This window comes from Grammomys surdaster, unplaced genomic scaffold, assembly GCF_004785775.1.
Source record: "Grammomys surdaster isolate TR1022 unplaced genomic scaffold, NIH_TR_1.0 239, whole genome shotgun sequence".
In the NCBI taxonomy this organism is placed as follows: Eukaryota; Metazoa; Chordata; class Mammalia; order Rodentia; family Muridae; genus Grammomys; species Grammomys surdaster.
Window position 1 is genome coordinate 5,807,830 of NW_021604684.1, and position 105,112 is coordinate 5,912,941.

The 105,112-nt window shown below is 40.2% G+C and overlaps 2 protein-coding genes across 3 annotated transcripts in view; one reads left to right on the forward strand and one right to left on the reverse strand.

Moving 5' to 3' along the window:
* Positions 1 to 8,995: 8,995 nt before the first annotated feature.
* Positions 8,996 to 61,795, reverse strand: Malt1 (MALT1 paracaspase). Of its 2 annotated transcripts, XM_028774245.1 has the most exons (17): positions 61,569 to 61,795; positions 54,565 to 54,731; positions 48,304 to 48,425; positions 42,909 to 43,068; positions 42,236 to 42,414; positions 41,733 to 41,829; positions 41,159 to 41,191; positions 39,566 to 39,592; positions 37,369 to 37,398; positions 31,546 to 31,749; positions 24,296 to 24,473; positions 23,177 to 23,251; positions 22,463 to 22,590; positions 16,866 to 17,015; positions 14,296 to 14,453; positions 11,180 to 11,305; positions 8,996 to 10,435 (listed from the first exon to the last, which is right to left on the reverse strand). In XM_028774245.1, the coding sequence occupies exons 1-17, from the start codon at positions 61,793 to 61,795 to the stop codon at positions 9,998 to 10,000; spliced, it is 2,499 nt and encodes an 832-aa protein (XP_028630078.1). In that variant the 3' UTR covers positions 8,996 to 9,997. The 2 variants fall into 2 exon arrangements, with proteins under 2 accessions (XP_028630078.1, XP_028630077.1); XM_028774244.1 differs by lacking the exon at positions 41,159 to 41,191.
* Positions 61,796 to 89,491: 27,696 nt separating this feature from the next.
* Positions 89,492 to 105,112, forward strand: part of Alpk2 (alpha kinase 2) — a 126,000-nt gene continuing 110,379 nt past the window's right edge. Inside the window, exons 1-2 of the mRNA XM_028774303.1 lie at positions 89,492 to 89,745; positions 104,170 to 104,296. Of these exons, the coding sequence (XP_028630136.1) occupies positions 104,188 to 104,296 (109 nt within the window). The 5' untranslated portion in view covers positions 89,492 to 89,745; positions 104,170 to 104,187. The remainder of the gene's footprint in view (positions 89,746 to 104,169; positions 104,297 to 105,112) is intronic.

Below are 105,112 nucleotides of genomic sequence, written 5' to 3' on the forward strand. Positions count from 1 at the left end.
GCCCGGCTGATTTGGTCTTTTCATAGTGCCCCAGATTTCCTGGATGTTTTATGCCTGGATTTTTTTTTTTTAAGACTTCACATTTTCTTTGACTGAGACAGCTGAGGTATCCATTTCTTCTATTTTGCACATGGGTGGTGGTGGCATATATCTTTAACCCCAGTACTGGAGAGGAAGACATAGGCAGATGGCTGTGAGTTCAAGGTCATCCTGGTTTACAGAGTAAGTTCCGGGACAGCCTGGGCTACACAGAGAAACCTTGTCTCAAAAAGCAAACAAATAAAATTCCATTTACAATAGCAAAACATGAAAACAACTAGTAATAAATATAACCAAGGAAGTAAAAGCCTTTATAATAAACATTTATTTAAAACACAGAAACACAAACTTAAAGACTGTAGAAGACCTAGCATGACCTCCCATGCTAATGAACTGGAGTAATTAATATAGTGAAAATGACTATTCAAAAACAATCTACAGATTCAATATAATCTCAATCAAAATACCAATGACATCCCTCACAAAATTAGAGACAGGGAAGAATTGCAGGACTGTGACAAGATAAATTTTTTTTTTTTTTTTTGGTTTTTCGAGACAATGTTTCTCTGTATAGCCCTGGCTGTCCTGGAACTCACTCTGTAGACCAGGCTGGACTCGAACTCAGAAATCTGCCTGCCTCTGCCTCCCAAGTGCTGGGATTAAAGGCGTGCGCCACCACTGCCCAGCTCCAGCAAAACTTTCAATCGCAATAGATAAAGAAATTCAAAGCAGGATCTACTACAAATCTAGCTCTATAGAAGGAGCTAGAAGGAAAATTTCAACCTAAAGAGGTTACCCACCCCAAGAAAACGCAAGGAATAAGTAATCTTAGACTAACAAATCAAAAGACAGGGGAAACTCCACTCTACCATCATCACAACAACAAAAAAAATAAGAATCAACAAACATTGCTCATTGGTAACTCTCAACATCAATGGTCTTAATTTCCCAATAAAAAGATACAGATGGACAGATTGTATTAAAAAATAGGACCCAACCTTCTGCTGCATCTAAGAAACACACCTTAACATTGTTGGGATCTAAGAGTCGCCCACAAACCACATAAACACAGATCTCAGTCAGATAGGGATGGTTTATTGAATACAAACCCTAAGACTGATCGATCAGGGCCACAGCTCAGAATTTAGGGGCTGAGCCACAACCATGAACATTTCTCAGGGCCAGTTTATAAAAGAAAATGCCACAATGAGCTCATGTGCAGGTGCAGTGCTGCCCAGTGATTTGACTCAGATTATTTTGGTCAGCTAGACAGAACAGTTTTAACTAACCTTTATTCTGACTGGTCCTAAGTGAAGCTTATGTTTGTGGAATTTCTTAAGATTAACAAACCTCAGAATATACAGAACATAACAGGGTATTTGGTCAGCATGACCCTGCTCTGAGTCAAGTTATTTTTCTGGGTCAATGACTGGAAAGCATATTACAACAACAGTGTGAAACATTGGGCAGGCATGTAACAAAATGGCTACAGCCATGCTGGGGACAGGGGTCAGACTTCAACAACATCAAGGATAGATGTTATCTCAGGGTAAAAGGGTGAAAGAAAATTCCAATTACATAGACCTAAAGAAGTAAGACTGCATAGCCATTTTAGTATCTGACAGACTAGACTTCAAGCCAGAACTAATCAGAAGAGATAAGGACAGTCACTATGTTGGGATGCAACAAAAGAGACTTATCCTAAGTGCTGCCATTTTGTTTTCAGACTCCATTTTGATCATAAGGTGAAATTAAGTTCAAGTTCCTAGGCTCTAGGGGAGCTTTCCAGATGGCTCGTTTCCTCCTTACTCCTCTTTTGTTCCCTAAAACATGATTGTTCTTAAACATAGAAGGACAAATGTTTCTGATTGATGGGAAACTGTTACTGTAACTCGGCACAGACATGTGTGGTTTTCAAGCTTAAAAGCTCTGTAACATTCTGGCTGGTGTGTGTGTGTGTGTGTGTGTGTGTGTGTGTGTGTGTGTGTGATAGCTCACCTATTACCTGAGTCTGTAGCCCTGATTGATCAGTAGCACCTTGATTATACTAAATTATTGTCATTATCTGTTAAATACTTACTAAGATAAACATTCAAGGACACAGTCAGCTCCTGAGTCTGTACTGTTGTTGCTGACCAGTCAGTTCTACCACCTAATTCAAATAAAAATCTTGCTTCACACGGACTCTTGTGCCTGACTGGTTGTTCTGAATATTTGGACCCTAACAACTAACAACTATACATTCATCAAAGGAAAAGTCCATCAGGAGAATATTGAAATTCTAAAGATTTGTGAATTAAATGCAAGGACACTCAAGTTCATAAAACAAACAACAACTACAGCTAAAATTCACATACTGCTCTCACACAGTGATAGGGGAGACTTCAAAAACCCACTCTTGTTAACAAACAAGTCATCCAGACAAAACTAAGCAGAGACATGCCAGAGCAAACTGATGTCATAAGCCAAATGGACCTATCAGATAGTTATAGAATATTTTACCTAAACACTAAAGAATATACCTCCTCCTCAGCACCTCAAGGAACTTTCTCAAAAGCTGGCCACATACTTGGACACAAAGCAAGTCTTAGTAGATACAAGGAATTTAAAATAACCCCCTGCATCCTGTCTGACCACCATGGATTAAAGCTGGGTATCAATAACAACAGAAACAATAGAAAGGCTGGGTGGTGGTGGCGGACACCTTTAACCCCAGCACTCAGGAGGCAGAGGCAGGCAGATCTCTGAGTTTTAGGCCAGCCTGGTCTACAGAGTGAGTTCCAGGACAGCCAGGACTACACAGAGAAACTCTGTCTCAAAAACAAGCAAGCAAGCAAGCAAACAAACAACAACAAAAAATCCAACCAACCAACAAAACAAAACAACAAACAAACAAAAATCAGAAAGAAAAAAAAGCTTACAGACTCATGGAAACTAAACAACTCATTTGAATAAAAAAAATCTGTCAAGACAGAAATTAAGAAAAAATTAAAAACTTTCTAGAATGGAATGAAAATAAAAACAGAACTTAACCAAATTTATGAGACACATGAAGGTGGTTCTAAATTCACAGCACTGACTACATAAAAAAAAAACAAACAAACCCAGAAAGATCTTGTATTAGCAACTTAAGAGCACATCTGAAAGCTCTAGAGAAAATAAATGAATAAATAAATAAATAAATAAATAAATAAATCACACATAAAAGGAGTAGATGCCAAAAAAAATCAAACTAAGGGCTGAAATAAATAATATAGAAAGAAACAATATAATACAATACAAAGAATCAATGAAACAAAGAGTTGATTGTTTGAAAAAATCAATAATATGACAAACCCTTATGCAAATTATTTAAATAGCAGATCAACTAAATTAGACGAAAAAAAGGGGGACATAACAGACACAGAGGAATTCTAGATAATCATAAAGATATACTTTAAAAAACTATACTCTACTAAATTGGAAAATATAAACAAAATGAATAATTTTCTTAATATATACCACTTGCTAAAGTTAAATCAAAATCAGATAAGAAATTTAAACAGACCTACAGCATCTAGTACAATGGAAACAGTTATTAAAATCTATTAAAAAATAAAAGCCCAGGACCATATGGTTTTAGCACAGAATTCCACTTTCAAAGATACTATGGATACTGCTGAGTTTTGCATGGCCATGGAAGGGATAGTGACATGGTTCCTGCCCCTGGAACAGAGCCAGCAACGCATGAGCCTCCAAGGGTGTTGATGGTTGCTGGGTATGAGGTTTGTTTGTACAAAAAAATATATATTTTACTTCATGTACTTCCAGCTAAGTTTATTGTTTGTGCTTACAAAGGCAGGCAGATTCCTGACTTCAAGGTCAGCCTGGGACATAAGAAGTTTAGGTCCAGACCCAGGCATGATAGGAAGGGTAATTCATTACCCAGCTAAATTCATTGTCTGTGCTTACAAGGGAAGGCAGATCTCTAAATTAATTTGCAATGTTAAAGAAAAAAAAAAGAAAAAAAAGAAAAAACTGTATTTTCTGTCTTTTTCTATGAATCAGGGGACTGGGGTCAGGGGATGCTGACTCAGGAAACAATCAAAAGGCAACCTGGGGTAATGATTGAATTGATATGTAAATAAAAGACTGGGATTTTGATCTGCAAGAGATGAACTTTCCAGAGAGTTTTTAGAATTTTTTTTTTTTTTCCTAGCAAGAGAGAGAGCTGTCTCAGCAAAGAGTTATCTGGAAAGCTGTCTCAGGCAGAACACGGGCTGTCAACTTGTATCCATGATTTGTTCCAGTTGTTCTCCCCTCTCCCTGCACCCAGATACCCCTTCCTCAGAAACTTCCCCAAGCCAAGGCTGGTCCTTGGCATGATACTCCTCAAATTATTCCATAAAATAGAAAGAGAAAGAACACTGCCCAATTCTTTTTATCGGGCCACAGTTATCATGATACCTAAACAACATAAAGACACAACAAAGAAAAAGAATTATAGACCAATCTCCCTCATGAACATTGATGTAAAAAATAAACCTTAATTGCAAACCGAATTTAAGAACACATCAAAAAGATCATCCACTATGATCAAGTAGTCTTCATCCCAGAGATGCAGGGATGGTTCAACATACGCAAACCAATAAATGTGATCCACCATATAAACAAACTGAAAGACAAAAACTACATGATCATCTCATTAGATGCAGGAAAGAACTTTGACAAAACCCAAAACCCCTTCAGGGTAAAAGTCTTGTGATACCACAGAAGAAAAGCATGCTGTAGTTAACTTACCTCTTAGTTGGGAATAACTGATTCAAATAGGTGAGTAGCAAATGGTACCTTATCTTGCTGTCATACCTTACAGTTGATCTGAGGGCCAAATTTGGTGCTACCTGCTCCAGAGACCAAAACTGCTTGTCACCAGCAGTTCAAGACTGACTCACTGATGCCCTCCTTCTGTAGGAGAAGTGGGGACTCCACTCCTAGCTGCTGACTGGGATCTTTTCCCCTTTCCTATTCTGAATACAGTATAGTGCTATTGTGGCTGTATGTGAGAAGAGATTTGCCAAGCTAAAGCTGGACTACTGAGACTAGAGACTCCTTGTCTGAGAAACTTCATGCCAACCACAGCTTACCTGGAAAGTAAAAGAGATAACAGCAGACTTGTTCTGTGAAGCAGAAGGGGGAGCCCCTATTCCTTCAAAGGAGAGCTACTAGAACAGTCTGAAAAACCACCCGACTCCACTGGGAGATCAAGTGTGCGTGCGAATGAGAAAGTGAGAAGAGGATGGAGCACAGAAGAGAAGGTCAGATAACAATGCCAAGATAGTGTGTTGCAGATTGTTACAGATTATCAAAGTTAGAGACACACTTTGTAATTCAGAAAGGACCATTCTACATAAAGTTGGAATAAAACTAAAGCTTGTAAACCTACTTTAAAGATGAGATGGTTTGAATGAGAATGCCCCAAATAGGCTCACATATTTGAATGCTTGGTCAGCAGTTGAGAAGAATTAGAGGGTCTGGTCTTTTTGGTGGTGTCACTGGGTTAGAGATTTAAGGTTTCAAAAGCCCATACCATTCCAGTTAGCTCTCGATTTGCCTCAAACTTGCAGATAAGGATGTAAGTTCTCAGTTACTGCTCCAGTGCTGTGCTGACTTACTGCCATTCTTCCTGACATGATGACCATGGACTCATCCTCTGAAACTGTGAGCCCCCAATAAACTCTTGTATAAGTGGCTTTGGTCATGGTGTTTCTTCATAGCAACAGAAAAAAAAAAAACTAAGACGTTTTAAAAATATATTTATCAGAACAGACCATACCAACATCATTAGTTTAGGTCAGGTTCTTTAGAGATTCTATCTATCTATCTATCTATCTATCTATCTATCTATCTATCTATCCATCCATCCACCCATCTCCTATTAAACAGTTTCTAAAACTCATTTTGTAGATCAGACTGGTCTTGAACTCAGAGATCTGATTGCCTCTGCCTCCTGAGTACTGAGATTAAAGGTATGTGCCATTACACCCAGCTTTAAGAATTATTTTTAATGTGACCTGTGGTTTTCACCTGAGAGATGGCAAATTATTTTCTTCTATGAACATTCCAACATTAATAAAACTTTTTTTTTGGTTAGAGTAATGGCTTAACTTTGTACAGTGCTTGCTGTATAAGCAGAAAGATGGAGTTTGAATGCCCCAGACCTATGGAAGAATCCAAGTATGGTTGAATCCCAGCACTGGGTAGGCAGATAGGAGGATCCTTAGGGCTCACTGGCCAATTGATCTTGCTGAATCAGTGAGCCCTAGTTTCTGTGAGAGATACTGTCTAAAAGTAGGGGCTGCAGAGATGGCTCAATAGTTAACAGCAATACTGTTCTTGCACTGGACTAGTGCTGTTGGATGCTTCAAAAGTGGATGCGACTTTAGTTCCAGGAGATCTAACGTAACACTCTATTCTGGTCTCTGAAGGCACATATATTCATACACACACACACACACACACACACACACACACACACACACACACACACGGGGGATATTCTTGTTAAGACTGGGTTATTTTCAGAAAGCTTGGTATGATGATGCATGCATTTAATTCCAGCACTTGGGAAACAAAGTCAAGTGGATCTCTGAGTTAGAGACCACCCTGGTTTACAGACAGAGCTCCAGGACAACTAGGACTACAGACACCCCCTTTCTAAAAAAAAAAAAAAAACCCAAACCAAACAAAAAAAAAAGTCATCTGAAGCCTTTTCCTGTTGTGGTTAAGAGAAAACCAAGGTCTACCATGTGAGCTCTCCTAATTCAAGACATCATTTCTTCTGTTGTCAAAAGATAACGATTTCTTGCAGACTTCAAAGTTTTTTCTTTTGTCTCTTAGACATAAAAATCTTTATTTTCTCCTCCATCAAGTGTGAGCACCTGATGTAACACAGCTTTGGCACTGATTTATAGTCATTGCAATACTTCCTCCATCATTCTGTACTAGCAGCAACAGCACTGTGGTCTAGATCTGAGTCATCCGAGGCACACGAACATTTTGAGTTAGTTCAACAGTTTCTTCATCTGTAGTACCAAGCCTGTTGAAGGTTAAATGAGACTGGATTGAAGATGTTCATCTCAGCATACAGAAGGCGGTGTTGTCCACTGCTCTCAAGACTAGCCACCTAATAGAAAATACTCCAGTACCAGTTTTATTACTTATGATGCTGTTGATCCAACATGCTTATACTTCATGAAAAAAGGTGTGTAGGCAAGAGTAGATTTACTTTGTTTTGGTGATGCTGTGGATCAAACCCAAGACTTTGAGTTTGCTAGCAAGCACTCACACACACCCTGACTGAGCTACATCCCAGGCTCAGGTTTACTTATGTAGTAACATGAACTAGAAACAAACATCTTTAGAATTCACGACATAAAAATATGCATGCTCTACCAGTGCTCAAATATAAGAGTGTGTTTATAGAAAGATAAACATGTGTCCTCAAGAGAAAGTTATAAAAAAGAGCATCTTTATAAAAATTGCATTAATCTGTATTTTAAGTTACACAACAGTTGTTTAGTATATACAATTAGGAAAACACAGCTAAGCAAACGAAAATATAATCCCAATGCTGTTATGCTGTTCTGGGTTGCTACACACACAGAATATTTTATACATTAACAGCTGGTCATGTTAAATATGCAGTTTTGTTTTTTACAAAGTAATTTTGGAGTGAATACAATTCAACTGTAACTTATCTTTTTTTTTTAAAGATGTATTCATTATGTACACATCGTCCTGCCTGCATGTATGCCTGCAGGCCAGAAAAGGGCACCAGATCTCATTATAGATGGTTGTGAGCCACCATGTGGGTGCTGGGAATTGAACACAGGACCTCTGGAAGAGCAGCCAGTGCTCTTAACCTCTGAGCCATCTCTCCAGCCCCCATAATTTATCTTTTTAAATTAATTTTATTTAGTTCCCCCCATACAGATGTCTCAAATCACAGTAAACCATTTACAATACACTAGGTTGTTTATTAAGAGAAGCCCACAAAAGTAAAACAATGGGCATGTTAAACTTGTGCCCACGTACACAGCAACTACCTAAGCCCTGGCAATGGGACTTGACAAGAATATGTGACTCATTGACAAGGTTACCTATATGCTCAAGCCAGGGACTTGAAAGGTCACACACTTTAAAGATGTTGAGGGAAATGTCCATACGCTGGTGATTTTCTGTTAGTTTGACACAAACTAGTCACTTTGGAAGAGGAACCTCAACTGAGAAAATGCTTTCATCAGATTGGCCTGCAGGGTTTGTGGTGCATTTTCTTGATTGATGAGTAATATGGGAGGGCCTAGCACACTGTAGGTTGCTGGTCCTACGTGCTATAAGAAAGTAGGCTATGCAAGCCCTGGAGAGCAAGTCAGTAAGCAGCATTTGTCCATGGCCTCTGCATCAGTGACTTCCCTCAGCGATGAGTATAAACTGAGTTGTAAGCTGAAATAAACCTTTCCCTCCCCAAGTTGCTTTTGGGTGTGGTGTTTTATCAAAGCAGTAGAAACCCCAAGGCAGTCCAAATGCCTATAGCATTCTTCCAAGACCTTCGTATGTATGTTTTTATGCATACACACACAACTAGATACCAAAGGCCAACATTGTCTTCCTCAGTTGCTTTCTACCTTATTTTAGACAGAGTCATTCACTGACCCTAGAGATCACTGACTTGGCTAGCTGAACAGCTCAACGATTTGCCTGTCTATGCCCTCAACCTTTTATGTAGGTGCTGGGGATCCAATCTCTGGTCTGCACACTTTGCAGCAAGCAGGCACTTTATTAACTGAGCCATTGGCTTAGCTCTAAGCCTTTTTTTTTTTTTTTTTTTCGAGACAGGTTTCTCAGTGTAGCCCTGGCTGTCCCAGACTTTCTTTGTAGACCAGGATGATCTTGAACTTACAGAGCTCTACTTGCCTCTGCCTCCCGAGTGCTGAGATTAAAGGCATGCACCACCACACTCTAAGATTTTTTTTTTTTTAATGGCTAAACCACTTATAGAATAGAAAGCACTGAAAGAGAAATTTGAGACCAGAACGGAGACTTCAGTTGTGCTCCAGTGTAAGACAGCCTGCCTCTATTTTCCCATTGATAAAATGAAGTTATTAAGCTCAAGGATTGAAAGGTTCTTTCTAGGGCTGAGAGATGTTAAGAGCACTTGGAGGGGAAGTAGGTTCAGCACCTAACATTCACACGAGTGGCTCACACCTGCCTGTAATTCCAGTTTCAGGATCTGATGCCCTCTTCTGGTTTCCATTAGCACACATACACACTCAGGCCCCCACATATACACATAAATAAAACTGAAAAGGAGAAAGGATTCTTTTTCAGAGCTAGCAACATAATTCAATCTATAATAATGCCATTTTCACGGCTCTTTTGAGTGGTTAAAATGAGAATATCTGATACACATACATATCTACTCTAATAACTCATTTTCCCCTCCAGTAATGATGAGCAAGCCCAGAGTCTTCCACATGTTAGCTGAGCACTGTACCACTGAGCAGTAATTACAGGCTCCATACTTCATTCTTACAGAATAAATTAACTCACAAAGTCTTAAAACAGGACAAAAACAAGAGATGGTCTGGTTAAATAATGTAATTTTTTTTTTTTGTTAGACAGGGTTTCTCTATGTATTTCTGGCTGTCCTGGAACTCATTATGTAAACCAGGCTGGTCTTAAACCCAGAGATCTGCCCCTTCCTCTGCCTTCTGAGTACTGAGATTAAAGGTGTGTGCCATCACTGCCCAGCTTACATAATGTAATTCTAATATCTCATATTCCTGAGCCTGCTATAAAAACAGTTGTTGCTAGCTTTCTCTCCATACATATGTGTTTGCCTTTCACCACACCTCACTATATATGAGTGTTAATTTATGTGAGATTATTCTAGCTATTCTAATTTTCAAAAACATGAAGGTCAGTTTTCAGAAATCATAAGCCTGTCAGAAAAACTGAATGGCATTTCATCAGTTGTCTCTACAGGCACATTACTTCTACCAAACTGGCAGTAGTGGGAGGGGGGGTAATTTGAAATAAACGCATGTGGAGTCCGGCTGCAATGACACCTGTCTGGTGGCATGCCGCTGTCTGAATTACCAAGATGTGAATGGTATACATCATGGAATGAGTCCTGAGGGGAATGGAAATGCCCGGCTCCCGCTGAGGTAGATGTGGAGCTGTGGTAAGGCTCGTCAGGCATACGACAAGCTTGGAAGCAAGTCTTCCTGCCCAATCCTCGGTGCATGTCTAACTTGGCAATAAGAGGCTTCCCCACATTCACCTCTTGCTTCTCCTCCACAGTGTCTTCTAGTCCTGAATACTGATATGACAAACAGACTGTGAAGATCAGATGTTCCTAAAAACGAGAAGAAGTGTACAGTGTGGAAACCGTAGTGTATCAGCCCCTGCCCTACCCGGGGCCCCACTTGGCTCCCTCTCTGAGGTTCCAAGTCCTGGAGGCATCCTTTCCAACTCCCCTAAAGCAAACAGGCAGGCTGGATCATTTGATTCTTATCTGCTTAGTAGAAGTCCAGTTCTTATTAAGTTGCGAATTCAGAGATTTCTTCCATTTCTGATGCACTGTGAAAGGCATTTTCCAGCATTTGAGGCACTGGGATCTCAGCCTTCCCATAACTAGAAACAAGCTCCCTTAGTGTGACAATGCCCTACTTCACCAAGCCCAGGCTGCGTGAGAGTACTACTACACAGTAGCTCAGTTAGACAACAGGAGCAGAGGTGACATAGACAGAGCCACTCTCACTTGTTAGCCGACAAGAGTTTGAATAAAAAGCAATTCTTATCTTAATCTGCCATGTTTTATAGAACCTAAAACAAAGAAAACATCACTTACAAGTGTATCTCATTCAAAAGTGGACTATCCACCATGTGCCTAACTTCTCAACAGCATAGAAGACAGACGGCCCTAGGCCAGTATCAGAGGCAGAGTTTAATGGCAAGGTATCACTGAGAAGACCACTGTAGGTTAGTTATTGCTGCTTCAATTTAATTCCCAAATGAAGCAGTTAATCCCTGGATGATGCTACAATCCATCTTAGTTTCACCCGTTTTTCTCGTTGCTGTAAACAGGAAAAGCAGTTACCTTTAATTTTTGTAGGGAGCTGAGTCTAGTGTAGAGGCAGTGCTTGGGAAGCTCTTTTGATACTAAGTAGCTGCCAGTTTCTTCAGGAGTCCCCTTATTTGCATGTTTTGGATCAATATCTAGGTCCTATAAAAAAAACAAAAAACAAATCAGTGAATGTTGATGCAATCAACAGAAGTCATAACATAGACTATAACATAAAATATCTTATAGGTACTGTTCTCTCATGAGCACCGGCTTGAATAGGTAATCCCTTTTTTAGGTCTAAAGAAACATGAAAATCATTTTCTAAGGTGATAAATTGCCATAGGAATTCTAGACTCTATACATTTTTAAAGTAGTTACATTAAAAACATTTAAAGTTATTTCTAAAAGGATAGTTGCCTTTTAAAATATTCTTTGAAACACTTTGTAACCTGTTCTGGTTTCCTTTTCAGACTTGGATTCTATTTTTTTTTTGGGGGGGGGGGGCGGAGACAGGGTTTCTCTGTGTAGCCCTAGCTGTCCTGGAACTCACTCTGTAGACCAGGCTGGCCTCGAACTCAGAAATCCCCCTGCCTCTGCCTCCCAAGTGCTGGGATTAAAGGTGTGCGCCTCCACTGCCTGGCCTCTTTTTTCTTTTTTTAAATGGCTTTTCCCCCCTAAGATATATTTATTTTATTTCTATGAGTGCACTGCAGCTGTCTTCAGACACACACTGGAAGGGGGCACCAAATCCCATTACAGATGGTTGTGAGCCAACATGTGGTTCCTGGGAATTGAACTCAGGCCCTTTGGAAGAATAGTCGGTGCTCTTAACTGCTGAGCCATCTCTCCAGCCATCTTGGATTCTATCTTTATTATCATTTTAGGAAGTTACAGGGAGATTCATATGCATAGAATACTCAGAAAGAATAAATGAGCAAGATAAAAATTATCACCTCTTGGGCTGGAGAGATGTCTCAGCAGTTAAGAGCATGGACTGCTCTTCCAGAGGTCCTGAGTTCAATTCCCAGGAACCACATGGTGGCTTACAACCATCTTTAATGGGATCTGACACCCTCTTCTGGTGTGTCTGAGGACAGCTACAGTGTACTCATACATAAAATAAATAAATAAATCTTTTAAAAAAATTAGCACCTCTCTTCTTCTCCTCTTCTTTCTTCTCTTCTTCCTCCTAATCCTCTTTTTCTTCTTCTTATGGCCAAAGCACTAGTGAAAAACAAGGGGTGTTCTGCTCCTTCTGAGGGAAGCCTGTGGTCTTTTCTGGCCCATCACACAAGGGAGGTCTATCTTACACACTGTAGCCAAGACAGCAGGTAGGGTGGATCTGTCTACTTTGGGGGTTCCATGTTACATAAATTTGTACTCACATGAAGCTATGCCCTTCATGAAGCTTTTGTGATTTTTCTCTTAGTCCTTGCTTACTTCTTTTTTCTTGTTTTTTTTCGAGACAGGGTTTCTCTGTATAGCCCTGGCTGTCCTGGAAGTCACTCTGTAGACCAGGCTGGCCTCGAACTCAGAAATCTGCCTGCCTCTGCCTCCCAAGTGCTAGGATTAAAAGCGTGTGCCACCACTGCCAGGCTCCTTGCTTACTATCTTAATCTGTCACTCATACACAGGGGGAAAAATAACTATTTGTTGGTTTTTTTAAACTAGTCCAAAGTGATATCAGAACTAAATGTTTGAAAAGAACAGGTTTCTGTTCTTCCTATGGCTACCATAGCTTGACAAGTCAGGGTTTTTGTTTTTGTATATTTTAATTTTTTTTAAATTTATGCATTTGTATGTGTGCACAGGAAAGTACATGTTATTACATGGATATGGGTAGCTCTGGCAGCCAAAGGGTGCTGAATGTCCTGGAACTTACAGGTGTGACCTGACTGATGTGGGTGCTGAACTCTAGTCCTCTGCAAGAGCAGTGAGTGTCCTTAACCTGAGTCCTCTCTCCAGCTCTAGCAGTAATGTCATCCATGACATTTGTTTATACACACATCCACACCCACACACCCCTTGTATATATAATATTACATTCTTCTCACATTTGAAATTCTTTTTTTTCTTTCATCACCAAAGATATTTTATTCAAGTTACCAACACAAATGAGTTATTTTGGTTTTGAATTACAGAATTAAGTCCAAACTGAAAACAAATAGCTTCTGTTTTTTTTTTTTTTTGTCTGTTTTCTTGAGACAGGGTTTCTCTGTGTAAAAGAGCCCTGGGTGTTTTGGAATTGCTCTGTAGACCAGGCTGGCCTCGAACTCACAGAGACCCACCTGTTTCTGTTTCCTGAGTGCTGGGATTAAAGTGGTGCACCACCATGCCTGGCTCACTTCCCAGTCTTTAAGGGTCTACCAGGCCAGGCCCTTGGTGGCCTTTGCTTTTCTTTTCCCCCATTTCTTTTCTCTCTTGGCCTTCAGTCTTTTTCTTTGCCTTTGGTTCATCCACACTGGGTACTGGCCATGCTGGTCTAGAAGAGTCTTTCTGTTTCTCTTAATTTCAGTCTCCATTTTCATGTCATCTGTGTGGTTCTCCATCCTCCTACATCTCTACATTTGAAATTCTATTTAGAGAATATACTAAAGACATACTTTCTGAGTGAGTTTTATGGTTTTTGTTTTTTGGTTCATTTGATTTTTTTGTTTTCTGGAACAGAGTTTCTCTTTGTAGTCCTCGCTATCCTGGAATTCACTTTGTAGACCAGACTGGCCTCAAACTCATAGAAATACACATGCCTCTACCTCCCAAGCATTGGAATGAAAGGAGTGCACCACCACTGCCAAGCTGGACTTTTATGTTTTTAAAAGTTTATTATTCAAGTGATTTTTTTTTCTTTTTCCTTTTTTTTCGAGACAGGGCTTCTCTGTGTAGCCCAGGTTGTTCTGGAACTCACTCTGTAGACCAGGATGACCTTGAACTCAGAAATCCACCTACCTCTGCCTCCCAAGTGCTGGGACTAAGGGTGTGTGCCACTACTGCCCAGCAATTTTTTTCTTTTGATGCTGGGGATAGAACATAGGGCCTTACACCTGCTAGGCAAGCCCTCTATCCCCAAGCTATAGCCTCATTTCAAACTTCAGTCTTTAATAAGTGAGAAGTTATCACTGTATTTTAGACAAGAAAAACAAGAGACTTACAAGAGGGAAATCAGTAACATAGGCGTCACACATTATTATCTCAGGTGGTTTGTGGACTATACTTGTGTAGATTATCATGACATTGGAGAACTCGGCGGCAAATCCTAATTGAATATGAACGCCACACTGAAATTTAAGGCACATACTTTCTGGAAGTTCTGGAAAAGAACAGTAGAAACAACTTATAAAAATATCAGTTAAACAGTAGTTGGTAAATTTTCTGGTGGATCATAAATATTTGCATAGCGTAGACTAGGTTAGATTCTTTGCTTAAGAATACGATGTAATGTTACTACTGAAACATACATACAGACAGACCAAAAGCTGAACTTTTCATTTACTATAGTTCCTTGCTATTTGCATATATGGCTTTTCTAGTGGTAATAAAATATACGTAGATTTTTATTAATGACTCAATCTTTATGACGTGTGTGTGTGTGTGTGTGTGTGTGTGTGTGTGTGTGTGTGGTGTGATTTTGGGGATAAAACCCAAGGTCTCCAAGGTCTTACACATTCTAGGTAAGCGATCTATGATTAAGCTAAAGCCTCACACAGTAACAAGAATTTTTACAAAGGGTAATGTTACCAGTGGTATGATAATTTGTTAACTAGTCATTTTGCTACTTCTGAATAGCTTCAGTATTTTGGAGTTTTGATATTTTTATTAGCCTGTATTTCATACATTTAATGCTTCAGAATTGTTGAAGATTGCTATTTGATGGTTCTTACATATGCCATACTGTTTTTAATTGACATGAAATATAACTAAACTTTCACTAATTTTTTTTTTCTTTTTTTCTTGAGACAAGGTTTCTCTTTGTAGGCCTAGTTGTCGTAGAACTTGCTCTGTTGACCAAGTTGGCTTTGAATTACAGATATCCCCTTGCCTTTGCCTCCTGAGTGCACTAAAACATTTCTAAAACAGGGTTATTTTTTTAAGTCTGTGTGGGATTAAAATATGAAATAAATGATATAAATGATTTAAGTATATCTCTCCCTGGTTTTTGACATAGGGCGATAGGGTCTGTGTAGGCCAGACTGACCTGGAACTCCCTAACAAGACCAGGATAGCTTTAACTTTCAATCCTCCTGCCTCAGGGTCTCAAAGGCTAGGGTTGCAGGTGTGTACCATCATCCTCATTTGCTTTTGTCTTATGAAAGTTTTGTTTATTGTTGAGTTTATTTAATTTTAATTTTGTGGGATGGTGCTGAGACCTCGACCTCAGACTGCATATGTGTCAGGTTAACACTTCAGCTACTGAGCTATACCCTATCATCTAATGTTCATATTCACCACTATGATTTTGTTTGTGTTGTTTAGATAAATGTATGTACACACATACACACACACACATATATATATATTTGTAGAAAAGACAATTTTAACTATTTGTGCAATTATCTAATGGTGATATATTTATAGTATTTTACCCTATAATGTGCTCTAACACTGTAAATTTGCCAAAAATTGTGACTTATTATGACAAAGCATTATAAAAATTTTTAAAAACAGAAATTCAAGGAATACATTATTTTTTCAACCTTCTCTACAATAAGAGATTCAGAGTAGATACTTGGGGAATTTTACAGAAATTCCAAAGACCATCCTTCAGGCAGTAATCCAAGCTTTTTTTTTTTTTTTTTACTGTATCATATAAAAAACTACCAGAAGGTCATTTTCTCTTCTTCTTTTTTTGTCTTTGCCACTCTGTCCACCAATTAAATGTCATAGATAGTATGACAATAATAGTTATGAGTGTGTTGCCTCCATAGGTGAATTTGTAGTCACTATCAACAACTCTATGTGACAGGGACTGCTCCTTAACCTTAGACAAGCTGAGCACATGGTAGACTCCAGACCTGCCTGACTTCTGACAGCTGCACATTCAACAGTCACAGTGTAGAGAAGGTAAAGGCTTCCCTGCATCCCACAAAAATAAAAATTTAAGCTCACTTTCAGAAAAGAAGGATTAAATAGGATTACTTGAGTTGTGGAGTTCTAGGCCAGCCTAGGTTATCTTTTTCAAAAGACAAAAACAAAAACAAAAAAAATAAAATCAGTTTTCATTAATAGTAAAATAATACATGAAATAACCTGGTATTTCTAGTATAAATCATGTATAACTAAACATTAGTTTTGGACTTGCCTACTAGATAGATGAACACTTGTTCTTTTGAGGTAGCATCTTTTCATGTGTCCAGACTGGCTGTGAACTCATGATCTTCCTGTCTTAGCCTTCCAAGTGCTGGGATTATAGGCACACACCACTATACATGGCTTCCACCCCCATTCCAATCTCACTGTAAAATTGAGAACTGTCTTCTTAAAATATAAGACTTAGGATTTAAAAATAAGTTTACAGCTAGCTGAGCATTGTATCACCTTTAATCTCAGCATCTAGGAAGCAGAGGTAAATGCATATGTGAATTGGAGGCCAGCCTGGTCTATAGCTGGAGTTCAGGCCAGGGAGGGCTACATAGAAAGACACTGCCTCAAAAACCACAGCAAAACAAACAAACAAGAAACAAAGTAAAAAGAACACTCTCAGAAGAAACAGACTTTGGTTTACCATGAGCCTTGGCCCACTGCAGGTTCCGCACCAGAGCCTCTGCAGAGCAGGCTGCTGCCTGGATTGGATCGGTAAGCGCTCTCTTTTCAGACAAGCTGCTTCGAATCTCTAGAGCTTGTCTGCCTTTGGTAAGGTGACATTTACCCATATCTGGAAGACAAGAAGGTGAACATTTTTTAGACTGATTCTTTTGTTATGTCTAAAATATTTAAGCAGGCAGAATGGTGAACACTTTTAATCCCAGTACTAAGGAAGAAGAGGCAGGAGAATCTCTGTGATTCAAGGCTAGCCTGATCTACAGAGCAAGCTCCAGGACAGCCAGATTACATATAGAAACCATGTCTCAAAAAACAGAACAAGGCCGGGCGGTGGTGGCGCACGCCTTTAATCCCAGCACTTGGGAGGCAGAGGCAGGGGGATTTCTGAGTTCGAGGCCAGCCTGGTCTACAGAGTGAGTTCCAGGACAGCCAGGGCTATACAGAAAAACCCTGTCTTGAAAAACCAATAAATAAATAAATAAATAAATAATATTTCAAGTGGTCTTGATATTTTCCCTGCTTATAGTGATGTGGAATGAATATCTGTCCATATTTTCATTACCATGTAAATACACTTAAGTGAAAATATATTCTTGTTTTCCCCATAGTTTAACTTTTTTTATATATGACTGTTTTGCTCACATGTATGTCTGCACCACATGTGTGTCTAATGTGCATGAAGATCAGTAGAAGAGTTGGAGCCCCTGGAATTAGAGTCCCCAAGTTGTGAGCTGCCATGTGGGTGCTGGGAATTGAACCTGGTTCAAAGAACAAGTGCTTTTACAACAAGTGGTCTGTCCAGCCCTTTGTCATGTTTTGATTGTGTCGCTTTTGTTTTGCTCATTGATTGAGAAGAACATTGTATGGTTCTGTGGTACTAAGTTACACCCCTGAGACATCACTGAATACAAATAGTAGTCTTACATTTGGCTTGCTGATTTCCTCTAATTCTTGCTTAGCTGGTGTGCCATTCATTTCTACTTCTTTTATTGTGTTTTACCTTGCTTTGAATGTACTCTGCTCTTCTGTTTCTAACATCAGAAGATTAATACACACTTATTTAAGCACACTGTCTACCTTTTTGTACCATATGAGTAGAGCCACATCAGCTTCCTTTTGACTAACCATATGCTATTTCTTAAGCATTTACTTCCAAACATTTCATCTTATTCAGCTTTGGCTGTAACTTTTAGGGGTAGCAAGTAATAGACTTTTAAATGCAAAAATGGTGATCTTTTCTTGAAACTAAAAATTTTCGCTCATTTACCTTGGTGGTGGTGGTGGCGGTGGTGGCGGTAGTAGTGGTAGTTAATTGATTGGTTTTGTTTAATTTTCAGGTATTCTCCCTTATATAGTCCAGGCTGGCCTGGAGCTCACAGTCCTCCTGTCTCTCCCGTCCCAGTGCTCTGATTACAGGAATGGACCACCATACCTAAATTTTTAACTTTTTTAGCCATTCATTTTTTTTCACTTGGTTAATTAAGTTTTTCTGTTTCTTTTTTAAGTCTTGCTTAGCTTTTCCTTTTTAATCAAAAAAGTCTTTAATATAATCTTTATTCTCCCTACTTAATCTCCAACATATACTGATTTGAGATTACAAGAGTACACCATCTCACCTATTTTTACTACTTATTAACAATTCATAGCATAATATACAGAAATAGGCTGGGAAGTCATAGCACATGCCTTTAATCCAAGCACTTGTGAGGCAGAGGTAGGTGGATCTCTTGAGTTTGAAGCCAGCCTGGTCTACAGAGCAAGCTCCAGGACAGCCAGGAATCCTGCCTCAAAAAAAAAAAAAAAAAAAAAAAGAGCTCTTGAATCCCATGCTAATCCCCACCCCCAACCCCAAATAAACAGAAGTAGAATCAGTAAATTACCATTTACTCATACCAAGTATATAATAAATTTTAAGTTTAAATTGGTGCATACAGGTATACAAAAGTCTTCCCAGGTTGGATAAAAGTAAAACATTACAATAACCTATTTATATCATTTTTGTTAAGTTGAAAACTAAAATGTCAACACATTATTTACTAGTATTATGCATTGGGTAATGGTGACTTCAAGCTGGGAGCAAAGGGGCAATGGCATTTAGGCTAGGTTTAGGTTTTATTATATTACTTCCTGTTTAAAAATAGATAGATGAAAATGTGACATGCAATTTTAATTTTTCTCATGTATGTGTTGTCATTTGACTTTCTACTGAATGTATTTCTCAGCAGAGTACAGACATAAATTATCATGGCATCTCTCTTAAAAAGGAAGCATGTCTAGCCAGTTGTGGTTCACCCACATGTGGTTCATGTCTAATCTGAGCTACATAGTGAATTTGAAGTTATCACAGGCTACATGAGACCCTATCTCAACAAAACTAATAACAATTAATAATTAGGAAAATTTTGTGTGTTTTCTCAGTGTTTTGACCCCAGCACTTTGAACTATGCTTGGTGCATAGTAAACTCTGAGTAAGTATTTGTTAGTAGATGATACTGAGAATATAACTTAAATTTTGTTTTGGTTTTGTTCTGTTTTTTTTTTTTTTCAAGACAAGGTTTCTCTGTGTAGCCCTGGCTGTCCTGGAACTCACTCTGTAGACCAGGCTGGCCTCGAACTCAGAAATCCCCCTGCCTCTGCCTCCCAAGTGCTGGGATTAAAGGCGTGCGCCACCACTGCCTGGCTAAGACCACTTGAAATATTATTTATAACATTATTTGATAGGTAAAGCCAAAAAAGTCTATCAAGTAATGGAGAAAGTACAGACTCACTGTTTCTGCGTACTGCTGGAGGGGAGTGCGTATAGAGTTATAACTGTCATTTGACTATTCTAGAATGACCTAGAGTCTCAGTGAAGTGTTAGGGATTAGGCGGGCCTTTTGGGGGCCATAATGTCTGTGTTAATTGAGGCTAAAGACCCACCTATTGTGGGTGACACTCTCTGGGCAGGGGAGCCTTGACTGTCCGAGAGTGGAGGTAGGGAGCAACAGATGCACACATTAATTAACACACTGCTTTCTTTTTGATTGTGGGTGAAATTTGAGTAGCTGCTTCAGGTTCTCACCACCCTGACCTCCTTGTAATGATGAACTATAACCTGGAACTGTGAATCAAATAAGCCCTTTCTTAAGTTGCCTTTGTTAGGATATTTTGTGTTACACTTAAGTATTATGATTGTTAAAGTCTAGTAATTGTGTACAGTTGGTTGGCTATTATCCATGACATGAACAGTGTGTCTAGCACTGAACACTACATTTTACACTAGTGTACTCTAATCTATTCTTGTCTGGACAATTTTGATTATAAAGGCATGCAAGGTCTGAAAAAAAAAACAGTAAAACTTTTTTTTTTTTTTTTAAGATGTTTATTATATACAGTGCTCGGTCTGCATATATGCCTGCATGCCAGAAGAGGGCGCTAGATCCCATTACAGATGGTTGTGAGCCACGATGTGGTTGCTGGGAATTGACTCAGGACCTCTGGAAGAGCAGTCAGTGCTCTTTAACCTCTGAGCCATCTCTCCTGCACAACAGTAACACTTCTTAAGAAGCTGGTGAGAAGTTCAAATACACTCACCGCCTATGGCAACTTGGTAAACATCACAGGTAAGTAAGTGTGTGATTTCTATTAAGTTTTACACAGTTAAAGTATACTTTGGGCTCCACCTCTAGCTTGAAAATATACTTCAAAACTGCAACTGGCCAGAGCATGGTGGCTCCTGGCCCACAAACACCTGGAAGGTTGTGGAACATCAATACAACTGCTGTTCCAGGATGGCTTAGGCTATCTGCCTCCCATAAAGAAAGTTGAAACACACAAACAGAGTCTGGAACACCTTCATAACACTCAGTCTGAAGATAACTGAAATAATCCAAGGGCTTTAAGTTTAAAGAAGCAGAATGTTTTCAGATAAAAGCTTAAAAAAGAGGAAACTCAGTATGTAAAAGAGACAAAAGCAGAACTTCTCTGGCTGAAGTAGGCAGGAGGACGTCTAAAAACCTCACAGGCTGTGTTCAGTGTTAACTTTTACTTCTGTGTGTGTGTGTGTGTGTGTGTGTGTGTGTGTGTGTGTGTGTGATGAACAGTTGGTAGTAAAACATTTTATTCTTGATGGGCAGTGGTGGTGGCATATGACTTTAACCCTAGCACTTGGGAGGCAGAGGCAGGAGGATTTCTGAGTTCAAGGCCAGCCTGGTCTAGAGTGCATCCCAGGACAGCCAGCTATATAGGGAAATCCTGTCTTGAAAAACCAACCAAATAAATAAATAAATAAATAAATAAATAAATAAATAAATTTTATAGATTAAAAAGATTTATATATAAAAATACATAAAAATCTCAATGTATATCTCAAAAAATATATATTATCTCTCTCTCTACATATAAAATTCTTAATGCATTATATCTGAGCTGTGTGTGATGGCTCATGCCTCCAATACCCGTACTCAGGAGTCTAAGGCAAGGAGACTGCTGAGAATCTGAGGTCAGCCTGGGTTACAGAGTGAAACATTATCTCAAAATCAAAGACTCAAAAAACCCCAAACATTGCCTGTCAATTGTGTTAGATCTGTAAAACTTCAGTTTTTAGGGTTTACAAAGCATGTATCATCTTTTTGATGTGGTTTACAAAAGGTCATTTCAAAACATACACTGCAAAGAATACTTAAAAAGCTGAGACTGGGGCTGGAGGGTTGGCTCAGCAGCCTCTTGCAGAGGACCCAGATTCAACTCCCAGAACTCACAACCATCTGTCACTCCAGAGGGATCCAATGTCCTGTTGTAGCCTTCTCAGGCTCAAGGCATGCATGTGCTGCATAGGCATACATGCAGACTGAACAACTATACATAAAAACACAATTAATTAAGAATAAGTAAATTAAAAAGACTAGGACAGAAGGACTGTAAAGCAGAGGCCAGCCAGGGCTACACAGTGAGACCCTGTCTCAAAAAACAAAAGCAAAACCAACATATCCAAAAGCCAACAAAACAAAACAAATTCAACCACACTGCAACCTCCATATTTAACAGGGTTAGATTTGGCCCTGTCATGAGCAACAGAAGTAGTGAACAGACAGGGAAGAGGGCAAGAAGAGACAGAAGATATATACAAGGTCATACATTAAAAGCAGGACCTAAAAACACCTAAGGTTGGCAAAGAAAGAATGGGTTGTTTTTTTTTTCCTCCCCCAGTGGGGTATCAATATCTTTGAAAGATAAAGTGTAGACAAAGGTACCTTGGTAGAGATGCTGCTCACTGGACTTTCCCCCCTAACTACTAGACTGGGCAGCAGCAAGGCACCAGGTTGACACAGGTAGAGAGCTCTGAGGACTGACTTCCATCTCACCACTGCTCATGATATTCAGCTAGGACAGCAAGGATACAGAAGAACCGAGTAGCAGCAGTGCTGGTGAACATTAAGCCAAAACTGTTTGCTGAAGCACACGGATTCCAAACCCACACAGTATTGATAAGAATAAAATAACAACCAACCAAGGAACCCTGAGTGGGTTTCTTTCCACTGCTGGGCTTTTCTGAGTGGATTACCCTTTTAAAAATTTTACCTTCTGCAACTTCATCCAGTAACACAGTAATTTTCTTGTCTTCTAATAATCTATCTTTTAAAAACTTCATAAAAATCCCATTTGCCAATCCAGAATGCTGGATTTCAAAGGCTTCTGCTCCTTGGCACCTTAAAAACACCAGGAGAAAAAGGTGAAATAAGGCAGGCACAGAACAACACAACCATGTGTTCACTGACAAAACTGAACACACAACAGAAGCCAAAGGCAGAATGATGGTATCCAAGGCTGGGGAGTGAGGGGTAGGGGAAGGGCATTCTAGGCAAAGGGCAGAATGCTTCTTTCTCTTAGCTAGGCTAAGTAAATTATGGGTGTGTAAGGTAAACGGAACACTGATGGGCTTCATACAATTAGTCTATGCTGTACACATTGGAGCGCCCTATACCGCACAAATACATATGCTTATAATTTGTCATTCCAATAGGAAGAAACCAACAAAAAGAAAAGCCAGTGCTTGCTAGTGGAGTGTCCACCCCCACAAGTAAGCTTCTCTTTCATCTGCCCTTCAATGGTTCTCAACTAGAACTCAGCTAGAGGCAGAAGTGGAAGGTTCTGCTGCTCTGTGAGAAGGCATCAAGGAAGTGCATGGCTAAAGCTCTCTATCAAGGACACCCAGACGGATGCCCATGGACGCTTCTGTCTCTAATCTACAATGAAAACAAAGACACAATGAACACTGAATAAAACGATGCTTACGTGGCATATCCAAATACAATATTGGCAGTGACTTTCAGTGCATCCAAGATTGGAATTGTATCATCGTAGTCATTTCTATTTAAATGTGTGGGAAGGAAAAAAGGGCAGATACAAGTATGAGAAATTAAGAATGTTCTTCAATGAAAAATATGCTACTACTTTCAGTATATATAAAACAACAGATTCAAATCCGTCCCCACTCGCACCCCTACAGGGTTTCTTTGTGTAGCTCTGGCTGTCCTGGAACTTGCTTTGTAGACCAAGAAGACTTGCTCTGGACTAAAGGTGCCACCACCCCATGATTCAAACTCTTTTACTTAGACAGCTACATACTTACCAAAACCAATACAGGCTCCTACATTTTTAAGACAGTAAGTAGTCATCACATCTTTTATTAACTTTTTTTAAAGGTAGGATCTTGCTGTGTAGTATAGGCTAGCCTCAAACTCTAGATCCTCCCACTCTAAGCCTCCTGAGTGCTAGGACACTGCTATACCGAGCTTTTAGTTTTTTTCCAGACAGGGTCTCACTGTGCATCCCTGCTGGCCTGGAACTCACTATGTAGACCAGACTGGCTTTGAACTCACAGAAATCTGCCTGCTTCTGCTTTTTGTGTGCTAGGATTAAAGGCGGTTAGCCTTTAAAAGTTGAAGTTGTAGCTCAACTCTCCTCATTGAATTCTGACTGGTAAAGCAAGCAAAAAATAGTCAATTTGGGAGGACTAATCATTGGTTCTGATCTTTGGGGACACAAAGGCAGACAAACAGATCCAAGACTTCCAAACTCTGTGTCAACAATACTTTCCACTTGTAAGACAAGACGGACTGGTGACTACATGCTCTAGATCCACAGCTGTGGCTTGTTAATGCCTGGAGAGTATCTGCAGTGACTGCTAGCAACATGTATATGCATTCTAGAGAGAGTATATAACTTGTACCTTTTAGCTCTTTTTATAGCAAACAGAAAAACATTAAAATAATTAGATATACATACTAAAAATATATCTTCATCAAGTCTGCTTTCAGAAACTCACAATTCCTAGTGGCTCTTAGCACCTTACAGAATTGCCTTACATTGAATTTGTCAAGGTTGACACTTGATAGAGATTAGACATTTTACCTTTTCCGACACATATCCAACAGGAACACATTCAGTCCAGTCTCCTTTTCTTGCATCAATTTCAGTATGTTTTGAACGCATAGGCAATTTTCAGACCTATATGGATTTGGAGCATCAACAGGGACCATAAAACTGTTCCCAAAGTTTTCGTAACCGTGCCCTGCATAATATAACAACCCTGGGGGTGGGGAGAGGAAAGATGTCACCTCTAAATGCACTTTCAACATGCACAGATACACACTGTAAACATGACCTCTTTTCTTCTGGCTGATGGAGGCTCATCTAAGAAACACACATTATAGACATGGTCAATAATCAAGTTAATCTGAACTGTAAGTTATTTTGGAAATGGTCAGCATTTAAATTTAAGATAGCTCCAAGATACTGTCTGAAATATACTCTAATTTCGAGAAGTAAGACTGAGTTAACATTATACTATGGAGCAGAAAAAGGTAATGAGGACTTCTCTCCGAAGTTGCCCTCCATGAGGCCAGAGTGCAGGAAGGAACCTTCATAAACACTTAGCAGACTAACAAGCAAACATGATTCAAGATGTTTAACATCATTTATCACTAACGAATTACAACTGGGGTAAGATGCCATTTCACTCTTACTAGGGTAGCTGTAACCAAAAGACAGGCAGTAACAAAGATGAGGTGGAATTGGGATTCTCATTTGTTTCTAGCAGTAACTTAATATGGTATAAAAACTTTGCAAAGAGTCTACAAGGTCCTCAGGAAATTAAATACAGCATTACTGTATGTTCAGTCATCCTACTGGTAGGTGTACATGTAAGAGAACTAAAACTGTGTCCATACAAGACTGTTCACAAATGCTTATAGAAACAGTATTCATATCACTCTCAAAGTGGAAATAACTTATATAACTATGGGATAAGATAAGCAAACTGTGGTATATTCACATAATACATAATATCCAGTTTTAAAATAAAAGCTTCAGATAACATGTTATATAACATGTTATATAACATGTATAAAACCAGGCACATATTCAAGAGAAAGTATCACCTTTTAGACATAAAAGGTTACAGGTAGAATGGTTCCATAGAATAGTTCCATTAAAAAAATATTTTAAAATAAGTTTCTATGTATCTAAATGTATAGGTTTTTTTTTTTTTTTTTTGGTCAATTTGACACAGACACAGAAACTAGGGTCATCTAGAAAGAGGGAATCTCAATTTAGAAAATATTTTTACCATAAGATTGGCCTTCAGACAATCTGCGGGAGCATTTTTTAAAAAGTAATGATTGATGTGGGTATGCCCAGTTCACTGTGAGTGGTGCCCTAGTCCTGAGTTATATAAAAATGCAAAATGAGCAAGCCATGGGAACAAGCCATAAAGCAGTTCCTCCATGGCCTCTGCTTTAGTTCTCACCTCCAGGTTCCTAACAGGAGTTTGTTGCTTGACTTCCTTTCATGATGTACCGTGATTGATCAGAACATGTAAACCGAACAAACCCTTCCTTTCTCAAGTTGCTTTTGGTTATGGTGTGCTACCACATCAATAGCAAGTAAACTGTAAACTAAGACAGTGTGTGTGTGTGTGTGTGTGTGTGTGTGTAGTCCAGAAGAAGGCATAAGATCCCATAGAACTGAGATCATAGTCATCTGTGAGCTGTCTTGATATAAATGCTGGAAACTGAACTTTTTCTTTTCCAAGGACCACAAGATCTCTTAACTGTTGAGCTATCGCTCCAGCCCCAGGGGCTCTTTATATGAAACATCCAGAAGTGGCAAGTTTCTAAGAGAGAAGGTACATCTGTGGTAGTCAAAGGCTAGGTAGGTTACAGAGACATACATGGGCATATGTGGGCAAAGCTCTTCTTTTCCTAGTAATAAAAAATGAGAGTTAGGCAGTTGTGACCTATGCACAAATTTGGGAATATTCTGATCCACTAATATATATATATATTTATATTTTTAAAGAGCACAAGTTGTATTTTTAGCAAGTGTTTAAAATATAACTGTTTTCTAAAAGCATCTTCACTATTTCTAGAGCAAGAAAAATGTCTTTTTTTTTTTTTTGAGGGGGCTGTTCTGGTTAGCTTTGAACTCACTTTGCAGATTAGGTTGGCTTTGAACTCACAGAAATCTATGTACCTCTGCCTCCTGAGTGCTAGTATTAAAGGCATGGTCACCATGTCCAGATAAGGCAAACTTATTTTTAAGCTTAATGACTTCACTGAAGTAACCCCTTTATCTCATTTAATCTTAACCCACTTTAAGAGGCATCATGAATTCAGATTCCTGAGCAAGTTTTATCATCTGGTGTACAGCTTCCTAACATTGTAACATATGCCTTGAAATGTTGCAGCATCATTTAAAAAATTACTAATATTTCAAAAATTTTAAAGATTTTTTGTTTGTTTGTTTTGTTTTGAGACAGGGTTTTCTCTGTGTAGCCCTGGCTGTTGTGGAACTCACTCTGTAGACCAGGCTGGCCTCAAACTCAGAAATCCCCCTGCTTCAAACTCAGAAATCCCCCTGCTTCTGCCTCCCAAGTGCTGAGATTAAAGGTGTGTGCCACTACTGTCCAGCTAATTTTAAAGAATTATTTTTAGTTTTGGATATGTGCAGGTACCCATGGAGGCTACAAGAAGGTATTGGATACTTTGAAGCTAGAGTTAGAAGGACTTATAAACCACCCAACATGGGTGCTGGGAACCAAGCTCAGGTCCTCTTTTGTTTGTTTGTTTGTTTTTCGAGACAGGGTTTCTCTGTATAGCTTGGGCTGTCCTGGAACTCACTCTGTAGACCAGGCTGGCCTCGAACTCAGAGATCCGCCTGCCTCTGCCTCCCAAGTGCTGGGACTAATGGCGTGTGCCACCACCGCCCGGCTCAGGTCCTCTAAAAGACAAGGACTTGCTCACTCATAACTGCTGAGCCATCTCTCCAGTCACAGTCCCACTTTTTGCCACTTAATCACAGACTGGCTTGGAAGACACTGTAACCAGTCTTATGAATACTTAGGTTTTCTGACAGAAAATGCTCATGTTATAACATTTATCTTTGCATAACATTTTCATGGTTTTCAAAGCATTTGCATATATACAACCTACTTTTAATTCAGATAATACAATTTATAAAAGATATCTATTTCTATATCATTTTGCTCTAGTGAGACAGGGTCTCATTTTGTAGTTGGGCTACCTGGAACTCTTTGAACCCAGGCTGGCATCAAAAATTGTGACAATTCTGCCTCAGTACCCTGAGTGCTGGGATGACAAGGTGTGAATTTCCATGCCTGGATCTTATTCCTGAGTCACAGAAGAGAAAATAAACAGCTCTGCTTCACATCACATGGGTAGACTCTACAGGTGGTATTTCTACCTTTGTATTAAGTTTGTAATTTCCTTGACTGATCATGTCTTTGTTTTTTTTCTGTTCTTTACCTGCATCTTTCTTCTGTTTTCACACTGACACCTCTGTATCTGTAGAGATGTAACAGGAACTGGACACTAACAATGCATCAAGGCAGTCCAGCAGGAGCACTCTGGGAAGGACATTTGAGGACTGATGCCACTCTCAAAACTGGTATAGTTTAGATACCTAATCAGAAAGCCTGGGTGCTGCCCCATGTGGCTTTATTGAGATTCAGCTGTGGAGAAGCAGCAACTCTGAGGGAGGTTCAGCTTTCATTACCACAGATAAAAGAGAGGTGTGGTCTCACCACATGGTTGCCATAACCTCAGCAACTGCTCACATTAAGGCACTTTAAAACATGTCTTCTCCTTTCCGAAATGACTTGGACAAAGTGCAAGTCTTTGTATCGGAGTCTATAATGACATTATATCAAGGTAGGATTATTTTTATATTAAAAAAAAAAACAGTGAAAAATCACTGTATTTTAAGAACTCCATCTCTGACACTGCTAATTCTCTTAATTATTCAAGGAAAGGGGAGAAAGAAGATACTTTTAGAAACATCAAGAAATTTAATGTGGTTAGAAATACAATTATGCAAATTAGATTATTAGAGAATTTTTTTCATCTTGGCTACATGATTTTCAAGAATGTAGTTTGGGACTGGTGAGTTGGCTCAGTGGGTAGGGTGTTTGCCACCAATACTGACACTCAAGTTTGGTTCCTCAGATCCACCTGGTGAAAGGAGAAAACCGACTCCTGTAAGTTGTCCCCTGACCTCAGGCACTGTGGCACACACTACATACATACAAATGGATGCACACTAAGTAAGTACAGGGAATTAAATTGGGTTTTGAGGCTGGTTTTAAACTCAGAAGTCTGATTATCTCTGCGTCCTAGGTATTAGGACTAAAAGTGTGTGTCACCAGGCATGTATCTTATTAATTAATTAATTTTAACATAGCTATTGGTTTTGGCCTACAGATAAAATGTTTGGTGGCACATGCTTCATGCTTGTAATCCCAGTACTACAGAGGCCTAGCCAGGAGGATCCTGAGTTTAAAAACAGTTTTGGCTTCATAAGGAAACTGTTTCAAACAGAACAAAGGTGGCAAACCTTTCCTAACCAGGTAGATTTGCATTCTACTTTGCATAGTGATCTGAATATAAAATCACCAGCTCTGGTAGACTCACACAATCTTCCTAACAAGGTAGGTAATGGAATCATTTCTCTTTTACATACTTAGGAACTTGAGACACCAAGAGGTTTAAAGGCTTACCCAAATTCAAAGACTAGTAAATCAGAAAACTAGACATTGGATGCAGGTAATCTAGAGCATCATGCTGGTATATTAAGAGCACGCCTAAGATTTCTTAGAGGAGAAAAAGTTGGGGGGGAGGAGGGCAGGAGCATAAACTACAGTGCAGTCTACACAATGAAGTATCAGTACACTCTCATTAGCAGTATACACCAGCACAATGATCAAGATAAGTTCAATTTCTCTAGTCAGGCCCAAATCGCATTGAGTCCAAATCTCCAATCTAAAGATAAAGGGAAGTTTGAGTGCTGTTAATAGATGTTTTGAGTATGTGTGCATGCATGTGTGATGAGTAGACGCATGTCTTCCTGTCTGTGCACACCTGTGTAGAGGTGTGCAGGCATGAACATGCACGTAAATACGGAGGCCAGAAGTTGATGCTGGATGTTTTCCTTGATCACTCTCTACCTTATAGATTGAGGCAGGGTCTCTCACTCAAACTCAGAGATTATTAATTTGGTTACCGGCCAGCTGGCTTGTTCTGGGGATCCTGACTCTGTCTCTCAAGAGCTAGAGATTACATTTATATGGGTGCTGAGGACCCAAACTTTGGTCCTTATGCCTATGCAGCAAACAAACACTTTATCCACTGAGCCAACTCTAGCCCATTTAATGAACATTCAAGAACAGTAACAAAAATGGTAACAATGGATACAATAATTTAGGCAGCTTGAGTGTGTCAGGCATGCATGAGGGTAATTATTTTTTTTTCCTGTAACGACAAAATTACCTAACCACAAAATCCAAGGCTTGGACATGGATCAATTTATTTTAAGGTTCAATGCTATCCATGGAGTTACATTGAACTAAATGACTGACTCCAGGGCTGTCATATTCTGACCAAGTTTATTTAATATTCTCTTCCACAGAAGGCATAGGTAAGCCATAGGCATTGATGAATTTACAAAAACATTTGGTGAGGTGAACAGACATCCACACAGTTACTGTTCTTCTATTGATCTGTATAACTATTTATACATTTATAAGTAAATCATTTCTAATTTTTGGTTTGTGCTTGTTTACATGTTATAAACTGAATTACTCATTTTCTGTTTTACTATAAATCTTCCTTCTTTTTCAATGAGTGGGCGATAAGAGAATATCAACTTGTGTCCACACTTTTCTGTATTTAAAGTTCTTCATGCTGAAACTCCTTTTCCTTTTCCCCATCCCTAAAGGACTTGGGGACAGTAGGAGAGGTAAAGACACTCCAAAAGAGACAGAAAAAGTCTCCTCATGGCAAGCCTACACCATGAAGCCTTTCCACACTTACATTTAATGTAGATGTGTCTGATGTTTTGGATAGTCACAATACTTCAAAATATAATGCAGCCACCCTGTTAAAGACATGAATCAGGATTTTAAGTTTTCTAGCTTTCTTAAGCTATCCTTGGTTCAATGATTTATTAATCTTTATTCTAGACACCAAACTGAAGCTGCTATAGTGGGGGATTATGTGTAAAGTGTGCACAGTGTCAGCCGAGCTCGAGTCTTGTCCTTTAGCCTGTCCTTTCATAGTTCTGGCTCTGCTTAATAAATAACAGGGGCAACTAAAAGTTCTCACTTAAAACAGTTAAAGGGGGGAAAGTTACAATAACAACTGCAGCAAAAATTAAGAGTAATGGAATATATAACTATATATTTAATCCTCATTCTTTATTTTAGAGACATAAATTTAAACTAAATCAATACTTATCATTACTTTTTTTCTTATACCTCACTGTTTGTAGTAAAGTTTTAGGAACAAGTCACACAGGAGTCTTAAAAACAGATAATCATATAACACACTCATGTACTCTTTTTTTAAAAAAGAACTTTCATTTATTGAAGACTCATATAAAGTAAGTTCTCAGAAAACACATTTTCACAAACACAATATATATTCTATCACAACCTTTTATATTTAAAAGAATTTATATAGTATCAAGCATATATGAATGTTTTGCTACTTGATTATCTATAATGTCAAATTCCTAAACTTACTAAATGACTAGATACTGTATGGAAAAAAAGGAAAGACAGGTAAGACTTCTCTTAAGAACAATGTTGTTTTAACATGAATAAAATAACCATAGAAATAAAGATATTAAGCTAATTAGTTATTTGCATGGAATAAAGATAAAATTTAAAACACGTCAATTCAAAAGTATGTTTACCTACTTTTATCTAATTTCCAAGTTTTTTCTTTTTAATATATATATATATATATATATATATATATATATGCATATATACCTAAAATATATTGTATTATGTATATATGCACATACACATAATATCTACATCTATACACAAATGTATACACATATATACACACACATATACACATACATATATATTCATATTTTGCCTGTGCACCACTGTATGCCAGGAAATCTGGAACTGGAGTCACAGATGATTGTGAGCCACCATGTAGATGCTAGAAATAGAACTCAGGTTCTCTAAAAGAACAGCAAGTACTCTTAACTGCAGCCCATCACTTCCAACTCTTAATGTGTATAATAAGAATGGCATATAATTATAAAAGTGAGTATTAGAATTATCTTACCATATACTCCTTTGTCTAAAAGGAGTAAAAACTCATCCACAGCGTTGCACATCTCATACTCGGTAAGATCCAACAGTGAAACAACTTTGAAGTCTAGTTGCCTTAATAAGTTGGTCAATTCATACACATCCACCAGAGGAGCTTTAAGCTTGGGATGCTCCCAGTAATTCATATTTCCTATCAAAAGAGCGACTTTGTCCTTTGCTGTAAGAAAAAAAAAAGGGGGGGGGAATTAGAGGAGGATGTAGGAGACTAACCAAGCAAACACCTAGAGAGGGGAAGGAAGGATTCAGAGCTGGGAGGGAAGAGACCAAAGAGAAAAGAAGGTACTTCAAAGGACTTTTGTTCCTACAGTAGTTGTGTGGACGCACCATTTCCTCCTAGCTCTAAATTAAAAAATATTTCTAACATCATCATCATCATCATAGTAGATGTGAATGTGGACACACACGGATGATGGTGTATGTGTGGAGGTAAGAGGACAACTTTCATCTTTTTTTTTTTTTTTAAATTGGGTGTTTTATTTACATTTCATATGTTGTCCCTTTACCCCATCCCCCACCCACCCAGGAACCCCCTATCCCCTCACCCTTCCTCCTTCTTCTCTGTGGATGTAACCTCTATCTACACCCCCACTCCCACTTTCCCATCCTCAAAATTCCCACCCCCTGGGGCGTCCAGCCTTCATGCGGTCAAGATTCTCTTCTTCCACCTATGCCCAGCAGGGCCCTCCACTCTTACATATTCAGCTGAAGCCCTGGATCCCTCCCAAAGTGCTCCCAGGCTGGTGGTTTAGACCCTGGGAGCTGTGGTTGGTTGGTATTTTTGCTCTCCTCATGGTGCCGCAAACCCTTTCAGCTCCTTCAGTCCTCACTCTAACTCCTTCATTGAGAACCCCATTATCAGTTCAATGGCTAGTTGTGAGCATCTGCCTCTGAATATGTCAGACTCTTGCAGACCTCTGAGGAGACATCTATATCAGGCTCTTATCAGCATGCACTTCCTGACTTCCACATCAGCATCTACCTTTGGTGACTGCACATGGGGTGGATACCCAGGTGGAATGGTCTTCAGACGGCCCCTCCTTCAGTTTCTGTCCCTCACTTTGTCTCCATATTTGCTCCCTTGAGTATTTTGTTGCTCCTTCTAAGAAGGACCGAATCACCCCCATTTGGTCTTCCTTCTTTATGAGCTTCATGTGGCCTGTGGGTTGCATCTTGGGCATTTCAAGGTTCTGGGCTAATATCCAATAATCAGTAAGTGACAACTTTCATCTTGCCAGCGCTCTTTCTTAACTTTCCTGTTTGCCTGGGATCAGGCCACTTGAGGAATTTTTTTGATCTTAAATCTTTTGACTTTGCTCAGACAGAAAGAGGTGTTTCAGGGTGGGGGCAGGTAAAAAATATGTACCCATGCCTTAAGAAGTGTCAGCTAGCCTTTATGGGTATGGCCTGGTCTGAACAGTTGAAGAAGGCTGGACAAAGCTTAGAGCTTAAGAGATTTCAACACTGCATCTTTTTTTGTCGGTCTTGGGGTGGGAATTGTGGAGACAAGCTGTCAAGAGACCTATGCATTGACAGTTGCATACAATTAAAGCACAGAAAATTACAATAGCACACAATACTTGATAGTAATCATTAAAAGCTACACAACTGGCTTACATATTTACTATATAATACTTCTCATTGTTAAATTTTATTTTAAAAATGATAAATTTCATCATTATTGTAGAGTATATGACTTCTATTCATGAAAAAAAAAGTTATTTCTTAACAGCATATTGTAGTATGTCAGCAGCAGCCTTATACGACCCAGTTTTTAGTGCATTTCTTGAATGCATTGGGACAATATTGAAAAATTGACCTATATGGTCTAATGATGCATTTCTTAAGAAGATACACCTTTATCATTCAGTAGTATGTAATTAATTGTATTTGGAAAAGAATGATTTTTAAAATACAAGAGTCCAAGAATGTGAGAATGTGAAAATATCAATAATTGCCAAAAATTCTTGTAAAACTTTGTTCTCAATGATAATTTTTAAAACTAGATTATATAACTTTTAAGAGATCAATGGTACAGAAGATGACAGGTCTTACCTGGAGAGCTCTACTTGGGAAGCAGTTGGTGTTTAGCAGAAGAGGTGGAATGGACTTAAGAGTAACAGAGAAGCAGAGGTAGGGCTGAAATAAGATGACAAGGACCCACTCCAGAAAACGGTTGTGGCAGAAACCAGACAGAGAAAGGAATAGTAAAATTGAATTTGAGGAAGTAAGAGGAATAAAGAAAATGGCAAGTATGTAAGCAAATCATGATGGGTTTTAGATGATAAGTTCAAGAAATTTACTATAAAACTTTATACTGTAGGCACAACCCACAAGTTCTTGAACACAAATCATCTATTGGAAAAGGGACCTTGGGCCTGGGAGTATAGCTCAGTGGTTAAGTGCATGCTTAGCATGTATGATGCTCTGGGTTTAATCCCTGGCACTAAGAAAAAGAAAACAAAAAAATAAAAATGCTAAAAAAACTTTACAAATATACTTAGCAGAGGATCCTAGACATTTTTCAGAACTTAAAGTAGTGCATTCTTTAAAAACTAGCACAGTGCTATATTATTAATTACATGTTTAATAGATCTAAGTGACTTATCCAAAAAGAGTTCATACTCCTAAGCACCTAGAAAAGGGTCTAGTAATCCTAAGTGCTATTAAGTATTTGTTAAGTCTTTGAATTTTTACAAAGAATGCAGATTTAGCATAAAATCTGACTAGTGCAATTCAATCTGACTTCCTGTTACTCTGGTGCATTCAATCTTGTAATGACTCTATTTCCTTCAAAATAACGTCGTAATTCCTGAGTTTGGCACACAGAGCCACTTACATTCTTGCCACTGTATAGACGGGGCACAAGAAATCATGGTATCTTTGTCCTGGTGTGGTGCAGTCAGTCTCACCTCTAAGTATGTGCTGCCCTCCCTCTGACTTTCTCCAAGCAGCATGTAGTATGTGGTGACACTGGCAGTTCTGAGCTGTGTATTAAAGAGGTCCTGACAGCCTTCAGTTTTGAGATATAAGCAGCAGCAGCAGCACAGACAGGGGAAACAGCAGAACAGAGGAAGAGTCTCTCATTAGTCCTCACTAAGGTACTATGGTGTGGAAGTGACGCCTTCTTGTATTTGTAGCCTTGGTCACCAACAGATTATAACTACACGAGAGACTCCAAGAAGGACCTTCTGTAAACCCCACAGAACAAGATAAAATGAAACTGATATATTTTTTGAGACAGGGTCTATGTAGTCTTGGCCATCTTGGAACTCATTATGTAGGTCAGGTTGGCCTCAAATGCACAGCTATCCTCCTGCCTCTGCCTTTCAAGTGCTGGAGTTAAAGGTGTGCTCCAGCATGCCTAGCTGATGCTGTTTTTTTCATCTAGAGAATTCTGGACTAATATTACTACTTAATAGATAACTATATCATCAGCCTAATGGCTAGCGGTCCTACCCTAAGATTCCACCCTCCAACAGTACTGACATATTTGTTCTCTCACACTCCACAATTCCACATTCACCAAGTCTGCCTTATCTGCCTTATCTTCTAATTTGTCCTTGAAAATTCTCACTGAATCTTCCCTCATAAAGCCTTCCCTGACTCCCCTAGTCAAATCTGATCACCATATTTTAGCAATAATTTAAGGTTATTTATCCATTTCTACTATGACACATATTACATTCATTCTCCTACTTACTAAAAGGTAGCAAAGAAATGAGATATTTGATGCTTGGTGAACCTCATGAAAAAAGTTAACCTAATACTTAGTTTATCTTGTTCTTGTAATATCAATTTCTGTGAAATGGCACGTGACAGAATGAACCAACAAGGAGGTATAGAATCACTGACCCCAGATATCAACCTCCAACCAGCTATCAATTACATTAACTCTGAGCAAGTTTTAGAGTTAAGTTGGGTTTTTTCTTTTTTCTTGTCCCCTGAGACAGGGTCTCATCTTCACTGTTGCCCAATCCTGTGATGAACCCTGGGCCTTGCTGAACTGCTGTGGTCTCAAGTCTTAAAGCAATGCACTCTATTTTTGTACTACCCCTATTCTTTAACATGCTTGTTCCTGTTCACTTTCCCCTCCAACTCAGTAAACACAATGTCCTGACTATTAATGTTTTTATTTATTAACCTTTTAAAAGGCTTTTTTCCCCTATGCAGTTTTTATCCCTTGGTTAAATTCTCCAAATCCCAACTCTTGCTTCCTCTGGATGTGCACTGTAGAACCTCTGTTTGGTACACAGAAATGGACCGATGGACCAGATCGCCTGTCTATCTTTACTTTTTTAAAAAATAGTTAAAAGTTAAAAAAAAAAAAAGTTAAAGCCGGGTGGTGGTGGCGCATGCCTTTAATCCCAGCACTTGGGAGGCAGAGGCAGGTGGATCTCTAAGTTCGAGAGTTCGAGGCCAGCCTGGTCTACAGAGTAAGTTCCAGGACAGCCAGAGCTACACAGAGAAACCCCATCTCGAAAAACCAAAAAAAAAAAAAAAGTTAAAAAGGGTTTATTTATTTTATGGATATGAGTATACTGTAGTTGACACACCAGAAGAAGGCATCAGATCCCATTACAGATGGTTGTGAGCCACCATGTGGTTGCTGGGAATTGAACTCAGGACCTCTGGAAGAGCAGTTGGTGCTCTTAACCGCTGAGCCATCTCTCTCCAGTTCCATCTGTCTTCATTTTAATGCTAAATTCTGCTACATAAGAGCCACATAACTGATCTATAATCTTAATTTTTGTCCTTTTAGTTGAGAGCCTTTGCCTTTAGTGGCTAAGCCATCTTTCCAGCCCAGATTTTTAAGTTCTACATCTTAGTGTGACTCCCCAAGGGGTTTCCACTTCCAGGCAGTCACTCCTGCTCTGTTAGTTACAGATCTTGGCTTCTACTCAGCTCTGCAGTCATCACTCCATTCTTTCCTCAATCTGCTAGACAAGAAAAGGGTCAACTGAAAAAATTTAATGTCCTAAAAAAACTTTCTTTATTTTCATTCTTCTTTCTAATCTGAAACAAAAAAGGTTTCAGGCTGGGCACCAAATTTTTTAACCCAGCACTTGGGGAGCAGAGGCAGGAAGATCCCGAAATTCAAAGTCATCCTTGGATTAGTGAGTTTGAGGTTGGCTTGGGCAATGTTAAGATACTATTTCAAAAAAATAAAAAAAAAGATAAAAAAGTGTTCAAAATTCTGATCAAGGCCTATTAGACATCATTCTAACCTGACTTCTGTATACCAATATGTTCACTACTTCTACTCTTTAAGCACTAGGCTACTGAGCCTTTACCTACGGCTCTGCCGGATATGCTCCCTTGTGTCTTATTCTCAAAGCATACTTAAATGCCATTGTCCATTTAATCTTATCTTACTCCCTTCTCTTCCAATTGTAGGTGGGAAAGCATACTTCAAAACTCACTGATATCTACATGCTAGCTTCCTAATTTCTACCTCATCAGAAGAGAGTGATAACCACTTTTTCCTCTATATAACATGCATGTTTCTTTTGTTTCTATGTTGCCAGAAACAGAAATCACTCCTTAAAAACTGACTTGAAGCCAACTCCTCCCCACCCCCCAAAAAACCCCCCAAACCAAAAATATTTTTAAAGGCTTTCTTCCATAATTTCTTTTATCCAAAATAAAAATCTGGTCCAATATCCCTCAAATACTCATAAATCAATCAAGTTAAATATTGCAAATTCCCTCACAAAAATAAAAAATTAGAGTTAAATACTGTAATTACATTTGAACATGTACTTTAAACTTAACTCACCCAAAGGCTGGCCAGTTTGTTCTTTATTATCTGGACAAGGATAAAAGAACAAACAGATGCTGTTATTCATGGTATATCTTCGGAGCTAATGAGATAAGAAAAGCAATGAATGCGGACAGCAGCGATATCATTAAAACGCTATAAATAGTAGAGGTCACAGAGGCTAGAAAGAGAGGGGAGAAAATCAGAGGGTGAACAACCCACAAAAACAGAAGGGAAGTGGATTTAATGCTGTATAGCATAGTAGGACAACTATGTCTCTAACTTATGAATTTAAGAATAATTAAAGGAGAAGCTCTTGAAGGCCCCCAACCCATAGATTAATAATATCTAACCAGATAAAAGTGCTAATTACTTGGACTGAATCATTATACACTATATATATATATGTGTGTGTGTATGTGTGTGTGTACATGTGAGTGTATGTATGTATGTATCAGGTCACAAAATGGTGAGTAATAACTTAAAAGCAAAAATGTAGAATATAGTTACTAAAAGCTAATTTATTAAATGTTCATTAAAATTTGTTAAAAGATTTTTGACAAAAATATATGGGTCTATATTATCATACACAGAATGAAATCATATTCACTCTGGAGTACCACTAGGAAGTGACACAGGAAAAGATGAAGTTCAACTCACTGTGTACCCAATTCTTGTAGGGAGGGGTAGTTTATCTGCACATTTAATAATACAGATGCTGTGGGAGCCTTGCTATACATCATTTTCTTTAAACTCAAAGGTTTGGTTCCTTGAATAATAAGGAAAAGCAGGCCTGAAAAATGTTAAAAACTTAGTAGTGGGTATATACTGAAGTTTTTATGAAGCAGTTTCACAACTCTTTAAAAGGACAATCTATAAGGGACAAAGGTAGGGAAAGGGATTCTATCAACACCAAGAGAAACAATTACTAGGATAGTCATTAGTTCCAGAACTTTGATCAATTCTTACTGAGCTTCACATGAATTTCAAGATACTACAAGCAAAAATAACTTTAATGGTGATGTGGCTCTTTGTTTTGCCTAATCTGCTCACATACAGTCAGCAGAGTTCAGACAGAACTTACGGTAACAGATGTCTTGGGAAGAAATACAAAGCTAAGCAAACAGCGCTAGAGGAGTAGCTCAGGGAACAGTGAGTAGCCAGTACACACCAGCCCCGCCCCAGCACAAATCCCCAGCTTCATGAAATGAACAAAATCAAACAAACTAATTATGGTAATAAAATAAGGGGACCATCAGGCTTTCTGCAAATATTAAATATTCCCATGCCTTCTTCATTTATTTCTGTATGATTTGATTAAATCTACTCATAGGATCTGTCAGTGTCTTTCAGAATGCCCGCAGCTTATGTTGACATCCTCTGTCTTTATAAATTCTTTATTACTGAGATGTCCTTTATCCAAGGTGATTGCTTTTTCTTTACCTTAGCTTTTTCAGAAATCCATTCTGATCAAAGCTTGCCTTTAGAAGTCCTAAGTGTTCTTACCTGTTCAGTATTTGTTAGTCTCTTAATAGTTACAGACCAATGCATCTTTCTACCACCAACTCTCTTCATTAACTGCCTTTCAGATCTGGTGACAGGCCCTACCCAACCACTTCAGGGATGCTCTATGTCTGACAGTTTAGAAATGCAACAAGCCACTGCATCAATATGCTCCAGTCTTCCACATTAACAACAATGGACCTCCTTCTATAAAGAGCAACATAAAATGATTAAAAAGCATCAGTGCCGAGCAGTGCAGCCGGCAGTGAAACACCTGGCCCAGCAGGTATAAGACCCTGGGTCTGATCCCCAGGAACACACTAGAACAAAATTCTCAATTTACACTTATCTATTTATTTTGTTTGTGTGTGTGTGGGGGGCATGGTGCACATGCAGAGGTTAGAGGAAAATGTGCAAGAATTACTTTTCTCTTTCCACCACAAGGGCTCTGAGGGTCAAATGCAGGTAATCAGGTATGGCAGCAGGTACTTTTACTCATTTGGATATATTATTGGCTCAAGCACTGATACTTTATTGTTATCCAAAATACTTTATCAACCTTTATGATCTTGTAATCAATAATATTTTTACATTGTACATGCTTTAAACTGAACTTCATGTAAGCAGTAGTCTAAGAATGTAGGCAAGAATGTCTATAGCACGGTTACTATATCAAACTTAGCAATGTAAAAAAAAAAAACTGTTTACTTACAGGGATGCCCCAAATTATTTAATTCATCTAAAATAGAGAAAGAGAAAACAGATTAAAATTTGCATAGTCTCACTACCCTAAATTACAGCTGAGCCTCATGTTTTTAACTGTACCCCTTGTCCTAATAATATTCTAATGAAATAAACAAAATGAAATAGGAAACATTAAAATGAGATACAATAAAGGATACTGTTCACAGTATTTGTCAACCTATCAACTATAAAATGTCTAGTTTTGCAGGCTTCTTGAGAAAAAAAAGAGTTGGATATGATGTTTTCCATTTGAAAATTTTAGAGGAACTCTATAGCTACATTGTCATCTCTATATTCCAAATAGTTATCTGAAAATTATTGTTTGCTGTTTTTTTTTTTTTTGAGACAGGGTTGTAGCCCTAGTTATCCCAGAACTCACAGAGATCTGCTTGCCTTTGCCTTTCAAGTGCTGAGATTAAAGCACGTGCCACCACTGACTAGTTGTTTGATTGTTTTTATCATTGAAAAAACAACTGCATAGTGAATTGTACCATTATAGAAACAGCAGGGCAGGGTAACAATCACATGCTCATTCTGAAGCCAAACAGCAATGCTCTTCTTATTTATTCTTGAGGGTCTCTTATGTTAGAAAGTTTATAGAAACAAACACACATGCAATTAATTAGGCAAAATATATAAGAGAGAAAAGGAGTTTGGTTAGGATTTCTGTACACGGCTTCCCATGTAATAAGATTAACAGATGTGGGATTAGAATTTCTTATAAGGTAATTCTGGTTTGAACTATGATTAGAATAAAAACAGTAATTATTAGTAGTTTACATGCTACATATATAGAGATGAATGATAGAAAATCAGGAAATGTATAATATAACATTACTCATCTTACTTTACCCAAGTAGAACCTGAGAAAGACTATGTAAGCAGCAATTGAAAAAATACTTTGCTATCCACAATCCTAATTTTTCAAATCAATGTCATAGTACACGAAAGGAAGGTAGTCTAAGTTTTAATATTTAATATGACAATTTAAGTACAATGTTTTGACTAATTAAAATAAGAAGTTTATGCTAAAATGGATTTTCAGTTCTCTTCCCATGGTGAAAGTGGCATGTAAATAATCTAAAAAACACTGTAGTTTTGAAAATCCTTATCAATATTATCTTCAGAAATTTAATAATTGATAAAATGTATCAAATAATATATCCATCCTGAAATTTTTATAGAAACTATGTTTGCCATTAAAGGGCATCTTAAGAAATAAAATAATGTAAACAAATACTTATTTAATGTTTTAAATATATTTTATTACAATAAAAATTAACATTAAGAATTACCAATATTCACTATTTCAAATAACTTATAGAGAAGCTCTGGATCTTATGCACAACAGGAAATCAGCTGAAGATTACTTTAGAAGTGTCTGTTTACTAGTGAAAATGTACAAAACTTTAAGACATAAGACACAGTGTTCATCAATAAAAATGACTTATTAGAGCTAGTATTTTTTCTATCACTGCACTTAGTGAGCTAGGACATTCCACCTCTCCCCAGAGTAACCAGTATGCAGGAGACTTGGTCTCAAACCAAAGGATTACACTACCTTCAGTGCACTCCACTGCCTCATCTGTTCTTCCTTATGTTAGAGAAAACAAATTTGAACATATTGTAACTCATAATCTTAGGAAGGGTAGTCATTAAGTAAACACCACAGAATCATGTTGTCTAAGCGACACATGCATCAATATGTGTAACAGAACAAATTTCAAAATCACACAATTCACAATAGAGAATACTGATCAATAATTATTTTTCATTTACATGTCTCTGACTTTTTATGTTTTATTGAAAATCGTTTTCACCAAATCAATCCTTTTCTAGTTCAGAACTACAAGAAATATGTTTTGATACAAATATTTATGAAAGACTGTAATTCTAAAAAAATAACTAGAATAGGATAAATAAAATCATTTTCAGTTATTTTGTTTTGCTCTTTGTATACAACTTAGAAAATTAATTTAGTATGAATTCTCTAAAATTCCTGTATAAAACAACGTAACTCCTTATATATGATGCTATTAAACGGCATGGGGAAAAGAGCAGTAGGGTTTGCTTTGCTCACACACTCCAGGGTATATAGCTTTGATCTTACGCTTCAGAATGCTAACATGGCTTACCTATGATGACTTCTACCTTCTTACTATCTTGACTGTCTCGATCGTTATATACATGACACCAGTAGGTTCCTTCATGTTCTAGATCCACATATGGAACCTGTATCAATATCAGAACATATATTTTCTCTTCAACATTAATTTAAAGATTGTTTAAAGTAAAAGTCATTGTATTTAAAAATTTCAAAAAATTTTTCAAAAAATACAGCATTTCAAAAAAATTATACATCCTTATACTATCATCATTCACTAAGCTAAATATTAGCAGGCAAATGGTAAAAAGTTATTCTAGCAGTATAACGTTTGGTACAATAATATTTGACATTTTATATTGAAGCCTTGATTGAAATCCTGTCCTGTTACAAACAAGAAACTAATTACTGAAACATAAAGAACTTGAACTAAAAGTACTGAAACATTCCAAAGAATATGAATTTAAGCAATTCTTTTACATCTTAATTGTATCATTTATTTTATAAATTAACACCCCCAAATCAATTGCTTACCGTGTAATGCTTTTTTGTCTCATGTGTTAATGGTGACTCATCTTTGAACCACTGGTAGTGTGGCATAGGACTTCCAATAGCAACACACTGTAACAACAATGTGCTGCCTGGCATCAGCCTTTGGGACTTTGGTTCAACACAGATTTGCAACTTGGATTCTGAGATGCCATCCATACTTCCTTAAATTAAAAGAAAAAATAAAATCTCTGGGTTAAACTTAAAACATTCCCTATAATTTAAACAGAGATATGTCTAAGTCTACCCTTTAGTTTTTATAGTCTTTAAAACCATATTTAAAGACATTTTTTCATGAAATTCCCACAAATGTTAAGAGACGTTCTAAAGAGAAAAAGAATATTGTGGTGAACAAAAACAGTTTAGAAATACTGAGATAACAGGTGGGCAGACTGAGGAATATGGAAGTAAGGGGAGAAACTGAGCTTGGATTACAGATGCCACAGTTAAATGGACAGGGCCACAAACACCAGCAGCTTCAAGCTGAGCAGCAGGCACAGGAATGAGAAGGGCCCATGTCATCTTAAGACACATAGAGAATGACAATCAAACCACGTGGAGTCAATTCTGAATGACTCATGCATGGCTTTTATGCTCTGGAGTCATTTTAAAACAAACATTTAAACAAACAAAACATGTAACTTCACTTATCACTCACCCTGGAAGCTGTCTGTTACTTCTGCCACATCACACACATCCAGCTGTGACCATTGGCTAAATTCAAAGGTGGAACTGTTGTTAACCCGGCAGACATAAAAGCCTGCATCTTTTATATGCACGGTGTTAAAAATAAGTTCTGATGAATTTCCATATGGGATCTGCAAAAAGATCAGTAAGAGGGCATGCGTGAAGAATTCATCAAAAATCCAGCTTATAATACATGCTGTGTAAAATCTATGATTTGATTACGGATCTTTGAAAAGTATGTTTCTTTTTTTCTTCAAATTCTAAAATGTTTGCTAGTTACAAAGTAAAAAGTAAGATTTTGAGGACTAAAGTAAATCCACAGTCTTTAACAAATCCATCCATTAGACAGGTTAACTGTTTCCCAGATTTGAGCTCACTAGTAGGAACCCATCATTAAAATAGTACACCTATTTATACAACTGCAACTTTTATAAGTAGCATAAAAAAAACACTATAATAGAACGAAGAAAACAAACAAGCTATTATTTTCCTTTCTGGCCAAATTAACTATGACTACATGGATAAACTATTTTATCTTGGGACTTCACTTTCTCATCTACAAAATACTTAAGAAGAGAGGCTGCTTAACTCAAGCTATATCCAGCTTCTCTTAAGTGTTTGACTTCATGGAAGGCATAGACATGATAGGAAGGAATGGCCATAGTAAGGTTTCTTTCATTTTGGTCTGAACTTGAAGTAACGGTTAGTTTGTGTTCACTTCATGCTAATCTCAGATTAGAGTAAATCTATCATAAATTCTCTCGTTTTTATCTTCATAAAGAAGACAGACTTTCACAACGAACAAACATGGCGAGCCTTCCCCAGTTTACCCTTGCTCCTCTAAAACACCTTTTCTTTTTTGAGTGGCAATGGTTTATTGTTTTGAGACAGGGTCTTACAATATAGCCCTGGCCAGCCTTGAACTCTGCCTCTCTGCCTCCCAAGTACTACCATTAAAGGCGTGTGCAATCTGCCCAGAATCTCATCTTTTATGAAGAGACACACTTGATTTCTCATAAGTTAGAAATATAAGCCTCATGCTGGGTGGTGGTGGCGCACATCTTTAATCCCAGCACTTGGGAGGCAGAGGCAGGTGGATTTCTGAGTTCGAGAGTTCAAGGCTAGCCTGGTCTACAGAGTAAGTTCCAGGACAGCCAGGGCTACACTGAGAAACCCTGTCTCGAAAAACAAACAAACAAAAAACCAATAAATAAATAAATAAATGCCTCTAACTCAATTAATTTAGCGAACTATCATGAATAGTTTAAAATTTTTTTCTGTTCATTTATTTATTGTAGTTATGTATGTCAGGATGCACACATGCACATACACTATGATGTATGTATAATGTTCAGAAAACAACTTTTGGGAATCAGTTCTCTTCTTTGATCATGTGAGTCTTAGGCATGAAACTCAGATCATCAGGCTTGTCAGCAAGAGCCTTTTCCTGATGAGTTGCAGATCCAAGTTTTTCTTCTGGTAATTTTTTTTTTTTTTGAGACAGGGTCTTTCTACATAGCCCTGGCTATCCTGGAATTCATTATTTAGACCAGGGTGTCTTTGAACTCAGAGATCCACCTGCTTCTGTTTCTGGAGAGCTGGGATTAAAAGCATACACCACCATGCTTGGCTCCCATCTTTTTAAATTTTAAGATATAATTTATTTATGTCATTATATATGTGCTTGCCTATATGTATGTATGTATGTATGTATGTATGTATGTATGTATGTGTGTATGATCACCATATGCATGCAGCACCTGCAGAGGCCAAAGGTGGCTGTCAGATCTCTTGTATCTGCCATGTTGTTGATAAGAACCATAGCTAGGCCCTCAGGGAGTGCTCTTAACTGCTGAGTCACTTTTCCAGTCCCTACTAATCCATTTTACAGACTATTTGCAGGGCAGAAGCTCAGAATCTAAGAGGGAAAAGTTTTTTCTTCTCAATAACCCATCTTCTCTGAAATTGTTCCTGCATTTTTTTCTTGGTTTTAGCATGTTTATACCTTTTACGAAATAATTTTCAAAAACATACTCTAAATCCTTTCTATCACAAATTAGCCAACAAACACTTTTTTCTATGCCTCCTTCTTAGTAGAACTGAAGAAGTTGGTCATCCCTTTCTTCTTGAATTACTTTTTTGCCTTTTATTCTTCTCTTTTGACTGTTCCTTCTTTTAATTTCATTCACTATATACACTCTTATTGTTGTCTTTCTAGATATACAAACTGAAAGTGTGACTCACTTGCATGTATAGTAGGCATGGTCTGAAGTTGCACTCTTATTTTTCCTCCTAGTCACAGATCTCTCCAGTTTTCTCAAACAAACAACAAACAAAACAAAACAAACAAAAAAACCTACAGAATAAACATGGTCAAGATACTCAAGTGGAAAAGTACAGAGTCCTCTTCAATTTTTCTTTTTGCTTCCTCATGCTCTTCATATGATTTACCAGTCTGGCTAATTCGAAACACATGTTCAAGTATGCCCTGTGATTCACCTTCATTAATTCACTGAGACCACACTACAGGTATTTTTCAGCAGCCCAGGAAATAACCTGATTGCTTTCCTGTTCTCTACCTTCTTCAATTGACAAGTTTTTATGTAAAAACAAACAAACAAACAAACAAACAAACAACTCCTCCCCTCAAACATAAATCCTTTGTTTAATTTAGGCAGTGGTGGCACTTTTAATCCCAGCACTCAGGAACAGAGATAGGCTGGTCTCTGTGAGTTTGAAGCCAGCCTGGTCTACAGAATGAGTTCTAGGACTCCCCAGGGCTACAGACAAAGAAACCCTGTCTCAGAGAAAGAAAAATTCCTTGTTTACAAACTCTGCTGGTTCTTATCCTGTTACCATGCTGCTTATGTTCTTCCTAGCTCTAAACTCACAAAATGACCAGCTAACCAACCAATCAACCAGCTAACTAAGTAGAATTAAAAGACATTTAAAAATTACCTCTTGGCCTTGGTGCCTGAAAGTTTGGATTCCCTAGTGTTGGGGAATTTGAGAGCAGGGAGGCGGGAATGGCAGGATGGTGGGAGCACACCCTCATAGAAACTCCCAGAATTGTATGGATTAGACATGACAGAGGCAGGCCGCTAGAAGACTAGATTCCAGAATTCAAAGAAAAAATTATCTTGATACTAAAATTTGTCTTGAGAATTGTATATTGCAGAATACTCAGCCTTGTTGTATCTACTCATCAAGCAAGCTGAGCAGAACCTCTTATGTCCCGGAATTTCAGCTAGATGCAGTGAAGACACAGACATCAGAGGCTTATCAATTTACTCTTCCCCCTGCCCCTCTTCTAATATCTCAATGCCCATAACCAGCTTGAAGAAGTTAATGAAGAGTCGGCGCCCCTATTCCCTGGGCTTGGGGACTGAGGTGGTTAATATTGGGCTGTCTTTCTAGGGAAAAGTAGTGGTTTTGTTGGAACAGGGAGGAATAGCTAGGATTTATTGCATAGCCATAACCTATTGGTAGAAATATGTATAATTGTTATTAAGCTGAAGTTATAATTTCTTAAATGGTACAAAATTTACTTTGATTTCAAATTTAAGGTTTTCTTAAATGGTACAAAATTTACTTTGATTTCAAATTCAAGGTTTTCACTGGTATGAGTTTCTTTCTTTCTTTCTTTCTTTCTTTCTTTCTTTTTTTTTTTTTTTTTTTTTTGGTTTTTTTGAGACAGGGTTTCTCTGTGTAGCCCTGGTTGTCCTGGAACTCACTCTGTAGACCAGGCTAGCCTCGAACTCTCAAACTCAGAAATCCGCCTGTCTCTGCCTCCCAAGTGCTGGGATTAAAGGCATGCGCCACCACCCGGCTTGGTATGAGTTTCTTATTGATATAAAAGTGAGATTAATATTGTTACTCTCATAGGCATTGTGCCTATGTAACACATTTAGGAATACAAGGCTTAGATCCAGTCCTTCTTTAACTTTTTTTTTTTTTAACTGATTTGAGATGGTTAGCCTGTGAGTTAAGGGCCTATAGCAAATTCATGGCTCTGAGTTTATTGTTAGGGTGTTTTCTATATTTTATTTAGAAATAGCTGAGAGGAGTTAACAGACAGCAGTCCAGATTGCCTTACATGGATAGTTGGCTTTCAAAACGTCAGAAGTCCAAAGAATTGACGTTAAAAACATTTCTGTATTAATGTTCATTTTGATTGAAGACCTGTCTGCTCCTGACAGCTTCCCTGTCTTGGATTCTAAGAAGAAATGGAACGTCTTTGGAGTTACTCCAGTCGTGGTGAGACAGCCACTAGGCAAGAATTGTCTCTTTTCACCTACAGACAAATTACTGTCCAGAAAAGGACACACTTGCAGAATAGTCAACTGATTATATCTTCCAAGACAGAGGAATCAGCCCTTAATAATTCTACATCACTAGGTCTGTCAGATGATCCTGGGCCAGAAGGCTGAAGAGCGGATGCTCCAACATTTTGTAGTATAGGGACTGTCCAGGTATTCAGTGGTCTCTATAAATGCTAAGTTTTAGAAGCTATGCTTTGTGCTTCCCGTAATTTCAGTTAATTCAGTCATTCTGGATTTCTGACGGGGTTGAAGACTTATAGTCTCATAGCCAGTCCCAGCTATTTATTTTGAGAGAAAAGACTTGAGAGGATGGTTTTCAGCTGATATTCATTCTAAAGCTAAGAAAAAAGCCAGGTTCAGAACTAAGTCTTTTAGTTAGGAGAGATGACAGAGGTTTTGTTTAGTCAACAAAATGTTGGACTGGGTATTAGGTCTATCTTGTACCTTACTGATACAAATTGGTATAGTTATGCTCTAATTGTATTTTGAGAGAAAAGTTGTTTTTTTTTAATTTTAAAAGAAAGGGTGGTATGTAGGAAGAGCTATGGTGGGAGGAGTAAGGAGAGGAAGAGGAGGAGTAAGGAGAGGAGAAGGAGAGGAGGAGCTAGGAGATGAGAGAGAAAGAGAGAGAGAGAGAGAGAGAGAGAGAGACAGACAGACAGACACACACACGGGGTGGGGGGAGGAAGGAACATGGAACATGGAGGCGGATGTTCGTGTGTCTCCACCAGTCAAAGGTAGTTGGTATATCTAGGTTGGGTATTGGGTTACACTTCTGATTGTATGGGCATCTTGTTATTGAGCATTACCAAACTTATAAAGCCTTTGATTAACATTTAAAAAAATATATATTTTGGGATTTGCTAGAGATTGTTGTTACACAACTTTATGAATATACTGAATGTCACTGAGTTGCACAATTTAAAATGATTAATTTTATGTTGTATACATTTTACTTCAATGAAATTAAGTTCTATAGATGTGTAACCAAGATGTATGTAAAACAAAGATAATAAAACTCAACCCTGTTTTTAAAAAAATTACCTCTTTATTCATTTTGAACCATTGATACTGTACAAAAGGATGTCCAGTTGCCCGGCAGCACAGTTTTACAAACTGTCCAGCCAAAACTGCCTTGGATTCTGGGTTTACGGTGATCTTCAATCCTAAAACGACAACAACAAAAACCAAACCAAAGTACACAACAAAGAAATATTTTAGAAACAGTTTTTATATTCGTCTTTATAATAGATAATTTATTTCTTCTCTGTCAATATGTATCTTCAGCTGAAAACTTTGTAAAACAAGAAAAAAACTTAACTGCAAAAGACTTTGATATACTCGACTTCTCCATGGTTGGGAAGGAAAACTACTTGCCACATTTTTCCAATTTTAAGAAATACTTTTCTCCCTATACTCTAACATTTCTGAGATTGGGATGCATCTTTTAAGACACCTGCTAGGCAGACGTCATATTACAGTTCTCAATGTTACTGCATACAAATATCTGGTCATAAATATTCATATGACCAGCATTCAACTGAGTTAAATGCCTAAGTAGTGCACAGGCTAGTTTTTTGTTGTTGTTTTTTTTTGTTCAACTTGACATGAACTAGAAACACCTGAAAAATTGAGCTGGTGTCTAACTAGAAGCTTCACCCCTCCTGATTGGTGTTGATGATACTCTGCATACTACCAATTGAGAAAGGCAATTATCAACATCTCCCAGCTACAAACCATGTAACCTCTAACAGTGACCTGTCTGCAAGATATAATGGTGTAAGAGCAGCACAAATGTCACAGGAGTAACCTTCCACTTTTGATTAAATTTAAAGCCTTCCACTTTTGATTAAATTTAAAGCCTACCCCATGAGATGGAATCCATTGCTGACATTGTTAAAATGATGAAGAACCTGAGACTAGATACGTCATGGGCCAAGGGGGAATACTATTATTCTGCAAAAAGAACATAGTAATAAAATGACCCCTAGTGACATATTGGCATACTCATAGATCAGAATATTACTCAACCCTCATCATAGAAGCTGCTTCTTGCAGTAGATAGAAATAACACAGAGACCCACAAGTGGACAATGTACAGTGAGAGACTTTGGAGCATTGTCTTCTTTTTTTTTTTTTTTAATTCTTCTCTTATATATTACATCCCTACTACAGTTTCTCCTCCCTTCTCTCTCCAAGTCCCTACTTCCTCCTCTTTCCCTCTCCCCCAGACTCATGCTCTCCCAGCCCCCATCTCCTTTCAGAAAAGAGCAGGCCTCCCAGGGACATCACCCAAGCATGGGATAACAAGCTACAATAAGACCAGGCACACACCATCACATCAAGGCTAGATGAGGTAACACAGTAAGAAAAGAAGAGTACCACAAGCAGGCAATCAGGCCAGCCCCTGTTCCCACTATTAGGAGTCCCACAAGAACACCAAGCCATAACATATATGCAGAGACCTAGGTCAGACCCTCACAGGCTCCCTGATCTCTGTGAGCCCTCAGGTCAGTTGATTCTATAGGCAGGTTCTTATGATGACCCTGATCCTCTTAGTTCTTCTTATCCTTCCTCTTGCTCCTCTCACCTTAATGTTTGGCTGTGGGATTATGCAGCAAGCACTCAAAGCCCTTCCCCTCAAGGCCAGGTATCTCTGCAAAGGAGGAGGTGGAAAGAGTCTAAGAGCCAGAGACAGTGGGTAGCTCTAAGGAAGCAGTGTCTTCCAGAAACAGCACATATGAATTCAAAGACACTGAGACACCAAGTGTAAGACCAGCAGAGTTACACCCCTAATCAAGAAGCTATTTGTAATTGATGCCAGCTGGCAAAGAGAAAGCCAGTTTTCTAGAATGGAGTTGAATAGATCAATCACAGTCCAGGGCAGGCCCCCATGTCCAGGAGTAGTTGGCCAGGTTTGGTTTTGTTTGTTTGTGTGTGTGTGTGTGTGTATCTTTTTTTTTTTCTTATTGGTTGAGTTTTGCGTTTTGTTCTGTTTGTTGTTAGAGAGAAAATAAAGTTGGGTAGGTAGGGAGGTAAGGGGATCTGAGGAGTTGAGGGAGGGGGAGGTATCAAAATAGACTGTAAGAAAATGGTAAGGAAAAAGCTGTTTACATTCCGTTGTTGTTGGTGATGATGGTGTGTGTATATGTAAATGTGATGCACAGGTGTGTCTGCAAGTGTATGCACTTGTGATGAGCACCAGGCACATCAAAACTAGAAGCAGTTTAACAAATGATTCAAGGAAGACAGATCTAGAGCAAAGTAGTCAACCTCTGTAGAAAAGTAGGGACAGCTCATTCCTAGGGGCTTCTTTAGAGACTGTATTAGGTCCAAGAACTTAGGAGCACATGTTTCAGAATGAGCCTGCACTTATCTTCAACTGCATGCTAGTGGCAACTAGAAGTGACTCCCAGCTCGGCCTTGGCTACTTTCAGCTTTCAGAACAAATAAAAAGAAATCTAAGTTAGCTTCTCAAAAGTCAGGGACCTCTATGCTACAGCTATCTCTTAAGAGCTATCTCTGGCTACGGCTCCATAACAATTGGAACAAAATATAGCAAAATCAGACTCAAGTTCTTCCTTTAGTCAAAATGAATCTAGTTTCCTCTTCTTGCATTTGGACCTGAAAGGTCTGATAAGATGCTCATAGCATCATCTACAGAATTCATCCTACCTTAACCACACCTCTCTGCAAGGACTACCAGAAAAAAACATTGCTTTCTGTGGAATAAGAACTAATGCTTCCTGTAAAATGGCATAAGTACAAAGAAAGCACTAGCATGCTTTGCATCTTCATTAAAATTTAAGAATGCAATACACTAAGCCAGGTGTGTGTGGTGGTGCATGCCTTTAATCCCAGCACTCAGGAGGCAGAGGCAGGCAGATCTCTGTGACTTTGAGGCCTGCCTGGTCTATAAATCGAGTTTCAGGACAGCCAGGGTGATTATATACAGAGAAGCCCTGTCTCAAAAACCCTGAAAAATGCACAAAAATGAATGCAAAGTACTAAAATGGAAAACTGGAGATCAGATAAACTTATTTACACACACTTTTTTTTTTTTTTCCCAAGACAGGGTCTCAACTATATAGCTCTGGCTGTCCTGAACTTACTATGTAGACTGAGCTGGCTTCAAACTCAGAGATCTGCCTGACTCTGCCTCCTAAATTATATATTTTTTTATAGTTGTTCTAGATTTGATATGTCTGTACTATTAAACAAAGACCTTTTAATAAACAAAAATAATTGCCCTGTTCATCTCTGAATTCAAATACTTGATACTTGAGACCATGAAGAGAATGGAATACAAAAGTGTTCAAAGAATAATTCTGAGCAAAGTCACTAATTAAACTGATTTTTGTTAGAGCTTACATTTTTCTTAAGATAGTCTTATTCTTAGATTTGTTATCAAAACATAAAAAATACTTTCTATAATTATTTTTTGTTTGTTTGAGAAAGTATTACTCTGTAACTAAAGCTTGTCAGGATGCACTCATGTAGCCCTGGCTAACTCATGGCCATGCTCTTACTTCAGCTTTCTTGAGTCCTGGGATTACAGGTATGAGCTATCATTCCATGTGACCATGTAACTCTGTGAAGCAGAGGATTTCCCATTCACTAAGCATGAGAACTTAGTAGGCAGTTTAGTGCATTAGGCTGGTGGAGTTCAGTCCTTATACTTTAGGACATTCATTGTTTAGAAATGGACAACAATTGCATGTGGGGCATCTGCATTAACAGTTCACTGTTCCTAGTCAACAGGCCTAGTTGAGGAAGCCGGACACTCAATCCAGTATACTCCAAATAAGGCATATAAAGGTATATGGTAAAGCAGAGCACGGCTGGGATCCATGTTAACCTCCCTCATAATCTAAGACACTTTGTATTTGTGGTCAAGTCTGGTTACATCTCCAGGATCTGTTGGCTCTTTTTCTTAACCAATCAGTCTATTTTTGTTTGGTGACCCATGTGGTTCCTGGAAAGCTGACTCAGCCTAATTCCATTCTTAGCTTTAAGCCAGGCATATCAGCACATTCCATGTCCTTGGCTACAGTGACAGTATTAGAGACAAGCAAGTGAACAAAACTAATTAACTAGAATAAACCTGCGTTATGCTTAGAATTCTGGGACAATGATAAATGTCATCCTAGGCTAGGTGAGTGTCAGTCTTAGAAGGAAGTCAATATGAAGAAAGATGAGGAAAAACATTAAACTTACAGCTCTTCTCTACCTCTTAGGAAGCCTATCTACTTCTGGGTGTTTCAGGTAGAAGAAATATATTACTTTCAAGACATCAATTTGAGTTTGGGTTTCTCATAGGTGTACCTAACAATTTACTACTATATCTTACGTTTCTAATTGCTCATATTAAAAATGTATCATAGAGCTGGAGAGATGGCTCAGTGGTTAAGATTGTTTAGTGTTTTCACCAAGGATGTACACTGAGTGTCCAGAACTCACCATTAGGTAGTTTATAACTACCTATAACTCCAGTTCCCAGGTTCCTATGCCCTCTAGCCTCTAAGAGCACCTGTATACAAGTGGTAAATATACATTTATGCAGCTGCATATACATAAATATAATAATACACATAAATAATTTAAAAGATCATAATCAGTTTGGTTATATAAAGAAAAATTAGTACAACAAAATTATATAAAATAGATACCATCAAGCCCAAAGTTTTCAGCCCTTCTAGGCTTGACTGAATTCTTTGTTCCTAATGGGACATATTGCCAAATGGAATCCTGGAAAGGAGGCTTACACTGCTGTTGCTACCGGGCAATGTTTGCTTATTTGAAACAGGATCTCACTATGTAGTCTAGGCTGGCCTTGAACTCTTGATCTTCCTGGGAATACAGATATGGACTACCATACCTGGCCTAATCAAACAACTTTAATGACATGTCCTTTTTCTCTTGATGTTACTGTAGCTGATCAATTCCACCTGCAGCTATATGGAGGACGGACTGTTTTCTAATTTTTAAGTATCCATTTCTCCAGTCTGTTTTTTTAAATTTTGCATTTTGTTTTTATTTGTGTGTTTGTGTTTCTGTGTATATGCAGGTGAGTGTAGGTGATGTCAGAAGTCAAAAGAAGACTCTGGACCCCCTGGAGCTGGGGTTACAGGCAATTGTGAGTTGCCTGATGTGGGTACAAAGAACCATGCTCTGGTCCTATGGAAGAACAGCAAGTGCTCTTAACTGATGAGCTGCTATCTCTCCTTTCCCAGAGTCCCTCCCCCCAACAATAAACTTGGTAATTTAGGAGGCGCTAAGGAGAGGAAAGGCAGAGGAAGAGGAGGAGCAAGGAGCAAGAGGAGTCAGGATGTAGGAGCCATGGAGAATCACTTGTGGGTCCATGACAGTCTTGGGCAATGATTTATATTTAAGGTTAGATATTGGGAAACACCTCTAATTGTGTGGGCATCTTGTTAATTGAACATTATCAAACATATAAAGTCATTGGATAATCTTTAAGCATTAGAGTCTCATTTCTACTGGGTACTGCATAGATGGCAGGATGGTCTGGGCTCAGCCAAGCATTGTGGAGACAGCCTGGTAGATTGGCAGAGCCATCTCCCATGCTGGCTTCTCATGGGTGGCAGGGCCGGTGCTTCTGGCCCACTTGAGCCGAACAGCTAGCCGAACAGCTAGTTGAACAGCAAGCCGAACAGCAGTGTGCTCCAGCTGCCGCTCATGGCCTCAGGCCTTGCCTAGTTGGGAAGATGGTGGCCCATAACAACAAGCAAGATTGGGTGCTGCCATTTTAAATATTATCTTTAACAACTTTATATGTGAAAAGCCTCACTCAATACAGGTATAGTAAGAAAAATTCATATAGCTAACATTTCAAAAGTAATACAATGATAAAAAATAGTGAACATCTGACTACCTCATCCTTATATACATATGCATAAAAATATTCACTGTGTTTTAGGCTACACTGTTTCAGTATATGTTACAGAAACATAACATGTAAATACTTTAGCATACAACTTCCTAGAACATAGGCATCTTCTGGACTACAATATTATGGCATAATTCTCTAATATCAAATATGTGGGTTACACTCAAATTTTTAAAATAATTGCTTAAAAATGTTTTGTACGGCTTGCTTCCTGAACTACAATCTAACACTTTTGATGTCTCACCATGGGGGAAAGAGGGAATGAGGCTCTTCTCTGCATTTATATTTTCCAAAAATGCGGAACACAATTTACCTGGTCAAAAAAGGCATTCTTCTCTAAATTTGACTCCATGCCTTTCTGAAGAATAGTCCTGAAAGGGGGAGGGGGAACCTACCTGGGGGGCTGAGAAGCTGAAGAACCTCAGTGTGTTCCAAAGCCTGTAGGAAGTCGCTCAGTTCTGTGACTGTACATCCTCTTTCACCCATTAGTTTCAGTAAACACAAACTTGGGCTTCCCTCTGGCTCCAGTACTTTAAGAGAACACTGTTCCAGGTCCAGGCAACTGAAACAACAGATTTAACTCATGATATGTCTAATTTGTAGCTGGACCATTCATTGTAGGTGCTGTACAGAGAAAACCTTGGGTGGTAAGAAACTAATTATATCATGAAAGCTAGGGCCCTTCCCTCCTCTCCACCCTCCTCCAGCATTCCTTTCTCTCTCTAGTCTCTTCCCCTCTTTAGCTCCTATAATTATTAAGTCTGAAGGATGGAAGAAAAATTTAGTCTTAATACAGATCAAATTTTTATCCTTCAATTGAAAGTGAGGAAAAGGCCAGAAATTTGCTTTACTCCTTCCTTCTTTCCTATTATTTATTTAGAGACAGAATCTTACCATGTAGATCTAGCTGGCCTGGAATTTGAAATATAGACCAGGCTGACCTTGAATTCAGAGAGCTATCTGTCTCTTGTCTCCCAAGTGCTGAGTGCTAAATCATCACACCAGCCCTCTTTTCTACTCCCCTCCCTTTCTCCCTCCTTTCTTCTCCTTCTTCCTCCTCTGTTTTTGTTTTGTTGTTGTTTGTGACAGGATTTTTTGGTATAGCCTTGGCTGTCCTAGAACTCATTCTGTAGACCAAGCTAGCTTGGAGCTCAAAGAGATCCACCTGCCTCTGCCTTCTATGTGCTAGGATTAAAGACGTGCACCACCACTGGCCAACCATTTTTTTTTTTAACAAAGAAAGTATTTTTATTTGTGTATCACAGACTCTACAGTTAACAGTTGCTGTCACAATCAAGGCACAAAAGGTTTGAAAAGCTAAAGATGATCATCACTATTGAATTTATTTATTGAATGATTATTTTAGAGATCATTTCTGGTATATTTCCAGGTGAATCTTAAGCATGATATATGTCCAGGTAATAGAATTGCAATTCTCTTTACTTTTTCTTTAAAGATGAAGTAGAGTATGACCTAAAATAAAGGCACTAACTAGTAGGCTAGATGCTGCTGTTGTCTGAAAAGAATAAGTCCTTCATCTATTGAGGCCAAATAACATGAATGGATAGGAACAGTGTGAGAAGTATTAAGAACACAGAAGCAATTATCTCATAAAGATACGGAATAGGATAATCAATGTTATAAAGTCAGCAACTCCTTCAGTCTTCTCTCTCACTCCAACATTGGGAACCCCATGATCAGTTCAATAGTTAGCTATGAGCATCTGCTTCTGTATATTTCAGGCTCTGGCAGACCTCTAAGGAGACAGCCTGGAGGAGCTGAAAGGGATTGTTGCCCCATGGGGAGAGCAACCAACCAGAGCTCCCAGGGTCTAAACCACCAGCCTGGGAGCACATAGGGAGGGATCCATGGCTCCAGCTGTATATGTAGGGGAGGATGGCATTGTTGGGCATAGGTGGGAGAGGAAGTCCTTGGTCCAGTGAAGGCTGGATGCCCCAGTGTGGGGGAATTCGTAGGTGGGGACACATCCTCATAGAAGCAGGAGGAGGGGGGATGGGATAGGGGGTTCCTGGGTGGTGGGGAAATGGGGAAAGGGGATCACATCTGAAATGTAAATAAAATAGCCAATAAAAAAATAAAATTAAAAAATAATAAAGTCAGCAACTTTTCAGGGCCCTTGCTAAAGATCATATATTAGAAATAAGTTACTAAGTTTTTAAATGACTATGAGATTCATAAATACATGAGTGCAGTATACAAAATACATGTTTTAGGATTCAGAAGTTTACCAGGTACTGACTGATACACGAAATTAATATGCCATCTCATCAGATATAACCAAGGGATATCTCAATTCATATAGACAAAAAGCTTAATAGCCAGAGTTCTTCTTCCTAACAAGGAGTAAAGATCAAATTAAAGTTAAATACTTCTGTTCCAAAACAAGGTATAAAGATAAGAGTAGGATTTTGTACCATATTGTTTTACTGATTTGCTGCATCGGCACTCATTGGCTTTGGGCTAAGGTAATGTGTATACATACCCAAGTTTTACCTTTCCTTTTTTAGTTGTATTCTTGTAAGAGTGTTCTTTGATGTGGTTTCTATAAACTTGAATTTGGAATTTAAAGAATTTCTTTATCACAAAATCAGGTGAACTTTGCTTTTAAAAATTATTTTTAGGTGCTAGAGAAATGGCACAGTGGTTAAAGTGATAAAGAGAACTCGGCACCCCTCTAGACATCTAAGGTCAGTCCCTAGCACCTATATTACATAGCTCACAGCCACCTGTAACTCTAGCTCCAGAGAATTCTTTTTTTCACTTCAGACAGAAAAGCAACTGGAGGGGCTTAAGTAGAGGAACAAGCTTAACTTAAGTTTTTTTTTAATTCTACTGTTTTAGGTTCAGGTGGCTTCAGGCTTAAAATGTTCTGTGCCTCAGTCTCCCCAGTGCTAGAATGACACGTTGTACTTGTCATACGTCACTTACTTTTTCTTTGAGACAGGATTTATGTATCTTAGGCTTGTCTCACAGTCCCTATGGAGAGGACCTTTAACTTCTAATTCTCCTGCCTCTACCTTCCAAATGCTAAACACAGGCATTTGGTACCATATGTGGTCTATGTAGTGCTGGGGATGGAACCCACCCACACTAGGAAAACATTCTATCAACTGAGCTCCAGTCCCAACTTGCTTATTAATATCTGGAAAGAAGCACTGTTATTGTTGTGTTTAGGGCAGTGGGGTAGGAAGTAAAGGAGAGAGAAATCAAGAAACTATTAGAAGAAACTGGGTGAGACATGTAGGCTTAACCTTAACCTTGTATGGCAGAGGATGCCACATTCTAAATATATATTGAACATAGAGCAATCAGGAATTACTGACAAAGATGATGTGTATACAAGTAAAATCAGGGATGACTGGATTTTCTGGTCTGAACAACTTACTTAGATACAGATAACTAAGGGAAAGAGGTTTTTAGGAGAGTAGCTATTAAGTTTAGGACATGTTACATTTAAGATGTCTATTAATCATGCAAGGAGATGGCAATAGCCACTAACATTCATATATCTGTGAAAAGTAGATATTTCTCATTATACTCAGCTTGACTGTATTCAAAACCCTGAGTGAAGGATAGTATTAGAGGATAAGGTAGAAAAGCACTTAGAAATAAAAGCATGAGTTCCCACACACTTCAAAATTCAGACCGATGAGACAGATAATGGGAGACACTTTCATTCATCTTTTCAATACGTTTCTATTTTTATTATCTGCTTGAGGGTAGGACTACTTCAGCTAAAGAACATCTACACTGCAGACAAGCAGCAACAGATGGTTCCCCCTTGGTTCATGTTTCACAGCTCCACTTTCAAGCACTCTGCTTAGAGGATTTAGATACTTTAAAGCTCTCTGAAAGTTCTGTCAATCCTTGTAGTTTAGCCGTTCCATGCACCACCAATTAACATATGCTGGAATACTAAGAGTATGTCTAAACTGGCAGAAGGCAGCACCCAATTTTATCCAAGCATAGTGGATCCCTGCACCTAGAAGCAGAGGAAGATCTCTTTGTGTTCATGGCTAGCTTGGTCTACATAACAAGTTCCAGGTTAGCTAGGGCTATTAAAAGTACCTGATACTAGATCAGTTTGAACAGAATCCAGGATCAGTAGTTATTGGAAACTAGACTACAAGCAAAGATCCAATCTGAATCATCAATAATCACACCAATAGTCACATCAATTATCAAATGTAAAAAAACATTTATGATATTCCTAATCTCTGAGGATAGTGCTGAATGGACTCTTCCTATGATTTATATTATTAAATTCTCATGTAATTTAAAGAAAGATGTAAAGACTGATAGGAAAATGTGACAAGAAGCTGAGCATGGTGGCACTCAAAACACAGAAGGGAGAGGATCATAACAACTTTGAGGCCAGCCTGATCTATGTAGTCAGACCCGGTCTTAAACCAATAAAAAAGAAAGAGAAAAATAAACAAAAGAGGCAAAAGTCTGAGATTAGGATGTGAAGTCAACAACTGAGGAAAGCACTTTACATTCTCCCATGATTTGTCATATACCCTCAACCAGAGGAAAAGGCTTTATGACCTTCTATCATCAGATGCTTTCCTTTCATTAGTATGAAGTCATTTGAACTTTTCAAAAAATATTAAACATAATAATAAGAATCACCAGCTGACCCTGTGTATTCCTTAGGCTCATATACTCCAGCCCCAAGTTTTCAGTGCTAACTTCTGTTATTGTTTTTCAGACAGCGTCTTATTATGTGGCACTGGCTAGCAAAGAAGTCACATTGATCTGCCTACCTCTGCTTCCTGAGTGCTGGGATTAGAGTGCACCACCATGTCTGGCTTTCAGTACAAACTTTTAACGGCAACTGATTCTTCTGCTCTCAATTGGTATGAGTTTAATATTTCCAGATTCTCCAATCCTCCCAACGCCAATTAACCCAGCCAGAGCTACCTAACCACCATCTTGGAAGACTCATCAAACTATAAAACATGGTTTTATATAAACTATATAAAACACTGTATCAGACTCTCTACTTTGAATTCTAAGATTCTAAAGGTGAACAATAAGTAACTGGCCTTCTTTCTATACTACTTCTTCTAAAGTGGCTTCAAACTGTTCCTTAAGTTCCCCCCACCCTAAACAATGTTTAACACTATAGTCTACTTAACAAAATTGTACTGAAGGTTTAGGAAGGAAAACCTAACAACCTGCATGAAGTACCCACTCCTTTATAGTCCAGTAGCCATGCTTCTTTTAGGCAGCGCTTGGTATATTGACTTTTATGTCTTTTATGTCTTCATCACCACGCAGGCTCTCTCCAAGAAGCCTAGGGCCTTCAAGAACTGGATTTACAATTAACACTGTAATACTCTGGAGATCTACCCACAAAGGAAACAATTTCTTGTAGTATGTAAGTCTAGAACTTGAGAAATTTATGAAGCTTGAATGATACTTTAAACCTACTCTGTATAACCCAAAGCCGAAGCTATTTTTCCTAGAGCAGAACTCATGTCCTCTGTCTGCTCAGCTCTGCTAGTTCGTTTATCTGACTTCTCCCAGACAGGGTCTCATGGACCTGATACTGGTCTTAAACTCCTTGGTCCTTCTGCCTCTACTTCCCAAGTGCTAGGTTTATAAGTATGTGTTACCGTGTCCAGCTTAGTTTGTCATTTTCTGATTTTTTAAAAATCAGGCAACATGAGCCTTTTCTACTTGAGCTGTAATTCCATAGCAACATCATTGTTTGTCTCAGTCCTAAACTCTGAAGCTCACAGTTGTTGGGAATGTTAAAGTAGATAATGCTTTTAAACAGCACACTGTATATACTAAGTGTTCAACAAATGATATTAAACTCAACTTAGCATTCCATACGTTACTGTGATTGTTCCCATATAAAGGTTGATTAGAACTTCTAGCTAATAAGAAATAAATACAATTCAACAAATACAATTGTGAACAAAGGACGTCTCTCTCTACTTAAGAAGTATTTGCCTAAGAGAAGTTCTATGTATAGCACAAAATAAGTAATGACTTCTGTTCCTAAGCTTATAAAGATGTATACAAATAATTACAGTAAAATTCAAAGCTTAGTTGTTTGACAAGAAAATGGAAGAGTTAAAAAGGACAATGGTACAAAGTGGTGGTCCAAAGTCCTGTTAGGGGATACCCAGTGCAGTTTCTAAGGCTACTTTCAGGTTGTTTATAGGGTTAAAACATTTTTTTTTCATAACAGTACTAAGACCCTATTTTCTATTTATTCTTAAAGGAAAAGTTTCTAGAGTTCTGATACTTATGATATTGCAATAGAATGAATCAAATATAGGAAAAAATATAGCTCTGCAATTAAATTAAGGCACCATAAAGATGTTCAAGGCATTCAGCAGTCTGAGCCAAGAAGACTGCAGCAAGATTCAGATCAGATTGGTTGATGATAGTGTTTCAGGCCACCTCAGGCTACAGTGAGATCCTGTCTCAAAAACCAAGAAGAAAAAGACTTCAATATATGATGATGCCAGTTTAAAATCCCAGCACTAGAGTAACTGAAACAGGAGGACTGAGAAATCTGAGGACAGGTTAAACTACACAGCAAGATCTTGTTTAAAAAAAAAAAAACAAAAACAAAAAACCAAACCAAAGCAAGCAAGCAACCAACCAAAAACCCCAAAGCAACAGATTTAAAAAATGTTAACCAATGCTCTATTTGGTTTTGGACAAACTTTTTCTGAAGAAAAAACCTGACATCATTTCTGCTACGATGTAAGAATTACTTTTAAGATAAATATTTTAAGAGTTATTAGTTTTACTTTCGAATAGAATATCCGTACACGCCTGCAAAATATATAGAATGCACACAAAAGTCTTCAATAATTCTCAGTGGGGAGAAGTCTTGAGATCCCAAAGTTTAAGAAACGCTGACTATGGCACCATATCACGTCAGGGGTCCCTTTTCTCAGCAGGAAAAGTTTAATTTCTTAAGAGTCTAATGTTCGTAGTGAAGATTGGTAAACTCGTGGAACTGAAGACGATGAGTTTAAATCCAGTCTTTTCTCTTCTTCTGTCTCTCTACTTAACCTCCAGGAACCCCTGCATGCTTCACCCCTCTACCTGCCCGGGTCCCTCCAGACCGCCCTTTGGGTACCAAGAGCTGTGTCCACATTACAGTCTTTTGCTTTAAAACCCACTGGGATTACAATGTTGCAGATAAGCGTTCCTACACTTAACACAATCCGCGTCAACTTGCAGAGATCGCTTTCCAGCTTGAGGGGAGAAGGGTCGGGAAGATGTGAAGGGGCTACTGGGCCATCAGGGCCAGTCAGTCCCTTCCCGACCCTGGAGCCCACGTCGGTCTCGCGCGACTCTTTACCACGGAGCACACCCCTCCGCCCACCTTGAGGGTCCCACTCACCTGAGCCGGAGGCGTCCCCGACTGCCCGCCAGCTCGGCCAGCTGCCGCCAGCCCCGGCCCTCCGGAGCGCGGTCCAAGTTCTCGCTGAGCCTCCGCAGCAGCGGCTCCGGCAGGCGGTTGAGGGTTGCGCCGGCTGGAGGGGAGGTCGAAGGTCCCGAGGACGCGGTCGGGGGCTGCTGCACGGCCAGGGGAAGTGAGGCCTGCAGCGGCTGCCCCCACAGCGACATGGCTACGCCGGTGGCCTCGACTGCCCAGCTCCCGCCGGTCACCTCGGGCCTCTGCGTCCGCGCACCTTCCGCTTGCCTCTCGCCGTCCCGGGAGTCGCAGGAGCGGAAGGAGAAGTTGCTGTACAGCGAGGCCCTCACAGGAAGAAGCACTGCTCCCGGGCTGCGAGACAGGTTCCCTTCAGAAGACGCGCAACGCGCTAGCCGAAGAGAGGGGCGGGGCCTCCCTGCTCGTGTATGGGCGGGGCTTGAGTGGCGCTTCTCCACTGGCAAGGAGCGATGAGTTCGGGGGCGGGGCGTAGGGGAGGCAAACAGTTTCACCTGTAGTGACCGGGGCGGGGTAAGGGGCGGGGCCTGGCTTCGGGCTGTGGGCCGCGGCCTCGTCACTGGGGAACGCTAGCCTTGAGGGCGGGGCATAGTGGGCGGGGCGTGAGGCCGCACCTCCCCTGCCGCTTCTGAGTCGGCGGAGCAGGAAGGGATGGGTGGGTATAGTTGTTGGAGGAAGCGGTGGAGGAACTGCCACAGCTAGGAAGCCTGCGGCGTAGGAGCTTCCCCGGACCGTGGGAGGATGCTTACCTCACACCGGAGAGGGTAGCACGCGCTTCCCGGAGGCGCCCCCACGCGCGTCCGCTCTCAGCAGACCCTGGGGCTTGCGTATGTGCGGAGTCCTTCAGTAGGCCACCAGCTCTCCACATTGGGCAACCTCAAACGCTTCCTAGGCAAGTGGAGCATGTTTGCCAGAGGGAAGTAATGGAGCTGGAGATTCAGATACTCATAAGGGAATTGACCAAAATCTTTTCGAGAGTTTTTAAAGATTGAGTTTCTTATTGGAGGATTAGGCAGTGCAGTTTGATGGTGAGGCTCTGGTCTATCTAGCATGTCTAAAGCTCCAGACCCATACTCAGCTCCACAACAGCGAGCAGCAAAACCCAAATATTTCTGGTGTATTTTAACTAATTAGATCCTGGAAATATTTTATCTTAGCAGTCATGGTGTGGTGTCCTCGGGTCAAACTGTCACACACAGTGTTCATATGCTAAGCAGTTCCCCTGGATTATATAGACTAACAGTTCTCAACCTTTGGGTCATGACCCCTGGGGGGGCGTAAGTCAAATGACACTTTCACAGGCGTCTACTAAGACCATTGGGAACCACAGATTTTATATTCCAGTTCATAACAGTAGCAAGATTACAGTTATGAAGTAGCATCAAAAATTTATGGTTGGGGGTCACCACAGCATGAGGAACTGTATTAAAGCATTAGGTAGGTTGAGAACCAGTGATCTAGACTAAGCTTGACAGGACCCACTCTTAAACTCTTGCCTCACCTCATCCATAGCAAAGGCTGTTTGTTAACCCTTTGGAAACTATAGGCTTGTTTGACATAGGAACAAACAACTGGTGGCCAGTCAGGTAGTCCCAAGATATAAGCCTTTCCAGCCCAGTTTAGCTTGCCGTTAGCTTTTCATCATCCCAGATGGCAGGGTTGGTTTTCTGCAGCAGTATTTTGAATGACCAGGTTCTCACAGTTGTTGGAAGGATGTGGGTTTTCCATACTTGTTCCACCACGTTCTAGTACAGCCAATCACTGAGGTGTTTTGTTTTTTAAAGTCCAGTTTAAGTTCAGAGTCCATGGGCATAATGACTAAGCATGAATGTGGATTCAGAAAGATCTGCTGGGTTTGATTTTATGACTTTAGTAAGTTGATTTCTGTCCCTCACCTGTTAAAATGGAACTGGGTTATATTATATAGAATTATGGCCAGGATGAAAACATTTGATGCTGTAAAACACTCAATTCAATGACTGGCACATACCAGGTACTCACAGGTTTACCCTTCCCAGTATACAGAGGCCTGTTCCACATTTAACCTGAATTGGAAAACTTTCCCTATCTCTTCTAGTGCTTACATTTTTCTCAATCATTGGACAATAATTTTTTATTATCTATGTGTCCATTATGGACGGACATTAAAAGCCTTCTAGATGTGTATGTTTGTGTGTGCATATGTGTGTGTGTTTGGGAGATAGACTCTCATTTAGTCCAGGCTGCCCTTAAACTTCTTCCCACTTCACCTCCCAAGAGCTTGGATTATAGGTATTCACCACCATGCACAGTTCTATGCAGACCTGGGTATGGAGCCCAAGGCCTATCAAATGCTACATAAACACTCTCAGCTCTGTTACATCCCCAGCCCTAGCTTTCCTAATCTATTGACATTCTACATTTTAATTTAAATTCAATAGACTTTTATTCCTCCTTCCAAACCTACTTGTCTACAAGTCCTGCATGCATGCTTATGCTGTTTACCCTGTGGCTATCCTTTCTGGTTTCAGCCCATGTTTACTTAGTACAGCTCAGCTAAGTATCATATTGACTCCTTTCCCATTCCCCTGCTTTCATGTGCCTCTCACATCACCCACCTCCTAATCTACACAGTCATCTTTCCCACTACTTTCCACTCAGTACTTCGACAGACATTGCATTCTTATGGTGGATCTATTTCTCCTCTTAATAAAAATCCTCATATTTCTACCACCTAATTTTCACTTCTGGGGCATATATGTGAGTTTATATTTTGATGCCGATACTTATTACTGATATCCACGTGGGTGAGTTATTGAACCTGTCTGAGCTTTCATTTTTGTGCCCTTAAATAGTGAAAGATACTGGTGCCTATCAAGATGATGATTGGGAGAAGTAGGCACAGCATATACATTACTTAAGGGTGGGAATGCCTTAGGAATGCATCATGAGGTGACTTTTGCTGTGTGAACCAAGTCTCATGGGACTACAGGTGCAGTCTGTTGTTATTCTAGTCTGATTTCTGTTGCTGTGACGAATGCCCCCACCAGAAACAATTTAGGGAGGAAAGGGTTTATTTCATCTTACCATCATCAAGGGAAGTCAGGGCAGGAACTCAAGCAGGGCAGGAACCCATGCAGAGACTTTATAGAGAATGTGGCTTACTGGTTCGCCTCCATGGCTTGCTCGGATTGCATTCTTATACAGCTGCTCAGCAAAGGCACTGCCCACAGTGAGCTTGTCCCTCCTACACCAATCAGGAATGTGTCCCTCAGACTTTCCTACAGGCATTCTGATAGAGGCTTTCTCAATTGAGATTCCTTCATCTTAGATGACCCTAGCTCTGCTCTTCTCTTCTCTTTTCTTTTTTTCTTAAAAGAGACTGGGTCTGACTATGTTGCCCTGGCTGGAGTGCAGTGGCTATTCATAGGCCCGATCCCATTACTGCTCAGCATGGGAATTTTGACCTGCTCTGTTTCCAACCAGGGCCAGTTCACCCATCCTTAGGCAACCTGGTGGTCCCCCACTCCAGGGAGGTCACCATATTGATGCCAAACTTAGTGTGGACACTCAATCGTCATAGCACACTACAGCCCAGAACTCCTGGACTCAAGCAATCCTCTTGTCTCAGCCTCCTGAGTAGCTGGGACTACAGGCATGCACCACTGCACCCAACCATCCTAGCTTTTCTTAAGCTGACAAAACAAAACAAATAAACACACAAACAAAAAAAACAAAAACCAAAACAAAAAACCAACAACCAAACAAAAAAAGAACCTAGTCAGCTCAGTTGTTGACCACCGTGTTATGTGGTGTATATCTACTTTATTACCTTTAACATTTGACACATTAATTTTAGGAACAATTTAATAACTTAGCTTCTTTTTCTTTATCAACAGTTATATTTGTTAGACTTCAGCGTGCAGCTTAGAACAGACAACACCAGACCAAATGGTTCCAAAGGGGAGGGGGTTTATTCAGGAGATAGGGAAGAGGAGAGAGAGAGCAGAGAGGTAGAGGAGTAGAGGCTGGCCATGACCACGTGGAGAGAGGAGGAAGGGAAGGGGGAAGGGCAAGGAGACAGAGAGAAGCTAGAGGCAGGAGAGTAAGAGAATAAGAGAGAGGGGAGGAGGCAAGCAGCCCCTTTTATAGTGGGCACGCCTACCTGGCTGTTGCCAGGTAACTGTGGGGAGGAGCATACCTGGGTGTTGCCAGATAACTGTGGAGGTGGAGTTTAGACAGAATACAAACAATATTCAAGTGAAGACAGGAGAAAATTTGTGAGTGGAGATGTGGCTTTGATTTTTAATTTTCTAAATCTTTAAAAATCCATTTACTCGCCGTGCGTGTGTGTTCACAGAGGAGCAGACATGTAGAGGTCAGAAGACAACTTTCAAGAGTCAGTTTCCTTCTTCACTGTAAGGGTTCCTTGGATTGAACTCAGGTTGTCAGGTTTGGCAGCAAGTGCCTTTACCGACTGAGCCTTCTCACTGGCTTCTAAATGTTCCTGAAAGATCATGCATGTGGACAGATAATAAATATCCTTGGGGGTTTTTCTTATTAGCTGAAAGGGATAAAAGTCTTTGTGAATCAGACAATTTGCCAGGAGCTCATGGTTGCAGTCTATAAAAGTCTGATGATGTACTCTTGTAAGACTCATGGATGTGGACATTGACTCAGGTTTTTTTTAAACATAATTTGACTGTAGATGTCAATCAAAAAGGATAGATGCTCTAGTTCATAAATGAAGTGGTCCTACTTGGTATGGGAGAATACCTACAGGCCTTTGGATCTGTGTATGCTGAAAGTAAGGGAAATCAAAATAATATAAGTTATATGGAATTCATTGTCTCCATCCCTTACTCCATGTCTACATGACATGAGTGACCTCTCTGACTCACCCCCGAGGAGAGGCCATGAAGGCCACACTCAGACACAATACTAGCCCATTCTGGTTTTGATATTTCCTAAAGAGCTGAGGGAAGTATCTTATTTTGATTGTGACTTAGGCATAGTAGCTAAGTGTTCCAACTCCGGTGTCCCACACCCTACTTTTATAACAAAACACCTAGACCTAAATGCTTCTATTTACTATGAAGACTACACTTGTCTAAACACATCCATTCAATTACCATCCAGTATTCACTGGGTGCCTACATTGTGTCAGACCCTGTGCCAAATACTGTTGGAGGATAGTTTTGCTTTACATTGAATTCATGAACCTCATCAAATCCACAATGAACATATGACAAAGATTTCAATTTAACTCAATGTCTAGTGAGGGAAGATATTCCAAAGATGTGATTAATAGTGATAAATACACATGTGTTGCTTCACAGACACAAAACTGCCTTTTTTTTTTCTCCACAGAGAAAGAGGGAATCAGTGTGTCTACCACTTTATAGAATTTACTAATGAGCATGAATTGCTTGCATTGCTGCCAGGTTTCCAGGTTACCTTCTGCTTCTCCATGTTATAAGGTGGCCTAGTCAAAGACAATGCAAAAGACAGAGGCAAGTGCTTGCAGCCCCATGGATGGAGAAAGAAGTGCTCTCTGGAGCTGAGTTAGGAAGATGATCAAGGCAAAAGTACAAGGAAGTCAATTACCACAGGAAAGTTGTTGAGCTGCGCTTGGTTCAGAAGAGCTGGAGGCACACAAGACAAAGGGCAGTGACCAGGATGAAGGAAAGAGTCAAATCACAATATGTCACACCTAAGGACTAAGTCATCATAGGTTTGTGTCTGCTAGAGTATTGGTGAGTTATACAAGATACTTCTTAGTAGCACCTAGATTTTTTTTTAAAACTTCATAGTATTTAAAAGAAAAAGTCTGTCCGAAGCCGGGCGGTGGTGGCGCACGCCTTTAATCCCAGCACTTGGGAGGCAGAGGCAGGCGGATTTCTGAGTTCGAGGCCAGCCTGGTCTACAGAGTGAGTTCCAGGACAGCCAGGGCTATAAAGAGAAACCCTGTCTCGAAAAACCAAAAAAAAAAAAAAAAAAGAAAAAAAAAAGAAAAAGTCTGTCCGAGTTACTGACTTTCCAGTAGTTTAATTAGGGTCATGCCAAATTTATTGAAGTTAAATGTGATTTTCTCTAAAGGGATCTATTAAATTACCAAGACCACAGTGGCTGGCATGTGAGGATGTTGAAACCCTAAAGGTTGGCAGAACTTCAAAGTTTGAGAAATTCTGATCTTGGGGGAGTGATGGGGAATGTTTGAAATACTGTAATCATGATAGTTCCTTCACTTTTGGGTTTTGGAGAACTCAGGCTGCACTAGAGAGAAGACTGAAAGTTCAAGAAGTCTTATAGCTGGCATTGGTGGTGTAGGCCTGAAAAGAGAGTACTCAGGAGAAAGAGATAGGAGAATTGAAAGTTTAAGATCAGTGGGACTCGGTGAAAGCAAACTCTAAAGCAAGGACAACAAACAAAAAGCATTACTATATGGTATAGTTGAAAAATAGTGGCTTTTGCCAAGCACCGTGATTCTAAAAATGGAAAGCAAAACAAAACACTTAGATTGAAGAAAGATACAGAATTGCTGTTAACCAGTCTTGGTAGTTGTGAGATTTGAATATCAACTATCTCCCACAGGCTCATGTGTTTAAACACCTGATCCCAGCTGATGGTATGATCTGGGAAGGTCTGGAAGCATAAGGATTTCAGCCCTAGCTCTAGAACATGGTTTGCTTTGGGCTGGGCCTTGAGGTTATAGCCTAGCCCATCTGCTGGTCCCAGTCTCTCTACTTCCTTCTCAGGCACTGAGATGTGAGTAAGCAGCCTCATGTTCCTGCCGTAGCCCCAGCTACGTCAGGTGCCATACATTTCCTTCTCAAACAGGGAGTCAAAGTAAATCCTTCTTCCTTTAAGTTGCTTTTGGTCAGTATGGAAAAAGTAAGGAATGCAGGAAATTAAAACTGGAAAGTAAGCTATTGCCGTGCTAACCCTGACCATATGGTTTGTATGTGTTTGGAAGTAGAACACAGGAGGAATATGAAAAGAACTTAGAGCCACAACCTAGCAAAGCCTTGGTATGCTGTAAGCTCACAGTTCTAGGGTAAAGGTAATGTCAAGGTGGCAGGAGTTTGAAAGAGCTAGTCATATCCTATCCCTAATCAGGAGCAGAGAGCACTGAATGCATGCACTCTAGTGCTGAGCATGATTCTTATGTGGTTCAGAATCCTCTGCCTAGGGAATGGTGCTGCCTACAGTGGCTGTGTCTTCCCACCTCATTTACTGTAATCAAGATAATCCCCCACAGGCATGCACACAGACCAGCCTAATCTAGACAGTTCTTCACTGAGACTCCCTCCTGAGGTGATTCTAGATTGTTTCAAATTGACAAAACTAACAAGTACAATAAGCAGACAAAGTGTGAGAGATTACAGGGTGTCTTAGTTACTGTTCTATTGCTGTGAAGATACACCACGGTCAAGGCAACTCATTTAAAAGGAAGCATTTAATTGGGGGGCTTGCTTCCGGTTCCAGAGGGTTAGTCCATTATCATCACGGCAGGAAGCAGAGGAGCATGGCACTGGAGCAGCAATGAGAGCTTTACATTCTGATCCACAGACAGCAGACAGAGGGAAATACTAGGCCTGGCCTGGGCCTTTGAAACCTCAAAGTCGACTCTAAGTGACACACCTCCTCCAACAAGGGCACACTTCCTAATCCTTTCCAATCAGCTAATCAACTGGGAACTAAGCATGCGAATACATGAACTATGAGGACCATTTTCACTCAAACCAACACACAGGGTTATAATGTTTTGCACAGAAGTTCTTGAAAGCCTCTGAATCTAGGCAATATGTGGCAGGGACAGATTCCATGGAAGGGGTACTGGAAAGGCAATTATATGTAGCCTTAGTTGTAATGGATACCTCAGAATGTTGTAGATATCAGAAAAAATGAGATGTCTGTGGAGGAAAGCTACCCACAAAGAAGAGCTGCCCCAGAGATAGCCTATGTGTGGCTCAGGTGGACCGGGGTTATCCAAACCTGTTGGTGTTCTGATGTTGTTACCACAAACCTTAGATAGTAGACATGGGCTACAGAGTTTGTGTTTGCTAGACTAGGTTTTGGTCTTGCTCTTGTCTAGTATTTTCTTGTTAGAGTTCCATTCCTCCCTTTTGGAATGGGAATGCTCAGTCTGTGCCATAGTATATTGAAATTAAGTAACTTGATGCTTTGATTTGCTGGGGTTTAGAGCTAAGTGTCTTGAGTCTAGAAGATACTTTTGACTTTTGAACAATATTGAAACTGTAAGCCTTTTATTTAAAAATATATGTTTTTTCATTTCATTTATTTTTCTTGCGTGTGTTGCCGGTGTTGGGGGGATATCATGCAATGATGTGTGTCTTAGGAGGCCCTAAGACAGCTTGTAGGAGCTGTTCTTACCTTCCACCACATGTATCTTGGGGATACATGGTGGCACATACCTTTATCTGGTGAGCTATCTTTTAAGGTTGGACTGAAAGTATACAGCATAATGAGATAGCATGAACCTATGAGAACCCATGTCAAAATTTGAATTAAAATGTCCTCTTCAGTCTCAAGTGTTTGATTGCCTGGCCTTCAACTGGTTGAAGGTAGTGTTCTGGAAGGTGGTAGACCTTTAAGCGGTGGGCCACAGATGGAGAAAGCAGGTCCTCAGTTGCCATGGCTTGTCTGTCATGATGGATTATGTCCTTATAAACCAATGAGCCCAGATTAACTTTTCCTCTCCTGTTGTTTCTTGTCAGATATCTGGCCTCGGTACTGCCAGGCTGGAGGAATCATTATGACTAAAAATTCTAAGATATTAATTTATGGGTTGTTTGGTTCAGGAGGAAGCAAAACAATGCAGTTCTTTTTGTGTATGTGTATGTATCACTAAGAATGGATGGACCCAAGTGTGTGCATGTGTGTACACCAGGGTGTGTATTGTGGTCAGATTCCTTCCTTCACAATGTATGTTCCAGAGGTTGAACCACAACACACCCACATACACATAAACAGAATGTATACAGAAGTAAATGAAAACTTTAAAGCATCTGTGATGTTTGTATGTGCTTGGCCCCAGGAGTAGCACTATTAGGAGGTGTGGTTTTGTTGGAGTAGGTGTGTCACTGTGGACTTAAGACCCTCATACTAGCTGTCTGGAAGTCAGTCTTCCACTAGTAGCCTTCAGATGAAGATGTAGAACTCTCAGCTCAGCCTCCATCATGCCTGCTTGATGATGCCATGCTCCCACCTTGATGATAATGGACTGAACCTCTGAACCTGTAAGCCAGCCCCAATTAAATGTCCTTTATAAGACTTGCCTTGGTCATGGTGTCTGTTCACAACAGTAAAACCCTAACTAAGACAGCATCTACCTCAAGTCTAGACCTTGCTGCCACATCTCTAGCCTGTCCACGAAGCACCGAGTCACTCTGTTCTTTCTGCTACTCTCACTGGTGAGCACAGATGCTCCAAGCACTGGATTTTCTTCCTTACTCAAGTACTCAACTACTTTTTCAAGTTACTTTTGGAGACAGGCTAGTTATATTGCAAGATTGGCTTTGAACTCACAATGTTGTGGCCACCTTCCTACTACTACATGCTAGAATTATAGATGTAAGCCACCACACATAGACTCAGACATTTTTTTTTTTTAACTGTAAAGTATCAAGAGAAAAGTAAGAGGTTAAGTTATTCAGCAAAGGTGTCAATCCTTGTTCCTTAGACCCAGGATCAACTTTTCTTGTTCGCCTTTTCCCCCAGGTTTACGCTTTATCACAGGTGTATATGTGTTGAATGCAGAGCTGAAGAACTTGTGCAAGGACTACACTACGTTTATTTTCATCTCTCACTCTCTTCCTCCAGCTCCATATACAGAATCCCAGTTGATGTCTGTGCGGAAACTGTTGGAAAAAACCCAAAGAAACAGTCTAGATCGTGAATCTTCACTGTCAGTTTGATTGAGTTTAGAATCTCTGTAGAAGCAGATCCTGGGAGTTTCTATGAGACTGCTTCCAGAAAGCTTTAACTGAGGAAAGATAGGGCACTGGCCTGTGGGCTGGAGTCTTGACTGAACAGACAGGAGAAAGGCAGCTAAGTGCCAGTATTCATCAATTCTAACTCCCCAAATATACAGAGACTAACACATGTTTTAGCATGGATGGACTTGGAAAGCTTTATGCAGTGAATAATCCAGTGGATTGTAGATTAAGTAAGTCATAGAAACAGAAAATAGACTGGTGGCTTCCAGGGGCTGGGGAGCCAGGGAAGTAGAAGTTAGTTGTTTAGTGAATAGTGATAATTTGGGGTGAAGAAAAGTTCTGAGAGAGTGTAGTGGTTATACTATGCTTGAGAATGAATGCCGTGTCACTGACTTGGTTACTTAAAGTGGCTGTAGTGAAGCCAGTCTTAGAACTTGGGAGGTAAGGGAAGGAGGCTGAGGTTTCATATACTTTCCCTATGTAATGTGGGCTTCTACATAGTGAGGCATCCTCAGACACACAGGAATTTGAGGCCAGCCTGGGCTACATGAGCCTCTATCTCAAAATAAACAAGCAAAAACAAAACAAAACAAAACAAAACAAAACAACAACAGCACAAAGCTGGGAAGATGGCTCAGGGGACTTTCCCAGAGGACCTGGGTTTGGCTCTCAGACCCCACATGGTGGCTCACACCATCTGCAGTTCTGGTTCCAGGAAATCTGACACCCTCTTCTGATCTCCGGAGGCATCAAGCATGCATGTAGTGCACAGACATATATAAAAACAAAATATCTATACACATAAAATTTATTTTATATTTAAAATAAAAACACTAAAAGCCAAAACCCAAACCAAAGCAACCACTCCCATAAGTAGTTAAAATGGTAAGTTTAATGTTAGGCATAATTTATAGCCTCAAGATTCATTTGAAAAAAACATAAGGAATCAATGATATCTACTTCCCAAATGCCAGACTTTGATTTCAGTTGGCTTGGGTTGGGGTGATTTTTAAAGTTCCTTAACAAATCTTACATGTAACGAGGCCTAAGGAGGAATGACTGCAGGACAGTGGTGCTCATCCTGGAGTCCATATAGGAATCACTTGGGAAGTCTGGGTGCGGTGGATTACACCTTCAATTCCAGCACTCAGGAAGCAGCTTCTCCATCGTATGCTTTGCAGGCTCTGGAACTATAAGCCATACAAACTTCTATCACTTATAGATTATCTATTTGTGGAGCTTTGTCCTCTGGGCATAACATGGCCATTTACCATCACAAAGTCAAGGCATCTGCAGCTGCACTTACCTACAAGAAGCCCTCCCAGATGGGGCCATTGAACATTGCCTCATGGTGGGGGTGGTGAGAGGGTCATTAGACCCTAACGTGAAACTAAACCTACTCACTCCTGTCTCCACCCCTCAGCTAGATACAACTCTGCATCAATTGCATGATGCAGAGGTAGGAGGTTTATGGACGAGAGTGCGCCTATGCAGATTTTAGGAGGTCTTCATCCATGCTAGGCTGGAGTTTTGTATGGCAGCAGGGGTGAGGGTCACTCATAAGTAACCGCCCTCATACTCCTGTAAATAAATCCAATAAACTCATTGGTTCAACAAGCTAGATGTGAATAACTACATTGAATTTGGTCTTTTTTTTTGTATTCTATTCATAGTGAGTAGATGTTTGCACATGTCCTCCTGGGAGAAGTGATGGTTCTTGCTGCTGTGCTTTCTCTACTAGGATGGATCATATCCCCTCAGACGATGAGCTAGAATAAGTCCTTCCATCCTTCCTTAAGTTGCTGTTGACAGGTATTTCGTCAAGGCAATGAAAAAGAAGTGACTAAGAACATGACTGTACAGACATACCTGTTCCACACTAAGCAAGTCACACCCACGTTCTCCTTAGCTGACCGGGTTCACCGTTGTTTCCATTTAAATTTGGACAAGACCTTGGAGCCTGGAGAGGCTTTCTCTCTACTTTAACTGCTGGTACAGTGCTTCTTATAACATCTGTGCTGTGGGCCTCATGGGGAGCTTTTACAAATGGAAAATTTTAGGCTCCAGCACAGATACAGACAGATAGAATCAGAAAATGGAGATGCCCCCTCCCCGCCCACAACACTGTGTAGCTTCACAAACTCCATTCTTGTCTATGCTAACAACTGAGAATGGCTTCCCCACACTTCAGCTTCAGGATATTTTGGGGCAATAATTTCTCTACGATCCCTCTCAGTCACATAGAGATTACTTCCTGTTTCATGTCTAAATTTATCTCCTTAAAGCTTTGAAGGGTGGAGCCCACAGTCTTCAAAAGTGTAAGATACTGCTCTTACATGCCTTTGTGGGTAACAGCCTAGGGTGGGTCTCAGCAGAAGGGGAACCAAGGAGGAGATGAAGACACAGCTGGCATCAAGAAGGACATACCAGGGCTGATCTTGGCTCTCCTTCCCTTGGCTATCATTTAAAAACTGGCTACTCCAAGACTCACTCAAAACAGGAGCAAGCATAGTCTGCCACGGTTGAGTTTTAAAGGTTAGTTAGCAGCATGAGTCTAAGGCATTGGGGACAGTGTATAGATGCCAAGAATCTCACTTGTTGGCCAATATTCATCCAGAAATTCCCCGAATAAAGTAAGGGGTAAGGGAAGCTAAGTGTACAGGCCTCCAGGAACTGAGAACAGATAAGGAATAAAAAGATGATAGTGATTTAGAATTTGATGTTTATCCCAGAGGATTCAACAATGTCTTTTTAGCATCCTGTTACTTTCATCTGCTTTACCTTGGCATTTACCCAAGCTCGTTAATGTTGATAAACAGTACATCCTGAAGCTCACACACCATCACACTTGTGTAGCAATGATTATCACCTTCCTCTCAGGAAAGCATTTGCTTCTGGACTGAACTTTCATTTCCTGTCAACAAGCCAATGCCAGCATCTTTGCACATTCTTATTTGTGTGTGTTGTATGTGTCAATGTGTGTGTGTGTTTGTGTGTGTGTATGTATGTATGTGTGTGTGTGTGCCTGTGTCTGTGGAGGCCAGCCTCTGGAGTTGGAGTTATGGGTGCTTGTGAGCTACCTCATGTGAGTGCTGGGAACTGAACTCAGGTCCTCTGAAAGAGCAACAAGTACTCTAACACATTCAGTCACCCCTCTAGACCTATATTGCACGTTCTTTAATGCTATGATGACTTTATGTTTAGAAAAACATGTTTTCTCTATGCAGAAAATTTCCGAAGAGTTTTTATCTCTAGAAGAGAAATGCCTTAGTATATACAGTATCAATCCCACTCTGCCTTCTCTTTTTCTGGTTATCATTTTACAAATTACGTTATGAATTCTTCGTTTGTGCATTTAGTTTCCCCCTACCTTTTATGGCAGAGTCCGCTAGGTTGTCCTCTGGGACAACACTTTTAATCTGAAAAGAATTTATTTTTGGACTTAGTACCGAGTGTTCAACAGCAGCCTTCCAGCTGGTTATCATGCATCAGCTCAGCGTAACCAATGGTAACTCAGTTTTGTCGTAGCTTCTGCCAAGTTCTTCAACAAAGGCTACCTAGTTCTGGTGATGGAAGTGGGTTTTTAAGGGCTTTAAAGCTGTTTGCTTCAAAACTGCTAGGGAACGAGGTTATCCCTCGAACAGGAAGCACAGACGAAGCGGGGAAAGCATAGCCGAGCCCGTCCCGTTCTTATTTGCGATGTGTCGGTCTGCACACAATGCGATAGTGTAGACTCTGAGCTTTGGCTGTAAACTTTGGGTTTTCACCCTCGCATGTTTCCTCCCATTGTGGTTACTGTTTGGGAGGGGCTTTCCGGGTGCATGCTCTCCAGTTTGTTTCCTAAGATATTTTGCATTAGCCTGTTTTCTACCTGATACCTAGGTCTCAGAGAGTTAATATACAGTATAAACACAGCCATATGATCACAGTTTGTTACAGTGGTAAGGGAGGGCATGTTTATCAAGAAGATATGTGGTAAAATGTAAATAATGTAAAAGTTACCACTCACCACATCCATTTGAAATGAGTAGTTAGTGGCATTAAGTTTACAATACGTGGTAACCATTAGCTCTATCCATCTCTGGAAGGTTTTCATTATACCAGTTAGAAACTGAACCTATCTACCAGTAATTCCTCATTACCCCTCACTAATGACTGTTCTGCTTTCTATTTCTATGTATTTGACACTCCGGGTAGTTCATGTAACTAAGACTTACAATTTGTCCTTTTGTGTCTGGCAAATTCACTAAGCATGATGCCTTAAAGGTCCAGGCATCTCACAGCATGTATCAGGATGTTATTTTTGTCAGGTATGGTGGTGCAAGGCTATAGTCCTAGGAGAGGCAGGTAGATGGAGGACTGTGCATTTCAGGCAGCTTGAGGCTACATATTGAGAACTTGTCTTAAAATGAAAATCTTTTAAGGCTGGTTGTCATGGCACACACATATAATCCCAGTATTCAGAAGGCTAAGGCAGGAGGATCACCGTGAGTTCTTATTGTAAACTCGACATAACCTAGGGTCATCTGGGAATGGAAATCTAGGTTGAATAATTACTCTAATCAGATTGGCCAGTGGGTACATCTGTGCAGAGATTGTCTTAACTAATGATTGACTAATGGGACCACTGTGGGTGGTACCATTCCTAGGCAGGAAGTCCTGGGCTGTATAAGAAAGCTAGCATGAACCAGCAAGCAATCCAGAAAATAGCATTCCTCTGTGTTTCTGCTTCCAGTTTCCTGTGGTGAGTTCCTTGACTTCCATCAGGTACAAGAACAGGTACAATTTACCTTCCCTCTAACTTGGCCCAGGGCATGCTGTCTAAAGGAAGTCCAGTTTGGACACTGCGGTGGCTTGAGTAGGTATGGCTCCCATAGAGTCACATGTTTACATGCTTGGCCATAGAGAGTGGTGCTATGAGAAGGTGTAGCCTTGTTGAAGGAAGCATGTCTCTGTAGAGGTGGACTTTGAGGTGATACATGCTCAAGGTAAGCCTTGTGTGACACACAGTCTCTTGCTGCCTTCATATCAGGATGTAGAACTCTCAGCTCAATCTCCAGCACCATGCCTGCCTGTGCTCTGCCATGTTTCCTGCCATGATGATAATGGACTAAATTTCTGAACCTGTAAGCCTGCCCCAATTAAATGTTGTCCTTATAAGAGTTGCTTTGGTCATGGTGTCTCTTCACAGCAATGGAGATCCTAACAAAGACAACCATAGAGCCACCTCTCCAGCCCCTACTGTAACATGGCTTTGTATGTTTGCTTTTGAGACAGAATTTCTCTGTGTAGTCCTGGCTGTCTTGGTACTTGATCTGTAGACCAGGGTGGTCTTGAACTCAGAGATCCATCTGTCTCTGCCTCCCAAGTACTAGGATCAAAGGCATGTATGATTACTTTCCAGTGTGGTAACAGGGCTTCATGGTCTTCCTATACTTGTTCTTCACAAAATGATTTTTTTTTGAAATTCAGACTCACCAGCAAAATTTGGGAGAGTGGTGGGGTACCAACAAAGATAATTGTAAAATTTATATGGGAAGCAAACATGTAATGATCAGGAAGGTTTTTACTAAAATAAAAAAGAGTACTGCCTCAGTAAGGTAGTGTATGCCTTTAATTTCAGCACTTAGGAGGCAGAGGTAGGTAGATCATGTGAATTCCAGGCCAACCTAGTCTACATAGTGAGAGAGTGTCAAAAACAAAACAAAAATAAAAACAAAAACAAAAAACCAAAACCAAACAAAAAGGCCCCATAAAGTATCAGAACAGACTGTAAAAGCCTTAAATACCAATCAATGGATTTAAATATAGACAGACCCAAACATGCCAATTTTTAGTAAATTCTGAATTATCGGGGAAAGTTTTATTTTAAACAACTGGATATTGAGATGACTAAGAAAAATACTTCCTTAAGTCATGAATCACACTCTCCAAAATTTCAAGTGTATGAAAGATTCATTGTATGTTTTTCAAAATAGAAACCATGGAAACACAAGAAAAGAATTCAGGAAAATGTCATTACACTCAAGAGTTTTTTGAGAATTGAAAACTTCCTGAAGGCTTCAGGTAAATAGCTGTCATGTTATTGACATAAAAGCTACCATTTTTTTTCTTTATGGGAAATGGTATAGGTCAGGCAAAATGACTAGTGATAAATTGCAAATACTTTAAGGCAAAGGGTTCTAGCCTTACTATAGAAGGCATTCTCACAAGTCAATAAAAAAGCTAAACCGGACAATGGGTGAAAAACATGACAGGCAATTCACCAGCAAAGACATTCAAATGGCTTTCAAAAATATGAAAAGACACATCCTCTGTTTTTAATAACAGAAATTCAGTCAAATAATGCAACAATATTAATACCATCTATCAGATTGGCAGATAAAAATACTGACACTGCCTTTGACAAAACTACTTCAAATGTAGCATCTCATATCATTAGAGAGAGTTTAAATCAAACCTGGAGCCTATGCATGCTAGGAAAAATGCTCTATCACTAAGTAATGTTCCAACTCATAAATCTGTTATTATTCTTCAAAGGACAATATAATAGAATCTGTCAAAGTGCAAATACATTTACTGTTTGACATAGCAATTACTTTTCAGATGTTATTTTCTGATTTTATTTTCACCAGTGGTGTAAGGCATGATAATAGATCATGCTTCTGCTTGAAATAATGTTATATAATCAAACCTAAGGAAATGGACTCCTACCCAAACAATGTCCTCCATTGTTTAAATTGTATTTAAGAACACAAGAATATTAAAGAGTGTTTCTGGCTATTCTAAATAAGTCTGCTATGAACATAGTGGAGCATATGTCCTTGTTATATGTTGGAACATCTTCTGGGTATATGCCCAGGAGTGGTATAGCTGGGTTCTCAGGTAATGCTAATGTCCAATTTTCTAACAAACCACCAGACTGATTTCCAGAGTGGTTGCACCATCTTGCAATCCCACCAACAATGGAGGAGTGTTCCTCTTTCTCCACATCCTTGCCAGCATCTCCTCCTCCTTCCCCTTCTCCTCCTTCTCTTCCTCCTCCTCCTCTTCTCCCTCCTCCTTTCTTCCTCCTCCTCTTCCTCTTCCTCCTCCTCCTTTCTTCCTCCTCCTCCTTTTCTTCTTCCTCCTCCTTCTTTTTCTTCTCCTCCTCCTCTTCCTCCTCCTCTTCTTCCTTCATCTCCTCCTTCCCCCCCTCCTCCTCCTTTTGTCTTTCTTTTGGTTTTTCGGGATAGGGCTTCTCTGTATAGTCCTGGCTGTCCTGGAACTTGCTCTGTAGACCAGACTGGTCTTGAACTCAGGGATTCATCTACCTGTTTCTGCTTCCCAAGTGCTAAGATTAAAGGTGTGCACCACCATATGCAGAAGAGGACATCTTCTTAATGCACCTTCACATTGTTCTGATTTCCATTTAAAAAGTGACTTCTCAAAATTAACTCTTTGAGGAAAACATTTGCCCCTTTTAATATTAAAAATCCTTTGTTTTTTTGTTTGTTAAAAATGCAAATATTCACCAAATCAAAGCCATTAATTCCTAACACAATATGACTATGAGTGCTTCTCCTTCACTGCTGAGACAATCTTACTTTACAGCCCAAGCTGTAAAGTACAATATCCTTCTGCCTCAGTGTCCTAAAAGCAGGGGTTATAGGTATGTACCACCATATCCATTTTATCACAGGCTGCTATTCCAACCTAAAGCAGCCTAAAAAAATTATTGAGTGGACAGACAGTAGTAGGTATGTTGGATAGTTTTGTGTCACACAAACTAAAGTCATCTGAGAGGAGAGAACCCCAATAAAGACAATTCTTCCATAAGATGGGGATGTATGAAAGCTTGTAGGGTATTTTCTTAAATAGTGATTGGTGGGGAAGGACCCAGACCATTGTGAGTGGTTCCATCATCCCTGGCCAGAGTTCTATAAGAAAGCAGGCTGAACAACCCTTGGGGAACAAGCCGGTAAACATCACTCCATGCCCTCTGTGTCAGCTCTTGCCTCTGGTTCCCACCCTGCTTGAGTTCCTGTCCTACATCCTTTGATGATGAACTGTGATGTGGAAGCATAAGCTGAATTTTAAACCCTTTCCTTCCCAAGTTGCTTTGGTTACCCTGTGTCATCACAGCAATAGAACCCTTAACTAAAGCACCAGGGGTGGACTATTTCTCTCCAAGTTTCGGGTCAGGGAGGTTCCTCAAACTCCCCAAACAATGCAGTCTATTTTCACTATAATTGATTGCCCACCCGAACTAGATGGTAAGACCCTATTACTGAAGATACCACATGCTCTGTTAGAAGGTCATAGAGAAATCAAGCTGGAACTGAGCCGGAAGCTTCCTTCAACCTAGGAAGCCCTCACAATGCTAGAAGCTGCTATGCAAGCTGCTGGGGGAAGAATTGTTATCAACAGTCTTATTTAGCCATGGATTGTTCATGCTGTACTACTGGCCTGCCATGCAGTATACAATATATGCCCACTAGTTTCATAGTGGCAAGTTTGTTATGAAAATAACCAGCTGATTTCTGATTGCATCTGAGGTCTGCTCCACAGGAAGGAGATCAGGTCTGGTGCTATAAACCTAGTCAGGGGCTAGAGGAAGGCACAGACCCCAGTTGGGAAGCCACTGATACTGTTTTGTGAAGTGGATACAGCATATCCATTAAATCCCCTTTTAAATAATTATAAATTTATATTATAATTAGAAATTAGTGCTGCTGTCAACTTGGGCAGAGAAACTTCTTACGGTGGCCAGCAGTGACAGTGACTAGTCAAAGTGCTGATAGTAAATGGCTACTGAATGCTCAGCTCTAAACTGGACATCTGTATCACCTCCTTTAAGACCCAGGGAACATGGGGCTGGAATCACACCACTGGTGTCCCTGTGTCTCCACCTTGCAGAAGTCAGAAGTGTGGATATTCTCAGCCTCTGTAACAGTGAGTCTCTCCCTCAGAATACACTTATTTCCTATTCATTCCGAGTTTTTATGGGGAATCCTAGTAAGCTCAAGGACTTATATTTTCCCTAGAATTTAGTTCTAGGTGGGCCTCTTCATAGAACAATAGTGGCCCCAGGATGGCATTATCTGAACACTAGAAGATTCATAAAAGAAAGAGCTATGAACACCGCTCTGACCACTGTTTCCTGGGAAGCAGCCTCAGCTTCCACGATGGCTGTGGTGTTGGGGCAGTGTGGTCGTGATGGATGTGGGAAGAGAAGGTTAGGAAGTTAATGCTGTGGGCCTCTGGATTGCTGTGGGATCTGGATAGGAAAAATGACTGGCTCAAAGCTGAACACCAACAAAGCAAATGCATTTAGGGGAGTGTGCCATTTTATCTCCCACGTTCCGTGAATAGATTAGTGAGGACAGAGAGGAGAATATTTAAGTTTCCATCATTTTTCATCATTTTCTGCCCCATGCTTACTTCTGCAATGTCCCGCCTTGATTCTTCTCTTCATGCCGAGGCTATGGCAACAGATAGGTTCTCTCTGATCTGCACAGCACTGTGTGTGTGTGTGTGTGTGTGTATGTGTGTATGTGTGTGTGTGTGTGTGGTGTCAATCTCAGCCTCATCCTTAAGCTAGTGGCGTTGACAGCCATCTCCACTCACCTGCTGCCAAGATTCTGTCCGTCACTAGCACTGCAGAGCACAGGCATTTCTACTGTTTTAAATCCAATGAGCCTTCTTCACCCACGACAGTGAAAATGCTCATGGCAGAACCACTGCACTTCAAAGTGAGGGGAAGAAACAGAAGCAGCTTCAGGCAGACCATCACAGAGATTCGCTGTTATTGCCCAAAGCTGAGAAGGTTTTCAATTAAACTGTTGCATGCCTCTAGGTGATTTCCATAGGGAAATTCTACAGCACAATAGCTGTGGTTGGTTTTATTGATGTTGTTATTATTTGACTTTTTTTTTTTTTTTAGATTTTATTTTTATTGGTGTATCTGTGCGTGCCTGGAACTCGTGTATATATGGATGCCCACAGAGGCCAAAAGACGATTTCTGATCCCATAAAACTGGGGTTTCAGATGGATGTAAGCTGTCCTGAGATGGGTGCTGGAAACTGAACCTCAGGTCTGCAAGAACAGGAAATGCTCTTCACTGTTAAGCCGTCTCTCCAGCATATATATATTTTAATAAATGTTTTACTGTTGGTGTGAAGTGTTGGCAATTGAACCCAGGGCCCTTTGTACGGGGTGAGCAAGCACTACACTGAGCCCCATCTCCAGTCTCCAAGGCCTTTGTTTTTGTTTGTCATGGCCTCTCTAGTCCAGGCTATCCTGGAACTCGTGAGCTTATTGCCTTAGCTTTCCACATGTCACCACTGTGGTTGTCACCTCTACACTCAGTGTTCTTGTCTCTGATGCTGTGATAAAACACTCACCAAAAACAACTTGGGGAAGAAAGGGAAGCTTATGTCACTTCTAAGATCCTATCCTTGTAGGATAGGAAGGAAGCATCTAGAGATTATATTTACTCGTGGGCCAACAAGATGGTTCAGCAGGTAAATGTGCTCACTGCTAAACCTGACGACCTGAGTTTGATCCCTGGGACCCATATGCTTGAGGGAAAACACAGATTTCTGAAAGCTATCATCTGCTGCCTGTGCCTCTGCCCCCACATATACAAGAGAATAAATAAATATAATAAAAAATTTAAAAGATTTGCACATAATCATTCTTATATGGTTGCTATTTGAAAAAGCAGGTGTATGTCAACAACCCATAATAGTAAGGTGAAGTATAATGCATTTATATGGCAGAATGATGTGCACATTTTTCTGAAGAATCTTTGATAACCTTCTCATGTAAGTGAAGAGAAGAAGAAAGAAGAAAGCTGTATGACCATCATGCAAGATGTCTGCGTAAATGTGTGTGAGCACTCACACAGGGAAGGGGGGCTTCCCTCTGCACCTCTCTAGGTGATGCGAGTTTTTAAAATGAAGGCATTGAAAGTCTTCAGCAATGATTATGCTTTTATAATTAGAAGGGAAGATGTAAAAGCAAACTGATGAGATAGTTAACATATGTAGGTCAAATATATATACATAGCATGTAAATTTCTTTCAAAATTTAAATTTCCATACATTCTCCGACAAGTTAATTTTTCTTAGTGTTTAAGAAATGGGGTTATGACTCAACATAAATATTTAAAGAGATAGAATTCTCCTCTCCTAAGAGGCTCAATGTTGTAGCTGTTTAAAAAGGAGATTAGGAACTGGAACAAAATGAGATAATACCATCTTGTGTTTTTTTTCTTTTTTGTTGTGTGTTTGTTTTGTTTTTTTATTTTGTTGTTTTTTTCCCAGTTACTTAGAATCTCATATTTAGTTAAGGTGACTTCTAACTTGATTTTGATATTTTGGCTTTTGGTAGTTGAAACACAATACTTCAGAAGGGTGATAGATTAGATACTTGTGTCTTGTGATCCTAACTGGCATTTATAATTTGACATTGAGGAAGATTAATCCCTCATATGTTTGAGAAAGCAGATGGACCAATTGTGACAAAATTGTATGTGCATTATTACTTTGTAAACATTCATGTATGCCACCTTCTCGTGCAGAATTTTATAGAAAGAATCTAGGATTTAACAACAACAACAACAAAAAACCCACCATGAGTATAGGGTGAGATTTCTACTTGGCTATCAGTGTATGTGAGGGAGAGAAAAGTCTGCTAAGAGGACCTCCCTGAGGCATGGTAGCCTTATTAGTTAAATCAATGTACTGAAGAAGATTGTACATTATTGTGTCAGGTCGTGTCCACTGAAGAGAACTTGGAGACCCCAGAGAAGGAAGAACTGTTGAGTAGAGCTGTCAGCCTGGGGTGACCCTTCCCAGACACTGACAGCTCCCTAAAGCATGAGAGACCTTTATGTAGCCACAGCTTGTTCTGAGGGTTCTGGCAGAACCTCTGATCAGACATGTGATTGGTATCAAGCCTCAGCCAGGAATGTGTTCAGCAGGGAAGGGTATGACAACACTTCTGCCATCCTATACCAGCGTTCCCAGTTCTGCCATGCCAGGAAGGCCAACCAGAACAGATAAACTCCCCACGGACCAGTCCTAGCCCAAGTTAAGGGCACAAAGAACAGCTAAGAACCTAATGAATTTGCTCTAAGTATTCAGATTAGGTAGTAACCAACTAGCTCTCTCTACCCCCACCAAACCTCTGAGGTCTACAACCACAAGACTGCCCACTCATTGTGAAGCTAGAAAAATAACATCTGTAATTCAAGGAAGGCCAAAATCTGATTCAGAGAGGAATTTTAAAATATCTGGCATAAACATATATTTCTAACTGTCCTCAATAGAAGGAAAAATCCCTACAAATGAAATAGTTTTCTTTACTTTAAGCAGTGGTTCTCAGCCTTCCGAAGGCTGTGACCCTTTAATACAGTTCCTCATGTTGTGGTGACCCCTCAACCATAAACTTACTTTCATTGTTACTTCATAACTGTAATTTTCCTACTGTTATGAATTGTAATGTATGTATCTGATGTGTAGGATATGATACACAACCCCTGTGAAAGGGTCATTTGTCCCCCAAAAGGTTCGTGACCTGCAGGTTGAGAATTGCTGGCTTACAGCTTCAGAGAAGAAGAGCATTTAAACACATTTTCTTATATCCCACTCCACTTTACTTGGAATGGTGCTAAATAGTTTATTTTTCATTTTCAATCACAAACTCATATTTTTTTCAATATAATAAAAACAGAGAGGTCCTTCTTTTCCTCTTCAGGCTCTTGCTTCCTCCATCTTTCCACTGAGCAAACACAGAAAATTCAGACCATATGTCCTGGCCAGACAGGGCTTGATACTATGGTTTCTGTTTCTGACTTTTGTGTATCTATGTTCTCTTAAAAATCTGTGATTAAAACAAAAGTTCTAGTATCTGTGAGTTGATGAGATGATTGATAAAGCAAATATGGTCAGATCTAATACATACATGTATACCTATACATATATACACACATATATATATATATACATACATACATACATACACACACACACATACACATATATTTCAGCTTCATCTATGAAGCTTTTACTTTCATTAGTATATAAATTGCACAAAGCAATGAGCTTTATTATAACATTTCTGTACACGCTTATATGTGTGTTGACTTCCTCATCCGTTCTATTACACCTTCTTGTCCTTCCACCTTCTATATCTTTAATAGTCCTTCCTCTGTTTCCCTGCTCACCTGTTCTAGTTCATGGTGGTAAACGCCATTACCAAAAGCAATCTGGGAGGAAAGGGTTTGTTTCATCTCACAGTTTACAAATTTACCATGGAGGGAAGCCAGGGCAAGAATGCGAGGGAGGAACTCAAACAGAGGCCATAAGCAGTCCTGCTTACTGGCTTACTCCCAAAGCTTGATCAGTCTGTTTTATGTATACTGGCTAGGAATAGTGGCACTTGCCTTTAATTCCAAAACTTGGGAGGCAGAGGCAGAGGCAGGCAGATCTCTGAGTTCAAGGCCAGCCTGATATATGGAGCAAGTTTCAGGATAGGATAGCCAGGGCGACACAGAAAAATCCTGTGTAGGAAAAAAATAAAAAGACCACCTTCACTGGAGGTGGCATTGCCCAGAGTGGGCTGCATGCCCTCTCCCATCAATCATTAATCAAGAACTGCCCCCCACAGACATACTTATAGGCCAACCAGATGGAGGCACTTTCTCAATTGAGGATCCCCTTTCCCAAATGACCCTAACTTGTTGACAAAAATCTAACATGCCCAATTGCACCTGTGATAGAAAAGACATGATGCCTTTTGTGTTGGCTACTCTCCTGGGTGCCTCGATTAAAATCCAGGCAAGCAGCCTACGTGAGGGACGGTTTGCTTTGGCGTACACTTGGAGAGGATACACCCATGATGGTGAAGGAGGCACATCATCAGGTACGTGAGGCAGCTGGTCACATGCCGTCCTCAGTGAGGAAGCAGAGAGTGGAGGATGATAAGCTGTTTGGCGAGCCTCATGTTTGCTCGTTCCAGAACCCTAGTTCTTAAAGCAATGCTGCCCACATTCAGGTTTGTCTTCCAGCAGAATGTTCTGGAAATACCCTCACCCACGCCCAGAGGTGTTTTTCAAGGAGTAAGTTCTAAGTCCAGTCAAACTGACAATGATTAACCACCCTACTTGTCTTTGTGAGACTCGCTTATCTCACACAGTGATCTCCACTTCCAACCATTTTCCTGTCAACAACATAACTTAATGTTCCGAATGGGTGAATGGCTAGTCCATTGCGCACACACGTGCCATGTCTCTTTTATCCATTCATCTGCTGAGGACCATGTAGGCTGACCTGACAACTGGGCCATTGAGAATACCGGTGCAGTAAACGTGGGTTTGCAGATGTTTATAGCATGACATTTATTTTATTAGGAGACAGATACTAGGAATTCAAGGAACTGACCTTGAAACAAAAGTAAGCCTTAGGGTGAATTTCGACTGTCCCACATAAGAACTCTGTGTAAGTCTTCTTTTGTTACCACATCCTATTATTGATCTCTTGTCTTGGGCCACTTGTTCCTTTTTGGTTTTATCTCCTGCTGTTTGTCCAACATTTGTTGTTTCTTCTTCTTCCTCCTCCTCTTCTTCTTAGTCTTGTTGGTTTTGTGCTTTGTGGTTTTCTTTTTTTAATTTTATTTTATGTGTATTGGTGTTTTGCCTACATGGATGTCTGTGTGAGGGTGTTAGATCTTGGAGGGACAGACAGTTGTAAGCTGTCATGTGGGTACTGGGATTTGAAGAGCAGTGAGTGCCCATAACTGTTGAGCCAGCCCTGGCATTTGTTTATTCCTAAATTTTTTAGTAAATTAATTTACTTATGTATTTAATGTATATATGTGCATGTGCCACAGTATACATAGAAGTTGGAGGAGGAACTGCAGGATTGGTCTTCTCCTTCTAGCAAGTGAGTCCTGGGTTGGGACTCAGGTTGTCACTCTTGAGGAGAGGTGACTTTACCCACTGAGCTGTCTCAATGGCTCAGTTTGTTTATGCTTTCTTGTCCCATCTCCTTTTCATCCCGATTTTTTCAATTTTTATTATTTTATTTATTTACATTCCTGTCATTGTCCCCCCTCTCGATCCCCCCCAATTCCTCATCCCATTCCTCCTCCCCTTTGCCTCCAAGAGGATGCTCCTTCCCACCAGATCTTTCCCTTCCCTGAGGCCTCAAGTCTCTTGAGGATTAAGCACATCTTCTCCCACTAAAGCCTGTCCAGGCAGACCTCTGCTATATTTGTTCCAGAGGTCTCAGACTGACCCATGTATGCTCCTGGTTGGTGGCTCAGTCTCTGGGAGCTCCTGGGGGACTGGGTAAGTTGAGACTGATGGTCTTCCTCTGGGGTTGCTCTCCCCTTCAGCTTCTTCAGTCCTTCCCCACATTCAACCATAGTGGTCCCCAGCTTCAGTTCAATGGTTGGGTATAAGTATCTGCTTCTGTCTCAGTCAGCTGCTGGTAGGGCCTCTCCTCATCCTAGCATCAGTATAGTGTCAAGCCTTAGTGCCCTCCCATGAGATGGATCCCAAGTTGAGTCATCTTTCCTTCAGTCTCTTCTTCACTTTTGTCCTTGCAGTTCTTTTAGACAGGAACAGTTTGGGGTTAGAATTTTTGACTGTGGGTTAGTAACTCTGTCACTCTGCTTGAGGCCCTGTCTATCTACTGGAGGTGTGCTCTTAAGAGTTCCCTCTTCCCAATGTTAGACATTTTGGCTAGGGTCATCCCATTGAGTCTTAGAGTCTCTCACCTTCTGGGTCTCTTTCTAGAGGCCCCCTCCCCACCTCCCATACCCTTTTCTCCCCTTCTTCAGAACAGACTTTAAGGTAAGAAGACCTCCAGCTTTACTTGAAAGGAACTGATATCTACAGTCACAGGTTTTTTTGTACAGTCTCATTTCATGGGTGTGTCTGCAAGGGGGTGGGTATTATTTCAGAGTTACTTTCAGTTTCATTGTCTTTCTTCTCATGTGCAAATAAAACTGACAAACCCATCAGCTGAACAAGCTATGTCTTGATATTTAATAACTTCACAGTGACTTTTCCCCCCCTCTTTTCCCTGTGAACATCTTCTGCCAAGAACAGCGAGGCACACACTGAAGCATGCACACATAAATTGCTTTTGAGGAGCACAGTGCTCACCACAGAGTGAAGTCATGTCCCTTTCAAAGTCACCCACTTAGAGGAGCTAATTTTAGCCATCGCTGTCTCTTGAGAGGTTTCCTTCTAGCTAGTCAGTTTCCAGGTATCGAGCATTAAAATATTTTTGTAGTGAGGCAAGGGGACTTACCGAAGGACGTGGCTGGATTTTCCATGTCCTTTCTTGGATTTGAACAAAATTCAAAGAAATGCCCACGTTACAAACTACTTTGAAACAGGAACAATTGCTGACAAACAGGAGGACAAGAGCCTATGGCATTTTTTCTATGATTTCTCCTGATTTTTTTTTTATTATTTGTTTGTTTGTTTGTTTAGAGGTAAGGTCTTTCTGTGTAGCCCTGATTGGCTTGGAACTCATTATATAAACCAGGCTGGCCCAAACTTACAGAGATCTGTTTATCTCTGCCTCCCGAGTGCTGGGATTAAAAGGTGTGTACCCCAATGCCTGACTCTTTTTTTCCCATTAATTAATTTATTAACTTTACAACCCAATCAAAGCCCCTCTCCTTCCAGTTCCCCCTCAAAAAGATCTCTCCCCCAACTCTTCCCCTTCACCTTGGAGAAGGGGGAGGTTCCCCCTCCAAGGAACAACACCATGGCACCTCAAGTCTCTGTAGGACCAGGCACATCCTCTCCCACTGAGGCCAGACAAGGCAGCCCAGTTAGGAGAACAGGCTCCACAGGCAGGCAACAGAGTCAGGGTAAGTCTCTGCTCCAGTTGTTGGAGAACCAGCATGAAGATCAAGATGCTACATATGTCCAGAGGAGCCTAGGTCCAGCCTGTGTATGCCCTTTAGTTGGTGGTTCAGAACCTGACAGCCCCCAAGGGTACATGTTACTTGACTCTATTGGTCTTCTTGTGGAGTCATTATTTTCCCTCAATCCTTCCCCCAACTCTTCCACAAGACTTCCCTAGCTTGGTCTAATGTTTGACTGTGGGACTCTGCATCTGTTTTAGTCAGCTGTTGGGTGGAGCCTCTCAGAAGACAGTTACGCTAGGCTCTCTTCTGTGAGTCCTGACTGTTTTTTAAGATGAGGTTTCATATAGTCTAGACTGGCCTTAAACTCATCATACAGTTGAGAATAGCCTGGAATTCCTGATTTTCTGCCTCTATTCCCCAAGTGTTGGGATGTAGTACTTTTTTTCTTGTTATTTGACCAATTTTGTTTTTGTTTCGAGACAGGTCTTTCTAAGTTGCCCAGGCTGTCCTTGAACTTGTGACAATACTCCCAATTTGGTCTACTGAGTGCTGGTTATAGGCATGTATCGCTACATCTAGCTTCTCTCTTATTTCTCACTACTGCAGCCAAAATGAGAAGAGAGGAAGGGCTGTGGGGGAGGGGCGACCTGACCTTCTGTTTCTTCGGCTCAGAGAGCTTCAGAGGAAGACTCAGTGCCATTTCTAAATGGACCACACACAAGCTCTCATTTTCACTGCTCTTTTACCCTCCCCGAGGGTTTCCTGCCATGACTTCCAATGACTGATTCCCTCAATGTGTTTGCTTTCCTTAGAGGAGAGCAATTAAGTCAAGGTTCTGCATGGGCTTTGCAGGGAGCTGTCCGTCCCCAGCAGCGTCAGTGACAACTACTCTGGATTTCAGCTCCCTAGGACTGTGTTTCATCAAGTCCCTTTGCCAGGGCCTCTCCGGCAGGCAGTGTCAACAAGTGTCGCACCTACTGCAGAAAACGGCCCTCAAGTTTCATCACAGTGATGCTAAAAAATATTCTCCAGCTTCAGCAGTGACCTAGTTCATTCAAGGGCAGGCAAAACATGCTCTTCTTCCAGAGCTTGCTTGGGCACGGACTTTTCCCTCTTAGGAAGACATGAGTTTTTCTGAAACAGAACCAACTGCGCTTTGATCTGTTTGTGGACAAGACCTTGAATTTGAGTCCTTGTCAGGGGACAAGGACAGAAGGACATCCAATCAATGCTTCACATACAGCCAAGGGACCCCAACAACGAGCCGCCCCTCCAATAACATCTGTCGGATAAACAGTATTGAAAAGTAAGTATGGAGACTTTTGGTTTTTAACAAGGATTGGTTGTACTTTAAATATATCACCATTGACATTTTCTATAACAGAGAACCAAGCAGGTTGCTTCTTTCTGAAACAGACCAAAGCTGGATGGGATATTGTGGTGTATAGGGCTTTAATGTGGCCAAATGCCCACGGTCATGTGTTGAGTCCCCTCTGACTGCTATGAAATGCAGGAGCATTTTTAAATGTTTGTTTATTTTGGTCTGCCAGTGGTTAAAACTGTTCCTTTCACATCATATCTGTCTTATCAGCTAGAGACAACAGACATAAAAAATGGTCCAAAGGACCAATTTGTACATGAAGATCATATCCACTGCAAACTTGAAGAAATTGAGGCTGATTTCAGTGGATACTAGCCCTAGGTGTCTGAATAGTTTGCTCAAAAGTTAGCTTTCTAGGTGGGCAGCAGTGTGTTGTGCAGTAATAGATCAAGTTGCCAGAAAGCCATCGTCTGTTTACAAATGCCTTATACAGACATTCACTGTCATGAAACAGATGAAAGAGACCTCGAGGTAAAAAGTCACTTAAAAGGGGAAATCAATAATGGTAATAATAAAGATTCACCATTGTGTTGGGTCTTAGTAAATTTTAATGAATACATCTAAACTTTAGAATGTCCCATTAAGGGTGTCACTTTCGGACATCTGACAACCATTTAAAAATAGATTAAAGCAAGTTCAGCATTTCACCTGCCTTTGCTCAAATGATTTCCTCTCCACAGCTTCTTTATTATACAAAAAGGTAACCTTCCTTCAGCCAAGAGTGGTTACGCACGATTAACCAGAGCACTGTTCTAAAGGCATGTAGTTTGGTTAGAGTGTACTAGCATGCCAGCTAATGGGAACTAGAGTGTGCCAGCATGCCAGCTAAGGGGGACTAGAGCGTGTGTGCTCTCAGAGTTCTGAACCAAAACCAAGGATGCAAGCAGGCTTCTGTAGCAACAACTTGACACATCCTGTATTAAAAAGTGCTGATGGCCAACAGGCAGGTGCAGATACTGAAAACTAGGATCTAAACACATTTTAAATCTCAGAGTACTTTGCCCTTTCGAAGTGTTCACCAAACATGAGATTGGAGGACATTTTTAGTAGAGTGGAGTTTGTATTCAAATCATGCACAAAGCTTCAACTACATTAATTTTGACCAGCCTGACACATACTTTGTGTAGATATTAGCATAAGCAGGGAGATTGCTTACACTACTTCACAGAATGTGCCTGGGAACTCCCTCCCTATTCTGTACTGAGCTGAGGGAAGTTGAATAGTCTTCAAGAAGGAAGGACAGGATCTGGAGCTCAATGTGAAATCCACTTCTAACTCCAGCTCAGTTTTTCTTACCTGTAAAATAAAGATAGCACCCATTTTAACAGGGTTCACAGGAGGTGGGATGAACACAAACATCTGAAGTATCTGCGGCGCCATAGTTCCTCAACAAAAGTATGTCTTTCACCTTTGTCATTAAAGTCTCTCCTGTAAGACTTCAGGATAAGACCATAGTAACTACACAGAGTAATAGAAAAAAAAAACCCTTCTTATTGTCAGTGACACAATGAAAAATTAGACACTCAGAGGAAAATTCTATACTTAAAAATAATGTGTCACAAAACAATTTTAAAAAAGGATTCTACCTTAGAATATATTGATGATAAATAAGAGAAAATACATTTTGTATTGAAAATGATATGTTATATTATCTTAAAGAGTAAGCAAAGCTTTATCATCATCATTTCAGAATATATATATATATATATATATATATATATGAATAAATATATGTTGGTACCTTGTTAAAGTCTGAATGTTAGGGGAGCCATAGCAGAATGGAGAGTAGGGTAATTCTACTTGTACAAGCCAATGTCTGTGGTTATTGTGAGAAGTATGTAAAGTAAGGCAGAAGTCTAGTCTTTCCTCAAAGATTATAGTTTAGCCTCAAATTAATTAAACAGATCAGGTAGAATATGGGAGAAGAGATAGGAATTCTCTAAGGAGACATGTGGTTGGCGCGGTTGAATAGAACCAGCACCTGGATGGGCCATCATGGAAGCAGTGTGGTTTCCGTCTCAGCACCACACTGTAGACTGGAGCTGTGAGACCTGTAGTGGCTAATGAGGCCCATGAGGCCCATGAGGCCCATGAGGCACATAAGTAGAGACAAGAATCTTGCCTAGGGCTCATGGGATATTTCCAAAGAACTGTGACAGCAGACACCTCTATTGTTCCTTCCTTTAGTGAACCCTCTCAGGGTTTTCCCCAGATAGATAAAAGTATCTCGATACATTCTTTGCCTGAGTTACTGGAAGGTCACAGGCAGCCCTGTGGCTCTCAGCTTATTTCTGCCCCAAAGGAAAACTAAAAATGTAGATTATGTAAGAAACTTGGGAGTGAGAAATAGTGTGTTTTACATCTGGCAATAATGAGGGAATAAATACCTTCAAAGAAAGAAAAGAGCACTACAGAATGTTTAGGGCTGGGGAGGTAGTTAAGTCAGTAAGGTACTTACCTTTCAAGCATAAGGAAATAAGCCAAATCCCCAGAACCCACATTAAAAAAAACCCAAACAAACAAACAAAACACCCAGGCATTATGGTGAATACAATATGTAATACAATATGGTGAATATGTAATGTCAGTAGGGATAGAGACAGGCAGATCCTTGGGGTTCACCAGCCAGCCTAACCTGCTAGGTGAGCCATAGGCTAATGAAAGGTAGTGTCTTGAAAGCAAAACAAAAAAACTAAGCCATTAAGAAGGCTCACTGGGTAGAGGCACTGGCTAGTTGACCTGTGTTTAATCTCTGGAACTCACATAGTAGAAGGAGAGATCTGATTCCTGCAAGAGTCTGCTGACTTTCACATCCATATTGGAGCACACGAATGCCCACCATCTGCACACAAAATGTAAATATAAAAAATAGCAACAACAACAAGATCAAAAACAAGGTGGGTGGCATCTGAGGAGCAACCCCTGAGGTTGTCTTAGGACCTGCACACATGTGCACACACATTCACATGCGACCTCCACAAGACTGGTGTGTGTGCATGCACACACACAGACACACACACACGCACACACACACCTAGAACCCTTATTGGAGTTTCTGTAGATGCATACCTGACCAGGACCATCTGGAGACCAAGTCAATGGACTGGATGGCCAGGCTAAAGGGACACTCAGATCTGAATAGCTAGGCTGGACACCATGCATTTACCACTCCAGAGCCTGATCCTCCATGGCTACTACAGTTTCATCTCAGGAAGCACAGCTCTCCATCTTCACTTGATCTTCAACCTGCTCCAGGATGACCAGGCTCATCTGCTTCTCAATCTATAGCTTAAGGCATTCTTGAGGCTAATTGTTCTTCAAATTCCAAGCACATCAGATTGCAGACAGTTTGTAAAATGTCTGTTGCGGGACCTACCCAAGATCCTCTGGTTCAGAGGTCCCACATGTTTGTATTTCTTCCACATACTCAGACGATGCTGATGGTTGTGATGCAGAAACCACCCCAAGAGAAGCAACTCTTTGGCATACAATTTCCTAAAGACAAGCTTTTTCTGCACATGTGGTTTTTCGGTCCCTGAATTTACTTTATCAGAGATGCCAAGGTTATGGACACCTTATGTTAGTGCTTAAAATAGTCCAAAGAAGAGAATCTAATCAGGTACTCTGTAGGCAAGCAGTTCCCAGTCTAGCTACATGTAGGAGAGCAGCTCATCATCTGGAAATGAGTTGGCTTTTTCCAGTTGAGGGTATCAGGGAAGCTTTTGAAGGAAGCAAGCACTTGTGTTTAAATGATTTAAAACTGGTGGGATTTGAACAGGTAGATGTGGAAGATTCATAAGAGAAATAGGAAAAACTAAATAAAATCATGGAGGGTGGAAAAGGAATAAATAAGAAATAAAATAAGTTTGGTTATATTTTCCACAGTGCTCTCAGAGCTCTCTTAGGGTAACATTCTTTGAGTAAGCCATCTAATCTTAACTCTGTTGCTTCTGTCTACAATTTGGTGTTCTGAAGTCCATTGCTTCTGTCTATAACTTGGTTGTTATGTGGCTTTGGAATGAAGAGTCGGTAGTAGGAATTCTGGGAACCAATGTGAAGGAGGAGGTGATGTGGCTACTTCAATATGTCTTTGAGAAGTAGAACAAAATTCGCTTACAGACTATCACAATAACATGGGAATTTATTGCTCATACAATGGAAGAAAAGTCTAGGAGATAGATCAGGACTCATGTTCCGTTTCTTTGCTTTTCTGGAGGCTCAGCTTCTCTCTGTTTTGGTTTCAACCTCAAGGCAGCTTTCTCACAGTCTCAAGACAGGTAGGTTTCTGTCAAGAAAGCCACTCTGACATCCCCCTGCTTGCTCTTTTCTGTTGAGGACAGAGTGGAAGGCCTAAGCTTTGTATCATTTGGATTGTCCCCAGCACTTCTTTCTGGACCATGTCACACACAATTAATTGGCTTAGACTTGGTCTCTGAACTGACCAGTACCAAGAGAACCATGATCCATTTAAACCAGCCAGAGCTTACAAAGCAGGAAAGGCAGGTCTGATCGCATGAAGTTATAAGGCTTTTGAGTGGACCTGAGTGGATGGAGATACCGGAGATACCCTGAAACGATGATTGGAGAGAAATCTCTGAAGTCATCCCATTGATTTAAAGTTAACAGTAGGCTCATTCAGGCCTTAAAACAATGGTTCTCAACCTGTGGGTTGCAACCTCCAGGGGTTGCATATTAGGTATTTACATCACAATTCATAGCAGTAGAAAAATTACAGTTAGGAAGTAGCAATGAAAATAATTTTATGTTGGGAAGGTCACCACATGAGGAACTGTAATAAAGGGTTGCAACAGTAGGAAGGTTGAGAACTACTGCATTAAAGGTTAGGACGAGCCTGTTTTAAGGTACAGCTCAGACAAATAAAAGACAAATAAAATAAATAAATGTATTTTTCTACAGAGCAACCTTATCTGTCAATGGACTGAGCCCTTGAATGTAGTACTGTGCTCTGAGAACCTTAATTTTTTAAAAAGACCTGTTTATTTAATTTTATGTGTATGCTTTGCATGTATGTATGTATGTATATCTTATGTATTCCTAGTACCTGCGGAGGTCAGAAAAGACATCAGACTCACTCAAACTAGAGTTACATATGCTTGCGTGTAGCCATGTGGTTACTGGGAATTGAACCTGAGTCCTCGAAAAAACAAGTGCTCTGAAGTGCTGTGCCATCTCTCTAGCCCATGGAGTTCTTTAAATTTTTTTTGAGTGTGATATTCTTCGTCCCTAAGGTATATCTTGCTTCCCACAACAGTGATATTTAAGAATAATTGGCAAAATTCTAAAGTTCTCATGATTCAGGGTTTGCTCTCCAGGACTGCATAAAGCAGGCTTGTGGGATGGGCCAGCATTGCCTTGGGTTTGTTACAGTGGGGTATAGTAGGAGCCTGGGTGAATGTGGAGAACAAGGGGACCCAGGGGAAGGGGTGCTTTTCTCTTACAGTGTTCTTTCTGAAGGGTCTTGGTGATGCAACTGGAGACTACACATAGCAATCTGTGACATTCAACTTTCAACCAAAGTAATAACCATTAACTCACAAGTGATCTCGCTGGAGCGTGTTCTACCTGTGCATGTATGTATGCATGCCTCTGTGTGTGAACGGGTGTGTGTATATGTGTGAGTATGTGTGTGAGTGTGTGTATGTGTGAGTGTGTGTATGTGTGTGTATGTATGTGTGAGTGTGTGTGTATGTGTGTAGGTGTGTAGGTGTGAGTGTGTATGTGTGTGTATGTGTGAGTGTGTGTGTAGGTGTGTGTATATGTGTGTATGTGTGAGTGTGTGTGTGGGTATGAGTGTATGTGTGTATGTGTGAGTGTGTGTATGTGTGTATATGTGAGTGTGTATGTATGTATGTATAAGTATGTGAGTGTGAAGGTATGAGTGTGTAGGTGTGAGTGTGTGTAGGTGTGTGTATGTGTGTGTATGTGTGTGTATGTGCGAGTGTGTGTGTATAGGTGTGAGTGTGTGTATGTATGTATGAATATGTGTGTGTGAGTGTGTGTGCTTTATTGGGAATTGAGTCTAGGGCCTTGTACATGCTAGGCAAGTGCTCCATGACTGAGTTGTAGCCTTATCCATCCTTTTACTTCTTACTTTGTAACAGGATCTCACTCTGTATCTTTGTAACAGGATCTCACCACTGACATTGAACTTTTCAACCTCTTGCCTTGGGCTCCCAAGTAGGTGGACTGTAGATGTGCACCACCAGGATGGGTTTGCTTTATGCATTGTAAGTCTTCCTCTCTTCCATCTTTTACCTTCAGAGGCCAGGATAAGACAGATGGATGTGTATCATCTGACAAATCAATAATCATATTCAGGAAGCCCATGCGCTTTCATTAAAAATCTGTATGACCTTGGGAAAGACACTTATCATGTCTATGTTTTTCAATATGAAATCAGGGAGGTACTAAGCTCTGACATGTATAACCTTGAGGTATTTTTTAGATTCCTCCATCAAAGAATTGGAAATGAGTTTAAATGGCAGAGGAGAGGGGAGTGGGGGGGAGGAATATCAGTGGGAAAACTAGTCTACCAAAAACAAATAAAAAATAAAGTTAAAAAAGAAAAGCTAGAGAAAACAGCAACTCCAAGCCCACTATTCACCCTGTCTTTAGTAGTATACACACAAATACTGTAAACATTAAATTTTATTAGGTAAAGTAATGTAAAGCCACTGTCCTTAAACAATATCATCATGTTCCCCTAAATCCTCAAGACAACTAGACTACCAGATTTTTGTGTATTTCTAAACATATTAAATGTACAAATAAGCATATTAGGAAATGTTCACATTTTATTTCTCTCTCTCTCTCTCTCTCTCTCTCTCTCTCTCTCTCTCTCTCTCTCTGTATACTTGTCAATGTACATCATGTGAGTAGAGGTCTAAAGACAGCTTTTGGAGTTGGTTTTCTACTTCCACCATGTGTCTATCCAACTCCATTAGTTAGGAGTGCCATTATCCACTGAGTCATCTTGTCGACCTCAAGATATTTTTCTAAATAAAAGGGCTGGCATTCTGTACCTCATTTCACTTATCAATATATTTTGGAGGTTACTTCATATCTGTCATACAGAACTTCCTTATTCCCTTTTAATATTTACTGCTGTTAAAAGATTCTATCAAGGGCTAGGGGTGTTAGCTGAGTTGGTAGTGTTTGCTTAGCATGCAAGAAGTCCAGCATTCAATCCCACCATCTGTATGATCCTAGCATTGGGAGGTCGAAGTAGGACAGTCAGAAGTTCAAGGTCATCCTCAGCTACACAGGGAGTTTGAAGTTTGGGTTGCAAGATACTCTATCAATAGCAACAAACAAACTACAAGAAGATTCTACTGTTTAGACACATAACATCAGATTCCTACTAATGGATGCTTATGCTGCTTCCAGTCTTTTATCACAGCAGAGCTTCGATGAAAACAGTAGGTGCTGCCCAAGCATTTGTCTCCTTTCTCTATTTTTAGCATGTGCTTTGTTATGATGTATTTGCATATCATATAATCCACTCTAAGTTTTGATGCAATGATTTTGTTTCAGTAAACTTACCAAAGAGGTAACTATCATCATGTATTTTGTCACAAAAGATTCTTGGGCACATGTAGTGTTTAAAAAAAGTATTATCAATATATATTCATTGTACAATAGATGGGCTTTGTTATGACATGTTCAAATATGCATATTGCATACTTTGCTCAAGTTCAATCATTGGTCACCCTTTCCTGTGCTTTCTCTTCCTTCCTGCTGGTCCCCTGCCTCTTGCCAAATAGCCCCCTTCTACTTTCGTGCTTCATAGAACTCTGTGTGTGTGTACATTAATGTATATATGTATATGTGTATATGTGAATATGTGTATATGTGTATATGTGTATATGTGTATATGCGTATATACATATATATGTATTTATATATATTGGAAACAACTCACCTGGGCCCATATCACATTGCAGCCCTGCCTGTGATTCTAGCACTTTTGAGGCTAAGGCAGAATGATATGTTTTGTATATATACATATATAAGTTAGGATATATAATACATATATTATATGTAGCATATATCTAGTATATAAGATATATATACTAATACACATAGAAAACATATCCTCCTCATATATAATATATGACATATATATAGCCTAACATATATATACACATATACATGTATGCATATATATATATGCATACATATGCACATATACACATATACATGTACATATACACATATATATGTTGTCAGTCTTCTTCCCACCAGCAACCACTAACCAACCTGTGTCCCCTTGGCTTTCTTTGGATGTTTTGTACATGGAATCACATCCTGTGGGTCTTTGGGTCTTACTTCTTTTGTTGAGCATGTTGAGAGTGCTTTGAGCTTCGTCCATGTCACACCATGAACGTCCTTTGTTCCTCTTATTACGCAGGTACGCGACTGCCACACTTGGTCTATTCATCAGTCGCACATTCTGGTTGTTTCTGATTTTTGGCTTCTCTGAATAACTCTGCAAATGATGTGAAGATGGATGTTTTTGTTTCTCTTGGCAATGATTGCTAGGTGTGGAATTGATCACCCATTAGATGGATTTATGTTTAACTCTTTAAGAAACTTAAAATGTCTTTGCTGTTTTTACACTCTACTGGGGAGACATGAGGGCTGCTGCTCTTTTCCTTCTTCATGTCCTAGCTGGCATGCAGCCCTCCTGGCGGGTGTGAGCTGGCATCTTATTGTGGCTCTGATTTGGTTCTCCCTAATGACAAGACTGCTGAATACCTTTTCACACATTTGTTCTCTCGCCTTTATTTTTCATGGTCACCTTAGCATCAGACCCAAGTGACATGCCAACTTACCTGGGCCCATATCACACCGCAGTTCCAAAACTTTCAGGTCACGAGAGAGGCTTGTCACACAGTTCTTAAAAGGTACCTAATCTTGGGACATGGTAGCACATAGGCCTGTGACCCTAGCACTTTCAAGGCAAGGGCAGGAGGTATTGAATTTGAGGTCACCCTGGGCTATACAGTGAAATGCTGTCTCGGATAAATAAACAACAAAAATGATCATTTACTTATGCTTCCAATAATTATGTGTGAAGTAGGAAAAGATATACATGTAAGAATCTCACTATGAGGATTAACTGTGGTCATGCCTTGCAACTGCACATGATAGGCACCAAACATCCTTTTTCCCCTTGGCTACCACCCCCACCCTGGGACATCTAGTCCCAGCAGGCCTAAACACACTGGGAACAGGATCTTTCTATTCATGATCCTCCTGCTGCAGACTCCCAAGTGCTGGGATCACAGGCATGCACCATTATGCCAGCAACCAACCCCCTCTCCCCCGCAAAATGTTATCTGTGCCTGGGCAGTCTGTCTTGAACATGCCCTTATGAAATGTCCAGAACCCCTTTGGGGAGGGTACTTCCCCTAACATGGGGCTGAGTACTAAGGGCAATGTGTGTGGTGTCCAAAAGATCAGTAACAGTAAATTCAGGACTAGCCCTGCCAATGGCAATCAAGTAACCCTGCCTTTCCCACAGTGAAAAGACTCGATGGCTGGCTCTCCTGCCAGCTCTGTAAGAGCCACTCCCGTGCTCTATGGCCTCTTCCTTGTTCTTGATGATGACAGCTGACTCTCTGTGCTGAGCCAAAATAAACCTTGGCCTTTTTCAGATGTTTGAAATCCTCCTAAGAACCTGCCTATAGACTCATACTTTCTCTCTACCAATTTGTGTAAGAGGCATGGCTTTTATAATTTTCCAGACATTAAGTCCAAAGCCCCAGAGTTAGACAATGCTCACACAGTGCTTATTTTGCTATTCAGATGACCTTTAGAGTCTTTATACTAACTTAACTAGTACTACTATATTCACTTCATTCCTATGCTTCCTTTATCTTCCAACTCCTTCTATGGCTTGCTGTCCTTCCCAGTCACAACTTCTCTCTTATGAATGTCTTTGTGTGTTTATGTGTGTGTGTGTGTGTGTGTGTGTGTGTGTGTGTGTGTATAAAATCTCCTAAGTGGTCATCTCTAAACACATATATTACATGTACTTTCTAAAGGCATAAATGTATGTACTTAAGATCTGTATACTTAAAACCCTGTATCATTTTTTTTTCTTTTTAAAGTAAAAAACTTGCCCTGAACCACACAGGAAAAAGAAAGAAGGAAAGAATAGCAGGTAGGGGCTAAAAATCTGATGTTCTTTTGAGCTAATTTGCTTCCCCGCTTAGGTTGATTTTGAAGCTCTCCCTCTGTGTCTCCCTCCATCAAGGCTAATAGTTCAGCCTCAATTTGTCACCCCCAGCACGCTCAGTATTCATCCGTCATCTCTAGCACAGGACTATAAACATGTCATTCTCACCTACAGGGAAGCCACGAAACATGAACCACAGCCCGACTTAACTGTCCCTTTCCCTCAGAGAACAGTCAGTGCCCAGTGGCTAAGATGCTCAGAAGCTAACCCAACCTCGTGAGTCAAGCACACTGTCATGTCAGGAGTTTCACGTGTGGGACAGAACTGACAGGAAGTGGTCACCTGTGGAGGAGTTGAAGTTGACGCACAGGAGTCTTGCCACCAGCCCAGCTTTGTGAGCCCTTTCTTTCCGTTTAACCCACAGCCGTGGTCCTAGGAATAGGAGTGGGAGGCAGCTTGCTCTGTGTATCACTTTCTCAAGGAGCATTGCTCTAGGAGACTTGTTTACCTGTTAGTTGGAATATCACTTAAAAAAACAACAGCACTGTCGTAACCCACAGCAGAAAAGGAAATTTGTGAAGAGGCAGTCCTACCTGAGAGCCTCCAGGTTACTATCACCCGAACTAATCATGCAACAGGCAGCTGACACGGGTTCTGATCCTTACACTGTTACCATTGCCCTGCCGACAGGGGACGAACTAGGCTCCATTCTTTACCCAGAGAAGTGACAGAGCTGCATCTACATCTGTTCGATGGCAGCCTGGGTTTGGTCCAGAAGCCTAGGTAGGATGTCTCTTGCTCAGGAGAGCATTTCCCAGCTGTGAGATTCCCCAAGAATCTGAGTAAGTTTATAAGAATGTGGAGAGCCAAGGTAGTCATCTTTCTTGTCAACAGCGAGACAAGATCTTCCCAACAAACTTGACAACATTACGCCAAGAGGAAGAGTGATTATTCAAAGTGTCCAGAAGAAACAAATCCATAGAACTAGAAAGTGTCTTGGTGGTGACAAGACTGTGTGGACATGGACTGACTGGGCATGGGGATAATGAAAGGGGGAGGTGAGCGAGGCTTCCTTTGGGGGTGACAGCACGTTCTAAAAGTGACTGTGGGCATGCTGGTTGCACAAGCTAGTTATAATGAAAGTCACAGAGTCATAGCTTTTGAGTGGGTGAAGCATGTGGTATGTTAATTATATCATTATAGATATGTTTAAATATAACATTGGTCAATAAGTCACAGGAGGTAGCATTTCCAACTTGAAGCCACAAGTCCATAGGTTTTGCCAGCTCTTGCCCCTCCCCTGTGTTGTGTCATGGTGAATGGATGAACACATGCATGGGGTTTACTACACTGTTGTAGAATACCATTTAAAAAATTGGGTCTAGGCGTGTGCATCAATAGTAGAGGACTTGCCTAACACATCAGGCTCTAGGTTTTGTCTTCAGCACTTCAGTAAGATGAAAAGCCAGAGGTGACTTAGATTTTTTCTTTCTGCCACATGCGTACCTCTGACTCTAAAACTATCTTCTCAGAGGTACTGAGCAATGTCAACTTTAAAATCTTAAATACATGTTCAAATTTAACAAACAGACCTCAAACCAAATAGATAGCGCTGGTTTCCATGACCACCCTTGAGTCTCTAACGAGGGGCAACTAACTATAGTGCTGTCGAAGACTAATTGTTTTCTTCTGCCTGTTGTGCAAAGGTGGGTCTTCGCAGCAGCATGAGGAGGCATGTCCCTAGTTACCTTCAGCCACTGAGTACGCTTGTGAGCTACTCTGGAACGGAGTTGCAGGGGAATTATCTTCTTGTCCCATGCAACTAATTCGTCATCTACAGTGATACAGGCTCGCCTGACTCTTATGAGTTAGATATAAGGCCTACTCAGGAACCCCAGGTGCTTCAGGTGCTGTGTTTATAGAAGTCCTGCAACCAAAAATATTGGAAATGCAGCTCCAAGTCCCCAAAGGACTCATGTTCTGATAGTAGCTTTCCTTCAAACCTTCTTTTCTGTTTCCTTCAATGGATCCTAGTAGCTACTGGCCATGTCAAACTTCTTTTCCTGCTGAAGTGTTCATGACTCTTGCATTTTGATGCTAACATGTACCACCTTCAGCTCTGCAGCCTTTTCTACCCATTAAATGAGTCAGTGAAGCCTCAGGCTTATGCATCATCTTGCTTCCTGTGATGGAGGGAAGGCGGCAGTGAGTTCTCTTAAATGAGTGTCTTTACCTGGATGTGACAAGTTTGCAGGTATTCCATGCAGAGACAGTTTGATCAAGAACTCACCTTATTCTAAACTAAATAGATCATCTTGACGTGAAGGAGATGTTTCAAACCTCAGCAATAGCTAGAGAGGCCCTAGATAGCATTCTCTAGTAGTGGAATGTCTAGCTCTTACTACTGGAATTTTCCAGGAGGAGTGCCTACTAGGTAGGGCCACACAGGAACATAGATCCAGGTCTTTATGACAAAGTAGAAAGAGTCTTTTGTTTGTTTGAGATTCTGCCACCACCACAGTCCTGGTTCAACTTGAACAGGGAGCCCCTCCAGAGCTGGGTCCTGCCACTGAGGCAGAGGTCTTTCCACACTGTGAAGTCTCTTTCTCTGTACTTGTTTTCCTTCTTCACTCCTGTTCCTCAGCAACTGTGTGGGTGTCAGTGAGATCTTCATCTAATGCTAGGGAACTTCTTTGGCAGCCATCTCTCTGGGTAGTACACCCTCTGGAAAACTAAGAGGAAAGGGTGGGAACTGGGTGCTAATGCTTAAAAAGTTGGCATCCAGACTACAAGAGGGTGGGGACTGGGTGTTAATGGCTGACATCCAGGCTATCTTATGGCACCCAGTACCCCTAGACTGACCACTTACATTTTCTAATCCCCTCTTCTCCATTCTTGCTCACCACACTACTGTGGTTCTTGTCCTCTTTCTGAGCTCCATGGTGTTTGAAAGCAGAAGCGGTTTCCGACTGGATAGACTTAGTTGTGATTTCAAAGCTCGGGACTTTGTGAAGGACAACTTTGGTGGGAGATGCTGACATATGTCTGTCAGTAGAGTAGGAAGAACAAGTCCTTTGGATTCAGACCCACCTGCATTCTCATGGCTACATCATATCTGTACAAGCTGTGAGCACTGTTATTCCAGTGTTAGCCTGCACAGTCCTGAAGGTGGGCAGCCTCAGGCTGGCAGCCACTTGCTGTGCTATCATCAGCTAGTTGAGGAAACTCCCTGAGCCTAATATTCCTCATGTGTGCAATATAAGAGGCATCAAAACTACTCTTAGTTAATTTAAGACACATTAAGTGAACTGACATTTCCTGATGGCTAAGAAGTATGTGACTACCAAAGAAGGCATGCGTGTTCAAAAACACAAACCCAGCCCCTCCCCTGGGTACCAGACTGGTGTTCAGAAGGGTCAGTAGTTTCCAAAGTTCAACATCTTCCCCTTGCAAAGATTCATTTTAATACAGTCATCTCTTTTTGAGGGGATATATAAATAGTATATAAATGATATTTTGTTTGTTTGTTCGTTTATTTTGTATTTTTGAGACAAGATCTCATCCAGCCTAGGCTGTTTTCAAATTTGCTGTGTAAGCGTAGGATGATCTTGAATTCCTGACTTTCCTGTCCACACCTCCATAGTTTTGGGATTACAGACTGGTTATATGATTTGGGGATAGAACTCAGGACTTTGTACACACCAGGAAAGCATTCTCTCAACTGAGCCTCATTCCCAGCCTTCAGAGCAAGAAGAGAGAGCTATAACTGCAGGCTTGTGGGCTCATTTTCCCTGTGTGTGCTCTTATAGCTGTGGGATAGTCCCAGCACTGCTCAATTGGTGGCTTTTAGGCAGGGATGTCCAACTGTACCTTGAGGGATACTTGACACTGCCATGGGAGGATGTGGAATACTAGACTTCTAGTGGGTGGAGATCAAAGAAACTGCAAACTGCTTTGAGAGGGGTAAGATGACTGCTTGACCCATTCCTAACAGCTCTGTGCTCCAGGTTTCTGAGGACCCTCCAATTGCCTCCTGGCCCAACTGTGGCTGAGCAGCAGAGACATACCACACAGCTTCTGGGATTCCAAAGGAGGTTAGGGTAATCACAGAACATACAGTGATGGTGGCCTTGTTTATGTTTCAGATCACGTGGCATGAAAGGATGACAGATCCAGGCTGCCCCCAGAGGCACACACTATGTTTTTTATCAACGTTACTTTCCCAGAAGGTTCCGGAGAAGTCTGACGTCGTGCTTCGATGCATGATAGCTGGTAATGACCCCTAGACTAATCATTATGCACTCTAGACTAGCGCCCACTCAGGCTAACTGCGGCTCATCCCAGCCTATTTGCTATCCAGCCTAGACTAGCTACACACACCATCATGCCGCTCTGCAGACCCAGTGTCTTGGCCCAAATACAATGAAAACAGCATTCTGGAAATTTATCTTGGAAACTCATTCAACCAAATCCTCTGTGACGCATTTGAAGTGACGTCCTGGATCCTGAGTGGTTTACTGTCCTCCTGGCTCTCCCTTAGGCAACCCTCCACTGGTTAATTTTCAGATACTCTACGATTTACTTGCTGTGGCATCTAGGAATGGCTTGAATAATTTCACTTCATAAAATTGAGCTCTTCTGTCTGTTTTTAACCAATATTCCCAGGCTAGCTAAATTTGTCCCCCACTGCCACCATCCTCAAACATGCCAGCAAACGAACAACTTAAAACTAAAGCAAGAGGTGTCCAGAGGAGGTAAAAGCCAAAAGTGGGAACTATCCCTGGATTGGAGGATAGCTCACTGAGTTGATGATTGGGTATTAGTGACCCACTAGTAAAAGGAGTTCATTAAAAGAAAGTTAAGGGGCAGAGAGATGGCTCAGATGATAAAAGTATTTGTAGTATAAACCTGACAGTCAGAGTTTAACCCCTGAGTCCTATAGCTGAAGGTGAGAAGCGACTCAAGAAAGCTGTCCTCTGACTTTCACAAACATGCTGTGGCACTCTCTCACACAGAGGGAGGGAGGAAGGGGGAGGGGGAGGGAGAGAGAGAGAGAGAGAGAGAGAGAGAGAGAGAGAGAGAGAGAGA

What these genes read in the sequence shown, in the direction of transcription:
- Malt1 (XM_028774245.1), bottom strand. Translation starts at nt 61,795, where the DNA reads ATGTCGCTGTGGGGGCAGCCGCTGCAGGCCTCACTTCCCCTGGCCGTG. An exon ending in AGTAACAGACAGCTTCCAGG is followed by an intron (nt 42,415 to 42,908) that starts GTGAGTGATAAG and finishes TTTTAATTTAAG; the next exon opens with GAAGTATGGATGGCATCTCA. An exon ending in GCAGTGGGCCAAGGCTCATG is followed by an intron (nt 14,454 to 16,865) that starts GTAAACCAAAGT and finishes GTTCTTTTCCAG; the next exon opens with AACTTCCAGAAAGTATGTGC.